The 139,561-nt window shown below is 46.0% G+C and overlaps 1 protein-coding gene across 3 annotated transcripts; it reads left to right on the forward strand.

The window, feature by feature from the left end:
- The first annotated feature begins 2,859 nt into the window (after positions 1-2,859).
- On the forward strand, positions 2,860-116,624 carry DRAXIN (dorsal inhibitory axon guidance protein). Of its 3 annotated transcripts, none has more exons than XM_040326081.1 (7): positions 2,860-3,028; positions 87,826-88,230; positions 102,611-102,801; positions 104,059-104,164; positions 106,475-106,552; positions 108,472-108,561; positions 116,004-116,624. In XM_040326081.1, exons 2-7 carry the CDS (start codon positions 87,843-87,845, stop codon positions 116,114-116,116), a joined length of 966 nt encoding a protein of 321 aa, XP_040182015.1. In that variant the 5' UTR covers positions 2,860-3,028; positions 87,826-87,842; the 3' UTR covers positions 116,117-116,624. The 3 variants fall into 3 exon arrangements, with proteins under 3 accessions (XP_040182015.1, XP_040182014.1, XP_040182016.1); XM_040326080.1 differs by lacking the exon at positions 2,860-3,028 and adding an exon at positions 6,213-6,313; XM_040326082.1 differs by lacking the exon at positions 2,860-3,028 and adding an exon at positions 6,213-6,313 and having other exon boundaries at positions 87,826-88,035.
- Positions 116,625-139,561: the final 22,937 nt, after the last annotated feature.

Consider the following 139,561-nt stretch of genomic DNA (forward strand, 5'->3'; position numbering starts at 1 on the left):
TGCGTCGACTTGATTCTGAGCATGCGTGGATTTTTAACCGATGATTGTGCCTACTAACGATCGTTTTTTTCCCATCGGTTAGGAATCCATCGGTTAAATTTAAAACAAGTTGGCTTTTTTTTTAACCGATGGTTAAATAACCGATGGCGCCCACACACGACCGGTTTAAACCGATGAAAACGGTCCATCAGGCCATTCTCATCGGTTTAACCGATCGTGTGTACACTGCATAAGTGAAATTTCTCTACATGTCATTTATAACACGGTAACATTGAAGAAAGTGATTTATGATTTCTGTTTCCTGAATGTGTAGAGTTCTAATGGGCTTCTGTTATGTGTGTAAGTTAGATTGTGCTTAGCCGAGTACTTTTTTTAATGAATTTCATCCTATATGTCATCTTCCCAACCAGCTTTCTAAGCAAAAATGACTTGTGTTATTGAAGCGAGACAGGAAATTCAGAGTGGCGCTGGACCTTTGCTGTGTTCTGATTGGCTGGCTGTGGCCCTCTTCGGGTGCCTCGGGCATATAAAAATACAATATTACACCAGCAGTCGGGGGACAGCGGAATGGAACGCTATCCATATCACAGGCTGCTGAATAATGAATGAAGGTGGCGGCTTTATTTCATATCCCAACATACAGGAGATATCACTTCCTCTGCATTCTGTCACTTCCAGTTATGTTATTCATCAGTGTTACACGATAAGGGGTCAGACCACAGGACAGCGGTGGCATTAATGTGAATCAAGAGCAAAAATCTTTATAGTTTTGGATACTGTAAGAAAAGATTGGACTAGTGGCGGTAACTTTTCTTGCTATACAGGGCTTCAAATGTGGTCTCTGACCAAAGGGCCATGCGGAATATTCAGTGAATGTAATGCCACAGAAAACTGTAACGACTGCAAAAATACCATAAGAGATTGTCAGAGACTAAGGACATGCTACAAGAGATATCGGAGACTGCAGACATACAATAGGAGACATGCTAGAGGAGATAGTTAAGGACTACATGCATGGTACAGGAGGTGGTCACAGACGATAAGCATGCTACAAGAGATGGTCAGAGACTACAGACATAGCACAGGAGATGGGCATAGTCTACAAGCATGCTACAGGAGATGACCAGAGACTACAGACATGCTAAAAGAAACGGCCACAGACTACAGGCATGCTACAGGAGATGACCAGAGACTACAGACATGCTAAAAGAAACGGCCACAGACTACAAGCATGCTACAGGAGATGGTCAGAGGCTACAAGCATGCTACAGGAGATGTCAGAGACTACAAGCATGCTACAGGAGATGGTCAGAGACTACAGGAATGCTACAGCAGATGGTCAAAGACTACAAGCATGCTACAGGAGATGGTCAGAGACTACAGACATAGCACAGGAGATGGGCATAGTCTACAAGCATGTAACAGGAGATGACCAGAGACTACAGACATGCTAAAAGAAACGGCCACAGACTACAGGCATGCTACAGGAGATGGTCAGAGACTACAAGCATGCTACAGGAGATGACCAGAGACTACAGACATGCTAAAAGAAACGGCCACAGACTACAAGCATGCTACAGGAGATGGTCAGAGACTACAAGCATGCTACAGGAGATGGTCAGAGACTACAAGCATGCTACAGGAGATGGTCAGAGACTACAGGAATGCTACAGCAGATGGTCAAAGACTACAAACATGCCACAGCAGATGGTCAGAGACTACAGGCATGCCACAAGTGATGGTCAGAGGATACAAGCATGCTACAGGGGATGGTCAGAGACTACAAGCATGCCACAGGAGATGGTCAGAGGCCACAAGCATGCCACAGGAGATAGTCAGAGACTACATGCATGCCACAAGGGATGGTCAGAGGCTACAGGCACCCTACATTTGATGGTCAGAGTCTCTACAAGCACGCTACAGAAGATGGTCAGAGACTATTGCAGGTCAGGTTATCTGTCATGCTGCCCCAGTCTTTAAGCTGAAGTTTATTCTGCTTATATTTAACCCCTCTGGTTCCTCCTGCCCTTCTCTTAGCAATATGCTTATGATATTTTTAAATAAAATATATTTTATTTTACACACAATGATGTCATCCCTTGGTCTCTGTGCTTCTCTATGAAATTCAGGCAGATCATGGCTGGTGGGAGGGGACAGCAGGGTGTTGTACATGGTTTCCTGAAAACATCCTAACACTCTCCCTCAATACTCCTCTTAAAGAACTGAAATCCAATGAATGAAAGGGGTGGGCCAGAAACATTAAGGTCAGGAGGAAAGAGCTAGATGGTGCTGGACGTCTATATAAGGTAGTGGGAGGGAGAGGACCCGCTATGCACTTTGCAATAAATATGAAGACCCTTTTCCATACCACCAGTGAATCCTTATACAAAGACATGGTGATATGAAGGGAATGATCCCAATCTGATGAAGATCCGGGTTTAAAGAAGAGAATCTGCACATCACTGGTCATCACTTATTTCCAGGAGAAGCAGTGATCATGTGACTTGCCGTGGGCTCCGAGCCGATAGTTGGGGCCCCAAGGTTATCTGGACATAGCAGATTCCAGAGTGGTGAGAGGTCATCCCTGTGATCTGCATGCAGCAGATAATTGTCAGTGTCACAGAGCCCCAGGGGCTGTGTGGCCCTATGTGAGCCCCTGGACTGGGGTCTCAGACCTCTGAAGGGCTCTCCAGGTCACAGTACAGATGTTATAACAGATGTAATGACAGTAGGGGGGGTGGGGGGGCTCACCCCCAGGCTGGGCCACACAGGTCTCAGCTTTTGTTTAGTTGCATCATGGATGAGATGAGTGTTCTCTGCTATCCTTTGTCTTCAGTCTTCTCCTCCTCTTCATCCTCAGGGGATACACAGCCAGAGAAAAGGCTACCTGATCTTCTCTGATCCGACTCCTCGCCGCTCTGCTTCCCATCAACTCTCATTATCTACTGCGCCCTCTGCCACTTCCAGCAGATCACTGCCACCGGGCATCAGGGAGAGGATACTTATGTCTCTGTGTACAGAGGGCTAGGTATACTTGCCATTTCCCTTCTTTCCTTTCTTCCCTCCTTACTCTCCCTTCCTTCCTTCGTTTTACCTTTCCTAATTCACTCCTTCTTTCCTCCCTTCCTTCCCCTCTTCCTTCTTTCCTCCCTTCCTTCCCCTCTTCCTTTTTTCCTCCCTTCCTTCCCCCATCATTTGTTTTACCTTTCCTTTCCTAATTCACTCCTTCTTTCCTCCCTTCCTTCCCCTCTTCCTTCTTTCCTCCCTTCCTTCCCCTCTTCCTTCTTTCCTCCCTTCCTTCCCCTATTCCTTCTTTCCTCCCTTCCTTCCCCTATTCCTTCTTTCCTCCCTTCCTTCCCCTATTCCTTCTTTCCTCCCTTCCTTCCCCTCTTCCTTTTTTCCTCCCTTGCTTTCCCCATCATTTGTTTTACCTTTCCTTTCCTAATTCACTCCTTCTTTCCTCCCTTCCTTCCCCTCTTCCTTCTTTCCTCCCTTCCTTCCCCTCTTCCTTCTTTCTCACCCCTTTAATTCTTTCTTTCTTTCCTACCTTCATTATTTCCTTTCATGTTCCTACCTTCATTATTTCCTTCCCTTCTTTCTCACCCCTTTAATTCTTTCTTTCTTTCTTTCTTTCTTTCTTTCTTTCCTACCTTCATTATTTCCTTTCATGTTCTTTACATTAACTTCCTTCCTTCTTTCTTTTCCTTCCACTTTATATTTTCTTTTCCTTTCCTTCGTCAACCCTTTCTTCCCTTCTTTCTCACCCCCCCCCCCCTACTTTCTTCCAACTTCCATGCTTCCTTTCTGCACTCCTTTAGTTTTCTTAAACTTATTTCCCTTTTTGCCTTCTCTTCCATTTTTATTTTACCTTTCCTTTCCTTCTTCTTTCTCCTTCTTCCTTCTCCTTCTATCCAATATTTCCTCCCTTTCTTTCCCCTCCTTCTTTTTTTCCTTCCCTTCCGCCTTCCATTTTCTTTTCTTTACCTATTCATTTGCACCCCTTTCTTCCTTTCTCCCCTGTTATCCCTACTCTATCCCTCCTTTCATTTTTGTTTTTTTCCGTCTACTCTTCTTTCCTCCTTCCAGTTTCTTCTTTAAAGCCTCAGGCCGAGGAAAACGGTCGTGTGTACATTTTTCGACGAGGATCCCGTCGAGCCAAAAAGAGAGCATGTCTTCTTTTTCCTCGACGGGAATGGAGAAACTTGCCTTGTCGAGTTCCTCGACAGCCTAACAAGGAACTCGACGAGGAAAACGATGTGTTCCTCGGTCGTGTGTACGAGGCTTCATAGACACGACCGGGTTGCCTGGCAGGAAAACTGCCAGGAGAGCATTTGCCCGGGAACCCTGGCTGTGTGTATGCTCCCTAGCAGTTTTCCTGTCAGGAAAACCCTGCTCTCTATTTTCTCGTCGGGATTCCCAGCAGAGTGTTTCCTGCCGAGAAAACTGGTCGTCTGTATGTTTACCTGCCTTGTAACGAAACCGTGCATGCTCGATAAGACTTATGCGCATGCGCGGTAGTATACAAGGTTAGTGTGGGGTGTAGCAAGATGGCAAGATGGCGACGACGGCATCGAATTTGACGAGCGCCGGCTCGTCGTAGTCGATGACGTCACCGTGTTCTTGCCATTCAAAAGAACGGCGGTTCTTTTGAATGGCTGTCTGTATGCACAGCTTTGGAAGACAAGCTTGCCAGGAATCCCATCAGGAAAACAAAAGTTTTTTTCCTGACGGGATTCCTGGCCGTGTGTACAGGGCCTAACTTTACTTTTCTTTTTTTGCCCAATTTTTCACTCTTTCATTTCCTTAACCTTATCTTTATTCCTTCCTTCTTTCATTCCCTTTCACCTTCTATTTTGTTTTCTTTACCCTTACTTTCCTTTGTCATTGCTTTTCTCTTTTTCTTTCTTTCTTTCCTTCCTTCTTCTCCCTTATGTTTTCCCCACTCCTATCGTTCCTTCCTCCTTCTATCCAGTCCCTCTTCCCTTCCTTCATTCTTTCTTTATTTCCCTTCCACCTTCTATTTTGTTTTCTTTACCCTTCCTTTCCTTTGTCATTGCTTTTCTCTTTCTTTCTTTCTTTCTTTCTTTCTTTCTTTCTTTCTTTCTTTTTTTCTTTCTATCTTTCTTTCCTTCCTTCTTCTCCCTTATGTTTTCCCCACTCCTATCGTTCCTTCCTCCTTCTATCCAGTCCCTCTTCCCTTCCTTCCTTCTTTCCTTCCCTTCCACCTTCTATTTTCTTTTCCTTTGTCATTGCTTTTTTCTTTCTTTCTTTTTTTCTTTCTTTCTTTCTTTCTTTCTTTTTCTTCTTCTTCTCCCATACGTTTTCCCCACTTCTATCGTTCCTTCCTCCTTTTATCCAGTCCCTCTTCCCTTCCTTCCTTCCTGTTTTCCTTACTTCCTCAAGTCATTTCTTCCTCCTTCCCCTTTCTTTTCTTTTCTTTTCTTTTCTTTACCTTTCCTTCTTCTCCCCTTCTTTCCTCCCCCCCGACTTTTATCCTGCCTCCCCTTTCCCTCTTTCCTACCTTGTTTTCATTCTTCTTTTCTTCTTCCTTGGCTCTTGTCATCCTTTTTCTTCTTATCTCTCCCTTTCTCTTACTCACTCCATATCTATCTTTTCTGATTTTATTTTCTGTGCAATATACCCTTCCTTCATTCTTCTTCCTCTCCTTTCTTTTTCTTTGCTTCCTTCCTTCCTTTGTCCAGTCAGATCATGTTGTGTTCAGATTTTGTGATCATATTGCAGGAATTGAATTTTCACAGTATATGGCTGTTTTTTGTTTAATGGCCGTGTTGTTTGGACTTTTCTTCTTTCTTTTTCCAATTTCTTCCTTTCTGGCCAGCAAATTCCTTGTTAGCTTCCTTCATTCCATCCTCCCCCTTTCCTATTTCCTTCCTTTCTTCCTCCCTCACTCCTTTTTCCCCCTTTTCAATTTATCTCTCTCCTTTTCTCTCACTCCCATCTCTGTGCCTATGTATCTTTTGTGCTTTTTATCTTCTTTGCCATCTAGCTTTCTTTTCTGTGCCTCTAGATTGTCAGCTTTTGGGGACAGACGTTTCTCCTGCTTATCGCACGTGCATACATCGCATGCTTATTACTCCCCCTCCACCTCCTCCTCTTGAACCCTCCACCCTCCTCCTTGTACCTGATGATGATGACAATTTGGGTTGCTGCCCCTCTGTCCCCCTCCATGCGGTGCCCCTCCCCTCCTCCTCCGTACTGTCCCTCTCCTTGGGTGCTGATGCTGGGAGAGAAGAGCGGAGTCAGGTGGAGGAGGGCAGAGAAGTGTGTGGCTGCAGCGAGTGACAAGAGTCTGGTGAGTCCTCATCACAACTAATGATCTTACTTCTTGTAGAGGATGATTTATTCTGATATCTCATCATCCTCTCCATCTGCTGGATCATTGTCTCACCAATACCTGACTCCCATCTCTACCCTACTCCCAAATTCCCCATCTATGGCCATGCCAGCCTATACCACCATCTGTGGGTAGATTGCATCTGAGATGTCCCTTGTCCCCATCATCGAACAAATATTCTCCTTCCCACCCCCTCCTCTCCTCTGTCTATCATGTCTTCTTCTTTCAGTCCTTCTGCCTCTTCTTTATCTGCCGGGGGTTGGGAGATTTCCATAAACCCTTTTATTGCTCTTCTTAAAGACTGGCTGAACAATACTCAGCTTTTTCCAGCTCTGCGAACACTTTGAGGATCTTTAGTGGGCAATTACTTGGGTAGACCTAAGAAGAAACTTCATCCCAATCCAGGGTCAATCTTTATGCTGGAAATTCTCTATAACCGAGAACACAAATATTCCCCCTTCCTTCCTACTAATAACTGATATTTCTAATCAATAACTAATATTGTGGTCTGCACAAATTTATTTCAAGTAATGGAGGAAAGTCGTGGAAGGAAGAGCTAGCCATCAGCATTATCCCTTTGTCTGTGGGTGGATCTGTACACTTTACCTAGGCTGGTTGGTCCCATACTATACGGTATTTTGCATTTCAGAATTACAATATAGTTTGTGGCAATTTATTGTGTAAAACATATGGCACAATAACAAGTGGCAGGATTTTACAGCATGCTGGAAATTTTCTTTAAAAAAAGTGTTGATATTTTCCTTGGGGAATGAGAAAAATGCTTTTAAATTACCCCCAATCAGCACTCATAAAGCTCTTCCAGAGGGTGGTAGGTCTTGTAGTCCCACAGCCACATGGTAATGATGACCATACACGCCTTGATTTTGATTGATCAAAACAATTGAATTGGTAAACAACTGAATAACCATACCTCTCCTTGCTTCCTCCCTTCTTTCATTCCTTCCTTATTTTCTTTCTCCCTCCCGTCCTTTTTTTACCCTTCTTTTCTTCATTCTCACCTTCCTTATTTAATTTTCTTTCACCTTTCATTTTCTTTACCTTTCCTTTTTTACCCTTCTTTTTTTCCCTTTTTCCTATGCTTCGTTCCTTCTTTCCCCTTTATTTCTTCCCACTTCCTTCCTTTCTTCCTCTTGGTCCAGGGTTATTCTTCATACTGGAAATTCTCTATAACCATAGCAATCTTCCTGACTTCCCCTTACTTTTTCCCCATGTCTATCCTTCTTTCATTCCTTCCTTCCTTCCCAGCTCACAGTCCAGGGTTATTCTTCATACTGGAAATTCTCTATAACCATAGCAATCTTCCTGACTTCCCTTTACTTTTTCCCCATGTCTATCCTTCTTTCCTTCCTTCCTTTATATCTTCCTCCCTTTCCAGCTCTCAGTCCAGGGTTATTCTTCATACTGGAAATTCTCTATAACCATAGCAATCTTCCTGACTTCCCCTTACTTTTTCCCCATGTTTATCCTTCTTTCCTTCCTTCCTTTCTTTTTTACTTCCTTCCTTCCTTCCTTCCTTCCTTCCTTCCTTCCTTCCTTCCTTCCCAGCTCACAGTCCAGGGTTATTCTTCATACTGGAAATTCTCTATAACCATAGAAATCTTCCTGACTTCCCCTTACTTTTTCCCCACGTCTATCCTTCTTTCCTTCCTATCTTTCTCCCTTTCAGCTCTCAGTCCAGGGTTATTCTTCATACTGGAAATTTTCTATAACCATAGCAATCTTCCTGACTTCCCCTTACTTTTTCCCCACGTCTATCCTTTTTTCCTTCCTTCCTTCCTTCCTTCCTTCCTTCTTTCCTTCCCAGCGCTCAGTCCAGGGTTATTCTTCATACTGGAAATTTTCTATAACCATAGCAATCTTCCTGACTTCCCCTTACTTTTTCCCCACGTCTATCCTTCTTCCCTTCCTTCCTTTCTTCCTTCTCTCCTTCCTTCCTTCCTTCCTTCCATCCCAGCTCTCAGTCCAGGGTTATTCTTCATACTGGAAATTCTCTATAACCATAGCAATCTTCCTGACATACCCTTACTTTTTCCCCACGTCTATCCTTCTTTCCTTCCTTCCTTCCCAGATCTCAGTCCAGGGTCATTCTTCATATTGTAAGTTTTCTGTAACCGGTAACACAATTATTCCTCCTTCCATCTCATCAATAACTGATCCCCTTCTGCCCAAATTTAATGTTTCACAAGTCACGGAGGAAAGTCAAGGCAGACATTTCAAGGAAGAGCTAGGCATCGACATTATCCCTTTGTCTATGGGCAAATCTGTACATATGAGTTATTCTCAACTGGATGTATTTATCGGAAAATAAATCGATCATTTACTGAATTGTGTATGGTCACCACTAGGCTTGATGCTTCTGGTGGAACTGCTATTGTATTTCTCTTGTTATGTTGTTTTAGTTAAGTATTAGAATACATTGTTGTTTCCTATCACAATTCATCTGCAAAAAAACTAATTTCTGTCACATCCATAAAAGTATTTTTCATTTTGGCAGGAAGAGTTATTTTCGGATTTGATGTTTCTTATGTGTTTTCTATTGGGGTAACAGAATGTTGTTGAGTTTCTTTTAATATGGGAGAGCAATGTGTAAGAGGTAAAAAGATTTCACTATACTGAACTCAGATTGGTGAAAGATGTTTGTGATTGGTCTTCATAGTTTGTTGTACCGTGGTCATTGCATTTTGCTTTATTATATTATTATAGTTATGTATTATAATAATTTATACAGCACTGTATATTCTGCACATTTACACCAGTCCCTGCCCTCAAGGAGCTAACAATGTGAGGTCCCTATCTCATACACATGCTGGAACCAAAAAAGGTGTCCATACACAGTTTAAGCCAAGGTACACCATATGGGTTCCAATGAGCGTAGCATGTAGGTCATCTTATTCAACGGGCTCCCTTCTCCTTCTATCCAATCTTTCTTCCCTTTCCTTCCCTCCCACCTTACATTTTCTTTTCTTTACCTTTCCTTTTTCACCCTTACTTCCTTCCTTTCTCCCCATTTCTTCCTACTCTATCCCTCTTTACTAATTAATTTTCTTCCTTCTAACCTTCCTTATTTCCACCTTCCAATTTCTTCTTTAACTTTTAGGGGCAGATCCACAGAGAGAGTACGCCCGCGTATCTACTGATATGCCGGCGTACTTTAAAATTTCCCGCGTCCTATCGTTGTTTTGAATCCTCAAAACAAGATACGACGGCATCTGGGTTAGATCCGACAGGCGTACGGCTTCGTACGCCTTCGGATCTAAGATGCAGTTTCCCGCGTCCGCTGGGTGCCGTTCACGTCGTTTTCCGCGTCGAGTATGCAAATTAGCTTTTTCCGACGATCCACGAACGTACGAGCGGCCGTCGCATTCTTTTACGTCGTCTCTAGGCGGCTTTTTCCGGCGTATAGTTAAAGCTGCTGTTTTGTGGCGTATAGTTAGACTTGCCATGTTAAATATGGCCGCCGTTCCCGCGTTTATTTTGAATTTTTTTTTTTGCGGAAGTCGTCCGTGAATCGGGATGCACGTAATTCACGTCTATGTTAAAAAAATGACATCCTTGCGACGTCATTTAGCGCAATGCACGGCGGAAAATTTAGGGACGGCGCATGCGCAGTTCATTCGGCGCGGGGACGCGCTTCATTTAAATGAAACACGCCCCCTAATCGCCGATTTGAATTACGCGCCGCTACGCCGCCAGTGATAGACTACGCCGTCTTAACTTACGGCGCAAAATCTTTATGGATTCGAACTAGAGCTGGGTAAGTTACGGCGGCGTAGCGTATCTCTCATACGCTGCATGGGTGCAGATCTCTGTGGATCTGCCCCTTACTTTTCTTTTTTGCCCCATTTTCACGCTTTCATTTTCTTAACCTTATCTTTTTTCCTTCCTTCGTTTCCTTCCCTTCCTCCTTCTATTTTCTTTTCCTTACCTTTCATTTTCTCCCTCCTTCCTTCCTGCCTTTCCCCTTAATTTTTCCACCCTTCTATCCTTCCTTCCTTCCTTATTCTATCCAGTTCCTCTTCCCTTCCCTTCTTTCCTTCATTCTTTCCTCCTTCTCTTCCACCTCCTATTTCTTTTCTTTACCTTTCCTTCTTCATCCTTTCTCTCCTTCCTCCCCCACACTTCTATCCTTTTCTCCTTCTTTCCTTTCTTCCTCCTCTCTTTTTTTCTTCCTTCCATCTTTTGTCCAGTCAGATCATGGTGGGAACCTAGCCTCAATGTCGGCTGAATGGGGCAAAATTCAAGTTGGCAGCCCTCCGTTTGATATAAGTAGATGTTTCGACTGACTTTTGTTGAAGGAGTGGGTCAGATTTTTTTGGGCTGAACTGCTTCTGAATAGAATCATTGGCCGTGGGGATTCCTCTATACATGCTGTTTAGTATGGATGGAGGATTTAATGGTTTCTCTCATTCAGCCCCTCAAGGCTGAAATCAATGGCCAGCTTTAGATAGGAGCCAATTAACACACCAGCATGTTTTTGGAATATGAGAGTATACCCGCATAAGCACAGGGAGAACATGCAAACTCCATGCATTGAGGACCCCAGAAGTGCTAACCTCTAATCCACTATGCTGCCCTGTATATAAGTCATTTTGCATATAATGATAATAGTATATTTTTATAATACTTGTGTCTACTGAACAATGCACAGCAGAAAAGGAAGCTGCTGTCTGAGGACAGTTCTAGAAACATTTTTTCCCCCCAGAAATGTCTCTTATCAACAAAATGTAAATTTGTATTTTAGGTTCTGCTGTCATAGTATTTTCTGTTTGTTTTTTATGCATTACATTTTTCAAATGTTTCAATATCTACTAGCTGGGAATCGTTATCTTTGGTCCTTCCACAGCATTTTGCTTCCAGCTTATCATCAAACTATCCATGCAAATCCTTCTCAAATGTTGCAATTATAGGATTTGCGTACTTATTGATCTTTACTTTTTCCAAGCCTGATACTCCGGCAATAGAGGTCCTCTGACATCTGGCAGGTGTTCCTCTTTGAAGTGCACGTTTGTCAGGCAGTTCAAAGAGTAGCACCTGCCAGATGTCAGAGGACCTCTATTGCCGGAGTGTCAGGGGAGTAGGGGATTTCCGACACATCACTGGTGGCGGAAACTTTGCATCAAATTCCCGAAAGCTGTTCACCACTGTCATTAGAAATACTTACTGATTGTTTGGAGGGTGGCCCTAAATTAATGATCTGATAAATTGATTCAAGTCAAGTTTCTGCATCAAGTGTAACACACCCCTGTAAGACTCCATAAGATGTATCCGACATGCTACTTGCAGTGTCGGCAGGGCCGGTGCTATCACTAGGCGAACTTGGCAGCCACCTAGGGTGCCCTGCTGCCTAGGGTGCCCAGCCACTGATGTCCCTACTTTCTTCTCTCTACAGCAAGCAACTAAGGCCCGGATTCTCAGAGGACTTACGACGGCGTAGCGCCATGTACGCCGTCGTAAGTCCGAATCCGACCCGTCGTATCTATGCGCCTGATTCTTAGAATCAGTTACGCATAGATATCCATTAGATCCGACAGGCGTAAGTCTCTTACGCCGTCGGATCTAAACTGCATTTTTTTTTTGACCGCTAGGTGGCGCTTCCGTCGAATTCTGCGTCGAGTATGCTAGATACGCAAATTCCCGAACGTACGCGCGGCCGACGCAGTAAAGTTACGACTTTTAGGTTAGGCTTTTCCTGGCGTATAGTTGCCCCTGCTATATGAGGCGCAGCCAATGTTAAGTATGGCCGTCGTTCCCGCGTCAAAATTTGAAAAAGTTACGTAGTTCGCGTAAGTCGTCCGTGAATGGGGCTGGACATCATTTACGTTCACGTCGATACCAATGACGTCCTTGCGGCGTACTTTGGAGCAATTCACACTGGGAAATTCCACGGACGGCGCATGCGCCGTTACGCAAAAACGTCAATCACGTCGGGTCACAGTAGTTTAACATAAAACACGCCCCCCCTTCCACATTTGAATTAGGCGGGCTTACGCCAGACGATTTACGCTACGCCGCCGCAACTTACGGAGCAAGTGCTTTGAGAATACAGCACTTGCCCGTGTAAGTTGCGGCGGCATAACGTAAATCGGATACGTTACGCCGCCGCAGAGATACGCCGATGTACAAGAATCTGGGCTTAAGTCTCAGCATCAGCAGGCAGCCACTGTTCCATTCGCACATAGGGGGTTATTTACAAAAGGCAAATCCACTTTGCACTACATGTGCACTTGGAATTGCAGTCCCTGTAGGTCTGAGGGAGGCATGCAAGGAAAAAAAAAACAGCATTTTAGCTTGTACATGATTGGATGATATAATCAGCAGAGCTTCCCCAAATTTCAGAGCTTCTCCTCAGATCTACAGCAGTCTACAGTGACTGCACTTGCAGTGCACTTGTAGTGCATAGTGGATTTCCCTTTAGTAAATCAACCCCATAGTGTCAGAGGCGCAGCAGGGGCAGAGGACTGTGTCTGTGTCCCGACTCCCGAATACATGTAAGCAAGCATTGATGTGCACTGGTAGGCACTGAACTGGTAGGCTGCATTTGATGGGCGCTGGTGAGGCTACATTTGATGGGCGCTGGTGAGGCTACATTTGATGGGCGCTGATGAGGCTGCATTTGATGGACGCTGGTGAGGCTACATTTGATGGGCGCTGGTGAGGCTACATTTGATGGGCGCTGATGAGGCTGCATTTGATGGGCGCTGATGAGGCTGCATTTGATGGGCGCTGGTGAGGCTACATTTGATGGGCGCTGGTGAGGCTACATTTGATGGACGCTGGTGAGGCTGTATTTGATGGGCGCTGGTGAGGCTGCATTTGATGGGCGCTGGGTGTCGGGCTCATCTAGGGTCCTTCTTGCACATGTTCTGGGCTTACCCGAATATTGTGAATTTCTATTTGGAAGTATTTGAAGTAATTAATCTTAGGTTGTAGTTGACGCTTTTAGCTTCCCCGGAGCTGGCACTTTTAGGGATTCATGAGGATGAACAACGTCCCTATCATACCAAGTTATTAATCTCATACCTCCTATACCACGTAAAAAATTATATCCTCCTTATGTGGACTTCCTCCACTCCCCCCTGTGGTGTCCTCCTGGGAAGTGATGGTGGATGCTGCTTTCTATGTATAGACTCACGTATATTAATCAGGGTTGTTCCTGGAAGTACGGTATGGCAAAGTTTGGTCTTCGTGGACCTCAAGTTGAACAATGTTGACTTTCTCTGTTTTTTTCATTGTTGCTAGACAAATTGAGTGATAGTTTGCCAGCTGTTATGCTGTCTCTTATGTACATGCGCCGGATTTCACATTTTATTTGTTGCATTGTTGTTTCTGTTAATGTTCGAGGTATATGCATCATGGCAATGTAGCCTTGTAATTGCCTGCAACTCAGATATGGAATTTATGAGCCTAATCAGGCTGTATTGTTTTGTTTGTTCAATAAAGCACTCCTGATTTGTAAAAAAAAAAAAAAAAAATCCAGACACCTGCGCCAAATTCGCCAAATAGTAGCTACAATTTTATTGTCCTTTGGTATAGCTGCAACAGATTCCGTAGATATTACCGCAATATCAGATCTTACAAAAAGAGGGTAGCAAGACTTCTTCCATGTTGGTGATGTTTGTGTGGACTTGTTCGTCTGTGAATTGTGTGTGAATAATAATGGGTAATAATAAAAAATAAAAATAATAATAATAAAAAAAAAAATTATAATAGTAATAATACATTCTGAATAATTGTCTGGACTTGTTCTTCTGACGTCCAACAGTAATGAATTAATATTGTAATTTTTTGCCATAGGAGTCTGTATATTGTGGTTTTATATGTACAGTATTTATTCTGCTTCTTCTTTTTTTCTATTGATTGAACTAGATGGACTAAGTTAACACATACGCGGTTCGGGGAATGCGGGTTAATCGCATGCATTTCCTGCCCCACAGGCAAAACGTGCTGCTCTTGTAAAGACACACGGGGTAGCCATGAATTCCTAGTGGCACCTCACATATCGGAAAACGTGGAAAATATATATATTAGGGTTGTCACGATACCGATACTAGTACTAGTACTTCACCCGATACCTGGACAGTCAGCGGTGATCGGTGCATGGGGGAAATACAAGCTTCTCCCCCCACGGCTTTCAGCTGCTTTAGGGAAATCTATACAGCAGTGATCGGTGCTTGTAACTCCCCCACACACGATCACCACCGCTGACTCCTCCAGTTCCCCTCTGTGTCCCCCTCCATGCCCCCTCCGTTCTGCTGTCCCCCTCCTTTCTTCCTCCATGTCCCCCTCCAGTTTTCCTCCGTGTCCCCCTCCATTCTGCTGTCCCTCTCCATGTCCTCCTCCTTCCTTTTCTGTATGAACAGAGTCAATGATCACTGACTCTGTCCATTCACATAACTGAAACATTGTAACCTCCTGTGAGTACAATGTCTCCGTTTATGAATGGAGAGGAGCCGCTGTCGTCTCTCCATTCATTTTCAGTGCAGCTGAGGCTGCAGAGAAAGAGATTGGGGAATCTCTATCCTCTGGGCCAGATTCACAAAGAGATACGACGGCGGATCTCCTGATCCGCCGTCGTATCTCTGAGATCCGACGGTCGGATCTATGCGACTGATTCAGAAGAATCAGTTCCGCATAGATCTCCCTTAGATCCGACTGGTGTAAGTGACTTACACCGTCGGATCTTAGGCTGCAATCTCCCGCCGGCCGCTAGGTGTCGCCTCGGTCTTTTACGTGTTGGATATGTAAATGAGGAGAACCGCCGATTTAGAAACGAACGCCCGCCCGTCGCTTTTTTTTACGTCGTTTGCGTTCGGCTTTTTCCGGCGGATAGTTACCCCAGCTATATGAGGGGTAGCTAATGTTAAGTATGGCCGTCGTTCCCGCGCTGAGTTTCAAATTTTTACGTTGTTTGCGTAAGTCGGTCTGGAATACGGATGGCCGCAATTGACGTTGCCGCCGAAAACAATGACGTCCTAGCGACGTCATTTGGAGCATGCGCACTGGCAAATTTCGCCGGCGACGCATGCGCAGTTAAATCGGCGCGGGAACACGCCTGATTTAAATTGTACACTCCCCCTAGCCGCGGAATTTGAATTCCGCCGGGGGAATTACGATCCGACGGTGCAAGTTTCGAGGTAAGTGCTTTGTGAATACTGCACTAGCCTCGCTAAATTGCACCGGCGGATCGTAAATCACATAGATTACGCGGATCTAAAGATCCGCTAATCTATGTGAATCTAGCCCTCTGTCTCTTTCTCTGTCTAAAAACACAGACACCCCCCCCCCCCCAAAAAAAAACAAATATAAAAAAAATATATATTAAAAAAATTGAAAAAGAAAAAAAACTGTCTCATGACATAAAAAAAAGTATTTTTTGACTCTCTTTGGGCTCATTTACCTTGCCGTTGGGGGGGAGGGGGGGTGGCTGGTAAAAAAATAAATAACTTTGAGTCGCCGCTTTACTAGCCCCTTCATCCACCCACCCTAACCACTTTCCGACCAGCAGTTTAACTATTACTGCTGGCCAGCAGCTTTGTTGTTTCCTCAAAATGTACCCATAGATCCCTGCCTGTCATGCTGTGGTTGGACACAGCACGAGTTTGTCAGCAGGCTCACAGCCAATCATTTTGGCTTTGAACCTGCTGATGGCTGTTGCCAATCATAGCACAGATCTGTGTGTGTTAGTATAATGGCTGTCTGGATCCATATCCTGATCACGGTTAGAACTATACTAGTGTCCCCAATAGTATAGTGTCCCCAAAAATAGAGTGTTCGGAGGATCAGCCTCGATCACTGCCAGCACTTGTGACATTAAGCAGAATACATTTTTGCCTAAATTAATGAAAAAAATAGATTTTATTGGATATGTTTTGTAACAGAAAATAGAAAATATTATAATTATTTTTATTTTTTTCCCGTTTTATATAATAAAAAAAAAACAGAGGTGATCAAATACCACCAAAAAAAAAGCTCTATTTGTGTGAAAAAAAAATACAGCACAGTGCTGAGTAGCAAAACATGTTGTGGTCATGAAGGGGGTAAAACCTTGCGGAGGTCAAGTGGTTACAAACATGAATTTTTACACATGTCATGCCTGCGTTGTTTTGCATCAGTGGCAAAAATGATGCCCCCTGGCGTGTTCAGCAGTCAACAAATGCTGCAAATATTCAACCACTTTTAAAAATGAACCAAACTGCACACACCATTACCCTGACACATGTTTTTCTTGGGGACAAATGACCTTTAAATGAAATCCCTGTGAGATTGTTTTAAATGGGAGCGCGCAATCTATATATATGTCCCTGCGTTTCTTTATATGCACATGGCTAATGAGCTTCCAATTCCCGGGACACCTCTCTGTTCATGGAATGTATTCTTCAGAGAAATTACAGATTGCCTAATGCCGCGTACACACCATCACTTTATGTGATGAAAAAAAATGACGTTTTTAAAAACGTCACTTTAATTGACTGTGTGTGGGGGAAAACGTCGTTTTATGTCTTGTAAAAAACGACCAAAAAAAATTGAAGCATGCTTCAATTTTATGTGTCGTTTTTCAAAAGTGCACTTTTTACTTCACAGAAATTGACCGTGTGTAGCAAAAAACGTCGTTTTGTAAGACGTTTTTTCATCCACGCATGCCCAGAAGCTACTTATGAAGCAAGCTTCAATGGTAAAACGTGGTGGAACGTAACCTCACTTTGCAAGATCATTGTGAGAAAACGATGGTGTGTAGGCAACTTCGTCTTTGAAAATTGAAGTTTCAAAAACGTCATTTTTTACTTCACAGAAAGTGTCGTTTTTTTTCATCACATAAAGTGATGGTGTGTACGCGGCATAACTCAGCTCTTGTCTGCGACATTCTGTGTTACATTTACAGCCCCCACTCCCTCCAGATGGCGAGGAACTACAAATCCCAGCCAACGGTGGAACGGTGGTTTTCAGAGCCCAGTGCTGTTCTCAATGCAGAGCTTTCAGAGCATCAATAGAATAACCCATAATAAATCACCTGACATTTATAATATACTGTATATAGAAAAAGAGTGAGGGCAGAACACATTTTCTCAGCATATATTCACTGCAGATCAAATGTTATTCATTTTTTTTTCTATTAATAGCATCATGGCCACTAGATGGCACTGAGTATCATAGAAAATAAGGCCTGGATTCACGTAGAATGGCGTATCTTTGTGCGGGCGCCTCTTTTTACGTTACGCCTCCGCAACTTTTACAGGCAAGTGCCGTATTCTCAAACGAAAGTTGCGGCGGCGTATCGTAAATAGGCCGGCGTAAGCCCGCCTAATTCAAATGTGGTAGTTGTGGGCGTGTGTTATGTAAATTTTATGTTACCCCACGTAAATGACACTTTTTACGAACGGCGCATGCGCCGTCCGTGAAAGTATCCCAGTGCACATGCTCCAAATTAACCCGCAAGAAACCAATGCTTTCGTCGTGAACGTAAATGACGCCCTGCCCTATTCGCGAACGACTTACGCAAACAGCGTACATTTTAGCCTCATATAGCAGGGGTAACTTTACGCCAGGAAAAGCCTAATGTAAATGGTATATCTGTACTGCGTCGGCCGGGCGTACGTTTGTGAATTGGCGTATCTAGCTGATTTACATATTTCTAGGCGTCGGATCTAATACAAATCTATACGTAACTGATTCTAAGAATCAGGCGCATAGATACGACGGCTCGGACTCAGAGTTACGACGGCGTATCTGGAAATACGCCGGCGTAACTCGTCCGAGAATCCGGGCCTAAGTATTCTAAGCCCCGTCTAGTGGCCATAATGCATTTTTTTTTTTTTTTGCATTCACTTTTTAGCAACGCAGCGCATGCAAGGTATGTGTGTTGTGGTGCATTATGGGTTGCCACATTAACCACTTGGCCTCCGAAAAATGTACCCCCCTTCATGACCAGGCCATTTTTTGCTTTTTTGGCACTTGCCAAAATTGACAATTGCGCATAATGCTGTAAATAAATCACATTTATATAGTCCCCCCCCCCACAAATAGAGCTTTTATAAAAATAAAAAATCTTTACTTTCTGCCATAAAATTTTAAAAATCTAATTTTATCATCAATGTAGACCAATATGTATTCTGCTAAATATTTTTGGTAAAGAAAATCCCAATAAGCATATATTAATTGATTTGTGCAAAAGTTATAGGCCCAGATTCACAGAGAGCAAGGCGCAAATTTCGCCGCCGTAGAGCACACACCGTACGCCACGCCAACGTAGCGCGGAGAGGCAAGCATTGCATTCAGCCAGCCAGTGCTCCCAACGCTGCGCCAGAGTGGCGTAGGTTTCGAAGGCGCACGCCGGCGTAGGTGGAAGTGGGCGTGACCCCATGCAAATGATGGGCCGAGCACCAGACAGGTACGTATCACGAACTGTGCATGCGCCGTGACGTAAACATATACACAGCACCCTCCTGCGCCTGCTCACAACCACGCCGGCACAACTGCCTAAGCCACGTCGGATCACCGCGTACGCCCAGCCAGACACACGTCCAACGCACAATACGCCGGCTTGTGTTCCCTGGTGCAAACCTGTGCATGTCTGTTGCCGGGTTGCACCTCATTTATAGTGAATAACTTTACGCCGGACGTACAACTTACGCGCATCTCGCGTAGCATGCGCCGGGCACACGCACGTTGTGTTCGTCTGTGTATTTCCCTCATTTGCATGTTTGAATGGCTAATCAATGGGAGCAGCCCCATGCGTCCAGCCCATATGTGTGCCCACCCATATGTGCGCCCAAACCACAAGTGCCGGCGTGTGCAAGCTACGTCGGCGGGGTGAAGCCTGTTTTTAGGCGCATGTTGGTTCGTGGGTCTGCCGCACACATATGCCGGCGTAATATTGGCACTTACGTCGGCGTAACGTGTTATACGTCGGCGTAAGTGCTTTGTGAATCTGGGCCATAGTTTCTACAAACTATGGGATATATACTGGAATTTTTTTTTGTTGCAAATATGAAATTGTTTATAGTTTTTTTTTTTAGAAACAAGACAGAGACGGTAAAGTTTAGTGACAATCACAGCCGAAAACATACATGAGAAATCACTTTGATAACAGCAGGTCTTATGTCTAACTTGACAGATATCTATCAGTAATATTATTATCTATAACGTTGTGTGACTCATAACGTTGGTATTTTAAATCCTAAAGTGGGTAAGGTCACTATCTTCCCACAATTCTAGGTTCCAGTGAATTGTCCGAGACTCGGCCAGGAATAGGTCGGGGAAGAGAAAAGGGAGAAAACGAAAGAAAAAAAGAAAAGAGAAAAAGGGAAGGGGAGAGGATGGGTAAAGAAAGGGTGGGAGTGTGGACCGGGAGGTGGAGGACTCGTCGCCCCTCTTAGTACCCTGTTTCCCTGAAAATAACACCTACCCCTAAAATAAGACCTAGCGTACTTTTCCAGGAGGACTGCCATATAAGCCCTACCCTGAAAATAAGCCCTAGTTTAAAATCCTATAACCCACTCTATTACAGTAGTACACAATGTACAATGTGTGTGTTTCTGTAACATAAATGCAGGGAAGAGAGCTCCGGCAGGTCACAAAAGCGCAGAGCGGCGCTATAATGAAGGTATTTGGCACAATTATATTACAGAAATACACACATTGTACATTATATAACACTATAATAGAGTAGATTACAAGATTTTACAAGCATTTTAACTAAGTTCACACGGGGGATTCCTAACAGCCGGGGAGGGAGAGGGGAAGAGAAGACAGCACATTACATGATAAGACCTACCCCGAAAATAAGCCCTTTTGTTGCCAAAATTAATATAAGACCTGGGCTTATTTTCGGGGAAACACGGTAGTTGTCGTTCCTCACAACCCCCAACAGGGCCACACCTTCATCGGATAGAATAAACATATTCCATAGCCTCCATGCCTCAGCTATGAGTTAGCATCAAACTATGATGTGAAACGCGTCAGCCATTTGTCCCTGTATGTCCACCATTTGTCATTGACTGTTTTTGGATGATTTTGGATCATATTTTTGTATTTTATCCTTTGGAATTTTCTAATAAAATTTGCTTCAACAGAGTGCGGCAGTCCAGAATGTTCCTTCTTCCCTCTTAGTAGTTGTCGTTCCTCATGATCAACAGGGACACACGTTCATCGGATAGAATAAACATAATCCATAGCCTCCATGCCTTATGCCGCGTACACACGATCGTAAATTCTGACAACAAAACCGTGGATTTTTTTCCAACGGAATGTTGGCTCAAACTTGTGTTGCATACACACGGTCACACAAATGTTGTCGGAATGTCAAGAACGCGGTCACGTACAACACTAAGGCCCCATACACACGAGAGGATTTATCCGCGAATACGGTCCAGCGGACCGTTTCCGCGGATAAATCCTCTCGAGGATTTCAGCGGATTTCCATGCGATGGAGTGTACTCACCATCGCATTGAAATCCGCGCCGAAATCCTCTGGCGATGACGTGTCGCGCCGTCGCCGCGATTATGACGCGGCGACGTGCGCGACGCTGTCATATAAGGAATTCCACGCATGCGTCGAATCATTACGACGCATGCAGGGGATCCCTTCGGACGGATGGATCCGGTGAGTCTATACAGACCAGCGGATCCATCCGTTGGGATGGATTCCAGCAGATGGATTTGTTTAGCATGTCAGCAAATATTTATCTGCTGGAATCCATCCCAGGGGATAAATATCCGCGGAAACAGATCCGCTGGAGTGTACACACCATAGGATCTATCCGCTGAAACCCATTCGCTGGGATTTTTCAGCAGATGGATTCTATCGTGTGTATGGGGCCTTAGATGAGCCGAGAAAAATGAAGTTCAATGATTCCGAGTATGCGTCAAATTGATTCCGAGCATGCGTAGGATTTTTGTGAGTCGGAATTGCATACAGACGATCGGAATTTCCGATAAGAACTTTCAACAAGCTCACATTGAACATTTGTTGTCGGAAATTCCGACAGTGTGTACGCGGCAATAGATGTTTATTTTGGGCTGTAATGACTGATGCCCCGTACACATGGTCACTATTTCCGACAAGAAATTCCGACCATGTGCATGCTCCATCGGACTTTTCCTGTCGGAATTTCCGCCAACAATAATTTGAGAGCTGGTTCTCAAATTTTCAGACAGAAAAAATTCCAATCGGAAATTTACATTGTCTGTAGCAATTCCGACACGCAAAATTCCGGCGCATGCTTGGAAACAATTCGATGCATGCTCGGAAGCATTGAATTTCATTTTCTCGGCTTGTCGTTGTGTTGTACGTCACCGCGTTCTTGACAGTCGAAAGTTCAGTGAACTTTTGTGTGAAGCCAAGCTTGAGCGGAATTCCGTCTGAAAAACCATCCAAGGTTTTTCAGACGGAAAATCCGATCGTGTGTACGCGGCATGAGTCTTCCAATTGTTTTATTTCCTCCAATCTGCGCAGCCACATCCCGGCAGACAGTGGTGTGCTTTTTTTCCACATAAGGGGATGCAGGACCCGTCGGCGTTCATTAAGTGCTGCACGATCGACTTTTGGTAGCTTTTTGCCGGGATCTTGGTAGCGTGGAGCAGAAGGAAAGATGGGATTGTGTGTTCTGTAAATTTCTGGGTAACTGTTTTCACCATTGTCCAGAAATGTTGCAACTTAGGGCAAGACCAGAAGATGTAGAGGAGTGTCCCTCTGTCCGTCTGTCATTGGTGTAATAACTGAGGGGTGTAGTACCATCTAGTTAAAATCTTATAGCTAAATTCTTGTATTTTCGTACAGATAGATGTTTTTAGGGCGAACCTGATTATAGTTTGTTTTTGGATGTCTGTGAAGGAGCGTTGTAAGTCAAGTTCCCACTTCCATAAGATAGACAAGTCAAGTTGTTCTGATGGGTTATACTTCCTCTTTATTTCCCTGTAAAGGTAAAGCATAATGGGCTATTATGCATCGCATAGTAGCCTCATTATGTGTCACTTACCTGAAACTGAAGCATGCAAAGTCAACGCTGTCCCCTGTGCAGGAAGCGTCCATTCTTCACCCCTACCCTCCGGGGCCATGGACTCTGGTTCTGTGACTGGCCAGAGTCGCGTGACATCACTCCCGCACATGTGGGCGGAAACCGCCAGTCACGGCATGACCCCTTTAGAAACAACACTTTGTGCCCTTTCTAAAGTGCGCATGCGCCGAATACATTGGCGCATGAGCAGAAGACATCGGCGTACAGGGACATTGTAAATATCTCCTAAACTGTGTAGGTTTTGGAAATATTTCCAGCACCTACAGGTAAGCCTTAACCTCTTCCATACAGGGCAGTTATACACACTTCCATACCAGGCCTATTCTGGCACTTCTCTCTCCTACATGTACAAATCATAATTTTTTTGCTAGAAAATTACGCAGAACCCCCAAACATTATATATGTTTTTTTAGCAGACACCCTAGGGAATAAAACGACGGTCATTGAAACCTTTTATCTTGCACGGTATTTGCGCAATAATTTTTCAAACGCCTTTTTTTTGGAAAAAAAATTGTTTCATGAATTAAAAAAATTAAAAAACAGTAAAGTTAGCCCAATTTTTTTGTAAAATAGGAAAGATGATGTTACACCGAGTAAATAGATACCTAACATGTCACGCTTTAAAATTGCGCACACTCATGGAATGGCGCCAAACTTCGGTACTTAAAAATCTCCATAGGCAACGATTTGAAAATTTTTACAGGTTACCAGTTTAGATTTACAGAGGAGATCTAGTGCTAGAATTGTTGCTGGCACTCTAACGCACGCGGCGATACCTCACATATGTGGTTTAAATGGCGTTTACATATGTCGGCGGGACTTGCGTGTGCGTTCGCTTCTGCGCGCAAGCTACCGGGGACAGGGGCGTTAAAAAAATAAATTTTATTTCTTTTTTTTTTTTTATATATATTTATTTCTTTTTTTACACTTTTTTTTTTAATTTTTTTTTTTTTTTGATCACTTTTATTCCTATTACAAGGAATGTAAACATCCCTTGTAATAGGAATGTGTGTGACAGGTACTCTTTATGGAGAGATGCAGGGTCAATAAGACCCCACATCTCTCCTCCAGGCTGGAAAGCATGAAATCGGTGAAAAAAAATTCACCGATCTCATGCTTGTGGTTGCTTAGCAGCCGCAATCGCGGCTTTGTTTACTTACGGGGACCCGGGCGTGACGTCATCACATCGCGCCCGGGTCCTCCGACGGTCATAGAGATGACTGGTGACCATCTGGTCACCAGTCATCTCTATGCTTCCTGCGCGCGCTGGACGATTCGTTCTCCGGGCCCCCGATGGCACGGGAGAGCCCGGGGAAGCACCGGATGGCGGCGGGAGGGGGGGGATGTCCCCTCCCGCCGCCTGTAAGAACGATCTAGCAGCGGAACCGCCGCTATGATCGTTCTTACGTTGTGCAGAATCGCCGGCAGTTTAGAAGGATATCTGAATGATGCCTCTAGCTGCAGGCATCATTCAGATATCCCCCCACAAAGCCCAGGACGTCATATGACGTCCACTCTGAACGGCAGAGGTTCGTTGTGGACGTCATTTTACTATGGGCCGGTAGGGAAGTGGTTAATATAGGCTTACCTGTAGGTGAAAGTGGTTGTACTGAATTTACAACCACTTTAAGTAAGGTATAGGTTTTAGATAGTTCCTGGGGTAGAGTCCCCTCGTCCTTACAGTAGTCCTCAAATGTCATCAGTGTCTGATTGAATCGATCCGGGTGGGCAAACGAGTGCAGGAAGTGGTGTAGTCGTATTGAAAAACAATGTAGTCATATTGCCTTCCAGAATGGGAGGCAAAAGTGACCGGGTATCACTCATCAGTGATTGAATGGAAGACCATTGATTACCCTCTACGAAGTGCCAGGCACGATCCTGACCCGCCGATAGGAGCGCTCTATAGTCTGATTGTGCAAGTCCAGGGGGGAATGCTGGGTTGCCTAATATTGGGACGAGAGGGGAGTCTTTAGTAGAGAGAGAGGTTGTCAGTATAATTGTCGAGCTTGCCCTGAGTGTATTGCCTATCGTCAGATGGGATTTTAGAGCTGAAGGCAACTGGTCGAAACACTTTCAGTCTGGTTCTGCTCTAGTTGTGTCCACAATTTTTTCTTACTGTGTCGGTATACATCTTGAAATTTCCACATCACCAGAGTGTGTATTGTGCCCCTGGATAGGCCTCTCTCGCTAGTCCTGGCAGCCAGGGCGTCACACGGAACTTTGGTAAAGTCTCTTTTCCCAAAGGTGGAGATAGGTTCGGTCCAGAATCCTCTCACTTTAGGATTAAGCACCCGGATCTCTTCTTGAAGCAGCTACTTGTGAATTCAGGAACTGACAGGCGGCCGCTGCTCAGCCTTTCAGTATCTGTGCGTCCTTCAATGAAGTTCAGGCCTCCCCTGAGTGTACCAGCCTCGTGCTCGGTGCTCTCCAGAACAGGTACTTCATTCGGTGGCTTCCTCCCTCAGGATGGACAGCGCAGGACCACTTTGTAGATGTAGACCCAGTCTGACTACTGGGCCTAACCGGCAAATCACGACTCCAGACCAACGTGGTCCCAGAGCCAGGAACTCTCTACACGCACCCCTGGCCAAGAGGGCTACACACAGGGGTGGTGGGACGACTGCCCAGTGGGGACGACAATGACCCAGAACCAGTGACGTCTGTCCCTTAAATACTCTCCCCCAGCATGCACTGCGAGGCGATCAACCCTCACTTATTGGCCGCTGAGAAAGAATACCCAACGCACCTTGATCTGACTGCTGCCACCCTTGGCCTGGGGTGGAACCGACACTCTTCTGCATTGTTCGGTCTCATGTGTCTCATCTTTCTCTTGGCAATGCCCAATCGATTCTCTATGGGGTTCAGGTCAGGTGAGTTTGCTGGCCAATCCACACTTCCACACTTTTCCCTTCCACATAACTTTCTATTAATGTGCTTTGTTACAGCACTTTGGGAACATCCAACTTCTTTTGCAATTACCTTTTGAGGCTTTCCGTCCTTATGTAGGGTGTCAATGATGGTTTTCTGCACAACTGTCAGGTCAGCAGTCTTTCCAATGATTGTGATTCCTACTGAACCAGACTGAGAGACCATTTAAAGGCTCAGGAACCCTTTGCAGGTATTATGGCTTAATTAGCTGATTAGAGTGGGACACTTTGGGCCAGATTCACAGAAGAAGTACGCCGGAGTATCTACTGATACTCCGGCGTACTTTCAAATTTGCCGCGTCGTATCTTTAGTTTAAATCCTCAAACCAAGATACGACGGCTTTTGGCTTCAAACCGACAGGCGTACGGCTTCGTACGCCTTCAGATCTTAGGTGTAATACTTCGGCGCCTGCTGGGTGGAGTTCGCGTCATTTTCCGCGTCGGGTATGCTAATTAGCTTTTTCCTGCAATTCACGAAGGTACGCGCGGCCATCGCATTCTCTTACGTCGTCGCTAGTCGGCTTTTCCCGGCGTATAGTTAAAGCTGCTGTTTGGTGGTGTATAGATAGACTTGCCATGTTAAAGTATGGCTGTCGCTCCCGCGTCGAATTTTGAATATTTTTTTTTTTTTTTGCGTAAGTCGTCCGTGAATAGGAAAGGATGTAACTCACGTCGACGTTCAAAAAATTACATCGGTGCGACGTCATTTCGCGCAAAGCACGGCGGGAAATTTCAAAACGGAGCATGCGCAGTACGTTCGGCGCGGGAACGCGCCTAATTTAAATGATCCACACCCCCTACCCGGATCATTTGAATTAGGCGGGCTTGCACCGGAGGGATTTACGCTACGTCGCCGCAACTTTACAGGCAAGTGCTTTGTGAATCAAGCACTTGCCCGTAAAACTTGCGGCTGTGTAACATAAATGCGATACGTTACGCCACCGTAAATGTACCAGAATCTGGCCCTTTGAGACTAGAATATTGCACCTTTTCACAATATTCTAATTTTCTGAGATTGTGGATTTGGGGTTTTCATGTAAGCTGTAAGCCATAATCATCACAATTATGACAAATCACGGCTTGAATTATCTTGCTTTGCATGTAATGAGTCTATCTCATATATTAGTTTCACATTTTAAGTTGCATTAGTGAAATAAATTAACTTAAGCACGATATTCAAATTTTTCGCGTTTCACCTGTAAATTCCAAAAGCCAATATAAAGGAATACAAGTGGTAAAAAAGCACTTGTGGGTTTTACAATTCTCCTTTACAGGGGGTGTGTCCTATGCCTACATACTTTTGCTAATAGGTATCCCTCATTCCCATCTCAGAAAGGTGGGAGTTTTGAGTTCCCACACTAGGCCTTCTTACATAATTCTTCAGTTAAAGACCTAGAAAAAAAATGAAAACCTAACTCTATCCAAATGGAATGGCGGAGGGTAAGAACCTCTGCCAGGTGTTTCTGGGTATATTCACCTTCTTTGGGTAGGGACAGCTATAAAGATCCCATGGATCCATTCATTCACTCCATCCAAAACTGAACGCAAAGTTTACGTTGGAGTTGGGTCATTGGTAAGAAAATACCCAGCACACTGCAAACTCTTTCTGTATGTTATTGTACTTCCAATATTTACCTTGATAAACATTGTCAGCTGTAATCATTGTATCTGTGGATAAATGGAGGTTTGTTCTAATGCCGCGTACACACGATCATTTTTCGGCATGAAAAAAAACGACATTTTTAAAAACATCATTGGCTTCTGAAAAAAAAAATGTAGTTTTTCGGGTTGTAAAAAATGATCGTGTGTGGGCTAAAACAACGTTTTAAACCCGCGCATGCTCAGAAGCAAGTTATGAGACGGGAGCGCTCGTAGAACTACCATTTATAATGGAGTAAGCACATTCATCACGCTGTAACAGACAGAAAAGCGCGAATCGTCTTTTACTAACATGAAATCAGCTAAAGCAGCCCAAAGGCGAAAAATAACTTCCCCTTTAGAGTGCCGTCGTACGTGTTGTACGTCACCGCGCTTTGTTCATCATTTTTTTAAAACGATGGTGTGTGGGCAACGTCGTTTTTAATGATGAAGTTGGAAAAACATCGTTTTTTGGACACACTGAAAAACGACCTTTTTTTTACATGACGAAAAATGATCGTGCGTACGCGGCATAAGCTTCGGATTGTCACAAAGAATGCTGGAATCAGCTGCATGGCCTATTAATATGGAGCATAGTATGGAGGTCAGTGTGGGTAAAGTCCTGGGTGTCTTCTTATCGGGCTGCATTATAGATGAGCATGTTTCGCTATAATTAACGCTCATGGCCCCGCCCCCTGTGGAGAGATGTAATGGATAGTTCTGTGTATTATGCAGAGCCCCCCCGCCGCTCCTCCACAACCACAACCTTGAGAAAGGCTCATCCACCCTCATCATTGATTAAAGAGACAGCGCCCCGGGCTGAATGCCTTATAAATAACTCATAGAGGGAAGGACAGGTCACCTTTAATGAGAACTTTACACGTATTCCTGTTCTTTCTACATGTATTTATATGGCTGTTAACTACTGCTATAAGGTTTATTTAGGCAGATTTGTCACTGATATCTATTATTTCTCTTTCTTGAATATCTATCTATATATCTATCATTTATATTTTTATCTAGCTACCATCTATGTATTTTCAGAAAATGGACAGTAACAGCCCTGCCTATTAGAAACAAAGCAATCGTTATTCCTTCCCTTCCTCCTTCCCTTTCTTATTTCCTTTAGCCCAGGTTCGCACTCACAGCAGGAATGAAATAGTGCGAGTTCAGCTGAACTCGCAAGATTTCATTCCCGCATGTCAGTCCCGACTTTGGGGGCGACTTCAGAGACATCTGTGCAGGTTGCTGCACAGATGTCAATGGAAATCGCACCCCAAAGTCGCCAAAAGTACTACAGAAACTACTTTCGGGAATTGGTGCGGCGCCACAAATGCGGCGTCGCTACGATTTGGGCAGTGCCATTGCCGGCTATTGCTCCAATGTGAACCAGCGCTCACCCCCTTTTTGTTCCATCTTTCCTTTTTAATTTTCCTCCTATCTATCTATATATCTGTCTATCTATCCCTCCATCTATCTAGCTTCTGTTCCAGTGGCGGCTGGTGCAAACAAACGAAAAAAACGAAAAAAAACAAACAATTGCAGCCTCATTGTGCCCATCAAACGCAGCAACTGTGCCCATCAATTGCAACCACTGTGCCCATCAAATGCAACCACTGTGCCCATCATTTATCGCCACTGTGCCCATCAATTATTACCACTGTGGCATCAATTGTCACCACTGTGCCATGCCATCAAACGCAGCCACTGTGCCATCATTTGTCACCACTGTGCCATCAATCGTCACCACTGTGCCATCAATCGTCACCACTGTGCCCATCAATTGTTACCACTGTGCCATCAATTGTTACCACTTTGCCATCAATTGTCACCACTGTGCCCAGCAATTGTCACCACTGTGCCATGCCATCAAACGCAGCCACTGTGCCATCAATTGTCACCATTGTACCATCAATTGTCACCACTGTGCCATCAATTGTCACCACTGTGCCATGCCAAACGCAGCCACTGTGCCATCAATTGTTACCACTGTGCCCATCAATTGTTACCACTGTGCCATCAATTGTTACCACGGTGCTCATCAATTATTAACACTTTGCCCAGCAATTGTTACCACTGTGCCCAGCAATTGTCACCACTGTGCCCAGCAATTGTCACCACTGTGCCCAGCAATTGTAGCCACTGTGCCCCGCAATTGTCGCCACTGTGCCCAGTAAAATGCTGGCTGCCACTGAGACCTGTAAAATGCCCCCCCCCCCCTGCCTGGCACTTACCTTTCTGGGGTCAGCCGTGCTTCTACCGTCCCTTGGTGACGCTTCAGCCAATCAGGTTACCGGTACCAGAACTGGTGAACCTGATTGGCTGAGACGCCTGTCACTCTTATCCAAGGAACGCACCCCCTGTGCGTCCCGAGGATAAGCATCTGGAAGCCGACTACAGCCTGAGCAGCCTGAGGGCTGTAATAGGAAAGCCTATCGGAGCCACTGATAGGAGGTTCCCACACTAGGCCTTCTTACATAATTCTTCAGTTAAAGGGGAGGTTCACCCTATAAAAAATGTATAACACTACATCCAGCCCAGTTTTTTTGCTGTAGATAGCGTTTAGCCTTAGAATTCACCGCGGCTTCCGGGTAGGGAATCCCGCGGGAGTGGGCGTTCCTATTGACATGCCAATTGATTGACATGCTAAACGACGGTGCACACAGCGCGTCACGACTTCCCGAAAGAAGCTCGGGTCGGCTCGGCTCTATTCGGCGCCGGTGGAGGAGCTGCAGAGATCCACAGCTCAGGTGGGAGAATATGTCCACAGTACAACTATTAGTTGTGCTCTCCACAAATCTGACCTTTATGGAAGAGTGGCAAGAAGAAAGCCATTAAAAGAAAGCCATAAGAAGTCCCATTTGCAGTTTGCGAGAAGCCATGTGGGGGACACAGCAAACAAGTGGAAGAAGGTGCTCTGGTCAGATAAGACCAAAATTTAAATTTTTCGCCTAAAAGCAAAACGTTATGTGTGGAGGAAAACTAACACTGCAAAAGACTTGAGACTGGGGTGGAGGTTCAACTTCCACCAGGACAACGACCCTAAACAGCCCGAGCTACAATGGAATGGTTTAGATCAAAGCATATTCATGTGTTAGAATGGCCCAGTCAAAGTCCAGACCTAAATCCAATTAAAAATCTGTGGCAAGACATGAAAATTCTGTTCACAGACGCTCTCCGTCCAATCTGACAGAACTTGAGATATTTTATAGAGAAGAATAGGCAAAAATGTCCCTCTCTAGATGTGCAAAGCTGGTAGAGACATCCCCAGAAAGACTTGCAGCGGTATTTTCAGCAACAGGCGGTTCTACAAATTATTGACTCAGGGGGCTGAATACAAATGCACACTTTTCACATATTTATTTGTAAAAAAAATTGAAAACTATTTATAATTTTCCTTCCACTTCACAATTATGTGCCACTTTGTGTTGGTCTATCACATAAAATGCCAAAAAAATACATTTAAGTTTTTGGTTGTAACATGACAAAATGTGGAGAATTGCAAGGGGTGTGAATACTTTTTCAAGGCACTAAAAATCTTCATTGCTTCCTTCTTTTCTTTCACCTTCCTTCCCTATTTTTATTTCTTTTTTTCTTTCACCCTTCCTTTCTCTATTTTCTTTGTTTCTCTTTTCCCTTGCTCTTTTGTTCTTTCTTTCCTTGCTAGCTCTTTCTTTTTTCCCTTGCTCGCTCTTTCTTTCTTCCCTTGCTCGCTCTTTCTTTCCTCTCTTGCTCGCTATTTCTTTCTTCCCTTGCTCGCTCTTTCTTTCCTCTCTTGCTTGCTATTTCTTTCTTCCCTTGCTCGCTCTTTCTTTCCTCCCTTGCTCGCTCTTTCTTTCGTTCTTCCCTTGCTCGCTCTTTCTTTCTTTTCTCCTTTGCTTGCTCTTTCTTTCTTCCCTTGCTTCCTCTTTCTTTCTTCCCTTGCTCGCTCGCTCTTTCTTTCTTCCCTTGCTCGCTCTTTCTTTCTTTCTTTCTTCCCTTGCTCGCTCTTTCTTTCTTCCCTTGCTCGCTCTTTCTTTCTTTCATCCCTTGCTCGCTCTTTCTTTCTTCCCTTGCTCGCTCTTTCTTTCTTTCTTCCCTTGCTCGCTCTTTCTTTCTTCCCTTGCTCGCACTTTCTTTCTTCCCTTGCTTGCTCGCTCTTTCTTCCCTTGCTCGCTCTTTCTTTCTTTCCTCCCTTGCTCGCTCTTTCTTTCTTTCCTCCCTTGCTCGCTCTTTCTTTCTTTCCTTGCTCGCTCTTTCTGTCTTCCCTTGCTCGCTCGCTCTTTCTTCCCTTGCTTGCTCTTTCTTTCTTTCTTCCCTTGCTCGCTCTTTCTTTTTTCCCTTGCTTGCTCTTTCTTTCTTCCCTTGCTCTTTCTTTCTTTCTTCCCTTGCTCGCTCTTTCTTTATTCCCTTGCTTGCTCTTTCTTTCTTTCCTCCCTTGCTCACACTTTCTTTCTTCCCTTGCTCGCTCTTTCTTTATTCCCTTGCTTGCTCTTTCTTTCTTTCTTCCCTTGCTCACACTTTATTTCTTCCCTTGCTCGCACTTTTTTTCTTCCCTTGCTCGCTCTTTCTTTCTTTTCTCCCTTGCTCGATCTTTCTTTTTTCCCTTGCTTGCTCTTTCTTTCTTTCCTTGCTCGCTCTTTCTTTTTTCTCTTGCTTGCTCTTTCTTTCTTTCTTTCTTCCCTTGCTCGCACTTTCTTTCTTCCCTTGCTCGCTCTTTCTTTATTCCCTTGCTTGCTCTTTCTTCCCTTGCTCGCACTTTCTTTCTTCCCTTGCTCGCTCTTTCTTTCTTTTCTCCCTTGCTCGCTCTTTCTTCCCTTGCTTGCTCGCTCTTTCTTTCTTCCCTTGCTCACTCTTTCTTTATTTCTTCCCTTGCTTGCTCGCTCTTTCTTTCTTCCCTTGCTTGCTCTTTCTTTATTTCTTCCCTTGCTCGCTCTTTCTTTCTTTCTTCCCTTGCTCGCTCTTTTTTTTTCTTCCCTTGCTCGTCATTTCTTTCTTCCCTTGTTCGCTCTTTCTTTCTTTCCTTGTTTGCTCTTTCTTTCTTTCCTTGCTCGCTCTTTCTTTCTTCCCTTGCTCGCTCTTTCTTTCTTTCTTCCCTTGCTCGCTCTTTGTTTCTTTCCTCCCTTGCTTGCACTTTCTTTATTCCCTTGCTTGCTCGCTCTTTCTTTCTTCCCTTGCTCGCTCGCTCTTTTATTCTTCACTTGCTCGGTCTTTTTTTTTTTCTTCCCTTGCTCGCTCTTTATTTTTTTCTTCCCTTGCTCGCTCTTTTTTTTTTCTTCCCTTGCTCGCCATTTCTTTCTTTCCTTGCTCGCTCTTTCTTTCTTTCTTCCCTTGCTTGCTCTTTCTTTCTTCCCTTGGTCGCTCTTCCTTTCTTTCTTCCCTTTCTCACTCGCTCTTTCTTTCTTCCCTTGCTCGCTCTTTCTTTCTTCCCTTGCTCGCTCTTTCTTTCTTCCCTTGCTCGCTATTTCTTTCTTTCTTCCCTTGCTCGCACTTTCTTTCTTCCCTTGCTCGCTCTTTTTATTTTCTTCCCTTGCTTGCTCTTTTTTTTCTTCCCTTGCTCGCTCTTTCTTTCTTCCCTTGCTCGCTATTTCTTTCTTTCTTCCCTTGCTCGCACTTTCTTTCTTCCCTTGCTCGCTCTTTCTTTCTTCCCTTGCTCGCTCTTTCTTTCTTCCCTTGCTCGCTCTTTCTTTCTTCCCTTGCTCGCTCTTTCTTTCTTCCCTTGCTAGCTCTTTCTTTCTTCCCTTGCTAGCTCTTTCTTTCTTCCCTTGCTCGCTCTTTCTTTCTTCCCTTGCTCTCTCTTTCTTTCTTCCTTTTTCTTTCTTTCTTTGTCCATCCATTTATCTATATATCTTTCTTTTTACCTATCAAGTTTCATAAAATGGATAATAGCAGTTCTGTCTGGCAGTGAAGCCATTATTACTGGGGCCACATATCTTACAGGACTCCATAGCAGTTGCACCTCCTTCCCCCATGTATGAGTGTGGCCCATACAGGGGTACTGTAGAAAGTCAGTTCTGGATCCAGAAATGTGAACGTCATCCCCGGACAGATGGACAGACATGTAATCTCTACACATTTGTCTCACTCTCCCACCATTGAATGGCTACCGGCTGCTGCCATTCTCTGGTCAGCTAACATGTGTCATGGGGGGGGTCCATGTCAGCTGTATACTTCATTAGCAGAGTAATTAATCATCTACTGGTGATGGGACATCCATCACTTTTATTATTAAAATGCCTGTTTCTGCCTCTCTAATAAATGGAACTCTTTAAAAGCCACGCCAAGCAGAACTCTTGGACAGGCGGGTATCAGCGATGGCAGGGACTTGTGGGAGGTCGGGTGTACTGCTGGGTGGCAATCCATTTACTGCGGTAATTAAAATAAATCCACATGTATCACAGATGGCCAAAGAGAGGGAAAAAATATTAATGTGAATAGCAACAGTTCCCCTAAAGAGACCGTACTGGCCACAACTGACAGCTTCTGTGTGCCGACAACCCATGGGAGACAGTAAAAAAATGTCATTGCTCTGACTGTGTTTTGGGAGGAAAACACAATTTATTAACTATTGTTACGTACTCTGTGTCCCCACTGAAGATTTAACCTCACTTCCTGTCTAAGGAGAATATTGTATCATCCTTCTTTCATTCCTTCTTGTTTCATTCCTTCCTATCTATCTATCTATTGTACAGGACACAGGGGGTGGGTACTGGACGGGTGCTATACGGCACCACTGTTTGGACTATGGTCCATTTAAATAGAGGTAGAAGGTTCAGGGGGTCACCCAAAAGTGGGTGAAAAGTTCCAGGCAGGCGCTAATTCAGAGAGGACTGGCTTGCAGTCTTCTCTATCTTAATAAAGTAGTTTGGGGCCTGGAATTTTGGAGGCTCCAAAGTGTTATTTGGGTGGGATGGAGCCTCCACTCCTAAACCCTGGAAGCCAGCGCACAAGGGGTTAAAATCTCACAGACAACCACCCATTAAAGCAGGAAGTGATGCTGGAGGGAGTGAGTGAGTTGGGAGAGTGCACCTGTGAGGACAAGATGGAAATCTGCTAGCTGTTCAGAGAGGACTTCTGAGTAGTTTGGAAGTGAAGCTGTGTCTGCAGGGAAGGTCTGGAGGACTTCTTACTAAAAACGTATGTGCCTTTCTTTTGGTTGTTTTCTGAAGAAAGACTTTTTCCTAACTTATGCTGGAAAGAAGCAAGACTTTTGTTGTGACGTTTTGGATGCTGAAGAAAAGCTTTATTTTGTTTTGTTTGGTCACCAATAAAGACCCTTTGCTTTACTAACACGGTTTTACGCACTTGTCTCGCGGAGCTTAAGGACCCCCAAAGTTCACAACTGGTGGAGAATGCGGGCAAAGTGCATTTGCAGGCGCAAAAACCGTTTAAAACTGACATTTAAAGAGACCGTATACTTATGGCATGTCTTGGGTGAAGTCTGCCCAGGCGTTACAAACAGCAGACAAAGGCATGGAGGAGGTCGTTAAGGCTTTGGCACAAGCCACTGTGACCCAGCAGCAAGCCACTGTGGCCCAACAGCAAGCGTCAGCAGAGTCAAACCGTCGCCATGAGGAAGCGATGGCTCAGCAGCAGCAGGCCCTGGCACAGGCTATAGCTGCGCAGCAGGAAAATACACGGCTGCTATCCGCCCAGTTTACGGCCCAGCAGGAGTCCACTCAAGCACAGGTGGCTGCCTTGCAGGAGGCCGTACAGCAGCTGGCTCAGGGACAAGCGCAAGCGGTCGTTACCGTTAGCAACCCAGTGTCTGTTAGAGCCAGCCATTTCTTGCAGAAACTAACACCCAGCGATGACGTAGAAGCCTTTCTTACCACCTTTGAAAGGATAGCAGAGAGAGAAGCGTGGCCCCGGGACCAATGGGCCGGCATTATATCGCCTTTTCTCACTGGTGACCCGCAAAAGGCCTATTTTGATCTCCCAGCTGAGCACATCAAAGACTATGAACGTCTAAAAGCTGAAATCCTGGCCCGCCTGGGAGTGACCACAGCTGTCCGGGCTCAGAGGGTGCATCGCTGGCGGTACAAATCGGACCAACCACCCAGGTCCCAAATGCATGAACTAATTCAGTTAGTTAAAAAATGGCTGCAGCCAGAAAAGTTGTCAGGTCCACAAATGGTGGAACGAGTGGTAATGGACCGGTACCTACGGTCCCTACAAGATGACCTACAGCGCTGGGTAAGCCATGGAAACCCTACTAATGCTGACCAGCTGGTCGAGCTGGTTGAACGGTACACCGTGGTGGAGGACCTGCTTGGGCCTACCAAGCGTCGAGAACCCACGCCAAGGACACCCAGACCAGTCACCAACCTGAGGAGAGAAGCCTTGCCAGATGTTGGCGTCCGCAGGTTTACACCATCTGCCCTAGAACCACGGAGGTCGGTTCCTGTACCAAAGATGGGAGACATACAATGTTGGCGATGTCGGTCCTGGGGGCATACCCGGGCACAATGCCCACTGCAGGAGGAGCCTATGGAGTGCGGAACTGGTCGGAGAAGCTCCTTCTATGTGCGAAGTGTGTGTACCACTCATCTTGACCTGGCTGCAGGACGGTTTGAGTGCGAAGTGTGGGTGAACCACCTTCCTGCCAGGGCTCTACTGGACTCCGGCAGCATGGTCACACTCGTACATGCCAGGGTGCTTGGGAGGATAGGCCCAGTAACTAAGACTCTACGGGTAGTATGTATCCATGGGGACACCAAGGAGTACCCCTTGGTCCCGGTAACTGTGTCCTATGGCCATACCTCGGTTACCCAGGAGGTTGGGGTGGTAAAAAGCTTGATACATGACATCATAGTGGGGCGGGACTGTCCACTATTTTTGGAACTATGGGACCAGGTACAGACGGGTCTGCCAGGAGAACTGGGGACACTGAGCTTGGAAGGGACAGAGTCTGGGGGATCCGGGCCTGAAACCTCCACAACACACCCCTCTAATGTGGAAATACCTGTTGGTGATAATGACGTTGCAGAGAATCTTAGTTCTAATAATAGTGGTCCTGTGTCAGGTCTCAAAACCAAGTTGAACTCTGAGGGGGGGGAAGTCTCCCCATTACAAGTCATGCTGGGGGAGGATGACGAGGAGCTCTCCCCGATTGAGGAGGGTGAGGGGGAAACATCCCCAAGGCCAGTGCATCCAGACCTGGATGTACCCAGGGGTGCGTTTGGCACCGCCCAGTTACAGGATCCTACCTTAGTGAACGCTCGAGAGCAGGTTTCTGTCATTGATGGGGTTTCACAAATACCAGGTGCAGATCAGAGGTTTCCTCATTTTGCGTTGAAGGGGGACCTAGTCTATCGTGTGGCTGAGAGCCGAGGGGAACCCATAGAGCAGTTGCTGGTCCCTCAACCCTATAGGCGGATGCTCCTTGATCTAGCCCACAACGACGCACTGGGAGGACACCTGGGGGCGGAGAAAACGGAGGCCAGGATAACCGATCGGTTTTACTGGCCAGGGGTGAAGGCTGAGGTTAAAAGATATTGTGAGTCTTGTCCTGTTTGCCAGATAACTGCCCCAGTGCCCCGCTATAGAAACCCCCTAGTACCCTTGCCAATTATTGAGGTCCCATTTGAGCGGATCGCTATGGATCTTGTGGGACCCCTGGTAAAGTCGGCAAGGGGGTACCAATACATATTGGTCATCCTAGACTACGCCACTAGATACCCAGAAGCAGTCCCATTGAGAAAAACGTCCTCTAAGGCCATTGCCCGGGAGTTATTTCAAATGTTCTCACGTACTGGGTTCCCCAAGGAAATACTAACGGATCAGGGCACCCCTTTTATGTCAAAGGTGATGGCGGACTTGTGCAGGCTGTTTCAGATTAAGCAGTTGCGGACGTCCGTCTATCACCCGCAGACCGATGGCCTAGTTGAGAGGTTTAACAAAACTCTAAAGTCCATGTTAAAAAGAGTGGTCCAGAAAGACGGGAAAGATTGGGACATGTTACTTCCTGCCCTGTTGTTCGCTATCCGGGAGGTACCTCAGGCATCCACGGGTTTCTCGCCATTTGAGCTGGTGTACGGACGAAGGCCCCGGGGGTTGCTTGATCTGGTAAAGGAAACGTGGGAAAGTGAGTCCTCCCCGCACAAAACCGTAGTAGAGCATATTTCTCAAATGCGAGAAAGGGTGGCTAAAGTGATGCCGATGGTGAGAGAGCACATGCAGAAGGCTCAGGATGCCCAAAGAAGGGTATATAATCGGTCGGCTAAAGTGAGACAGTTACAAGTAGGAGACAGGGTAGCTGTCCTAATACCCACAGTGGAGAGCAAGTTCTTGGCCAAGTGGCAAGGTCCATTTGAAGTAGTAGAGAAAGTGGGTGAGGTAAACTATAAGGTACACCAACCAGGAAAAAGAAAACCCTACCAGATTTATCACATAAATTTGTTGAAGCTCTGGAGAGACAGAGAACCGGTGTCCGCGGTGGTGGCGGTACAGTTAGGGGACCATGTAGGGATCGACCTGGTGCAGGTTGCGGCTACCCTAACTAGGCCCCAAACCCAGCAAGTAAAAGAATTTCTGCAAAGGAATAGGGACATGTTTTCAGGGTTGCCAGGGCTCACCAACGTCATTGAGCATGACATTGTGACCGAGCCCAAGGTGAAAATCCGGCTTAAACCCTACCGTATCCCAGAAGCTCATAGAGTGTCAGTGTCTGGAGAGGTTAAAAGGATGCTCGAACTTGGGGTCATCGAAGAGTCGCAGAGCGAGTGGTCCAGTCCAATCGTGTTGGTGCCCAAACCCAATGGTACTCTCCGCTTCTGCAACGATTTTAGAAAACTCAACGAGGTCTCCAAGTTCGATGCATACCCCATGCCACGGGTAGATGAGCTGATTGAGAGATTGGGTCCTGCCAGGTACATCACCACGCTGGACCTCACAAAAGGTTACTGGCAGATTCCCCTGACCAAGGAGGCCAGAGAGAAAACAGCTTTCTCTACCCCGGAAGGTCACTTCCAGTATACAAGAATGCCGTTTGGTCTTCACTCCGCCCCCGCCACATTCCAAAGGGCCATGGACAAAACTTTACGTCCACACCTACGGTATGCCTCCGTTTACCTGGATGACATAGTCATTTTCAGCACGGACTGGGATTCCCATCTTCCCCGGGTACAGGCAGTGGTAGACTCCTTGAGAAGAGCGGGGTTCACCATCAATCCGGAGAAGTGTGCGGTTGGGGTGGAGGAAGCCAAGTACCTAGGATACATTGTAGGTAGAGGGTTAGTGAAGCCCCAAATGAGCAAGGTAGAGGCCATACAGGGCTGGCCCCGCCCCCTAACAAAGAAACAGGTCAGAGCGTTTTTAGGCCTAGTTGGGTACTATAGGAGGTTTGTCCCCAACTTCGCCACCATTGCGGCACCGCTAACTGACCTCACCAAAGGTCGAAAGTCGGTCATGATTAAATGGAATGCCGAGGCTGAAAAATCTTTTCAAATGCTTAAGACCGCACTCTGCCAGGATCCGGTGCTTGTGGCGCCAGATTTTTCTAAGGATTTTGTAGTGCAGACAGATGCCTCAAGTGAAGGGCTAGGAGCAGTTCTGTCTCAAGAAATCAACGGAGAGGAGCATCCAATCGTTTTTCTTAGTAGGAAACTGACGCCAGCTGAGAAAAACTATGCGGTGGTGGAGCGCGAATGTCTTGCCATCAAGTGGGCTTTGGACTCCCTGCGTTATTTTCTCCTAGGTAGGAAGTTTCGCCTTATATCAGACCATGCTCCTCTTACGTGGATGAGACAGAACAAACACACCAATGCCAGGGTAACAAGGTGGTTTCTGTCTCTGCAGGAGTTCAATTTCATGGTAGAGCACAGACCCGGGAGACAGCATCAGAATGCCGATGCCCTCTCCCGAGTCCATTGTATGGTGTCTACTGTTGCCTCCAACACCTCCGCGTTGAGGCAGAGGGGGGGGATATGTACAGGACACAGGGGGTGGGTACTGGACGGGTGCTATACGGCACCACTGTTTGGACTATGGTCCATTTAAATAGAGGTAGAAGGTTCAGGGGGTCACCCAAAAGTGGGTGAAAAGTTCCAGGCAGGCGCTAATTCAGAGAGGACTGGCTTGCAGTCTTCTCTATCTTAATAAAGTAGTTTGGGGCCTGGAATTTTGGAGGCTCCAAAGTGTTATTTGGGTGGGATGGAGCCTCCACTCCTAAACCCTGGAAGCCAGCGCACAAGGGGTTAAAATCTCACAGACAACCACCCATTAAAGCAGGAAGTGATGCTGGAGGGAGTGAGTGAGTTGGGAGAGTGCACCTGTGAGGACAAGATGGAAATCTGCTAGCTGTTCAGAGAGGACTTCTGAGTAGTTTGGAAGTGAAGCTGTGTCTGCAGGGAAGGTCTGGAGGACTTCTTACTAAAAACGTATGTGCCTTTCTTTTGGTTGTTTTCTGAAGAAAGACTTTTTCCTAACTTATGCTGGAAAGAAGCAAGACTTTTGTTGTGACGTTTTGGATGCTGAAGAAAAGCTTTATTTTGTTTTGTTTGGTCACCAATAAAGACCCTTTGCTTTACTAACACGGTTTTACGCACTTGTCTCGCGGAGCTTAAGGACCCCCAAAGTTCACACTATCTACTGTATCTATCTATCTATCTATGGGCCCGGATACACAAAGCACTTACGCCGACGTATCTTCGAGATATGCCGCGTAAGTGTAAGTATGCGCCGTCATATCTATGCGCCGTGCCCATAAACTGAGATACGCCTGAAAATAGGCTTCATCCGACCGACGTAACTTTCCTACGCCGGCGTATCGTGGTCGCAAAGTTACGCTGGCCGCAAGTGGAGCTCCCATTGATTTCCTATTCAAATATGTAAATGAGGGAGATACGTCGATTCACGAACGTACTTGCGCCCGGCGCATAATATACGCGGTTTGCGTAAGTCCGGCGTAAAGTTATTCCCCATATATGATGCGCAACTCATGCTAAGGTATGGACCAGGGAACACAGCCGTCTTATTTTACGTCGTTTACGTAGTACGTGAATAGGGCTGGGCGTAAGTTACGTTCACGTCGTAGGCAGCGATCCGTCGTATCTTAGGGAGTAGTTCCGACGTGATTGTGAGCATGCACACTGGGATACGTCCACGGGACGGAGCATGCGCTGTTCGTTTTAAGTACTTGGATGGCACTCGGCCCATCATTTGCACGGGGTCACGCCTCATTAGCATGGCTCACGCCCACTTCCACCTACGACGGCTTACGCCTAGGGAACCCAGCGCAGTTTGGGAGGCAAGTGCTTTATGAATTCGGTGCTTGCTTCTCTGCGCAATGTCGGCGTAGCGTATATAAATATGCGCCAATGTATGTGAATCCGGGACCTCTGTGTCCCCCACTGAAGATTTAACCTCACTTCCTGTCCAAGGAGAATATTGTATCATCTTTCCTTCCTTCTTGTTTCATTCCTTCCTATCTATGTATCTGTGTATCTATATATGTATCTATCTATGTATCGATCAATGTATCGATCTAGCTATCAAATGTCTATCTTATTACCTTTTTTTCTTTCATTCCTTCCTTCCATTCTTTTTTCCAATGCCTACTCTTTCTTCATCTTTCATTTTATCTATCTATACAGTGCCTTGAAAAAGTATTCATACCCCTTGAAATTTTCCAACTTTTGTCCTGTTACAACCAAAAACTTAATTGTATTTTATTGGCATTTTATGTGATAGATAGTCTTGCCACAGATTCTCAATTGGATTTAGGTCTGGACTTTGACTGGGCCACTGAGAATCTTGTCGTAAAAGAAACGAGTGCGTACACACTGTCAAGACGAAATCTTGTCGTTCTCAAACGCGGTGACGTACAACACGTACGACGGCACTATAAAGGGGAAGTTCGATTCCACTGGAGCCACCCTTGGGGCTGCTTTTGCTAATCTCATGTTACCGCGTGTTTGTAAAAGTTTGGTGAGAGACGATTTGCGCTTTTCAGTCTGTTACAGCGTGACGAATGTGCTATCTCCATTATGAACGCTACTTTTACCGAAGGTGCGCTCCCGTCTCATACTTTATTCTGAGCATGCGCGGGTTTCTAAGCATACACACGAACGTGTTTCTCGTCTTAAACCAGCCCGACGAGAAACACGACAAGGAAATTGAGACTCCCGACGAGAAAAAAGAGAACATGTTCTCTTTTTTTCTCGTCGAGATCCATGACAGTTTTCTCGACGAAAAACATACACACGACCGTTTCCTCGGCAAAAAAGCTCTGCCACCAAGTTTCTTGATGGATTTTGCTGAGGAAAACGGTCGTGTCTACGAGGCCTAACACATGAATATGCTTTGATATAAACCATTCCATTGTAGCTCTGGCTGTATGTTTAGGGTTGTTGTCCTGCTGGAAGGTGAACCTCCACCCCAGTCTCAAGTCTTTTGTAGACTCTAAAGCCCTGTACACACGATCGGTTTGTTTGATGAAAACGGACCGATTGACTGTTTTCATCAGACAAACCAATCGTGTGTGGGCCCCATCGGTTTGTTTTCCATCGGTGAAAAAAAATAGAAAATGTTTTAAATTTTTCCTATGGATAAAAAAACGATAGAAAAAAACGATGGTCTGTGTGAAAATCCATCGGTCAAAAATCCACGCATGCTCAGAATCAAGTCGACACATGCTTGGAGGCATTGAACTTAATTTTTCTCATCGACATAGTGTTTTAGCATGGTCACATTTTTGACTGATGGGGTGTAGGCAAGACTGATGAAAGTCAGCTTCATCGGATATCCGACAAAAAAATCCATTGTGTGTACGAGGCTTAACAGGTTTTCTTCTAAAATTGCCCTGTATTTGGCTGCCGCCGCCGCGTGCGTGCCTCCAGCGGCTCTTAAAGGGAACAGCGTACCCATACGTTGTTTTGCTCAGCCGCGCCAACGTATATCAGCGTGAGCCGGTCGGCAAGCGGTTAAAAATGTACATCCCAAAAAAAAGGTAAAATATCAAAAACAACCAAATTCACTTTCAATCCAGATATTTCCCCTGCAAAACTTTGTTCTGCCACTAGATGTCCTCAGTGTGATGGTCAGCATCATTCAACTCACTTTCTTCGAGCCCAGGTAACTCTGGACACGCCCCAAGCCTGTGACTGCAGGGCCGATCCTAGGGTCACAGGCGCCTGGGTGCAGAAATATTTCTGGCGCCCCCACATGGGCGTCGTCATTTTGCTAACTCCTCCCCTTTACAAATGTTTCTATGGCAATGACTCAACCACAGAGATGCTCCCCCACAAAGTCTTCATTAACCTGGGATCCTTACACGATCTCTTAACAATAAACAAAATACAGGAAGAGAAGCAGAGTACTTTATTGGGACCTGGAGAAGGGCCTCTGTGATGGACACAGAGAGGGCTTTTGTTAGAGGGTCTGTTAGATGTTCGGCGCCCCCACCTCTGCAGGTGCCTGGGTGCAATGCACCCTGCCTAGGATCGGCCCTGTGTGACTGCACAGTGAATGGAGAAGCAGCACAGGGACGAACTCATCTCTCCGTCACTCTGCTCTCTACTCCTATAAGCATGCTCCTTGTCAGCACATGAACCCACTGGCTACTTGTGCTGCTTCTTCCTCTCCCACTCTGAGCTCTGCTGTACAGGGACTGTAAGAGGTTGATACCAGGTCACATTCAAGTACTTACACTGCTGATATATAAAAAATAAATGATGTATTAATGATTACAGAAGAGCATTCATTTGTGTCTTTTATATCTGCAGAGCTTAGCTTTAAGCAGAAAACAGAGATGAAATATTCCAGGCCGCGAAGCTGTTTTGTCTGCTGACGCCTCAAAGAGCCCATTTATCCTTGTCCGCGTTCTTTGTATCCTTCCATAGATAAAATCTCTATAACTCTAGCGGTGGCCGATTATCTCGGCTTTTGTGTCGTTAGATGGAGAAAATATAATAATAATCGCATCCGGACTTTGTTGCCTTTTCGTTAACACAGGTCGCCTTCCCCGAGTGCGAGCGGCTCATAAAATCCGCCTGGGGCATGGGAGAGGCGGGAAAACAAAGGTCCCGCGCTTTTTTTTTTTTTTTTTTTTCTTGAGCACCCAGCTGCCTCGTCGTTACAGCCAATGTTTTCTTCTCCGTCCTTCCAAAAAAAAAAGCCTTTAATATTAGATCCAGAAAGCGACAATGTGGCCACCGCAGAGCGAACGCAGCATGGAGGCGGGATGGGGAAGGGATCTTTGAAGTTTAATGAGACTCTAATTCCAGCTCGCCATGAGTTCTCCTTCTTGCCAAGCCTCTCGTGTCTACATTTATGGAGAGTACAAGTGGTTTCATCCTGGTAGCAACATGATAAACATCCATGCCCCCCCCCCCCCCCCAGGTCTGATTTATACACACTTTGCTCTTAGATTCTCTGGCACGACACGTTGAAAGGCCGTGTGAAGCTGTACAGCAAACAAGCAACCGCGGGAGATGAGCATCCTAGATAATGCGCGGCGTAAAATGTTTAAAAAAACCTCTAGGAGCTTGATTGTATAAAAGAACAGAGAAGTCCAACCAAGATAAAAACTGACAGCAAAATGACATCAGGTTACGTGCACACGGTATTTGCTCCGCAAGCGCTCCTGTAGGGGGCGCTGCGAATGACTGGAGTGTTCAGTTTAACCACTTAAGACCCGGACCAAAATGCAGATAAAGGACCCGGACAGTTTTTGCGATTTGGCACTGCGTCGCTTTAACTGACAATTGCGCGGTCGTGCGACGTGGCTCCCAAACAAAATTGGCGTCCTTTTTCCCCAACAAATAGAGCTTTCTTTTGGTGGTATTTGATCACCTCTGCGGTTTTTATTTTTTGCGCTATAAACAAAAATAGAGCGACAATTCTGAAAAAAATGCAATATTTACTTTTTGCTATAATAAATTTCCCCCAAAAATATATAAACAAAAGTTTTTTCCTCATTTTAGGCCGATACGTATTCTTCTACCTTTTTTTGGTAAAAAAAATCGCAATAAGCGTTTATCGATTGGTCTACGCAAAATTTATAGGCCCGGATTCACATACATCGGCGCATATTTATGCCGCCGTAGCGTATCTTCTTTACGCTACCTCGACGCAGCGCAGAGAGGCAAGCACCGAATTCACAAAGCACTTGCCACCAAATCTGCACTGTGTTTCTAAGGCCCCGTACACACGACCAAACATGTCTGCTGAAACTGGTCCGCGGGCCAGTTTCAGCATACATGTTCGGTCGTGTGTAGGCGCGAGCGGGCCGAATTCCAGCAAACATTTGCCCGCCGGGCCTTTTCCCAGCAGACAAATATTCCTGGACGTGTTTTAAAACCGTCCGCTGGAATCCTGCCCGCTCGGACATGTACGGTCGTCAGTACAGACCTACCGTACATGTCCGAGCACCCGCCGTCCCTCGCATGCGTTGAATGACTTCGACGCATGCGTGGAAGCCTTTAAATGGCAGGCCCGCCCACGTCTCCGCGTCATCGTCGTGGCGACGACGCGGACACGCCCCGTGTATTGTTTACGCGCGGACTTCTGTACGATGGTTAGTACAGCCATCGTACAGAAGCCCTCTGGCAGACATGTACGGTGAAAACGGTCCGACAGGGTAAGTCGTCATAAGTGGAAGTGGGCGTGAGCCATGCAAATGAGGCGTGACCCCATGCAAATGATGGGCCGAGCGCCATAAAGCTACGAATAACGAACGGCACATGCGCCGTCCCGTGGACGCATCCAGTGCGCATGATCAGAATCACGTAGGAACTACTCCCTAAGATACGCCTGATCACTGCCTACGACGTGAACGTAACCTACGCCTAGTCATATTCACGTAGAACGTAAACAACAAAAGATACAACGGCTTGTGTTCCCTGGTCCATACCTTTGCATGGGTTGCGCCTCATATATGGGGAATAACTTTACACCGGACGTACGACTTACGCAAACCGCGTATATTATGCGCCGGGCGCAAGTACGTTCGTGAATCAACGTATCTCCCTCATTTCCATATTTGAATAGGAAATCAATGGGAGCGGCAAATGCGTCCAGCGTAAATATGCGCCCACGATACGCCGGCGTAGGCAAGTTACGTCGGTTGGATGAAGCCTATTTTTAGGCGTATCTCAGTTTGTGGGCACGGCGTACAGATACGACGGCGCATATTTGCACTTACGCGGCGTATCTCGAGATACCTTGACGCAAGTGCTTTGTGAATCCGGGTCATAGTGTTTACAAAATAGGGTTTTATTAATATTTATTTTTTTACTACTAATGGCGGCGATCAGCGTTTTTTTTTTCATGACGCGACATTATGGCGGACACATTGGACAATTTTGACACATTTTTGGGACAATTGTCATTTTCACAGCAAAAAATGCTATTAAAATGCATTGTTTACTGTGAAAAGGACAATTGCAGTTTGGGAGTTAACTACTAGGGGGCGCTGAAGGGGTTAAGTGTGACCTCATATGTGTTTCTAACTGTAGGGGGGCGGGGCTGGACGTGTGACATCATTGATCGTGTTTCCCTATATCAGGGAACACACGATCAATGACAGCGCCACTGTGAAGAAAGAGGACGTACATTCTACCGACGTATATGTGCAGGAGGCGGTCCTTAAATGGTTAAGCATTGTAGAGTCGCTCATAAAAAGAGGAAAGTAGTGAAAGTGCATGTACAGTAAAACCTTGGTTTGCGAGCAGAATTAGCTCCAGAAACATGCTTGTAATCCAAAGCACTTGTATATCAAAGCATTTTTTTTTTACAGAGTATAAAAAAGAAGAGAGGCGCCTCTAATGCCGCGTACACACGACTGTTTTTCGGGTTCTAAAAAATGACGTTTTTTATGTCATTAAAAACGATCGTGTGTGGACTCCAGAGCATTTTTCACGATCTAAAAAATGACCATTAAAAATTTCAAACATGCTCTATTTTTTCACGATGTTTTTAACGTTGTCGTTTTTAAGGTTGTAAAAAACGGTCGCGTGTGGGCTTTAACGACGTGGAAAAAACACGCATGCTCAGAAGCAAGTTATGAGACGGGAGCCCTTGTTCTGGTAAAACTACCATTCGTAATGGAGTAAGCACATTCATCACGCTGTAACAGACTGAAAAGCGCGAAAAAACAGGCACTAACGGCACTAAGCATGCCGTTAGTGAAGGCGCGCGTGCGCATGGGAGTGACGTCATGGAGTAATGGAGTGACGTCATCGCTGCTCCGGCCAGTCACAGCGGCGACCGAGGAGGTGATGGAGTACCGCTGCGGGGGCTTCGATCGCAGGTAAGTAATCCATAATGAGCTAGTATGCTATGCATTATGCAGGTTTTTTTTTTTATTGTGGGTTTAATCAAGTGGGCAATTTAGTAAATAATTGTTTTGTTGCCATAAAGAAATTAGACATATGTACAGTATATGTTAGGCTGTAGATACACTTAAGACCCCTTTCACACTGAGGGCGTATAGCAGGCGTTAAAATAGCACCCGCAATCCGCCCTCAAACAGCTGCTCCATTGGGGAGCGGTGCACTAGCAGGACGGTAAAAAAAGTTATGCTAGCCGCATCTTTGAAACGGTGAAGGAGTGGTGTGTTTACCGCTCCTCCACCGCTGCTGCCCATTGAAATCAATGGGACAGCGTGGCTTTACTGTCCGCAATCCGCTAGCGGCCGAAATGCGCCGCAAATCCGCTCATAGCGTCAGTGGTAAATATAGCTGCGTTTTACCTCCGACGTTATGGGCAGCTCAGTGTCTTAAAGTTGCAATTTAATCTGCTTATACAGTAGGTATATTTGCTTTTCCTGGTTTCTCCCCCCACCATCAACAATCTAATGAATTCTTTAACCACTTCCCGACGGCCGTACGACTTTATACGGCCGCAGGGTGGTTCTAATTCTCTGAGCCGCCGTGTTTTTACGGCCTCCGCTCCTCCTGGCCACTGCAGGGCGCGTGAGCGCACCGGCGGTGCGCGCGCGCCCGTAGCATCACCGGGATGCCGATGCGCGTGCCTGGCGGCCGCGATGTCCGCCAGGCTCCCGCGATCGGCGGTTACAGAGACAAGGACGTGGATCTGTGTGTGTAAACACACAGATCCACGTCCTGTCAGGGAGAGAGGAGACCGATCTGTGTCTCTTGCACATAGGGACACAGCATCGGTCACCTCCCCCAGTCACCCCCCTCCACACACAGTTAGTAAAACACCCAGGATACACATTTAACCCCTCCCTCACCCCCTAGTGTTAACCCCTTTAATGCCAGTCACATTTATACTGTAATTAGTGCATATTTATAGCACTGATCGCAGTATAAATGTGAATGGCGCCAAAAATGTGTCAAAAGTGTCCGCCATAACGTCGTAGTCCCAATAAAAATCGCAGATCGCCGCCATTTCTATTAAAAAAAAAAATAATAAAAAATAATAATTCTGTCCCCTATTTTGTAGGCGCTATAACTTTTGCGCAAACCAGTCGCCTATTGCGATTTTTTACCAAAAATATGTAGAAGAATACGTATCGGCCTAAACTGAGAAAAAAAAATGTGTTTTTTTTTTTAAATTGTGATATTTATTATAGCAACAAGTAAAAAATATTGTATTTTTTTCAAAATTGTCGCTCTTTTTTGTTTATAGCGCAAAAAATAAAAACCGCACAGGCGATCAAATACCACCAAAAGAAAGCTCTACTTGTGGGGAAAAAAGGACATCAATTTTGTTTGGGAGCCACGTCGCACGACCGCGCAATTGTTAGTTAAAGCGACACAGTGCCGAAAGCTGAAATTTCACCTGGGCAGGAGGGGGGGGGGGGTATATGTGCCCAGTAAGCAAGTGGTTAAATAGGCTATCCCCACTTCAGTCCATCATGAACGCTGCTGCCAGGCTCATCCACCTTACAAACCGCTCAGCGTTTGCTATACCCCTCTGCCAACCCCTCCATTGGCTGCCACTCAACCAACAAATTAAATTCAAGCTACTAACAATAACTTACAAAGCCATCCACAACCTGGCCCCCAGCTACATCACTGACCTAGTCTCAAAATACCAACCTAATCGTTCTCTTTGCTCCTCCCAAAACCTTCTGCTCTCTTACTCCCTTGTCACCTCTTCCCATGCTCGCCTACAGGACTTCTCCAGAGCCTCTCCCATCCTCTGGAATGCTCTACCCCAATCTGTTCGACTTTTTCCTACTTTGTCCACTTTCAGACGATCCCTGAAAACTCATCTCTTCAGAGAAACCTAACAACTGTTCACTTATTTTCTCCATCAGCACAACCCCCACAGTTATTACCTCTTTTATCTCTTGGCCTTCTCTCTTACATTGTAAGCTCTAAGGAGCAGGACCCTCTGATTCCTACTGTATAAAAGTGTATTGTATTTGTACTGTCTACACTCAAGTTGTAAAGCGATGCATAAACTGTTGGCGCTATATAAATTCTGTATAATAATAATAATTAATCAGTATTAGTGGGAGGAATAGTGCCCCTTCAATAGTGTCAGTGCGGGGAATAGTGCCCCATTATTGATGTCACTAAGAGAAATGGTGCCCCATCACTGGTGTCAGTGGGAAGAAGGGTACCTTGTATCATTGGGAGAAATAGTGCCCTGTGGGCCAGATAGGGGCAAGCAAAAGGCCTCATCCGACCCTCGGGCTGCAGTTTGGAGACCACTGGGCTAGATTATGCTGGACATACTTCAGGCAGCAAATGAGGTAGGCTCTATCAGCTTCTAAAGCACATTGTAAGAAACTGGCAGTGTGCAGTGAAATCACAGTAAACTATTTCAATACAGGAGAGGAGCCTGTGGTGGTGCGTCCATTAAGGGCGCAGGAGCGCCGCCCCCTCTCTCCTGCACTGCTCTATTACCATAGAAAGATTCATGCATTGCATGAATCTATCTATGGTCGCCGCTGACACCCCCTATTCAGGTGTCCGGCCCCTTTTCGGGTGCCGGGCACCTGAATTACACCAGCGGGGGTGTTTTTTGGAAGCACCAGATTAGAGCCATAAGCTCTAATAGGCACCCAAAAAAGTAAACAGCAGTCGCCATGCTGTGCGTTCGCTGTTCACTCAGCTGTGTGTTAGCAAAGCGAAGGAATGTGCTTTGCTAACACTGAATCTGCCTCTCAGCCAGTCAGGTTGCCGGGTTTGTTACCGGTCACCTGATTGGCTGAAACGTCAGGCGCTGTGATTGGACGCCTGAGAGAGGACAGAAGAAGACATGGAGGATGTGCAGGAGACCGCCGCTGACCCGCTCCGAGACAGGTCAGTGCCGGGCAGCATCTGATGGGGCAGAGTAGCGGCAATTGATGGGCACACTGGCAGCATTTGATGGGGCAGAGTAGTGGCAATTGATGGGCACACTGGCAGCATTTAATAGGGCACACTGGCGGCAATTGATGGGTACAGTGTCAGCAATTGATAGGTACGGTAGCTGCGTTTGATGGCACAGTGGCAGCAATTTATGGGTACAGTGGCTGCGTTTGATGGCACAGTAGCTGCGTTTGGCACAGCAGCTGCATTTGATGGGCACAGTGGCTGAAATTGATGGGGTTTTTTTTCAGTTTGTTTGCGCCCCCCCCCCCAAAATGTTAAGCACCAGCCGCCACTGCTGTACAACTGTGCAAGACTGAAGGGAGGGCAGATTTAACTCTTCCCCTACTGTATGCAAATGATTTAGTACATTTTGTACAGGACCGCACATTGGCAATGCTACCTAAAAAGGCCAGCAAGCAAAGATTTATTGGTCAGTTGCACAGGAATTCCCCTCCTGGGTTGGCAGAGCCATGCAGCTCCAGCATTGCCCATGACCCTGGCGATGACCACCTTTGTATATCTGTTAGAAGGTTTGCATGACCGATCTTAGCAATCTACAGCTGGTCGAGGACTCAATCAAAAACTGTGCGCAGATCGGCAGCCTCAACAAGCTTTTATTGCCTGTCCCTAATTAGCTTAAAAAAGCGCAATTTAACGAATTACATATTGAGGGCGATGATTAATATTGGATTAAACATGTACATAAGGTGGTATAAGCCGGCTGTAATTAAAGAATTAGCGGTATGGAATATCCATCCGGGTGGTGCTGATTATACTGGGGAGGCGAGCAGAGCCAACCTGCAGCGTTAGCGCCAGCTGGGCAGAAATCTTGTGAACGCAGCAGCTGTGCATCCTTGGCATAAGCCTTGGCACGTTGGAGGGGCACCCGCGGGGAGGAGGGGCTCGTCCAGAAAAACTCGAGCAGCAGGGAAGGAAGAAATTGGAAGGAAGGAAGATGAAAAGGAAACATCAGAATGATTAATTACTCTCATTTGCATGTGAATCTGAGGCGGGCGTTTATCTCGGCAGATTGTGCCCATGTCTGTTCATGCCAGGCTGCATAGCACTTCATATCAACTCACTCCTCCAGGACACCACCAGCTCCTTGAGCTGCCGCTAGAGATTCACGCCGAAATTAAACTCACGCATCCGATTTATCTCCATCACCTCATCGCCTTTATGTTATCGCTTAAAGGGGAGCTCCAGGTAAAAAAAAAGGACCATCGTTTTAAAGTGATAATAAAGCCACTTTCAGTAGCTGATTTAATCCTTTGCTGAGTGTGCAGCTTCTTTACCTTTAATAATTGCCTGTATTCCCCTTTAAACAGGTGCTATGATTGCTGCCCCAGGTTTCCAGTTTCAATGGGGTGGATTCAGGTAGCAATTGCGTCTGCGTAACCATAGTTACGCAGCGCAATTGCTTAGTTGCGCCGGCGTAACGACTTTTCTGTATTCAGAAAGCTCGTTATGCTGACTGCAGCCTAAGATATGACTGGCATAAGGCTCTTATGCCGTCGTATCGTAGGCTGCATTCTTACGATGGCCGCTAGGGGGCGTTCCCGTAGTGGTCAGCGTATAGTATGCAAATTGCATACTAACGCCGATTCACAACCCTACGCGAGCCCTGCGTACGCAGTTTACGTTGTTTCCGTTCGTCGGGTTCCGCGTAAGGCTGCTCCTGCTATTAGCAGGGGCAGCCAATGCTACGTATACCCGTCGTTCCCGCGTCGCGAATTTAAAATGTAAGTGAATGGCGCTGGACGCCATTTACGTTCACTTTGAAGCAAATGACGTCCTTGCGACGTCATTTGCCGCAATGCACGTCGGGAAAGTTTCCCGACGGAGCATGCGCACTACGTTCTGCGCGGGAACGCACCTAATTTAAATGATCCACGCCCCCTACGGGATCATTTAAATTACGCGCCCTTACGCCGGGCAGTTTTAAGGAGCGCCCGCGCAAATTACGTAGCTACTGCTTCATGAATGAAGCGTAGCGCAGATAATTTGCGTAGGCGCAGGGTAAAAACGGTACGCTGCGCCTCCCTAAGAAGTGCGCAGCGGTACCTGAATCTACCCCAATGTGACCTCTTTCACTTGCACCGTCCTATGGAGCCACCCTTGCATGCAGGGACTAGAGTTGTGTCTTTCTACACTGTGTACATCAGGGGTGGCCCATGCATTGTGTGCGCACGGACGCGACCCCCCCCCCACCCCCTACACCTCTGCCAACCTCCCTATCCATGTGCCCGGCCCCTTTCAGGACACCAGGCACATTAATTCCTATGGCGGGCGAGGTTGTGTGTTTTTTAAAGTACCTGATTAGAGCTCTAATAGTCTTCAAAATAGGGTGGGCTCGGGGCGCAGAGAGTGCGCCCTGATCCTACCCAATTGTGTGACCATAGCGAATACATTTTTGCTATTTTCTCACTACCGTTACTCCCCATCAATCAGGAGGCAGGTCAGTGAGACCTGTTTCCTGATTGGCCAAAGCGCCAGGCGATCCTAGCGCGGTGGACGAGGAGACACGCTGGAGCCGGACCTGCTGCAGCTGCCACTGTCCGGAAGACACGGGAGGAGAGGAGGACGCCGCAGGAGAGGAGAGGGAGGACACAGCCGCATAGTAGGTGCCGGACCTTCCCCTTCTGGGGGGGGTGCTGGCTGACAGTGTGGCATGGCCGCCCCTGGTGCATGGGTGTGCATCAGTGTTGGTTGTTTGCCGCCCCTCCGCCCAGAAGAAAAACCCACCAGCCAGCCCTGGGAGGTGTCCGTATTGTCTCCTGGCAGTTCAGTGTAATGATTCCCAGAAGACGCTCTGTAACACATAGTTTCCTAATCTCGCGATAATCTCGCGTTGTCACGGTAACCTAGAAGTGTTGACGGCGCTGCTCGCTGTCAACACAGCGCATGCGTGAGATACTGCTGTGCATGCTGGGAGACTAGCATCACGATTCCCAGAAGTCTGTGCTTGTGGGCTCCACAATGCCCACAAGCAAGATGGAACAGACCAGGACCGTTTTATATAAGTTATTCTTTTTAACGAAAAAAGATGTGAGATCGCTCTAATCGGCTAACAAGTGAGTAATACGTTTGTATTTGTAACCCCGTTAAATGCACCCAAATAGAAAAAAAAGAGGAACCGCGGAACTTCCGCTTTAAGTCATATGAAAGGACTGTCTGATTATAAATTAAGGGGGTTGTCGATTCCTTATTCACAAATCTAAATACCACAGCCCAAACTGAAATAAGTTAGTCTCATGCAGAGCTTCATCATGCAACATGCAAGCTTCTGGTCTGATTACCTGGCCACGCCTTTATGGGGGGATTCCGTGGCGAAACAGCATCTTTAGTTAAGTATTCTTGTCATATTTTCTTTGGGCCAGATTCAGGTACTGCTGCACACTTCTTACGGAGGCGCAGCGTCCCGTTTTTGCCCTGCGCCCCCGCAAATTATCTGCGCTACGCTTCATTCACGAAGCAGTAGCCACGTAATTTGCGTGTGCGCTCCTCAAAAATGCCCGGCGTAAGGGCGCGTAATTTAAATGATCCCGTAGCGCCGACTGTAGTGTGCATGCTCCGTCGGGAAACTTTCCCGACGTGCATTGCGGCAAATGACGTCGCAAGGACGTCATTTGCTTCAAAGTGAACGTAAATGGCGTTGAGCGCCATTCACGATTCACTTACGCAAACGACATAAAATTTAAACTTCGCGACGCGGGAACGACGGGTATACGTAGCATTGGCTGCCCCTGCTATTAGCAGGAGCAGCCTTACGCGAAACCCGACGAACGGAAACAACGTAAACTGCGTACGCAGGGCTCGCGTAGGGTAGTGAATCGGCGTTAGTATGCAATTTGCATACTATACACTGACCGCTACGGGAACGCCCCCTAGCGGCCATCGTAAGAATGCAGCCTACGATATGACTGGCGTAAGAGCCTTATGCCAGTCATATCTTAGGCTGCAGTCGGCGTATAGAGGTTCCTGAATCAGGAGCATTCGAAACGCCGGCGCAAGTAAGCAATTGCGCTGCGTAACTATGGTTACGCAGACGCAATTGCTTACTGAATCTGGGCCTTTATCTATATCTGTCATTATCTTTAATAAATGTTATACGTAAGTATTTTAATGATCTCTCTTTGCACATATCGAACACAACCCCTAAAAGGTAAACAGTGTGGCGTCCATCATGGGAGCCGGTCCAGGGTAAGCGGGAAATGCCCGCTCTGTGTAATCCGTCGGCACTTGCCCCCCCCCCTCCCTTCAGAGGCAGCCCGTGCACCCCCCAGGATCGGCCCTTCAGAGATTTCCAAGTTATAGCACATGTGCTGCAAGATTGTGTCTGGACCTATTAAAAATACAAAATAAATTAATAAAAAGTGAATACTTAGATCACTTTTTCTGCAGTGGGAGAAAATATAATAAGTGGCCCAGCGCCCGACACCATAGAAAAAGGTTGGATCTATACCCGCTCCTAACTAAGGCTTATTGGAAAAGTTCCGAGGCATCATGGGAAAAATCATTTTTAGACAGCTTTGAGCAGGCGCGGTCAGACACAAGTTAAAATTTGAAGTCATTGGGGGCCCAGATGGGTGGGGCACATATTTCTGCACTACCATGACATTAATGTTATGTGATCTGTTTACATGGAAATGGTACTCTGCGCTCTTTGATCAGGTTTCTCTTGTTCTTGTTTGCTCCATGCTGGCATGCATTGAGTTGTGTTTCAGATTAATTCCCAGCATGCATGAAGCTGAACGGAGAAACTTAATTTGGTGGAAATATGCAAATCAGGCAGCACATTTCCAATTTGCATAATTTTAGATAACATATTTGATGTCAATGTGTCTCTCAATTTTCTATTCATTATTGTTATTAGTGCCATTTGTTAGGAAGTTGGCAACTTTCTCCGGAGGGATGCGGCTCTGCGCTCCTGTGCGTGCCCAGGAATACCAAATGCTGGCAGTGATAACTGCATACTGTCATAGTGAAAAGATGGGAGCGTATTGTGTTTTTAAAGCTCAACTACAATGAGGAGGGCATACAACCCCTGCCAGGTGTAGAAGTAGAAGGAAGGTGTGGTATAGCGATAGGTGTTCTCCGTCGGGTCTTGTACAGTGGGGATCGAAAGTTTGGGCACCCCAGGTAAAAATTTGTATTAATGTGCATAACGAAGCGAAGGAAAGATGGAAAAATCTCCAAAAGGCATCAAATTACAGATTAGACATTCTTATAATATGTCAAAAAAAGTTAGATTTTATTTCCATCATTTACACTTTCACAATTGCAGAAAACAAAAAAATGGCGTCTGCAAAAGTTTGGGCACCCTGCAGAGTTAATATCTTGTACTGCCCCCTTTGGCAAGTATCACGGCTTGTAAACGCTTTTTGTAGCCAGCCAAGAGTCTTTCAATTCTTGTTTGAGGTATCTTTGCCCATTCTTCCTTACAAAAGTCTTCCAGTTCTTTGAGATTTCTGGGCTGTCTGTCATGCACTGCTCTTTTAAGGTCTATCCATAGATTTTCAATTATGTTGAGGTCAGGAGATGGTGAAGGCCATGGCAAAACCTTCAGTTTACGCCTCTTGATGTAATCCCCCGTGGATTTTGAGGTGTGTTTAGGATCATTATACATTTGTAGAAGCCATCCTCTCTTTAACTTCAGCTTTTTCACAGATGGCATCAAGTTACCATCCAAAATTTGCTGAAATTTTATTGAATCCATTTTTCCTTCTACTCGTAAAATGTTCCCTGTGCCACTGGCTGCAATACAACCCCAAAGCATGATTGATCCACCCCCATGCTTAACAGTTGTACAGAGGTTCTTTTCATTAAATTCTGTACCCTTTCTTCTCCAAACGTACCTTTGCTCATTCCGGCCAAAAAGTTCTATTTTAACCTCATCGGTCCACAGAACTTGTTTCCAAAATGCATCAAGCTTGTCTATATGTTTATTTGCAAAGTTCAAACGCTGATTTTTGTGGTGAGGCCGTAGAAGAGGTTTTCTTCTGATGACTCTTCCATGAAGACCATATTTGTACAAGTATCTCTTTATAGTGGAATAGTGTACCACAACTCCAGTGTCTGCCAGATCTTTCTGGAGGGATCGTGCAGTCAAACATGGGTTTTGAATTGCTTTTCTCACAATCCTGCAAGCTGTTCTGTCTGATATTTTTCTTGGTCTTCCAGATCTTGCTTTAACTTCCACTGTTCCTGATGACTGCCATTTCTTAATTACATTCCGAAGAGAGGATATTGACATCTGAAAACGCTTTGCTATCTTCTTATAGCCTTCTCCAGCTTTGTGAGCGTCAACTATTTTCAGTTTCAGTTTTCTAGACAACTGCTTAGAAGAACCCATGGTGCTGATTGTTGGGGCAAGGTCAGATGAGTCTGGGCATTTAAAACCTTTGAGATTGACATCACCTGGTCTTCCCAGACGATGATTGGGAACAATCCATGACACTGGCAGGTCTCAGCTTTGCAAAGGGGGCAGTGCATGCTATAAATTCTGCAGGGTGCCCAAACTTTTGCAGACGCCATTTTTTTGTTTTCTGTAATTTTGAAAGTGTAAATGATGGAAATAAAATCTAACTTTTTTTTACATATTATAAGAATGTCTAATCTGTAATGTGATGCCTTTTTCTTTCCTTGGCTTCGTTATGCACATTAATAATTTTTTTTTACCTGGGGTGCCCAAACTTTTGATCCCCACTGTATATGGTGCTGCTTAGGCAGCTCTCCCAGTAGTAGTGGCTCTTTGCTTGAGTAGGGATTGGATGTGCAAGGTTGAATGCACCAAAAGCAGAACATACTGTATAAAGTCCACATTCAGTTTTATCTAGATCCTTACTGTATATCATAAAAATGTTACAAGTTTCAGGGGGTTCAAAGGGTCCCTCTTCATCGGGGCTCCATTTAACAAATAAAAGTTCATAATCAGTATACTATATTGACTAGTATGTAAGTGGTATAGAAAATATAATACAAAATTAGGAAAATGCGAAGAAGATATAAAAATATGTCTATAACATTTTTGTTAATTTGAATTTTTAAGCTATATTGTTTATATATTCTTCCTATATTTCCTATCTGTATCTCACTTCCCAAAGTTACATTGTACATCTCTACGTATCTATGCTTGATACCCAATACCATTTATATGCCAGTCAACAGTGTCTACTGATCATCAAGATGTAAGCAGGTGGATGCCACATGTTTATGTTTTATTAAGAGTTTATATTGTTTTCATTTGATGTCTATGGTTAGAATTTTTCATTTTGTTTAGTTTGCTTGCCCTGCTGAGGTGGTACTCCCTGGAAGGTAAGGGTTAACGCTGCTGGCCAGGTTCTCCCTGGCTTTTTGGGGAAGTACCACCCTCTGCAGGGGCAAACTGTCCATATGTATTATTGCAACTATTTCAATGAGGAATATTTATTGTTATTCAACTTGGCCTGGTCTGAAGCCACTTTAGGACAACCTTAAAGGGGTGCATGCACACATTTCTTATCTTAACAATAGGGCACTACTGGCTTCCCTCCACTCCTCTCTCACTGGCTGTTGTGGGCACATAGGGAGGGGCAGATCTTCAGGATGGATAGCGGGGACAAGGCCCCTTCCTTTTGTGAGCGAACACAGTGAGTGATCAGCATTGATCACCCTCTGTGTTCATTCATAACTGAAGCATAGTAAACTGTGTTTACTGTGCTTCAGATTGTGAATGACCAGGAGCCCCTGTCCAGTACAGCTTAGGCTGCAAAAGGGGACTGAGGAATCAATATTCTTACCCCTTTTTCTGTTTTAAAAGTGAGACACCAGGAGTCTGACTTCTGATATTTTACCTACAACAGAATTGTAAATAAAAGAAAATTGTAAAGAAAAAAATATACTAAAAAATTTAAAACATAAAAAAAAATAGGGGGTCATTCACAGGGGTTCACTTGCCCATACGGTGTAAATGAACAGTTTGTGCAGCTGGAGCCACCTGTTACTCTGCAGATGCAACGGCTGTACAAACACAGTGTCAGAACCTGTACTCACCGAGACCGAGATGCTGAGGGCGGCTCACCTTTGCGACCCTGTGCAGACCACTCCCTGGAGTTGGGACAGAGGAGGGACGGCACAAGGAGGCACCGGCGCCGGGAGCTGGCAGGAAGACTTGGTGCAGCCGACAGAAGCAGGGCAGGTGCAGAAGACTGGAGACAAGCGTTGGTCAGGCAGGAACTGGTAGGTGAGTCTGGTAGGGTCCACAGGAGATGAGGGCAAATCCGAGTCACAAGCCGAGGGTCAAGGGCAGGAGAGTTCAGAGGGAGTCCATGAGAGCAAGCCAAGGTCAAGGGGCAGGAGACAACAGCAATCCAGGTAACGTTAGCCAAAGGGTCAGAGGTTCCAGGTGAGAGGAGAGTCGTCAGGAATTCCGGGTCAAAACAGGCAGGTACGGCAACAGGTAAACACATAGGAGCTGAAGACAAACCAGCAACCTGTTCAGGGAAGGCTGCTGGTTTAAATAGGAATGTCCGGCCTCTGATTGGCCCCAGGGTTGCCGCATACGTGCACGTGCGCGCTTCCACGCACACGGCGCGCTGCCGTACCGCGCATGCGTGCGCGCAAACCACGCACAGGCATGCGCCGAAATGTCATTCTACTGGGCATGTGCGGGAATCTGTCAGAGATGGAGCTAGTACCCTGACAGTGCCCCCCCCCAAGGGGCGGACTCCGGACGCCCAAACTGGTCATTAACTCCGGGTGTTCCAGGTGAAAGGCCCGAATCAGGCGAGGGGCATGGAGATTCCGGGAAGGCTCCCAAGAGTTATCTTCAGGGGGATATCCCTTCCACTTTATAAGGTATTGCAACTGCCTTCCTCTTTTCCTGCAGCTCAAGATAGCCTCCACCTCAAATTCTTTTTCACCCTCAATCTCCACTGGTGGAGGTGGCAGTTCTTCTCTACCGTTGAAGGGGTCAGACACAACGGGCTTAAGCAGAGAGGCGTGAAACACAGGGTGGATCTTGTAGGACCTGGGTAAAGCCAACTCAAAAGCTACTGGGTTGATTTCTCGCCTGATCTCAAATGGCCCGATGAACCTTGGACCCAGCTTCCGAGAGGGAATAGGTAACTTGAGGTTGATGGCGGATAGCCAGACCTTCTCACCCACTTTGAAGACAGGGCAATCCTTCCTCCCCTTGTCATGGAACCTCTTATAGTCCTGCTGAGCTTGCTGCATGCTTTCCTGTAACTTCTGAAAGTTTTGCTGGATGCAGGTCACACGTTCCTGGACCGCTGGCACAGATGTTTCCGGGATGGAGTCCGGCAAAAAGGAAGGGTGGAAACCGAAGTTAGCCCAGAACGGGGTTTGGTTTGTGGAAGAATGTATGGAATTATTGTAAGCGAACTCGGCTGTAGATAACAAGGAGGACCAATCGTCTTGGGAGACTGAGCAAAAGCATCGTAGATACTGTTCTAGCGTTTGATTAGTGCGCTCTGTCTGGCCATTACTTTGAGGGTGATAGGCCGAGGACAGACAGATCTTCACTTCCAAAGCTCTGCAAAGTTCCTTCCAAAATTTGGATGTGAATTGAGTACCTCTGTCAGATACTATGCTTTTGGGCACTCCATGGAGCTTGATAATCTCTTTAAAAAAGATTTTGGCTGTGTCTGCCGCGGAGGGCGTACCCACCATGGGCAAAAAATGCGCCATCTTGGACAGACGGTCCACCACGACTAGGATCGTGGTAAACCCGGCTGAAGGAGGCAAATCGACAATAAAGTCCATGGAGATGTCAATCCAGGGCCGTTCTGGGATAGGAAGGGGTTTCAGCAGCCCCCAGGTCTTCGTGTTTGGCCCCTTACTCCGCTGGCAGCGAATGCAGGAAGAGACATAATCCTTGCAGTCGGACCTCCATTTAGGCCACCAGAAGGAGCGAGAGATCAGTTCGGAAGTTTTACGGGTACCAAAATGGCCAGCCAATTTACGATCATGGAAGGTGCTGAGGATTAACTGTCTTGCCTCTGTTGGAACAAAAATCTTCCCACGAGACCACAGCAGGTCGTTCTTTTTCTCCAAGGAGGAAACCTCATGATCAGGGCACCGTTGGCATGCGGTCTTTAGAGCAGTCAACAAATCTGTTTGAGGGAGAAGCAAAAAATTTTGAGGTGAGAGGATCGTGCTGGGCTCGGAAGTATCGGGCGTCTCTGGAAACATCCTGGAGAGGGCATCAGCTTTTCCATTTTTTGCGCCAGGACGATAGGTAATATGGAAATTGAAGCAAGCAAAAAAAAGAGCCCAACGGGCTTGTCTGGGCCTAAGGCGTTTTGCAGACCGTAAGTATTCCAGGTTCCTGTGGTCAGTGAAAATGATAATGGGATGCGCTGCCCCCTCCAGCAGGTACCTCCACTCCTCCAGTGCAAATTTTATGGCCAGTAGTTCTCTATCGCCTACGTCGTAATTGCGCTCAGGAGGACTTAGTTTCCGAGAGGCGTAGGCTACTGGGTGAAGAAGCGACTTCGGTCCCTGTCTCTGGGAAAGAATAGCGCCTGTAGCAGATTCCGAGGCGTCCACTTCTAGAACAAAAGGTAACGTAGAATCCGGATGACAAAGTACAGGTGCCGAGGTAAAGGCCGTTTTGAGTTTGATAAAGGCCTCCTGAGCCTCTTGTGGCCACTGGAAGCGGTGCCCCTGGCGGGTCAACTTGGTGATGGGAGAAACAATTGATGAAAAACCGATGATGAATCGTCTATAAAAATTGGCGAAGCCAATGAAGCGCTGAACACCCTTTTTGTCTGTTGGAGGTGCCCACTCCTGAATAGCACTGATTTTCTGGGGATCCATGGCTACCCCATGCACAGAAATGATAAATCCTAAAAATTGCACTGATGTCTTTTCGAACTCGCATTTTTCTGATTTGAGATAAAGCCGGTGTTGTCTCAAGATGGTGAGAACCTGCCTGACATGTTGCCGATGTAATTCTTTTGTGGCTGAAAAGATGAGAATATCGTCCAAGTAGACTACGAGGAAGTCATCTAAAAATTGTCGAAAAATGTCATTGACTAGATGCTGGAAGGTGGCGGGCGCATTACAGAGCCCAAAGGGCATGACCAGATACTCGAAGTGCCCGAATCTGGACCTGAACGCAGTCTTCCACTCATCTCCTGCCCTTATTCGGACCAAATTGTAGGCGCCCCGGAGGTCCAATTTAGAAAAAACCTGAGCTGATCGGAACCTTTGAAAGAGCTCGGGGATTAGAGGCAGCGGGTACCGGTTCTTGATGGTAATTTTGTTTAACTCCCTATAATCAATGCAGGGTCTAAGCGATCCATCTTTTTTCTCGACAAAGAAGATCCCCGCCCCCGCTGGCGAGGAGGAGGGACGGATGAACTTCTTACTTAAATTTTCTTCAATATAGACCTTGAGGGTCTTCAACTCAGTCTCTGACAAGGGGAATATGCGCCCAAAGGGAATTTCAGATCCGGGCAAGAGGTCAATGGGGCAGTCATATGACCGATGTGGTGGGAGACAATCGGCTTGTTTTTTGTCAAAGACATCCTTGAAGTCTAGGTAGGCTGGAGGAACATGCTGTAGGTCTTCAGGTGGAGTAGCTAGCGTGGAGCAGGCGACTGGAGCGGGTGCGAGACAGTGCTGGGAACAGTAGGTGGAAGGGAAGCTGACTTCTTTCTTGAGCCAATCAATGCAGGGCAGATGAACTTGTAGCCAAGGGAGACCCAGAATGATAGGGAACATGGGGGACGGGATCAAGTCCAAACAGAGGAACTCCCGGTGCCCAGAATCTGAGATGGCACAAAGAGGAAGGGTTTCCTGGGTAATCAATCCGGAACGGGGAAGAGAGCCATCAGCCAGATGAACTTGCAGCTGAAAATCCTTGGTACGGCAGGGGATACGCAGCTTTTGGGCCAAGGATGAGTCCAAGAAGCAGCTGCAGGCCCCGGAATCAATTATCGCCGGCAGACGTGTTGCCCCTTCCGGGAGCTGTAGGGAAAGAAAGAGGATAACATAAGTCTGAGGCAAACTGGTAACAGGGAAATTGATAGCAGATGGAGGTTTCGACTTACAAGGCCTTACTGGGCAAGTGCGCAAAAAGTGTCCGGCGGCTCCGCAGTACAGACAGAGGTTAGATTGGCGCCTCCGGAGTCTTTCTTCTGGAGTCAGAGGGGCCCGTACTATACCAAGCTGCATCGGCTCTGGGTCGGGTAATGAGTAGTGTTGCTCACGAATATTCGCATTGCGAATATTCGACTCGAATATAGCATATTCGAGAAATCGCGCTATATTTCGAAATTCGCGGTGAATATTCGCAATTCCGAATATTCGATTTTTTACAATTTTTTTTTTGAATCAGATCACATCCTAGATATCTCCATCGACGTCTAAAAGCATTGCTGGTATCATTAGAGACCCTGGGCCGAGTAGCTGAAGCGTTCATTGAATTTTCCAGAAAGATCGCAATGCGATTATTCGGCAAACGCAATATCGCGCGATTATTTTCCTCGCCCCGATCTTCCGCATCAGAGCGATTTTTACAGTTTCATTTTTAAAACAGATCACATCCTAGTGATCTCCATAGACGTCTGAAAGCATTGCTGGTATGATTAGAGCCATTGGGCCGAGTAGCTGAAGCGATCATTTTATATTGCCGAATAATCGCAATGCGAATATTCGGCAATAGGAATATTGCGCGATTATTTGCTCCGCCCTTTTGCATCAGAGCCAATCAGAGTTCTCCTTCCACACTCGTCACAGGTTAGCAACCAATAGGAACCTGCCTGCATGGACATTATATAAGCTCACTCCCAGCACCATTTCATTGCAGATTCAGAAGCTTGCTATAGAGTGTGGAGGCTGTTTCTGTGTTCCTGGTTTCCTGGTTTCCTGTGTCTTTGTTCTTGATTGATTTAGATCATCACCAGCATTGCTATTTAGTGATTCCAGTGGATCTTTTCCAGTATATCAACTGCTTTTTTCAAAGCAATAGACCCAAGAGCTTTTTTCAAAGCTACGTTTTGTGCTGTTTTGTGCTGTTTTTTTCATTTGTGTTACTGTTTGATCCTGCAATCCTCCCTGTTCAGTTATATTTGCAAGAGATTTCAGAACACATATTGATCTGAGCTTTATAAAAGAGCTTTTCTAAAAGCTAAGTTTTGTTCATCTTGTGTTACTGTCAGATCTTGCAGGTTCACTGTTCAGTGATATTTGATAGGCATCTCAGTTCAAATTTTGTTTAGTTTTCCCTAAAGAGCTTTTATAAAAGCTAAGTTTTGTGTTCAGTTTAGTTAAATTTTGTGTAGTAAGTGTACACACTGTTAGTGTACATTTATTTCATCTAGCTTAGCTTAGTGTGTGTTTAGTGTCTGTGTTTTGTGTTTAAAAAAAAAAAAAAAAAAAAAAGTTAGTGTTTGTTTAGTGCTTTTTTTTTTTTTCTTTAATTTTGTAGTCCTTGTCTGGTGTACTACTTTTCTTATAGTTTAGTAGCTGTCTGTGTACGTCTTTGTCTGCGTGCCTGTCTTGTAAAAAAAACACAAAAACACATTTTGTTCACATTTTCCCCCCCAATAAAGTTTAACCCCCCCACACACATATCAGCAATTATGAGCGGCATCCGTGGCCGTGGCAGTAGGGGTAGGGGAGTTACTCCCAGTGCTGGATCGCTGCCAGCACGGGGTACCTCTCGTGCCCCTACTAGTGGTAGAGGATCGGGTGCAAGGGGAGTACGCCTGATCCGGGAGTTCTTCCCATCGGGCAGCCGCCCGATATTGCCATCTCAGGCTCAAGTAGTGGTGGACTACATGGGGCACAGCAGTGCCACTGAGTCGTCGGTCCCGACTCACAGTAGTACCACCATTACACCGTTGCCTGTACTACCCCCCCCCAGCCCCCAAGAGTCCAGCATCTTACTGTTCGACAGCGACAGTGATAGGGATCTCTTGGGGGAGGCCATGCATCAGGCAGACCTCCAGCTCTGTCCTGATGGTCAGGACCTTTTTGAAGGGATGGATGAGGAGGATGGGATACCTGCTGGCAGTATCCCAGAGACATCCCTTCAAACTGGTGCTGCTGTTTTGGTGCAGGAAACAGCAGCACCTAGTCAGACCCAGGCGTGGGTGAGGGGACAGCGGAGCCAGGCTAGAGGCTCCATGTCACGTGGTTCCCTCAGACCAACACATCTCAGCCCTTGGTCTGACATCTCTGGGGGCGAAGAGGGTGACCCATCATGGTTGCCATCTGACGCGTCGGCTCACTACGTCAGTGACGACGGGGAAGGTAGGCACCCTGGTGAAACGGTGCGCCAGGTCACCACCAGGGAGACCATCGTCAGGGTCTCCACTGGTGATGGCAGCAGGAGGTGTCAGGAGGAGGAGCAGCAGCAGCAGCAGCAGCAGCAGGCAGCTCCACCTGTGCGCACCGAATCCCAGCAGGTGCAAGTAAGCGTCACCCCATCTGACAGGAGGGCGGTGCTGAAGTCACCTGTCTGGAATTTCTTTACCCTGGTGGCAGACAACCCTACCGTGGCCATCTGCCGGATTTGTAAAGTGAGGGTGAAGAGAGGGAAGTGTTTGGCTCGGGTGGGTACCACAGCCCTGAACCAGCACCTCAGGATAAACCACTGGGCGTTGTATGAGGAGATGAAGCGTGGTGGTGGTAGCAGCGCCACCACCACAAGTGAGCAGGGTACAGCAGCCCCTGCCACATCTTCATCTGTTTCCAGCAGGTCATGCCCCCCCGCTCCCTCTAGTAGAGGTACTGGTACCGGCAGCCAGACCTCTACTTCCACAGCACCCTCCACGTCTGTGTCCCGCACTGCCGTCCGGCGCCAGGCGTCGATTTCAGACGCCTTTGACCGCACCACTCCCTTCCCCCCTGGAGACCGACGTGTGCGTTCCCTCAATGGGCTCCTGGCAAGGGTTATTGCCCAACATCTGCTGCCCTTCAACATAGTTGACAGCAACCCCTTCAGGCAGATGTTGGAGCAGGCCCAACCCCAATGGCGTGTCCCCAGCCGCCATTTCTTTGCCAGGACTGGTGTCCCTGCCCTACACCAGCACATTGTTCAGAATGTAACCCTGTCGCTGGATCACGCTGTCAGCGACAGGGTTCATCTGACAATGGATGGCTGGACCAGCAGGCATGGGCAGGGACGCTACATCAGCTTCACGGCCCATTGGGTTTCCCTCCGAGGCGTCGGTGAGGGATCGTCGGCAACCGATCTTGTGGTGCCGCCCCGGGGTGTCCAGGGGAGAACTGCTGGTCTCCCTCAAGCCACTGTCTCCGCAGCTGCTGAGCCTCCCAGCAAGCGCCCCCGTAGCTACTCAAGTGTGGGGCACGTGCGCTGTCAGGCCGTGCTCCAGCTTGTTAGTTTAGGGGACCGGAGACACACTGCAGAAGAAGTGCTGAAAGCACTTCAAGCTCAGGTCCAGAAGTGGCTGACACCCCGAAGGCTCCAGCCAGGTATGGTTGTCTGCGATAACGGCAGCAACCTACTCGCCGCCCTCCATGCTGGCAGTCTGACGCACGTGCCCTGTCTGGCACATGTCCTCAACCTGGTGGTGCAGAAGTTCCTGCGCACTTATCCAGGGTTGAGTGACATTGTGGCAAAGGCGCGTAGGATTGCCAGCCACTTCAGGCGCTCCCCAACCGCTACCGCGTCCCTGTCCAAATTGCAGCGGAAGTACAATCTGCCCCTTCACAGGCTGATTGTGGACAGTGTGACGCGGTGGAACTCCACCCTCCACATGCTGAAGAGGTTGTGGGAGCAGCAAAGGGCGGTGAGGGAGTACCTGATGGAACTAGGCACTCAGAGGGCTTCACCACAACTCCCTTTCATCGCCTGTGCGCAGTGGGGGCAGATAAACCAGGTCTGCCAAGTGTTGTCCTCCTTCGAGCAGGCGACCAAGATGGTCAGCAGTGAGCAAATTGGCCTCAATAGCGTGCTGCCAATACTGTTCATGCTGGAGAGGACACTAGATCGCCTGCTCGAGGCTGGGGAGAGTGCCTTGGTGGAGCAGGAGGAGTCAGCAATGCTCCACCGAGACCAGGGCCAGGACCAGGAGGAGGAGGAGGAGGAGGAGGAGGATGATGATGAAGAGGAGGAGGAGGTGGTTGCTGGTGTCGTCCCGGAGTCAGGGCCTGGTCAGGAGGGAGAGCCGGTGTTGGGGGCACCGATAGTCCGGGGGTTGGGCATGTCTGAGTTTGACCAGCAGCGCCTCAGGGAAGAAGAGTCGCACCTCATTAACCTGGCCAGCATTGAGGAGTCACAGCGGGCTGTGCTCTTCCCCATGGCTGCCCACATGCTCAGATGCCTCAGGAGGGACCCCCGGGTTAAGACCATCAAGACGAGGGATGATTTCTGGATGGCCACCCTTTTGGATCCCAGGTGCAAGGGGAAACTGGAGCAGTTCATCCCAGCCAGCCGGAGGCAGCACCGGATGGAGGAACTGCAGGCAGCCATTGTCAGACGGTTGGAGCAGGCAACTCCCCGGCCTCCAGTTGTCCCCCCTCATCTCACCCAGCAGGTGGCTGCACCCAGCTGCAGCCGAGCAGGGGACCTAATGGAAGAGATGAGGATGTTCTTCCAAACCGAGCGACCCAGTACCACCACCAGCAGCAGCAGCAGCAGTCACCACCAGCGGCTGGCCCACATGGTGGCAGACTACATGGCGTCCGTCGGTGCTTCTGACAGTATGAGCACCGACGACCCCATGGAGTACTGGGTTGCCAGATTGGACACCTGCCGCGAGCTCGCTCAGTATGCGCTGGAGTTATTGTCTTGCCCCCCCTCCAGCGTACTATCTGAGCGGACATTCAGCGCGGCAGGTGGGGTGGTCACGGACAAGAGGACCCGTCTGTCCACAGAGTCCGTGGACAGACTCACATTCATAAAGATGAATGAGTCCTGGATCGGCGGTGACTTTCTGGCACCCGTCGTCGGTTCAGGGCGCTGAAGGGTCCCTTGCCATGCATTCCCTGATGAAGCCCCGGACCTGATGTATTTACAGTGCTGAATATAACTATTTCAACATCAGAGAAAATCAATGTTAATATTTGGTACAGTAGGCTTTCTTTGCAATTACAGCGGTCAAAAATTTCTTGTAGTTTTACACCAGCTTTGCACACACTGGAGGAGGGATTTTGGCCCACTCCTCCACACAGATCTTCTCTACATCAGTCATGTTTCTGGGCTATCGCTGAGAAACACGGAGTTTGAGCTCCCTCCAAAGATTCTCTATTGGGTTTAGGTCTGGAGACTGGCTAGGCCACGCCAGAACCTTGATATGCTCCTTACAGAGCCAATCCTTGGTTATCCTGGCTGTGTGCTTTGGGTCATTCTCATGTTGGAAGACCCAGCCTCGACCCATCTTCAAAGCTCTAACTCAGGGAAGGAGGTTGTTGCCCAAAATCTTGCAATACATGGCCCCGGTCATCCTCTCCTTAATACAGTGCAGTCACCCTGTCCCATGTGCAGAAAAACACCACCAAAGCATGATGCTACCACCCCCATGCTTCACATTAGGGATGGCGTTCTTGGCATGGTACTCATCATTATTCTTCCTCCGAACACGGTTAGTGAAATTATGATCAAAAAATTATATTATAGTCTCATCTGACCACATGATTTTCTCCCATGACTCCTTTGGATCAGTCAAGACAATTATGTCAGCAGTTATTTCACACCCTATATACTCTTATTAAGACTGCTGTACATCATGGCAACTCCTGCCCATGTGATATGACTCTGTATCAACTACTACTGTTAATACTACTACTGCTGCTTCTGCTGCTGCTGCTGCCCAGTCAAGACACCTATGTCAGCAGTTATTTGACACTCTATATACTCCTATTCCTACTGCTGTTCATCATGGCACCTCCTGCCCATGTGATATGACTCTGTATCAACTACTACTGTTAATACTACTGCTGCTTCTGCTGCTGCTGCCCAGTCAAGACACCTATGTCAGCAGTTATTTGACACTCTATATACTCCTATTCCTACTGCTGTTCATGATGGCACCTCCTGCCCATGTGATATGACTCTGTATCAACTACTACTGTTAATACTACTGCTGCTGCTTCTGCTGCTGCTGCTGCCCAGTCAAGACACCTATGTCAGCAGTTATTTGACACTCTATATACTCCTATTCCTACTGCTGTTCATGATGGCACCTCCTGCCCATGTGATATGACTCTGTATCAACTACTACTGTTAATACTACTGCTGCTTCTGCTGCTGCTGCCCAGTCAAGACACCTATGTCAGCAGTTATTTGACACTCTATATACTCCTATTCCTACTGCTGTTCATGATGGCACCTCCTGCCCATGTGATATGACTCTGTATCAACTACTACTGTTAATACTACTGCTGCTGCTTCTGCTGCTGCTGCTGCCCAGTCAAGACACCTATGTCAGCAGTTATTTGACACTCTATATACTCCTATTCCTACTGCTGTTCATGATGGCACCTCCTGCCCATGTGATATGACTCTGTATCAACTACTACTGTTAATACTACTGCTGCTGCTTCTGCTGCTGCTGCTGCCCAGTCAAGACACCTATGTCAGCAGTTATTTGACACTCTATATACTCCTATTCCTACTGCTGTTCATGATGGCACCTCCTGCCCATGTGATATGACTCTGTATCAACTACTACTGTTAATACTACTGCTGCTTCTGCTGCTGCTGCCCAGTCAAGACACCTATGTCAGCAGTTATTTGACACTCTATATACTCCTATTCCTACTGCTGTTCATGATGGCACCTCCTGCCCATGTGATATGACTCTGTATCAACTACTACTGTTAATACTACTGCTGCTGCTTCTGCTGCTGCTGCTGCCCAGTCAAGACACCTATGTCAGCAGTTATTTGACACTCTATATACTCCTATTCCTACTGCTGTTCATGATGGCACCTCCTGCCCATGTGATATGACTCTGTATCAACTACTACTGTTAATACTACTGCTGCTGCTTCTGCTGCTGCTGCTGCCCAGTCAAGACACCTATGTCAGCAGTTATTTGACACTCTATATACTCCTATTCCTACTGCTGTTCATGATGGCACCTCCTGCCCATGTGATATGACTCTGTATCAACTACTACTGTTAATACTACTGCTGCTTCTGCTGCTGCTGCCCAGTCAAGACACCTATGTCAGCAGTTATTTGACACTCTATATACTCCTATTCCTACTGCTGTTCATGATGGCACCTCCTGCCCATGTGATATGACTCTGTATCAACTACTACTGTTAATACTACTGCTGCTGCTTCTGCTGCTGCTGCTGCCCAGTCAAGACACCTATGTCAGCAGTTATTTGACACTCTATATACTCCTATTCCTACTGCTGTTCATGATGGCACCTCCTGCCCATGTGATATGACTCTGTATCAACTACTACTGTTAATACTACTGCTGCTTCTGCTGCTGCTGCCCAGTCAATACACCTATGTCAGCAGTTATTTGACACTCTATATACTCCTATTCCTACTGCTGTTCATGATGGCACCTCCTGCCCATGTGATATGACTCTGTATCAACTACTACTGTTAATACTACTGCTGCTTCTGCTGCTGCTGCCCAGTCAAGACACCTATGTCAGCAGTTATTTGACACTCTATATACTCCTATTCCTACTGCTGTTCATGATGGCACCTCCTGCCCATGTGATATGACTCTGTATCAACTACTACTGTTAATACTACTGCTGCTGCTTCTGCTGCTGCTGCTGCCCAGTCAAGACACCTATGTCAGCAGTTATTTGACACTCTATATACTCCTATTCCTACTGCTGTTCATGATGGCACCTCCTGCCCATGTGATATGACTCTGTATCAACTACTACTGTTAATACTACTGCTGCTTCTGCTGCTGCTGCCCAGTCAAGACACCTATGTCAGCAGTTATTTGACACTCTATATACTCCTATTCCTACTGCTGTTCATCATGGCACCTCCTGCCCATGTGATATGACTCTGTATCAACTACTACTGTTAATACTACTGCTGCTGCTTCTGCTGCTGCTGCTGCCCAGTCAAGACACCTATGTCAGCAGTTATTTGACACTCTATATACTCCTATTCCTACTGCTGTTCATGATGGCACCTCCTGCCCATGTGATATGACTCTGTATCAACTACTACTGTTAATACTACTGCTGCTTCTGCTGCTGCTGCCCAGTCAATACACCTATGTCAGCAGTTATTTGACACTCTATATACTCCTATTCCTACTGCTGTTCATGATGGCACCTCCTGCCCATGTGATATGACTCTGTATCAACTACTACTGTTAATACTACTGCTGCTTCTGCTGCTGCTGCCCAGTCAAGACACCTATGTCAGCAGTTATTTGACACTCTATATACTCCTATTCCTACTGCTGTTCATGATGGCACCTCCTGCCCATGTGATATGACTCTGTATCAACTACTACTGTTAATACTACTGCTGCTGCTTCTGCTGCTGCTGCTGCCCAGTCAAGACACCTATGTCAGCAGTTATTTGACACTCTATATACTCCTATTCCTACTGCTGTTCATGATGGCACCTCCTGCCCATGTGATATGACTCTGTATCAACTACTACTGTTAATACTACTGCTGCTTCTGCTGCTGCTGCCCAGTCAAGACACCTATGTCAGCAGTTATTTGACACTCTATATACTCCTATTCCTACTGCTGTTCATGATGGCACCTCCTGCCCATGTGATATGACTCTGTATCAACTACTACTGTTAATACTACTGCTGCTGCTTCTGCTGCTGCTGCTGCCCAGTCAAGACACCTATGTCAGCAGTTATTTGACACTCTATATACTCCTATTCCTACTGCTGTTCATGATGGCACCTCCTGCCCATGTGATATGACTCTGTATCAACTACTACTGTTAATACTACTGCTGCTGCTTCTGCTGCTGCTGCTGCCCAGTCAAGACACCTATGTCAGCAGTTATTTGACACTCTATATACTCCTATTCCTACTGCTGTTCATGATGGCACCTCCTGCCCATGTGATATGACTCTGTATCAACTACTACTGTTAATACTACTGCTGCTTCTGCTGCTGCTGCCCAGTCAAGACACCTATGTCAGCAGTTATTTGACACTCTATATACTCCTATTCCTACTGCTGTTCATGATGGCACCTCCTGCCCATGTGATATGACTCTGTATCAACTACTACTGTTAATACTACTGCTGCTGCTTCTGCTGCTGCTGCTGCCCAGTCAAGACACCTATGTCAGCAGTTATTTGACACTCTATATACTCCTATTCCTACTGCTGTTCATGATGGCACCTCCTGCCCATGTGATATGACTCTGTATCAACTACTACTGTTAATACTACTGCTGCTTCTGCTGCTGCTGCCCAGTCAAGACACCTATGTCAGCAGTTATTTGACACTCTATATACTCCTATTCCTACTGCTGTTCATGATGGCACCTCCTGCCCATGTGATATGACTCTGTATCAACTACTACTGTTAATACTACTGCTGCTGCTTCTGCTGCTGCTGCTGCCCAGTCAAGACACCTATGTCAGCAGTTATTTGACACTCTATATACTCCTATTCCTACTGCTGTTCATGATGGCACCTCCTGCCCATGTGATATGACTCTGTATCAACTACTACTGTTAATACTACTGCTGCTGCTTCTGCTGCTGCTGCTGCCCAGTCAAGACACCTATGTCAGCAGTTATTTGACACTCTATATACTCCTATTCCTACTGCTGTTCATGATGGCACCTCCTGCCCATGTGATATGACTCTGTATCAACTACTACTGTTAATACTACTGCTGCTTCTGCTGCTGCTGCCCAGTCAAGACACCTATGTCAGCAGTTATTTGACACTCTATATACTCCTATTCCTACTGCTGTTCATGATGGCACCTCCTGCCCATGTGATATGACTCTGTATCAACTACTACTGTTAATACTACTGCTGCTGCTTCTGCTGCTGCTGCTGCCCAGTCAAGACACCTATGTCAGCAGTTATTTGACACTCTATATACTCCTATTCCTACTGCTGTTCATGATGGCACCTCCTGCCCATGTGATATGACTCTGTATCAACTACTACTGTTAATACTACTGCTGCTGCTTCTGCTGCTGCTGCTGCCCAGTCAAGACACCTATGTCAGCAGTTATTTGACACTCTATATACTCCTATTCCTACTGCTGTTCATGATGGCACCTCCTGCCCATGTGATATGACTCTGTATCAACTACTACTGTTAATACTACTGCTGCTTCTGCTGCTGCTGCCCAGTCAAGACACCTATGTCAGCAGTTATTTGACACTCTATATACTCCTATTCCTACTGCTGTTCATGATGGCACCTCCTGCCCATGTGATATGACTCTGTATCAACTACTACTGTTAATACTACTGCTGCTGCTTCTGCTGCTGCTGCTGCCCAGTCAAGACACCTATGTCAGCAGTTATTTGACACTCTATATACTCCTATTCCTACTGCTGTTCATGATGGCACCTCCTGCCCATGTGATATGACTCTGTATCAACTACTACTGTTAATACTACTGCTGCTGCTTCTGCTGCTGCTGCTGCCCAGTCAAGACACCTATGTCAGCAGTTATTTGACACTCTATATACTCCTATTCCTACTGCTGTTCATGATGGCACCTCCTGCCCATGTGATATGACTCTGTATCAACTACTACTGTTAATACTACTGCTGCTTCTGCTGCTGCTGCCCAGTCAAGACACCTATGTCAGCAGTTATTTGACACTCTATATACTCCTATTCCTACTGCTGTTCATGATGGCACCTCCTGCCCATGTGATATGACTCTGTATCAACTACTACTGTTAATACTACTGCTGCTGCTTCTGCTGCTGCTGCTGCCCAGTCAAGACACCTATGTCAGCAGTTATTTGACACTCTATATACTCCTATTCCTACTGCTGTTCATGATGGCACCTCCTGCCCATGTGATATGACTCTGTATCAACTACTACTGTTAATACTACTGCTGCTGCTTCTGCTGCTGCTGCTGCCCAGTCAAGACACCTATGTCAGCAGTTATTTGACACTCTATATACTCCTATTCCTACTGCTGTTCATGATGGCACCTCCTGCCCATGTGATATGACTCTGTATCAACTACTACTGTTAATACTACTGCTGCTGCTTCTGCTGCTGCTGCTGCCCAGTCAAGACACCTATGTCAGCAGTTATTTGACACTCTATATACTCCTATTCCTACTGCTGTTCATGATGGCACCTCCTGCCCATGTGATATGACTCTGTATCAACTACTACTGTTAATACTACTGCTGCTTCTGCTGCTGCTGCCCAGTCAAGACACCTATGTCAGCAGTTATTTGACACTCTATATACTCCTATTCCTACTGCTGTTCATGATGGCACCTCCTGCCCATGTGATATGACTCTGTATCAACTACTACTGTTAATACTACTGCTGCTGCTTCTGCTGCTGCTGCTGCCCAGTCAAGACACCTATGTCAGCAGTTATTTGACACTCTATATACTCCTATTCCTACTGCTGTTCATGATGGCACCTCCTGCCCATGTGATATGACTCTGTATCAACTACTACTGTTAATACTACTACTGCTGCTTCTGCTGCCCAGTCAAGACACCTATGTCAGCAGTTATTTCACACCCTATATACTCTTATTAAGACTGCTGTTCATCATGGCACCTCTTGCCCGAGTGATTTGACACTGTATTGTCAATGTCTACTACTACTATTACAGCTCAGTCAAGACACCTGTGTCCCAATTTTTTGGTACACTATTGACTACTATGACCACTACTGATGCTGTAAAGTATTCCCCAAGTGTTTTTATGCTATGTATTACTATTACCACTACTGCTTGTAAATCATGCCTGTGTGATACTTAGTGGGAATGCTTTAATAAGCATTCCTAGTATGGATACCCGTAAATGTATTAATCTTAATTAGTGTGAATGCTTTAATAAACATTTCCAGTATTGATATCCGTAAATTTAGTAATCTTATTATTCCTTAAGTTTTTTGGTTCTGCGTAACTTCGGCATACTTTCAACTATTGAGACCATTCAACTGTAAAAATGTTCGTCTCGTTCAGCTAATGATGGGACTTCTTCAAGTTTTTTTCTACTTTTTACACTTTTATAAATTTTAAGCTTTTAGACCCTTTTATTAAACATTGAAGTCAATGAGAACATCCTTTTCCCCTTTGAATTCACATGCCATGCCAAAAGTTTCAGCTACTTCATACTTTCACTTACAGACACTGAAAAAACTTTAAAGCGGTCACAAAATATTTAGCTATCCGGCTATGACTTTTCAAATCGTTATCGTTTACAATTTTTTGGTGAAAACGCAATTTACGTTTTGCGAATTTTTCACAAAAATGCAATAGGTTATAATGTAATCCTATGGAGGGGATTTAGAGTCTGTCAGGTGACCTTAACATTGGAGATCTTTGTAATTAAAAATATCTTTACAAAAAGGGGAAACAAATTGGTCTCACGCCCACAAGATCTACTTTTCATACACAATTTTTAGATCAAAACGTAGCTATGCTTGTCTGGTTTATGGCAATGTGACCAATTCTGCGATACGTATTTTAGTTTTAATTATTGGAGCAACAGCCAGAAATTATGTCTCATAGACTCTCATGTGAAATTATCTAAAAAATGTTGCTGCAGAACTCACAAAGACGCTCTTTTCTAAATCGCAGAAATGGCCACATTTTTAAGTTTATCTACATAAATTTCATATCGATGCGTTTACAAGGGCCGTGTATTTCAAACGGTGTAGTCGTTGTATCAATTGCATGTACGTTTGAGGATTTATTAAGCTTTGTTTGGAGGCTTAAATCATGTATTAGATCTGTGAATTAAAAGCGTTTGTAATGTTATTTCTTTCCATAAATAACTTTCCTGACCTCAGTGCAATATTCCTCCTCACTGACCTGGGGGGGAGGGGAAACCTATTGAGGGGGGAGGGGCGACCAGGAAGTCAGCATACTCTATACTTTGCAGATAGAGAAAGAAGCTGTGTGTCCTAAAGATAGTGTAGTGGTTATGGTGAATGTCTTTGGCAAGGGGCTCACCAATTAAGCATTCCCACTCGCATTTTCCTCAGGAAATGCATTGTCTAGTTATATTATATTTTAATACTCCTGCTGCTGCCTCCATGCTGAGTAAAGCTTCATGACCTTTCTGGCACAGCGGATCCACCAACAGCCTCCGCTACAAGCTACCAGACCGGACTACCAGACCGGATCTAAACAGCAAGTGTAACTATAACAATGAACCTTATGTTAAACCCTGTTTTGCGGCATTTATACTGCAACCATTGGGCTGACTGCAAGAGCTCATCTGCATTCTCTCTCTTTCTTGCTCTCCCTCTCTCTCTCTTTGTATATATATATATATATATTGTTGCTTTTGTTATGTTCATTTTTCAACAGTTTATTTTGTGTTCGTCGTGTCTGTGTCGTGTGCTTTAGTTTGTCCTAGGTTAATGTTAAATAAAATAATAGTATAAAATGTTTTTGCTTATTATGAAGTTAAATGTGTTGATGTTGATTTGTTTGATGTGAAGTTAGATGTGTTGAAAAACCTACAACTCTATCTCAAAAAGAAATGAAACATTTCCAAAAAATAAGTTTTTTTAATACAAAAATAAATTTAAATATAGCTCTCAATCCGTTTTTGAATGCGGTGCATTTCCGCAATCTGACCCGATAGCTGCTGCTCTAGCAGAGCATTTTGTTGGTTGAGGTAGCTCATCTTACGCTGGTTCTGAAGGATCTTCTGGTGCGTCTTTTCAATGAGTATATTTTGCCTCTTCAGATCTCTTGATGCTTTTAGGATATAATAAAAAAACATTTGGATTTCAAATAACGTTACCAAATAAATAAATATTTTTTTTTGCTTATTAATCAATCATTATCATGTGTATACACTTGTTATGTGTCTAACACATCCCGGGAGTGCAGAATTATTAGGCAAATGAGTATTTGGACCACATCATCCTCTTTATGCATGTTGTCTTACTCCAAGCTGTATAGGCTCGAAAGCCTACTACAGATTAGGCATATTAGGTAATGTACATCTCTGTAATGAGAAGGTGTGTGGTCTAATGACATCAACACTCTATATCAGGTGTGCATAATTATTAGTCAATTTCCTTTTCTTTGGCAAAATTGACCAAAAGAAGGATTTGACAGACTCTGAAAAGTCCAAAATAGAGAGATATCTAGCAGAGGGATGCAGCACTCTTAAAGTTGCAAAGCTTCTGAAGCGTGATCATCAAACAAAAGAAGCGTGTGGAAAAACAAAGGTGCAAAATAACTGCCCATGAACTGAGAAAAGTTAAGCGTGCAGCTGCCAAGATGCCACTTGCCACAAGATTGGCCATATTTCAGAGCTGCAACATCACTGGGGTGCCCAAAAGCACAAGGTGTGCAATACCCAGAGACATGGCCAAGGTAAGAAAGGCTGAAAGACGATGACCACTGAACAAGACACACAAGCTGCAACGTCAAGACTGTGCCAATAAATATCTCAAGAAAGATTTTTCTAAGGTTTTATGGACTGCTGAAATGAGAGTGAGTCTTGATGGGCCAGATGGAAGAGCCCGTGGCTGGATTGGTAAAGGGCAGGGAGCTCCAGTCCGACTCAGACGCCAGCAAGGTGGTGGTGGAGTACTGGTTTGGGCTGGTATCATCAAAGATGAGCTTGTGGGGCCTTTTCGGATTGAGGATGGAGTCAAGCTCAACTCCCAGTCCTACTGCCAGATTATGGAAGAGACCTTCTTCAAGCAGTGGTACAGGAAAAAGTCACCATCCTTCAAGAAAAACATGATTTTCATGCAGGACAATGCTCCATCACACGTGTCAAAGTACTCCACAGCGTGGCTGGCAAGAAAGGGTATTAAATAAAAAAAAGTAATGACATGGCCTCCTTGTTCACCTGATCTGAACCCCATTGAGAACCTGTGGTCCATCATCAAATGTGGGATTTACAAGGAGGGAAAACAGTACACCTCTCTGAACAGTGTCTGGCAGGCTGTTGTTGCTGCTGCACGCAATGTTGATGGTGAACAGATCAAAACACTGACAGAATCCATGGATGTCAGGCTTTTGAGTGTCCTTGCAAAGAAAGGTGGCTATATTGGTCACTGATTTGTTTTTGTTTTGTTTTTAAATGTCAGAAATGTGTATTTGTGAATGTTGAGATGTTATATTGGTTTCACTGTTAAAAATAAATCATTGAAATGGCTATCTATTTATTTTTTGGTTAAGTTGCCTAATAATTCTGCACAGTAATAGTAGTCACCTGCACACACAGATATCCCCCGAAAATAACTAACACTAAAAACAAACTAAAAACTACTTCCAAAAAAATTCAGCTTTGATATTAATGAGTTTTTGGGGTTCATTGAGAACATGGTTGTTGTTCAATAATAAAATGAATCCTCAAAAAATACAACTTGCCTAATAATTATGCACTACCTGTATACTTCTAGCATCAATACCATATTATGGTTATACAATCTGACAGGTGCGCTTTATATGTTGTCCATTTTTATATCTACATTTTGTTGTTGAAATGTTATTAATCATTGTGCACATATTTACCTTCCTGAATGAGGCTCACAGGACCGCTCTCTTCCTCCTGCTCTTCTGCTTGAGAAGTTGGGGTGGTGGGGGGGGGAAGCTCCTCAGCTTGCTCCTCAACAGGAGCTGGGGTTGGGGAGTGGGAGGGCCCTGGCTGCTCCTCCTCATCCATGTCCTCCTCTGCCGCATCCTCCTCTGCCGCATCCTCCTCCTCCTCCTCATCGGCCTGGCGCCTTCTGCGCTTGGCGCGGACAACTGGCATTGGAGCTCCTATAATAACACAATGTTCATATATTATAAAAATGTTTTCTAATGACGTATGCAAATTCTGTGTACTGTGCTGTATTGTATATGAATACAAATTGATTTATATAGACAGTTAACCAATGGGACAATGTTATATTAAAGGGTCTTGTGGGCACTACAGGGGACTGAGCGTGAGCTGGGATGCAACCATGTTAAAATGAGCTGTTTTTGTCTCCTTTGTTTTGTTCAGACCATCTCATGTTAAAAAAAGGGCCTGATGGAGCACACGGGATTACTATAACAACCCCACTCCTAACACAGGAATTTAGTGGTAATCTATATATATAAAACTCAACGTGTGTGTGTGCATAAATGTATGTATGTATGTATGTATGTATGTATGTTTGTTCCAGCATCACGTACAAACGGCTAAAGATATTTATATGAAACTTGGCACACAGGTTACTTATATGTCAGCCACAAACATAGGATAGGTGGTTTAAACCTTACCCACCCCCACTTGCCATGGTCGGGGTTTTTCTTTAAAGTCCCATGCAAAGCAATGGGAAAATTATGTTCCCACATAACTTCTGTGTTCCTGTCTGCTGCCCCATGTCTTTTTTCAACAGTACTATGAATACCTTGGCCGGTGGTGATATATGTTAGCACAACATGGCATCTTGGTTAACAACATCTGACCTTACATGAATTACATATGACCTTACATAACTGTCACCAAAGGAGCTGCGGTGGCTCCACGCGATTGCCACTGCACTGACAACTGATTCACCTCTGCAGCTAGGGGTTCGGATCCCGCTCTCGGCTACCTGTGAATTGAGTTTGGTGGTCTCAGCCCCGCCACTGGTGGGTGTGCTATGCGAGGTTGGGTTGGGAGGACCCCCTCACACCCGCCATTGCCAACCGGGGCATGGAGAAAGGTGGCAGATTGCCTCTGGGGGAGGCCTCCCAACTCCTGCAGGCCGGCTCCTCTCTCTTTCGAGTTCACGCACAAAATACACTTTTTTAAAAAAAAACATAACTGTCAACAATAACTTACCTGGATGATATTTAGCCCGAAGACGTCTGACATTACCCATTTGGCGCCTCTTGAGGTCAGACCACTTCTTAACAATGGCCTTGTGGTCATGTTGGCCGCCAAAGTCAGCGATTAGGGCGCTGACCACAGCCCTTTTCTGTGGCTGCCGCCGCAGGTCATCATATCCTGTTTCCAGGAACTTCTGCAAGATGAAGAACAAAGTATATTGTAATACTTCTGTTGACAGCCTTATGGATATATGACGTAAATGTATGCTATTCAACAATTGGAAGCATTCTCGCCTTATTAATCAATGACAGGGGTAACATGAAAGATTTTATATCCTGCCATTTCGGTCGCCACCTTTTTTGCATAAATATAGCAGCCATTATCATTTGCATAATTATGAATATATTATTAACAACACAGGATACACGTATAGGGGAGATATGCGTTGCTAACTCTTTTCCCTGTCAGGAGCCTAACGCCCCGGGGGGTCAGAGACGGGACCTTTTTCGGAGGACCACTGACGTATGTACCAGTCGCAGTTTTTTGTGATGTCACTCTTTAGGTGTGTGCACATTTTTCACTGCATCCGGGTGGAGTTTTTGGGTTGTGTTTTGCACGCCACAGGCTTTTCAACAGGAAAAAAACAGCTGGAGGCAGAATGGTTGCAAAACACTACGTGTTTGTTACTTAACTCTGGGTTTCAAGACCAGTCCACCTCCAGCTGTTGCAAAACTACTACTCCCATCAGCCACGGTCTGTCAGTGCATGCTAAGAATTTTACTTTTGCTGCATTTAGGGTGCCACAGTTTAGAGACCCGTGCATAAAGGCCTGAAAAATGGGGGCCTGCAGAACTTACAATACTAGAAGTGCCAGCATTCCCAGGCATGCTGGAAGTTGTAGTTCTGCAACATCTAAAGGGCAATATGTATTCGAACGTCCTTGGGCCTTGAGGACACTGAAGTCAGGACGTTCGCATACGTCCTATGTCCAAAAAAATTTTAAATTCATTATGCTAAATAACAAGGAAAAGTGCCAATATACACATTTGCCAACCAGGGTGTCTGCAGCTGTCCAGGCATGCTGGGACTTGTAGTTTTGTAAAAGCAGGAGACACATTTTTTGTGAAATACTAATATATGATCATATATACTAACTTTTAAACTAGACTTAAATGCTGGGCTGGGCTGGGACTTGTAGTTTTGTAAAAGCAGGAGACACATTTTTGGTTAAATACTAATATCTGATCATATATACTAACTTTTAAACTAGACTTAAATGCAGTTGAAGATGATGAAATAACAGTGGTCAAAATACTTACACAAATCAGCAACTTTTCCTCAGACTTAGTGAAATTGCTTCCAACCATGTTGCTGTGTGATTGCGCTGCGATCATAAGTTGGAAACTGGCAAGGCTCCAGGAAATGGTCGCGTGTTGTTCGCGTGTTGATTGCGCTGCTTGGACCGAGATGGGTCCATATGGCTTCGGCTGTATGGACCACAGTAACTCTTTTCCCTGTCAGGAGCCTAGGAGCCTAACGCCCCGGGGGGTCAGAGACGGGACCTTTTCGGAGGACCACTGACGTATGCAACCGTCGCAGTTTTTTGTGATGTCACTCTTTAGGTGTGTGCAAATTTTTCCTTGCACCGGGTGGAGTTTTTGGGTTGTGTTTTGCACGCCACAGGCTTTTCAACAGAAAATAACCAGCTGGAGGCAGAATGGTTGCAAAACACTACGGGTTTGTTACCTAACTCTGGGTTTCAAGACCAGTCCACCTCCAGCTGTTGCAAAACTACTACTCCCATCAGCCACGGTCTTTCAGTGCATGCTAAGAATTTTACTTTTGCTGCATCTAGGGTGCCACAGTTTAGAGACCCGTGCATAAAGGCCTGAAAAATGTGGGCCTGCAGAACTTACAATACTAGAAGTGCCAGCATTCCCAGGCATGCTGGAAGTTGTAGTTCTGCAACATCTAAAGGGCAATATGTATTCGAACGTCCTTGGGCCTTGAGGACACTGAAGTCAGGACGTTCGCATACGTCCTATGTCCAAAAAAATTTTAAATTCATTATGCTAAATAACAAGGAAAAGTGCCTAAATACACATTTGCCAACCAGGGTGTCTGCAGCTGTCCAGGCATGCTGGGACTTGTAGTTTTGTAAAAGCAGGAGACACATTTTTGGTTAAATACTAATATCTGATCATATATACTAACTTTTAAACTAGACTTAAATGCAGTTGAAGATGATGAAATAACAGTGGTCAAAATACTTACACAAATCAGCAACTTTTCCTCAGACTTTGAGAAATTGCTTCCCACCATGTTGCTGTAATATTGGGAAACTGGCAAGGCTCCAGGAAATGGTCGCGTGTTGTTCGCGCAATTGCGCATGCGCGATCGAAAAATCGCAATCGCAATATGTATTTTGGTTAAAATATCATACATATTCGATTTCAGAGTGCTGCTACAGCAGTTTTCGAAATATCTGCAATAAATTTCGCATTCGCATGTTGCGATATTTCGATAAAATATCAGGAATATTCTGAGCCAATCAGAGCGCTCCTCCAGCATATCTCGAAATTGCGCAATAAATATCGCATTCGCATGTTGCGATATTTCGATAAAATATCACGAATATTCTGAGCCAATCAGAGCGCTCCTCCAGCATATCTCGAAATTGCGCAATAAATATCGCATTCGCATGTTGCGATATTTCGATAAAATATCACGAATATTCTGAGCCAATCAGAGCGCTCCTCCAGCATATCTCGAAATTGCGCAATAAATATCGCATTCGCATGTTGCGATATTTCGATAAAATATCACGAATATTCTAAGCCAATCAGAGCGCTCCTACCGCAGTTATTAAAAAATCGCAATTATTTTCGCATTCGCAATAGCGAAAAATCGCATTCAATTAATTTCGATAAAATATCACGAATATTCGAATTTAGCGAATATATCTCGAATATTCGAATATATATTCGAGATATATCGCGAAATCGAATATGGCATATTCTGCTCAACACTAGTAATGAGGTATTTGGTGGAGCTGGGTGAGGCGGAGGTACTGGAGCATATCTTGGTGGAACCCAGTTAGGCCGGTTGGACTGGAACCTCTCCGAACGACGTTCTCGAAGGCGCCTATCCAGCTGAGTGGCGGTTTGGATTAAATCCTCCAGAGAGGCAGGGGGTGCTGACCTTGCAAGCTCATCCTTTAGGTTCTCAGAGAGGCCCTGGCGGTATTGGTACCTGAGGGCCAACTCATTCCAGCCTGTGTCAGCAGACCACTTTCTAAATTCGGCGGTGTAGTCTTCCACCGGCCGTCTCCCTTGATTTAAGCTGTGCAGAGTACCCTCTGCGGTGGCTGCGCGTAGGGGGTCGTCGTATAATTTCCCCATGTGGGTGAAGAAGGTGTCCATAGAGTCAAGTATTGGACTGCGTTGTTCCATTAAGGAGTGTGCCCATGCTTGAGGCTCCTCAGAAAGGAGAGAGATTACGAATCCAACCTTAACAGCTTCGGTCGCAAAAGTTCTAGGTTGCAAGGCCAGGTAAAGAGAACAGGCATTCTTGAAAGCCCGATATTTCCGGCGGTCGCCTGAGAATCGCTCGGGCATGGAGACCCGGGGTTCGGGATTACTCCCCATCATGGCAGGGCTTGCAGGAGCTTGGGCAGCAGAAGGTCCGGGTGAAGAGGCTAGGGCCGCAGTGGATGGACCTGGGGAACCGGCCAGTTGTTGGAGGCGGCCATCAATCTGGAGGTAGCCTTCCTGAAGCTTCTGGACTGCCTCTGTTAAGGCGGAGACCTGTTGGCACAGCGTCTCAAAGGGTGAGCGCGCCCTGTCGGTCTCAGACATCTGGCTGGTTTGTACTGTCAGAACCTGTACTCACCGAGACCGAGATGCTGAGGGCGGCTCACCTTTGCGACCCTGTGCAGACCACTCCCTGGAGTTGGGACAGAGGAGGGACGGCACAAGGAGGCACCGGCGCCGGGAGCTGGCAGGAAGACTTGGTGCAGCCGACAGAAGCAGGGCAGGTGCAGAAGACTGGAGACAAGCGTTGGTCAGGCAGGAACTGGTAGGTGAGTCTGGTAGGGTCCACAGGAGATGAGGGCAAATCCGAGTCACAAGCCGAGGGTCAAGGGCAGGAGAGTTCAGAGGGAGTCCATGAGAGCAAGCCAAGGTCAAGGGGCAGGAGACAACAGCAATCCAGGTAACGTTAGCCAAAGGGTCAGAGGTTCCAGGTGAGAGGAGAGTCGTCAGGAATTCCGGGTCAAAACAGGCAGGTACGGCAACAGGTAAACACATAGGAGCTGAAGACAAACCAGCAACCTGTTCAGGGAAGGCTGCTGGTTTAAATAGGAATGTCCGGCCTCTGATTGGCCCCAGGGTTGCCGCATACGTGCACGTGCGCGCTTCCACGCACACGGCGCGCTGCCGTACCGCGCATGCGTGCGCGCAAACCACGCACAGGCATGCGCCGAAATGTCATTCTACTGGGCATGTGCGGGAATCTGTCAGAGATGGAGCTAGTACCCTGACACACAGACGTAGGTCCTAAACGGACAGGTGTGCAGGTGTGGGTGAGTTGCCCCAAATGTACCCTGTCTGTGTTCAGTGCCATACACCTGCATCAACATTAGATTCAGATTATGACCTGTGGCTGTGTTTGTACCGCTGCTGCATCCCCATAGCATAACATAGGCTGCCTACACACAGCTTCAGCCACATAAATAAAACACTGATTCACATTGTACAGACCACAGCACCCACCTGAATGAGCCCCAAGACCTCATTAACACAGAGCTTTACTCATTTACTTACAGTTTTATCTTTTAGTTAGTAAAAAAAACACGAACACACATGTGAGTTTAATCTTTGGGGTGCACAGCACACCCTAATGCAGTAGGATGCGCACGCCTATGAACATACCAGTATGTTTTTTAATTGAGAGAAGAAATTGAAACATGGTGAATGTACAGACTTCACACAGGTAGTATGTTTAAGGACTTTCTGTGCTAGAAGGCGAGAGCGCTGCACACATAGGGCTAGATTCAGGTAGGGGCGTGCATTGTTACGGCGGCGCAGCGTATCGTATTTACGCTACGCCGCCTTAAGTCAGAGAGGCAAGTGCAGTATTCACAAAGCACTTGCCTCCTAAGTTACGGCCGCGTAGCGTAAATGGGACCGGCGTAAGTGCGCGTAATTCAAATGAGGATGAGGGGGCGTGTTTCATGTTAATTCTTGGTGACCCGACGTGATTGACGTTTTTCCTGAACGGCGCATGCGCCGTCCGTGGAATTTCCCAGTGTGCATTGCTCCAAAGTACGCCGCAAGGACGTCATTGGTTTCGACGTGAACGTAAATCACGTCCAGCCCTATTCGTGAACGACTTACGCAAACGACGTAAAAAAAAAATCAAAATTTGACGCGGTAACGACGTCCATACTTAACATTGCGTACGCCTTATAATAGCAGGAGCAACCTTACGCCGAAAAAGCCTAACGTAAGCGACGTAAAAAAATCGTGCCGGGCGTACGTAAATTTGTGAATCGGCGTATCTAGGTCATTTGCATATTCTACGCCGAAAATGACGGAAGCGCCACCTAGCGGCCAGCGTAAATATGCAGAGACTTAAGAGACTTACGCCAGTCGGATCTTAGGCTAATGTCGGCGTATCTTGCTTTTTGAATACAGTCGGCGCAGCTTTGAATTTACGCAGCGTATCTATAGATATGCCGGCGTAAATCAATGCTGAATCTAGCTCAAAGTCGGCTGAAAGTCCACGGGGGAATGCGAAGCCGTACTCAGCGCAGGTAATGGCGTTTCGTGTAAAACACAATGAAATAAGATACGGCCCGCTTAGCTTCTGTGTAGTGAGTAGTGACATGATCCTGCTGTCTTGTAATGAGGCCTGTAATACAAGTGGGGTCATTTTTCTTCCTGACGTTTTACATCATCTCTACACCAGCCGAGGATGGTCTGTAATGTCACACTGTCTGAGCCCAATCATGGGATTTTCTCTGTCCCTGGGGCTGGATGTGTCACCCCTCTCCTACCAACTGCGTTACAGTACATGTGCAGAATGTTACCATGCTGGTTGAAGCAGAATATAATAAAGTGCCACTCCGGCCTTCCTTTCAGTATTACAGTTACAGTTGTGCAGGCTTTTCCCTGTATTGAAATAGCTTACTCTGATTCACTGCACACTGTGAACCTCTCCCAATGTGCATTAAAAGCTACAGCAAGACAGGTAGGCCCGGATTCACAAAGCACTTACGCCGACGTATCTCGAGATACGCCACCTAAGTGCAAATATGCGCCGTCATATCTGTGCGCCGTGCCCACAAAACTAGATACGCCTGAAAATAGGCTTCATCCGACCGACGTAACTTTCCTACGCCGGCGTATCGTGGGCGCATATTTACGCTGGGCGCATTTGCCGCTCCCATTGATTTTCGATGCACATATGCAAATGAGGGAGATACGGCAATTCACGAACATACGTCCGTCCGACGCAGTGAGCGTAAAGTCATACGTCCGGCGCAAAGTTATGCCCCATAAAGGAGGTGTAACTCAGCAGCATCCATGCAAAGGGAACACAAGCCGGCGTATTTTATGTAGTTTACGTTGTACGTGAATAGGGCTGGGCGTAGGTTACGTTCACGTCGTAGGCAGTGATCCGTCGAATCTTAGGGAGTAGTTCTGACGTGATTCTGAGCATGTGCACTGGGATGCGTCCACGGGACAGCGCATGCCCCGTTCGTTATTCGTATCTTTATGGCGCTCGGCCCATCATTTGCATGGGGTCACGCCTCATTAGCATGGCTCACGCCCTCTTCCACCTACGCTGGCTTATGCCGAGGGAACCCAGCGCAGTTTGGGAGGCAAGTGCTTTGTGAATTCGGTGCTTGCCTCTCTGCGCTACGTCGGCGTAGCGTATATTGGATAAGCTACGCCGGCATAAATATGCACCAATGTATGTGAATCCCGGCCGTAGAGTCTACCTCATTTTTTGGCTGGAGGACGTCTAGCATCATCCAACCCAGTGATTTTTAAACAGGGTGCCATCTGCATTCCCTGGGGTGCTGCGAGCATGGGACCCAATTTGCCCGGGATTCGTGTCATGAGTTGACATGGTGGGGGCAGGACAGCTGCCAGCACCATAAGAACCAGTGACACTCTGTGACTGGGAGGCACAGTGTAATATGTAGCTATGGTGATGACGGCCAGTTCGCCCGCAGCATGGCAAGGCATGGTTCTGATCTGGGGCAGGTGGCATGCAGGGCCCCCCCCAGCATTCAAGAGAAGTCAAATATCCGCCTCATCCATAACTCCTTCACCCATTGCCCTCTGCTGCACTGCTGGAGCCAAAAGATAGGGCTCTGATGTGAAGAGGAGACTGTGTGATCGGGCTACTGTGTAATTAGGGGGCTCTGTGATGGGGGAGCCTGTATGACTGAAGGACTCTGTGGCTGGGAGCACTGTGTGATTGGGGGCTCTGTCATTATTAGGCTGTGATGGAGAACCGTGTGGTGATGGGGGGGACTCATTTATAGTATGGGGAGAATTCTAGTCATGGGGGGCCTCTGACATGAAGGGAAGACTCCAATGTGATAGGGACCCTGATGTGTTGGGGGGCCTCTGATGTAAAGGGGGCTCTTTGGTGTTGGAGAGACTCTGATGTGATTGGGAGACTTTGATGTATTGGGGACACACTGGTGTGATGGGGGGACTCATACATAGAGACCTAATGTAAACTGACCCTTTGTTTGGAAAGTTTGGAGACCCCTGTTTTCAACTATGGTGCCTCAAGACTTTGCATAGTTTTAAAGAGTGCCGCAACTGAAATTTTTTGGAGAAACACTGATATACCCATTTTTTCCCCCAGCCCGACTGTCCCTGGCCTGTCCCTTTCATTCATTGGATTTCAGTTCTTTCAATCATGGAGGATCAACATCACTTGTTGGCATTACCTAGGGCAGTCCATATGCAAATACAACCTGCCTAGGAACTTTCACTCCTCCAGGCTGACACGCATTTTGATATCAGGAAGAGCTGCGATCTTCCAATGTAATCTACAGGACTGAGCTGTCAAATTGACAGCTCAGTTCCGCACAGTGAAGGAGACGGCCTGGTGATGCAGATGCAGGGAATTTGTTTTGGCCCAGCCTGATACGAACAGTACCCTTTGCTGAAAACACCTGAACTCAATTGTTTGGAGGGGGTGTTCTGTCCACTAGACATGTGCGTTCCCGTTAGTAGCGAATGGATTTTCGTACGAATTTGTTAGTATTCAAATATTCGTATCAATTCGAACATTCGAAAAGCTGAAAGAACCAAAATACGAAAATTACGGAATTACGAATAAGCAAAATATGAACAAGCGAAAATAAGAACGTATGATTGGACAATCTTACTAAAATACGAAACACCGAAAAAGCAAAAGAACGAAAATGATATCTATAACGAATGATTTGCATTCCGTATTTTAAATCCTTTGTCTGTTCGTATTTTCATTCGTATGTTCGTATTTTCATTTGTGTGTTTCGTAAATCCGTTTCTTTGTCTGTTCGTAAATTTGTGTACTTGTATCGTTCTTTTGAATGGGCACTGGGCAGTGTAGTTAGTGAGTGATTACTTAATATCTTAGCCAATCAGCTTATCTCTCTTTTGTGCTCAGTCACATTGTACAGTGTAAAGCCTCGTACACACGATCGGACTTCAAACAAACCTTTCCTGTGGATTTTTGTCTAAAGGGAGTTGGCCAGACTTTTGAAACCGAAAAAGTTTGTCCGATAGTGTACACACGGTCTGATTTTTTGGAAAACGCTTATTTTGACGTTTGTTGTCAAAAAGTCCGACCGTGTGTACTGGGCTTAAGAGAAAGTATATCTTAATATGGATTAGCCACGTGTTGCTATGTATTTATGAAAGTACAAAATTACGAATCCATTAAACGAAAATTATTATCTAACAAAATTACGAATTTCGAATCAACGAAAATAAATTAGACAGAATTACGAATCATTCAGTATAAACGAAAATAAAACTGTTACGAAAATACGAACGGGTCCGAATAGGAAAACTTGCATCATACGAAATACGAACGGGTCCGAATAGGAAAACTTGCGTCTTACGAAATACGAATGGGTCCGAATAGGAAAACTTGCGTCTTACGAAATACGAACGGGTCCGAATAGGAAAACTTGCGTCTTACGAAATACGAATGGGTCCGAATAGGAAAACTTGCGTCTTACGAAATACGAACGGGTCCGAATAGGAAAACTTGAGTCTTACGAAATTACGAATCTATGGAACGAGACGAAACGGAACAAAAAAATACGAAAGTTTTTGTTGTGCACATGTCTACTGTCCACATACATATTAGTATATACTGTATTTCTGTGCTGTATTTTTGGGGTTGTCTGGAGTATGTTGTAAGTTCAGTGCGTTGACTCTTTCTTCTTACCAGTGGAATAACTTCCCCGCTCTTCGCATAATATGTCTTGATTAAAGCCACGCTTCCTTTAATTTCTCTCAGTATCAGAAAGTGCCTTCCCTCTAGTCTTGTCTGTTTGTAATCCGCTCGCTTCTTTTCATCTCCGTCACGGCTCCCTTTCGGTGAAAAGATGATAATTGATTTGCAATTTGTTAAAAAGCAGATGTTATCTTTTTGTCGCGGCGTCCTTGTTAATTACACTCATGTTGTGATGTTTTTACAGGTGCAGAGTTCTGAAGAATGGTGTCTTTCTACAGCTGCCTTCTCCTGTTGGTTTTAATTACGAATGCCTTGATGGGTGCAAGCGCTCTCGAGCCCAGAGCCAAGCGTCGGAGAGTCTCCGACAAGTACGACGAGGATGTCTGGCTCCATCAGCACCATGACAGGCCTCAGCGGAGGTCGGGGCTGGCCAAGAAGGAGAGGACTCACGGTGGTGAGGAGGGTAGGGGTTCCTTTCTCCAAGTGGGGGACAATGGGCAGTTCGGGACTCTGAAGCAAGACAGGTTGCAAAGTTTTGAGCTTCCTTACAGTCAAAGGGAAAATCAGCCGCCAGGAACGCATACGAAAGGGCGCAAACACAAGACGCAGAGGCGGTCAAATCAAAAAGAGCGGTTGAAACACCACAAAGGTGGGTGGTTACTCAGCATACTTACCCCTATCATTTTCATTTGTTATTGTTAACTCTGGAGAAGAGGGAGTGAGCTTATTTTTTTCCCTCCACTGCCTTTGCAGAAGTTGGTAAATGTACAGAAACTGTTGATCGTTAAGTCAATAATTTTTTGGTCAATGGGTCCTTTGAGGGTCACAGGTGAACAGGCCAAGCTGGCAAGTCCATGTCCATGACTGCAGAGTTCTGCATTTTAAACACCAAGGCCTAGTACAGTAGAGTTACGGTAGCGACCCACAGTCCCCCACACGGTAGTAAGTAGCACATTCCTGTGTATAGAAAAACTTTCCAGACCACTGCCATGTCTACCAGTGCAATCCAACTTGGCCCTATTATTGCTGGCCCTGTGGTTTTGACTGTTGTTGCTGAAATTGTTGGCTGTATACTTACAGTTCACCCACACTGGATCCATACTAGAAATAACCAAAATGGCTTCACTAATATTTGGGTAGAATTCAGGAAGTTTTGGCCAAAATTTGTAATTTTGGCAAGAAGCTTTGAGGTCAATTGACAGGGCAAAATTAAAGGGGTTCTTGTTAGATGCCTCCTGGGGGTTTCAGAACCTCCTTTCAACTTTCTTGGGCCTGTTTTTGTGAGGAAGAATGTCGCCATTTAGCTGGGAATGTGACACTAGATATTGTAATGAACTTAGTCAGGGGTCAAGTCCTGGGGAAAAAAGTGTGGGAACTCCCACCCAAGAACCACTCCCCCACCAAAAAAAATAAAAAATGATACGCTCACATGCATAATTACTAAACCGCATGTTTTTTCTAAATCCCGCAATAACTCGCGGCAGACCTCTGCAATGTCTCCTGGGAACAATGACAAAAGCTTCCAGGAGACATTGCGGCATCGAGGAAGTGACGGAATACCCGCACACTACCCGATGATGCCATATACAGGAAGCGGCCAGTAACATAAAGGATTACTAAGGTTCACCTGCTCCTGACAGTGACTCGAGCTGGGCATCGCCGCTTAGTGAAGGATTGTCTCGGGCGGCTCGGCTACTCTCGGCTGCTCTAGTCCTTCAAAGGGAACTGAGTTCCTGCTGTGAAAAAAGTGCAGGGACGCCGTTCCCACGCGTTCCCGCAGGACTTGAGCCCTGAACTTAGGGCATTGGAACGATAGACCATTTGTTTCCCGGGAAATTGAAACACTTTTCCATTTGTTACCACATGTATGGTTATGCTTGCTCTATACTTACCTGCATTTTGTGATAATTACTTATTTGCAAAGCCCAGAATCTGTAATCTCTTGACAAAATACATTTTGCAGAACTTATCCCTTATCGTTACACCTAGAAGTGGACCTCTAGCAGACTAGGTTGTGCCAATTTGCCCCAAAATAGGCAAACTACAGTATCAGCTTCTTTTTCCTCATTCCCTAGCCCTTAGAGTGCCCTGTGTGTCTCCGGCATCTGACTTTGTTTGTTTGATGCCAAGGCTTGCCAGTCAACTGGGGTAGGAGGAAAGCAGCATAAGACAGTTGGCCTAGGGGGGCAGGAAGTGTAAACCAGGTTCTGCAACCTTGTGTTGAGTGTAGCGCTACCTCCAGAGGAGCTGCTGACGTTTTTGTGGTTTCTCTGCACACCCGAAGATGACACATCACGCTCACCCAGCACTTACTGACACACCTAGAGGTACTTTAAATAATTTATTAGGCCAAGCTTAGCCTGAAAGAAGAGAGGTTTAGCAAGTTTACTTATACAAATAAGACAATAACTTTACTCTGAGAGATATGGTTAAATACCTGAGATATTGTCATTAACCATAATTAACAGAACGGAACTGTGTTTACCTAGCAACAGTATATAAATCAATGGTGTGCCTAAACCAGGGTTCCTCCATCAGGGTTATGTGGAACCCTAGGTTTCCTCCAGCGGCTGCTAGGGGTTCTTTGAGCAGTTAGCAATTTCTGAATCTTAGATAAATGTGTTATTCCCAATAGTCTAGTCTCTTCATTTCATAGCTTTTTTCCAATCATAGCATGTAGCACTCTGTCACCCACGACCTTGCCAAGAACTCACTAAATCTAATGTAATGCAAGCTGACTGACACAGAGCTGTTCACTCTGTAGCCTCCCCTGTGTCCCTATTGGTAGGAGGAAGAAAGCCAATTAAAGGAGCAGTTACAGGAGCCAATCAGAAGGAATTTACCAAGCTGCAGGAAGCAGCTGCAAAGGACTCTGGAATATGAAGTTCCAGCATAGAGCAGCCTCATAGGCTTGTATAGTGACAGAAACTACCAAGACCAGCATTCTCTGTGGGCAGGAACATGAAAGACTCCATTTTAATTCCTGAAGAGATTCTCAGTGACCATGAGTCAGTGAAAGAGATCAGACCTGAAGGAGAGATGCTGTCTCTCAGATGATCTCCCTGTATGATTCAGGCCTCCACCACCAGTTGGGACATCCAGCCTGAGAGAGGGGGATTCCAAGTGCATATCGAGGTGCACCTGCACCGACAGTAAAGCGTTCCAGTGTGAGGTGACTAGTCGGTTTACCAGGAAAGTCTGCTGTTCCAGGACGTTTGTTTGGGCCTTGTATGCAGGATTTGGTAGAGGGCATTTTGCTGATCTGCAGGGAACAGAGGCACTGCACCACAGAACTAGTTAATTGAACAATGTATACAGACATCATTGCTGTTAGTCATCTTGCTGACACTTGTAGTGCCACAGGGATAAAGGATAAGGCTATCCACTTCCAGGACACTGTATACAGACACCATTGTCTTCTCACCGTGCTGAGGAAGATCCTGCCTGTTTCACTTGATAAGCCGGGCCAGTTGTGTTGTTTGGGCCTTACTATCCAGGAGTTTAAGTGTACCAATAATAGTGGCTAACTGAAGACACCAAATCTTATATTTTCTTCAAAAGGACTGAAGCTACTAGTGCCATACGGATCCGCACACACATATTCAGGGCTCTGTATATGTATTGGGTGTGTGAGACAGTTTATCTAGGAAGTTAGGCTATTACCTGTTGACTTAAATAAAGTGTTTAAAGTTGGGCCTGTGGTGTCAGGGGACAAAGAGAGAGACCTGACACAAAGAGAGTCATTCCTCTGCTCTTCTCCTGCCTGGACTCATAGAGCCAATCTGAGTAAAGGTAACCAATCCAATTTAAAGTGTCATATTGTGCTTTGTTTGCCATTTAAAGCGGAGTTCCACTCAAAAGTGGAACTTCCAACTTTGTGGGAACAGCTTGGGGATTGCCCCTTCCTGTTCCAACATGACTGCGCACCAGTTGCTGCACGATTCTGTCGTGTGACAATAGCGGCAAAATGCACCAGCAGCTGGCTGCATTTGCAGATACTGCTCCTCTAGTTCCGGCTTCGTAGTGACCTCAACTGTGATGCTTCTCTGATTAGCTAGGTAGTTGAAACCTGGTGCTTGTCTGGTGGCAACAGCTCCTGAAGCCTGTGCCCACAGCCCCGCAGCTACACTACACTCTCCTCCTGAGTAACCTGTCCTGTTCTTCTGCAGCCACAGGTACTGTCAAGGAGAGGGATGTGGGTGTGGTAGTTGAGCAATGTACTGGGGGAGGGGGCGATTTGAGGGAAAATGGGACACCCCTTTACTTTGCACCCTGTACGCAGCACACCCCTGAACCCTGCACTCTGTGTGCAGTGCACCCCTGAACCCTGCACTCTGTATGCAGCGCACCCCTGAACCCTGCCTTTTGTGTGCAGCGCACCCCTGAAACCTGCAGTCTGTATGTAAAACACATTTGAACTTTGCACTCTGTATGTAGTGCACACCTGCACTCAATGCACATTCCTGGTATTGAATGCCCATGTAAGAGCCTCCCACAGAAAGTGTTTTTTATCTAGCTGAATGGAAATTTTGCATTAAAATACTGTGTCATAACCTCAAGCCAAACTAACACATATCCCATGTATTACCCCCCCCCCCCCCAAAGAAGCATACCCACATATCAAACACCAGAGGGAACCACAAAGACACAACACCCACACAGCCCCGCTCTAACATGTACCAAGGACATGGTCAGCTATAAGAGAGATAGTAATAATATATATTTAAATGTTTAAATGCATGCCGGGTCACCCTCACTTTACCGCGTATCTCCAAACGCTGCTGGAATAACAACCACCCAGCGCTGGCCGCCACAACTATAAGTGCGATCCCGCCGGAAAGGACGCCTTATGCTGGAAACAAGTATCATCATTGGCAACATACCATATGTCGTTCACATATCTACAAAATAACTTTTTACGATGATTTTTATGGTTATTTGTATAATAAAAATGATCTTTTAAATCAATTTTGTGTTTGTGCTCACCTCATATCCTTTAAAGCCCCTTTATTTGCATAGGTGAGATTCTCTCTTCCCATTTTCCTTTGATATACTATGTTGACTAGGATGTGCATAATGATTGGTTGTCCCTAGAAATGTTTAAAGTTTTTTTTTCTGTGATTAGATTTCCCCTTTAGCCCCCCTTCCCCCAACGCTCACAAGCTATCATTATTCGTAACGTCCTCCTTCTTCTCTCCAAAAACCTGGAAAGGTCATCAGATCCCCGTGTCCCTAGTGCATTTTTTTCTCTCTGCATTATCCGGCCGTTACACCGCGTTTACATAAATATTTAGTTTACAACGCGGATGCCTGGTGACATTTTAATATGTGAAATTACACGGCATCAAATCCAGAAAAGCGTAAAAATTTGCCGGAGTGCCAGACGGTGATTCTACTTGGCGGGGACATCAGTTGTAATTCACCGCTGTGTATCTGCTGAAGCAGAGGCGGCAGACAGGCTGCAATCATCTCCAACGATCACCTCTCGTCAAGATCTGCGCTTGTTAACATGTGATAAACCGCAGGGCTGCCTACAATCGTTATTAAATCTTTTTCCAAATTTTATCTTACAGCTGTGACTTCTTTCTGCGTCAAACTACCGCGCACCTCCCTGATTTATTTGACTACTTTTTAAAGTGATAAAGTATTCTGATAAAACAAAACCCAAATCTTTTGATTATCCCTCGCTATATGAAGGTGAATTAAAGACAACATAAATGTTGTAAAATGATCAGATAAAACAAAAAGTTTTATTTTCCAATCAAATTTTCATCCAGTCCGGTGCATCCAAGTTAAACCATCACACACACGCACTGCAGTCCATTTAAAGTGGAGGTTCACCCAAAAACCTTTTTTTTTTTACATTAGATTGATGCTCATTTTGTCAAGGGGAATCGGGTGTTTTTTTTTACAATCGAAGCAGTACTTACCGTTTTAGAGATGCATCTTCTCCGCCGCTTCCGGGTATGGACTGTGGGACTGGGCGTTCCTACTTGATTGACAGGCTTCCGACAGGCTTCCGACGGTCGCATACATCGCGTCAGGATTTTCCGAAAGTAGCCGAACGTCGGTGCGCAGGCGCCGTATAGAGCCGCACCGACGTTCAGCTTCTTTCGGCTACTTGTAACGCGGATGTATGCGACCGTCGGAAGCCTGTCAATCAAATAGGAACGCCCAGTCCCGAAGACCATACCCGGAAGCGGCGGAGAAGATCGCTCTCTAAAACGGTAAGTACTGCTCGGATTTTAAAAAAAATACCCGATTTCCCTTGACAAAATGAGCATCAATCAAATCTTAAAAAAAAAATTTCGGGTGAACTCCCGCTTTAACATGGTTTCCTATGGATGTAGTTCACATCTGTACATTTTGCAGTGCTGTGTTTTTTTAAAAGGGTCGGGAACTTTTTTTTCTGCAGCCGATTGCATTTTGCCTGTGTAGCACCCTGGTCCTAAACATATTTATCTATCCCTGTGTGAAATGTCACTTGTCTTTGTACATAAGTTATGTTCATTTATTTGCATGTGGTACAATTGTTCCTCCTTCCCTGTTACCTATCCACTTTTTTCCAGGACATCCACTCTCAGTATTGAGAGTACTTGTTTTTTTTTTTTGCTAACTCCGGGACGTAGTTTCCTTGGTAGGGGGAGATTGTAGTACCCTGGTCCTGGGCTGCTAATAAATCTTGTTGTGCTAGGTGGTAACTAGCCTGACTAATTGGTAAGTTATCCACTAATTCCCATCCTAAGTCTGAGTTTGAGGTAGTCTCTCATTTCTGCCAACAGGTGGCACTGTTGCTTTTGGCATTAGAATGATGGATTACTATAAATTTCAGTAATGGTTAACTAGGTTGTCAATCAGTAGGAGTTTATTTGGCCGCTGTGTATGCTGGGATAGGCTATTTATTTGGGAGGAGTCAGGTGATCGGGGTTCTTCCTGCCCCAGGCTGCGGTCTGGGTGGGTGTGTGTATACCTCCCAACTTTCTGAGATGGTAATGAGGGTCAACTATTAGCAAAAGTATGTAGGCATAGGACACACACCCTGCCACGCCCCCTAAAGGAGAATTGTACAAAAGAAATTGATTGTTTAAATCCACAAGTGCTTTTACCACTACTAATTCCCATTATATTGGCTTTTGGAATTTACAAATGCAGCAATTTAGAAGTTGGATAAAAGATTTAGCACTGTAAAACACTTTTTAATAGATAAATAGTGCATTTTGTATACAACTATATAGATCAAGACCAAAATGAGGGACACATGAGCTATGAGGGAAATAGGGACTTTCTCTCAAAATCAGGGATAGTTGGGAGTTATGTGTGTGTTCAGAAGCTCCTGGTTGCTAGGCCTGAAGCCTGAGGCCTATCCAAGAGGGATGCTGGTTGCTAGGTCCACTTAAGGTAGGGTAACCAGACATCCCTGGATTCAGGGGACAGTCCCCAGATTGAGGACACTGTCCCCGGGCCAAGTCTGTCCCCAGATTGGATTTGAACAGGGGCTGGGGCAATTTCAAAGACAGTCAGTGCAGAATAAAAAAAAAAATATCTGAATTACACACCCCCACTCCGCCACTCCTAGTAGCTTGGGGGGAGGGGTGTATTTTTTTTCCATTATCTGTGCCCCTTTCTGATGATCATGTGCTGGTCAGAGCGGAGGGAATATGTCTTCAGTTTTGGGTGCATGCCCATTCAGCTCCACTCGTGTGTTCTTCTGCATTGGCTTAAGTTCCAGCCAGCCGCCTGCCTGCTTATCTCCTTGCCTTCCCTGGCAAAGTGATCTTCTTCCGCTCCTCACCCAGTAGTAGCCCGGGGGCCCGGAGAGTGAGACTTGACAGGCTGTGAGGCGGGCAGCGGTGGCGACGGGCAGAGAGTCGCTGATTGCCACCATTACCAGTAAAAAAAAAATATGTCCCCAGATTTTTAAATTTCATTTTAAAAATCTGGTCACCTTAAAGCGGATTTCCGGCCACAGTTTCACTTTTTAAATATAAATAGCCCTGTAATACACAAGCTTAATGTATTCTAGTAAAGTAAGTCTGTAAACTAAGGTCCGTTTTGTTAGGTTGTTACAGCATTTAGACACTTTATAAAATAAAAATTGACTGGGGCCATCTTGAGTGTGGGCATCATGAAGCCAGACTGTATGACTTCCTGGATTTCAGCCTTGCAGATCTCGCACATGCTCAGTGCTGCACAAGCAGTGTAATCGGTTTCAGATCAGGTTTCAGCACCTGTACTGTCCAAGTCACATGATTCTTCGAGACTGGGGAGTGCACAGACTCCTGGAAAGTTACACCCACTACATTCCCAGGAGTCTGTGCGGTGTAGGTTAGGAAGCTTAAGCACCTAGGTGCAGGAAGAGGGAAGATTAACTATTCTGCCTAGCAACAACACTTTGAAGGCATCTAAAAAAAAAATGTTTTCTAAAAGGACTAATGACATTTTTTTTAAACTACTGATGTAATGTTATATTTATGGGTGGAACTCCACTTTAACTTAACACTGTCTCTTCACCGCAGCACCCATGCCACCATCTTCTTCTGACTTCATAGGGGGGCTGGCTTTCCCTTCTGGGTAGAGCAGTGGCCCTGTGGTGACACATATGAACAACCATGAATAGAAATCCAACCTACATGATGACGCAGGGCAGCGCAGTGCATGCGCAGTAGGGTACCCAGTTGTCTCCTGGGATCCATGATGTGGGTATCTCAAGAAGTAGCAGGCACAGTACATATCATTCTGGCCTAGGTCAGAAATCGGAGTGTGTGGGGAGGGGTCCCCAAAAAAAGGATATCTTTCCCTCCCCAAACAAATATCTAATTCAATCCAAATCTCTTCAGCTTCATTGGGAGTGACATGGCTGCCTGGATTCTTCCCACACAGGTCATGTACGGTATTTCCTTTAAAAAAAATAAAAACCAAGCAGTCTGAATGCAACACATGTTAAGGACGGAGCAACAAAACGTGCAAATGAGCCCTTAGGGTGAGATAACGGACCAAAACAATGATGGGCCATATAGGGAAAGTGATAATAACAGCTTGGAAAAGGTGTTTTCATTTCAGACTGCAGCCACATACGCCTCTCTGAAATCCCCCTTAAGACATCCGTAAATTAGATCTGGTGAGTTAGTGATGTATTTGCACCCAACAAAACGAAGTATCACCAGGAATAAGTCCCGTCCATCCACTGGATCAATTACTGACCCTTCTAGAAGTGATTTGTGAGGACGATTCTATCTCCGCTGCAAAGCACTTAATCCCAAAGATAAGGATTTTCAATAGATTTTTTCTTAATGTCAGCAGCAGCCATCAAAGAGGGGTTTACAGACCCCCAGAGAGAGATTATCTGCCTTCGTGAACTGCCCAACCATCCAGCCTTCGCCAACGCTTCTGCAGTCTCTTTTATATGACGTTCGAGAATGGAAATTTCCAGATCCCCTTCAAAAAATAAAATATATTATTTTACTTTGGCTTCTGGACCAAAAAAATTGGAGTCAGGTGGCTGTCATGTTTGATGTTTTTTTGTATTGGTTATTTTGAATCAATATTGTTTACTTTACCTAAAATTATTTTTCATATTTTACTTTATTATTATTATTATTATTATTATTATATATTAAAATGTAGTACTACAAAAGCTGAATCATGCACCGGGCAACTTAGGCTTGAGTTAAGGGCCTGGTGGATGTTTGGGGGCCCAGGTACAACCTATACTCCTGCAGTAAGGATGTTTGTACAATTGCTTGATGCTCTGCACCTGCCTGCCCCCCCCCCCCCTCCTGGTGGCAGGTTGTTTAGCCAGTTCCCGCTTGGGGCGTACAGTAAATATAATCTAGGCATATCGGAGACCCTAGCTACACCCCTCTGACTTCCATTTCTTCAGCCAGTAGATCTTATCAGGGAACTCTCACTTCTGCACCACAACTGAGTTGTAGGGGGTCCTGATCCTGTGGTTGCAGGTCAGGTCTGCCCAGGGGTGTATTTAGATTTTGTGCTGCCCTAGGCCTGGTGAAACTTGCGCACCCCCTACTTTATATATGATGCACCCCTTCCTTTTTAAGACCCGTCCTGTCATTTTCATGGGATGAGGACAGAGGGAGGGTGGGATGAGGACAGGGTGGGATGAGCACAGGGGGACAGGGTGGGATGAGCACAGGGGGAAAGGGTGGGATGAGGACAGGGGGACAGGGTGGGATGAGGACAGGGGGACAGGGTGGGATGAGGACAGGGGGACAGGGTGGGATGAGCACAGGGGGACAGGGTAGGATGAGGACAGGGGGACAGGGTGGGATGAGCACAGGAGGACAGGGTGGGCTTTTTCGCTGCCCCCCGCAAAAAGTGCCGCCCTAGGCCTGGGCCTTGTCGTCCTAGGCCATAATACATCTCTGGGTCTGCCAGGGTCACATCAAATACCAAGTCCAAATAACAAGGTACAAGGTGTGTGGTCCAGACAGGGGACTTCTCACCACCATCAAGCGTGCCGATCAGGCCCCGATTTACTCCCTTTGCCGCTCCAAGGCCGGGTCCTTCAATGCCACCCCCGCCAAAAAAAACGTAAAGTCCCACAACCCATGCTGATTATTGTCGCCTCACCATGCCCATCATTGCAGCCTTGCCATCATTGCTGCCTTACTATGCCCTCATTGGAGCCCCCCTCACCATCATTACAACCCCCCTCACCATCATTACAGCCCCCCTCACCATCATTACAGCCCTCCTCACCATTATTACAGCCCCCCTCACCATCATTACAGCCCTCCTCACCATCATTACAGCCATCCTCACCATCATTACAGCCATCCTTACCATCATTACAGCCATCCTCACCATCATTGCAGCCCCCCTCACCATCATTACAGCCCCCCTCACCATCATTACAGCCATCCTCACCATCATTGCAGCCCCCCTCAGCCTTACTGTGCCAAACAATGTAGCTTCACCAGTCAGTGTGTGCATTACGCACATCGGGCATATCCTGCTCCTGCTGTGTCACGGAGCTCACTGTGAAAAGTTTGTGCGTGATGTGATAAAAGTCCCGCCCTCCTCCTAGACCAGTTATGTGATAGACAGTACACTGCCTCTATCACACAAGCTGGTCTAGGAGGAGGGCGGGACTTTTCACAGCTCCGTGACACAGCAGTCTCCCGCTGTGTGTTACAACCGGCGCCACCCCTGCACCCAGTGCCGCCCCGAGGCCTGGCTTTGTTGGCCTTACCGGGAACCGGCCCTGGTGCCGATTCTTTTTCTCCCAACCCTCATCAGTTTTCTGGCTGTGTCAGTTTCCATATTCACTTTCCCATGTATAAACTAACATGCATTCACCAAAATAAAGAGGCTCAGTTCACTTCTTCCTAGAACATTGTATTTACTATGCAAACAGTCTATTTCAGCATGATTATTAGAAGTCAATTTTTAGTATGGTTCCATATATCATGGCCATGTTTTAGTCGACTAAAATCTCCACTACATTTTAGGCGATTAAAACTAATTTTAGTCGTCTAAAATCGAATGGGTGTAATTCAATTGTAATGCATTTCAAATTTCCCGCGTTGTATCTTTGGTTTGAATCCTCAAACCAAGATACGACGGCATCTGGGTTAGATCCGACAGGCGTACGGCTTTATACGCCTTCGGATCTTAGATGCAATACTTCAGCGTCCGCTGGGTGGAGTTCTCGTAGTTTTCCGCGTCGAGTATGCAAATTAGCTATTTCCGACGATCCACGAACGTACGTGCGGCCGTCGCATTCTCTTACGTCGTCTCTAGTCGGCTTTTTCCGGCGTATAGTTAAAGCTGCTGTTTTGTGGCATATAGTTACACCTGCCATGTTAAGTATGGCCGTCGTTCCCGCGTTTATTTCAATTTTTTTTTTTCGTTTGCGTAAGTCGTCCGTGAATCGCGGGATGGAAGTAATTTACGTCCAAGTCAAAACAATGACGTACTTGCGACGTCATTTCGCGCCATGCATGGCGGGAAATTTAGGGACGGCGCAGGGACGTGCTTCATTTAAATGAAACACGCCCCCTACCCGCCCAATTTAAAATCCACGCCCTTACGCCACGAGAGATAGACTACGCCGCCGCAACTTACGGCGCAAATTCTTTGTGGATTCAAAGCTGCCAAAAGTAAGTTACAGCGGCGTAGCGTATCTCACATACGCTGCGCCCATCTAATTGTATGTTGATCTGCCCCTTAGTCTTTTGACTAAAATGCTATTTTAGTCATATTTAAGTCATCTCAATTGCTTTATTTGTATTTTAGTAGATTAAAATAGTATTCATTTAGTCGACTAAAATGTTTTAGTCGTTTTAAATTAACACTGTCTGGAAGAGCAGTGAAAACCTCTAGAGCAGTGGTTCTCAACCTGGGGGTCAGGACCCCCTCGGGGGTCAAATTACGATTTGCCAGGGGTCACCGAAACCTGGGCTGTTCCTGAAGCCCGTGCTGCTCTCCCAGCCTCTTTGCGGCTGCCCAGCAGGGCTGTCCCTGGAGCCTGTGGCCACCCAGCTGGACTGTTCCTGGAGCCCGCAGCCACCCACTCAGCCTCTTCACAGCCGCCCATTCAGTTTACGGCATGGGTGGGGGCAGAGACTAGAGGTCTGCTGACTGGTGAGGAATGTGAAGTGGGAGGGGCTGGAGGAGACCCTATCTCCTGATTTTGGCATTGGTGTCACTGCCTTGGATGCTGACAACTCATGCTATGAAAATAATTTTAATGTTAGGGGTCCCCACAACTTGGGACATTTTATTAAGGGGTCATGGCACTAGAAAGGTTGAGAAGCACTGCTCTAGAGGGAGAAAAATAGAATACACACTTGCTCTACACACTTGTCCCCAGGGCTGGACTGGGACAAAAATTTGGCCCTGGACTTCATCCAGACTGGCCCACTTTGACAGGTCTCTCCCACAGCGGCCGGACAACTCCTGCACCCCCCCGGCCACCCAAGCCCCCTCTCCCCCTTCACTAGCCACTAGCCGTTTTACTTTATTAGAGTAGAACGGCTGGTACTGGTACTCTTATAGGCAGTACCAGAGGGGAAGCTAGACATTATTTCTCCCGGGGCAAAGAATCAGTTTGGTGCCCCCCCCCCTCATGGCACAAGATTAGGCAGAAGTGAGAAACTCCCAGGCCGCTGTCACTGAAGCCGGCCCACTGAGCCATCGGCCCACCGGGAAACTCCCTGTAGTCCCAATGGCCAGTCCATCCCTGCTTGTCCCTTCAAAAAGGAAGATGGACTTGTACACAGGTGGTATCTGATGAGACCAACAAAGACAATCAAATAGGGTGGCTTCTCTGTGCCTATAGCAATCCTTATCAATGTCCATTGAAGGGATGGGGGTCAAAGCTGCTTGTCTAGGGCCCATCCCATTGGGTCTTAACCCATCTCTGGGTACTTCCCACCCCATGTTTGCACCACTTAGTGCTTGGTGCCTGAGTGATCTATTGCCAACCCAAGCACTCTCAGGTGGGGTTTGCGGTTAGCCCCGGTGGATGTCACTGATTGCATTGCTGTACTGAGGGGTACAACAGTGGATTGGGGGTTTCCGGGAGCATGGTGAAGATCTATGGCTTTAGTACATCCAATGAGTTTCTGTGTTTCCTTGGGCAGACCACAGGGGCACTTTACACAATGAAGATCCAGGAAAATTAAGAAAAAAATATAAAAGAAAAAGATCTCAAGCAAATATGCAAACAAATTCTACAAAGAGGCAATGAAACATTGTTTCTGGTGTATACATTGCCTGTACTGCGTGCAATTAGGCACAGACGTTTTTGTTTTCTTTTTTAGTGTTATTTTAAGAATTTATTAACCCAGGCTGCTTTATTACCATCTAACCAGGGAAGCTGGAATCCATTAAGGGAATTGAGTGCAGCCCAACTCTAATCTCCACCGCCGTAGACAGCTCTCTTGCCTGGATGGGTTTGCTTACACAAGTCGTGTTCCCAATTCCTAGGATGATACTAGTTGGTGAATTCATAAACCCGGCCAGTCAGCGGGGAGCTCTAATTTAGACAAATGAATGCAATTACACAGCAACTAACAGCTAGCTTGTAATTGCTGATAACCCCGTGTATGATGTCTCCAGACACCGGAGCGACATACGCTTATAATTAAAGGAATACACCAACTGTAAAATTAGACGTCTCTTGTTACTTTTACATGTTACATGTTCTTTTATGTGTAGATACTGTATGTGTGTGGGTGTGTATAACATACAATATATATATATATATATATATACAGTATATAGTATAACAGTGCCAGGCCCTGCCACTGTGTGAGGGTAGACACACACGATTATATAATATAAAAAATTATATATATAGTATGTTTTTTTTTTTTTTTCGCTGTACATACCGTATTATTGTTCTTTTCCACCCGGCTTCCGGGGTTCTCACTCCCGCGGGAGTAGGCGTTCCTATGCAGCGGCGCAATGTCACCTGGGCCTGCGCACAGACTAGGAGCCGTGTAGAGCTGACTGCGCAGGCGCGTATAGAGCCGACTCCCAGTTCGGCTATTTTCGGAACTCGTGACGCGCCTTATCCGCCGGGGGGAAGTTTTTATCAAGCACGTCAATCATGTGGGCTAAGTCCCAGATGACATTGCGCCGCTGCATAGGAACGCCTACTCCCGCAGGAGTGAGAACCCGGAAGCCGGGTGGAAAAGAACAATAATACGGTATGTACAGCGGAAAAACAAAAACAAACAGCATACTGTACATGTCGGAAGTATGCTGAATGTAATGGTATATACATGTTTTTAGGGTGAACCTCCGCTTTAAAAGTGGGGTTATGCCTGTATATATAAATGTTTTGGGATTCTAAGTAATTTTCTAGCAAAAAATACTGATTGTTACATGTTAACAAAAAGTGGCAGAAAGGGTTTGGTCTGGAAGTGGTTCCTTTCATGTTGCCCTTTTTGTACACAATATTAGAATACCCACATAAAAGTCTGAGACTTTGCAGGTGGTCGGGGGGATATCTGCAAGGGGTGAAACTCTCTCTTTAATCCGCACGTCTGTATTTCCAGCGAGAGCCTTTGAAGCTGAGCCCAGCGGCCTTTTGAAGGAAGATTTAAGCCTCCGTGAGCCCACTCATTCCACCCATGTGGAGATGTCCTCCAGTGCCTCTTCAGCCACCCGGCATCCGTCGAGCACAGCCGAGCCCATGTTTATTAACGAGCAGCCCACAGCCATGGTGGAAGCCCCTCGCCGTGCCAAGGTGAGAATCATTTCTTTAAGTCTTGATTAATAATTGCACTTTATTTTCCAGGTTTTCTAATATCACTGTGATCTAGCATGGCCGGCGCATCGTTGCTCGGTGCGGCGCAGGGTCCCTTCGACTCCATCGTGGGCTCGTTAAGGATATTCTGGCAGACACGATAAGCTAGTGGAAAGAAGGCGGATTAATATTGAAAAAGTTTCTCCAGGCAAAATCAGTGTGGAGCTGATGTCTTGGATATAAAATAAAGGTCTTTTGTTCTTATCGGTGGATGGTGAGGCTCGGGACGCAGCATGCAATCTCCCACAATGCCATCTGCCTAAAAAGAGAACTAAAATATTTAGCAGAACGATGGTGACTTATTCAACAGGAAGGAAAAATGTTTTTGAATGTGCAGCCAAGAGGCAGAATAACGGAGACCTACAGCTGATTATAGTAATTCAGGGTATCTATTATTTCTTGTTTGTTTTATTTCTAGGACCCCCTCTCTCCTATAATAAAAAATGAAATGTGGCCAAGCATTACCCCTTTACATTATACAGCACTGTACCTTGTCACTTCCTCCAGGTTGAAGGACGATCAGTATCATTCAATTTGCTTCTTATTTGCCGAGCCCTGCTCTGTGGAGGGAGAGGGGAGTCACTGATGCCCTGTGGGGGAAGAATGGGGCTCTAGGTTTTGTGAAGCCTTAGGCAAAACTTGACATGGGGCCCCACTCACGCCCATAAATGGGAAAAATAATTCAAGACCAAAAGCATCTTCCCCACAACCCTGGCCGGTGGTTGTGGGGGTCTACGGGTGGGTGGCTTTAACAAGGCGGCCCCCAGACCCTGCTTTTTAATAACTAAGAGGCGGGGTGATGTCACCTGGTGAACCCGCCCCCTTGTGACTGAGGGCATGCTGGGTCATTGACGTCACAAAGGGTGATGTCACCGATATTCACTGGTTGTTAGGGACGCTGGCGGCCCCTCTCCTGAGTCAGGGCTCTTAACGCTGCCTGAGCACAGCGGCGGAAGCGTTAAGGTCCCCTGTGCCTCAAAACTGGGGTAATGCATTGGGTAAGTTAGGCGGCCGTGATGCCCCTGTGAGTGCGAGGCCTTAGGCGACCGCCTAATTTGCCTAATTAAAGAGCCGCCTCTGGCACTAGTGCTTGGGGAGGTTCTTCTAGAAGCTCATGAATATTACAGCTCAGACACAAACAGTCCGTAGAAATATTGTTTCAGTCCCTGACATTGAGTTTCATTTGATGCTTTGCAGTCCGGGAAGAAAGGAGGGGAGGTGATGCCAACCCTGGATATGACCCTGTTTGATTGGACGGATTATGAAGATCTGAAGCCAGACACCTGGCCGTCACCAAAAAAAGGTAATTAAAGGGGCAGCGAGAGGAGGAGGGGAAACATTGGGCTGTAATTACCTCTATACTAGCAGTGATGGAAAGTGGCTCCTCCTGTCTATTGCTTGCCATATCAATATGAATCTTTCTATTCAATGTCTCAGATTTTTTATTATTTAATCAAACTAGCAAATCCTGAAAGTTAAACTCCATGATAAGCAAACATTGTCTAAAAACAACAGTTATGTGTATTCTTATTGATTCTTGGTGTAATTTGTGTAATTTGTGTATTATCCAATCATGTGTCTAAAGTTTAAAAAAATAGTTCCACATCCCTGTATATTGTTATTTAAAGAGGGGGAAAAAATAGGACTTTTGAGGCACAACACGACTAAACACGTAATTTATTTAGTCGCATCAAAAGGATTTTTTGTGTATATCCATACACTCTATCATAGAATGTTTAAATATAATACAAATATAAAAACACCAGTGCGATACAGCAATACATTATGTCAGGACAAAATTCCTTGTGGTCCGCCGCGTTTCACGGACTTGATCCACTACTTCAGGAGCAGTTAGGTTCCTTATTCGCACAATAATCTTAAAATGTATTGCCGGGATGGTAAATTGTGTATCATTTTGTCAGTTTCTGCTTAGATTATTGCGTGAATAGGCACTCTAAGGCCTCGTACACACGATAGGTTAACCAGAGGACAGCGGTCCGTTTTCATCGGTCAAAACCGATCGTGTGTGGGCCCCATAGGTTATTTAACCATCAGTTTAAAAAAAGCCAACCTGCTTTAAATTTAACCGATGGATTCCTAACCGATGGAAAAAAAAACGATCGTTAGTAGGCACGACCATCGGTTAAAAATCCACGCATGCTCAGAATCAAGTTGACACATGCTTGGAAGCATTGAACTTCATTTTTTTCAGCATGTCGTTGTGTTTTACGTCACCGCGTTCTGACACGATCGTTTTTTTAACCGATGGTGTGTAGGCGCGACGGACCATCAGTCAGCTTTATCGATTAACCGACGACAACGGTCCATCGGTCCGTTCTCATCGGATGGACTGATCGCGTGTACGATGCTTAACAGCTCTTGAAGAAGTGAATCAAGTCCATGAAACACATCGGGCCACAAGGAATTCATTTTGTTCTGACACAATATATTGCTGCGTCACACTGGTGTTTTTATATTTCTATTACATTTGAAAATTCTATGGTAGATTGTATGGATATATACAAAAATCATTTTCATGACTATTTCATTTTTTTTTGGATTATTTGACTATTTGATGTTTTTAGATAAATGTTATGCCGCAAAAGTCTAATAGGTAGATTCAGGTAGAATGGATTATCTTTAGGTCGGCGTAGCCTAGCCTGTTTAGGCTACACCGCCGTAAATTAGTTAGGCTAGTAGTGATTTTCAATCTACTTACCTGCTAATATACGGCGGCGTAGCCTAAAACGAGCGGGCGTAAAGGGCGCCTAATTCAAATTGGTTGGAGGGGGGCGTGTTGTATGGAAATGAGGCTTGACCTCACGTTTTTTGACGTTCTTTGCTGCTGCTCATGCGCCGTGCGCCCACAATTCCCAGTGCGCATTGCGGCTAAGTACGCCGTACAGGCCTATTGATTTCGACGTGGACGTAAACGACGTAACTCCCGATTCGCGGACGACTTACGCAAACGACGTAAAAAATTCGAACCTCGCGGCGGGAACGGCGGCCATACTTTAACATTGTTATTCCACCTCATAGGTGGAATAACTTTAGGCCGCCTAAGGCCTTACGGAAATGACGTAATTCGACAGCGGCGGGCTGGCGTACGTTCGGGAATCGGCGTAAAAGCTCATTTACATAATCTACGCCGGCCGCAATGGAAGCGCCACCTAGCGGCCATCCCAAAAATTGCAAGCTAAGCTAGAACGGCGCAAGCCGGCCTATCTTAGCTTTGTTTAAGCGTATCTCTGTTTGAGCATACGCTTAAACATACGGCGGCGTAGATTCGGAGTTAGGTCGGCTTATCTACTGATAAGCCGGCCTAAATCTTTCTGAATCTACCTATAATTTTTCTTTTTTCCCTCTTTATATCCAATCATGTGAATAGCAAATCCGTGTTTATTTATCTCATACGCACATGATTGGATAGTTAAAGTAAATATTTACTGTGTAAAAAAATGTAACTACTTTAGTAAGTCAGCTCCAGATCTGGCAGCCAATCACGGTTTGGGTTAAAGTAGTCAGATCAATGAAAGATGATTTTTGATTGGCTGATGCCCAGCATGCAACTGCTTGCATATACAGTATATTTAATGTATATTATATTTAACAGGTAAACAAAGAGAAAAGCTGAATGCCACTGCAGTGGTTGAGGAAGAGCCATGTGATCACCATCTAGACTGTCTCCCAGGTAAAGCGCACTCCTACATTGTTATAAGATAATGGGGTTGATTTACTAAAGGCAAATAGACTGTGCACGTTGCCTCAATTTGATAAAGCTTCAATTTGCAAAGAATAGCCAATCACATGCAAGGAAAAAAAATAAAACATTTTTGCTTGCACATGATTGGATGATGGAAGTCAGCAGAGCTCTCCCTCATTTACTAAGCTCTGGAGCAATTTCACTTGCAGAGTGCACTGTGTATTTGCCTTTAGTAAATCTACCCCAATGTCTGTCCCTCCAATGCCGTGTAGGGCCCAGATTCACAGAGAGCAGGGCGCACATTACGCCGCCATAGAGCAAACACTGTACACTACGCCAACGCAGCGCAGAGAGGCAAGCATTGCATTCAGCAAGCCAGTGCTCCCAACGCTGCGCCAGCGTGGCGTGGGTTTCGAAGGCGCACGTCGGCGTAGGTGGAAGTGGGCGTGAACCCATGCAAATGAGGCGTGACCCCATGCAAATGATGGGCCGAGCGCCAGACAGGTACGTATCACGAACTGTGCATGCGCCGTGACGTGGACGCAAGCACAGCACCCCATGCGCCTGCTCACAACCACGCCGGCAAAACTGCCTAAGCTACGCTGGATCACTGCGTACGCCGCGAACATAACGTACGCCCAGCCAGGCACACGTCCAACGCACAATGCGCCGGCTTGTGTTCCCTGGAGCAGACCTGTGCATGTCTGTTGCCGGGTTGCACCTCATTTATGGGGAATAACTTTACGTCGGACGTACAACTTACGCGCATCTCGCGTTGCATGCGCCGGGCACACGCACGTTCATGAATCGCCGTATTTCCCTCATTTGCATGTTTGAATGGCTAATCAATGGGAGCGGCACCATGCTCCCTGCCGCCTGAAATTGAGAAGCGGGGGGGCTGCCGCGAATTGAGAAGCGGGAGGGGGGCTCTTTACAAAAAAAAGAAGAAATACAGAAAAATATATATAAAAAAAGGGGGGTAGCCCTGGGGACCTCTCGGTCCTTTAATAAAAAAAAAAATATATATATATATATATATATATATATATATATATATTTTTAAAAGGGGGCTTGCCATCTGGGGCCCTGGGGACCTCTGGGCCCTTTAATAATTTTTTTTATAAAAAGAAATTACAAAAAAAGGGGGGTTGCCATCCGAGAACTCTGGGCCCTTTAATTTAATAATAAAAAGAAACCCCTGGGCTCTTTAATAAAAAAAAAAAAAAAAAAATTATAAAAAATAATTAAATAAACATTTATAAAAAAAAAAAAAAGGGTGTTGCCATCCAGGGCCCTGGGGACCTCTGGGCCCTTTAATTAAAAAAAATATATATATATAAACAAAAAAAAAAAAAAAAAACATTTAAAAAAAAAAGGGGGGGGGGTTTGCCACATGAGGCCCTGAGAACCTCTGAGCCCTTTAAGAAAAGTTATAAAAAAAAATAAAGAAAAAAAAAGAAATAAAATAATATAAAAAAAATTGGCCCTTTAATAAAAAATAAAATAAAAATATATTAAACATTTTTTTTTATTAAAAACAAATAAAAAAAGGGGGGGGGTTGCCATCCGTGGCCCTGGGGGCCTCCGGGGGCCTCTGGACCTCTAAAAAAAATAAAAAAATTGTCCCTTTAATAAAAAATAAAATAAAAATATATTAAAAAAGGGGGGGGGGGTTGCCATCTGGGGCCCTGGGGACCTCCGGGTCCCTTACAGGTGTACAGCCTGTACCCCCCTGATGGCGGCCCTGGACCCCAGTAACCATTAGGGAAATGAACAAATGTTTAAAAAAATGAAAAATTCTGCTGGTGTATGGCCAGATTTAGTCATTGCAGAGTGAACTGTCAGTGTTCCCAGTCTGTGCTGTATATACATATTGTACTGACAGCGTTTGTCACTATTATTTCCAGGATCGTGCTGTGATTTGCGGGAACACCTCTGCAAACCGCACAACCGCGGCCTCAACAACAAGTGCTACGATGACTGCATGTGCACGGAAGGTAAGCCAGGCGCTCCAGGTTCCATTTATTACCTTGGTGGTGTCCTTGCCCCGCCCACTTCTGCTGGATGCCACTGTACAGAACCAACAACATAACTGGACTAGATATAGAGAAATAATGCACTTTGTGTATAAAGAGAATTAATTAAAAATAGATGATCAAATTAACAGCAGCACTCACAATATTGTACACAGCATGACAGCAACATCCAAATAATTATAAAAAAATGTGTTGTGTTGTCCTGTGAAATACAATTGAATATATAAATCAAAAATAAAATAAAAATGACAAATAAATTTATGAGACACCAAAGTACACCAATATGCAAATTCCTTGAATTCAGTGCAACACCCAGTGCTTAGACAGATGAGGCAAAATTGTGTTGAAAGCCGAAGCAAGTGTATATGAGCCCTAAGGACTAGTTTACACTTGCTTCAAAACAAGGCTTCAAAACAAGGGGCGGGGCGTGTCCGCGGTGTCGCCGCGTCGATGATGCGGTGTCGCCACGACAATGACGCGGCGACGTGGGCGGCCTGCCTTTAAAATGCTTCCACGCATGCGTCAAAGTCATTCGACGCATGCGAGGGATGGCGGGCGGCCGGACATGTACGGTAGGTCTGTACAGACGACGCGGACCAGTTTCAGCAGACATGTTTGGTCGTGAGTACGGGGCCTTAAAGATACGACGGGGTAGATTCAGAGTTACGACGTCGTATCTACTGATACGCCGGTGACTTGTCCTCAATGTTCCCCTATGGGGGAAATTCCTCCACTGACTGCGCAGGCGCAAACTTCCCGACGGAAATCCCCGAACCTCGCCCAGCATCCAGGCTCATTCTTTAACATCCCCGTGGATTGGAGGATGTTAAAAAAAGAGCCAGGAGGCCGAGCGAGCGAAGCGAGCCGTCCGAGCGCAGCGAGGACGTGAGGCCGACTGGCCACTTTCCTCTAAGTCCACGTCGCCCTGGATGCCGGCCGCCGTTCGGGGATTTCCGTCAGCAAGTTTGCACCTGCGCAGTGCTTGAAGGAACTTTCCCGATGGCTGGAACCATCTCAGCGCATCAGTTCGCGCATGCGCTGGAACTTCCGTGATACCTGGAACCAGCACGGCAGATCACCGGCTTAACTCTTTCTGAATCTAGCTACAAGTCTGAAAAACAGGCTCGGTCCTTAAGTGGTTAAACTGGCTACCAAATGAAAATGAAAGCCCTATTTGTCCTAAAATAAAATAAAAATAAAAATCTATAATATGTTAGGGTAGGTTACGTTAAAAGGGTGCAGAACTGAAACATTCCCAATGCGAAAAAAAAAATGCTCTGAAATCCAGAGGATACAAATAAGAATACTTCTGCTGTGCTTTGTGAATGGATCTCTAATACTGAAGCAGTCTGAATAGTCGTGTTGTAGAAGTGACTTGCATCAGTTCTGTGTAGGTTTCCAATCACACGCGGCAATGCGGTCTGTTCTACACGTGTGTATTGTGTCAGGACGTGTTTCCCAATAACAGACACTGTTTCCACATAGATCATTATGGGAAAGTGTCACGAGCCAGCAGTGAATGACAGTGACCCTTATTTGTTAAAGGGGCTCACCTCTTCATCAGGAACAAAGAGAACCTCTCCTTGTTGGTGCACCATCACATGTATTGAAAAGCGCAAAATGCACCTGGAATATGCAAACTGCAGCTGGCATAGGTGTGACCCAGACCTTAGTGATATTTGTCTCCTGTCTATGGGCTGTCATGTGCCCTGATCTGCATACGGTGTACCCATCACATACAGAGGAGTGTTTTCTAAGTGCTGTGGTCGGGCATGTGACAATTACTCAAGTGTTTCTCCTCCTGGTAAATATACAGACGTGCCAGAATTGTGTCTGCCAGATCCAATCACATGAGCAGCGATGATGATGGATGAAGAATTGTAAGGGGATTTTCTTTTCTATCAATTCTTTCAATTCTTGTTCTAGTATAAAATCAACATATTGCTTTAAGGGCTTAATCACATGGGGAGGGGGGTGGTAAAAGCAGTCAGTTAGGCTAGGTTCACACTGCTGTAAATTCAAAATCGCGATTTTACCGCGATTTCGTGGCCGCGATTTTGCCACAAATTTTCTGTGATTTTGTCGCGATTTGCTGCCGCGATTTCAGGGAATGCCAGTCTATAGAGCTGAATTTGAATCGCACACGGATCAAACTCGCACAGGACCAGTGGCGGTTCGTCCATAGAGGGTGCTGGAGCGCCGCCCCCTCTGGCTCTCACCGCCACTGAGTCTAATAACATAGATTCATGCATTGCACGAATCTATGTTATTATCGCCGCTGTTCTATTCAGATGGTCGGCGCTCATGTCCGGCCATCTGAATAACGGCAGCTGGTTGGCTGTACGGAAGTGCTTTTCCGAGTACAGCCCTCGGGTTCCGGAAGCTTATACAAGGATGCGCTCCTTGGATAAGACTGACAGGCGTCTCAGCCAATCAGGTTGGCTGATTCTGGCTACCGGTAACCTGATTGGCTGAGACGCCTGTCAGTCATCGAGGGCGGTAGAAGACATCGAGGGACGTGGATGGCTGACTCCAGTAAATGTAAGTGCTGGGCGGGGGGGGGGGGGAGGGGCTTTACAGGGCACAGCGGCGACATCAATGGGCACAGTGGCGACAATAGGCACAGTGGAGACAATTAAAGGGCACAGCGGCGACAATTAAAGGGCACAGCGGTGACAATTAAAGGGCACAGTGGTGACAATTAAAGGGAACAGTGGTGCGAATTGATGGCACAGTGGCTGCGTTTGATGGCATGGCACAGTGGCTGCGTTTAATGGCATGGCACAGTGGTGCGAATTGATGGCACAGTGGCTGCGTTTGATGGCATGGCACAGTGGTGACAATTGATGGCACAGTGGCTGCGTTTGATGGCATGTCACAGTGGTGACAATTGATGGCACAGTGGCTGCGTTTGATGGCATGGCACAGTGGTGACAATTGATGGCACAGTGGCTGCATTTGATGGGCACAGTGAGGCTGCAATTATTTTTTCGTTTGCACCCCCCCAAAAATGTTGAGCACCAGCCGCCACTGCACAGGTCACTTTTTTCCTACAGCTCAGGCCCCGTACACACGAGAGGATTTATCCGCAGATACGGTCCAGCGGACCGTTTCCACGGATAAATCCTCTCAAAGATTTCCGCTGATTTCGATGGGATGGAGTGTACACACCATCGCATTGAAATCCGCGCGGAAATCCTCTGCCAATGACGCGTCGCGCCGTCGCCGCGATTATGACGCGGCAACGGGCGCGACGCTGTCATATAAGGAATTCCACGCATGCGTCAAATCATTACGACGCGTGCGGGGAATTCCTTTTGGACGAATGGATCCGGTAAGTCTGTACAGACGAGCGGATCCATCCGTTGGAATGGATTCCAGCAGATGGATTTGTTGTGCAGCACAGCAAATATCCGATCTGCTGGAATCCATCCCAGAGGAGATTTCTCCGCGGAAACAGATCCGCTGGCGTGTACACACCATAGGATCTATCCGCAGAAACCCATTTGCTGGGATTTATCTGCGGATGGATTCTATCGTGTGTACGGGGCCTCAGATTCGCACTGCACTGATGTGAATGGCACTAATGGAAAACAATGTTATTTTAATGACTTGCGAATTTGAGCGATCGCAACAGCTCAAATATTCGCAAAAGAATATCGCAGCAGTGTGAACCCAGCCTAAAGCACCAGTTTTACTGCTGTTCCCCGAGCCATCCACCTGAACACAGATATGCAGCTGCTCAGGGCTGCGCACATACTGCAGTCATGATGCTTTTCGGCTATGGCAATGGAGACACGCCCCAACCACCATGCGGCCGTGTGCAAGGCATGTGGTTGTGGCACAGTGGGTTCATATTTTGAGGGTTACAACAGATGGTGAGGATATGACATTTCACCTCCCTGACTCTCAAATGTGGCAGTAAAAAAACTGCAAGTGTGAACTATCCTTTTTAACGCAGAAGTCCCTAACCCTCAGGCTGGAGGCCGGTACCGGTCCATGGCCTGTTAGGAATCGGGCCGCACAGTACGAATTCACATGGGAGTGGAGAGCTGCCAGAGTGCCTTACCTCCCCGGCAGATGTCCATTCCTGGATGCGCAATTCAGCGCATCACGCGGGTTCCTTTTTTTGTTTTGTACAAACTTTATTTAAAGTGTACAAAATGTACACTTCATTTATTACATTGCCCTGCAATTCGACAATGCAGGAAAAAGAAAACAGTAAAACATATGTCACTGCACATTGTGTGAATTAACACTAGCAGTCTGTGATAAAATTCCACCAAACCAATCCTTGGTGCCAAAAAAGATGTTCTAATTAATTATATGTATAAATACATTGTTTTTAACAATAATTGAATTAATTATATTTTAAGTAATATGATGTGTACAAGTGTGCCTACAAAGTAAATTTTCAATAACTGTACAAAAATTTCCCAATAGGTAGGACGTTGGCACACGTCTACCTATGTATCCACAGTACCACCCTGTGATGATACAATTTATCTGCAACATGTTCCCAGTCTCCAACTATCTTCCACAGCATACCCATAGTCTCTCACTGTCTCTCTCAGCATGCCCAAAGTCTCTGACCATTTCCTGTTTTATGTCTACAGTCTCTGACCATCTCCTGCAGCACGTTTCCAATCTCTGACCAATTCCTTGAGCATGCCCATAGTCTCTAACCATCTCCTGCAACAGGTTCCCAGTCTCTAACCATCTTCCACAGCATACCCATAGTCTCTGACTGTCTCTCTCAGCATGCCCAAAGTCTCTGACCATTTCCTGTTTTATGTCTACAGTCTCTGACCATCTCCTGCAGCACGTTCCCAATTTCTGACCAATTCCTCGAGCATGCCCATAGTCTCTAACCATCTCCTGCAACAGGTTCCCAGTCTCTAACCATCTTCCACAGCATACCCATAGTCTCTGACTGTCTCTCTCAGCATGCCCAAAGTCTCTGACCATTTCCTGTTTTATGTCTACAGTCTCTGACCATCTCCTGCAGCATGTTTATAATCTCTTACCGGATGGAAACAAAAAACTGCGCTGATCAAAAACTAAACAAACAAAGGCTGCAACAGACGTGTGATACACAATATAGCAAGGAAAAAACAAATAAAGCTGCGCCACAATAATCACAGTTATAAGGAATAACCCCTATAATAAAATAGTGTAATCGAATAAATCAGTCCATAGTGAGTATTTAACAGCATGGAAGTAGTTAAAGTGGATCCTCTAATAGGCACACTCATGCAGATGTTCCTTAACAGACCACACCGCTAAAGTGACAAATAGACTTGACTGAAGTGATCCCTTCACCAGTAAGAGGGGCTGCTTACCAGAGGGTAAGCCAACTGTGCGTTTGGCTGTAACCCAGCCACGGCCTTTCATCCACAGGATCCCAGAGGAAAGCAGCTCTCAGGAACTCGCTAGATAGCACTCTCCCATATGTATAGTTAGGAAACAAGAGAAGGATGCACCATAGCGTAATTCAGTTATAAAAAAGGTTTTAATATAGTACGGTAAAAGGTACTCACAAACCTTGTAAAAACAGCATTGGTTAAAATCGAAATGAGCCGGCCAGCAAATTACAAGGAGCCCTTCCTCCTCAACGTTGTGACGCTACTGCCTGTCCTTCCCAGGCGCGTTTCGTCATCATCTGACGTTCTCAATGGGGGTAGGGCTAAGCAGTATTTCACCTATATAAATAGTGCTAAGCCTCGCTGTGATCTGCAGAGCAATAGCCGCGTGGGCGCCATCTTAACTGTGGTAAAGCAGCCCATAGTTAGCGATGTGGCGTCGCACCGCAAACTGACAACAGTATCATATTAAAAATACCTTGCATAGAAGGATGACTTACCATCTCAAGCAACCCATCCTTCAAAAATGTGTAAAAAAAATTTAATTTAAAAGAGAAATAGAAATAAAAATACAAAAAGCAGACAGCTCCTCCAGTGTCAGATGTGATATCCACGGAGGGAAAACAGTGTAAGCTTGCAATATAAGACTGGCCTGGCACAAGCCACATGAACCCCTCTCTGACCGTCCATCGCCATCTAGCGATAAACAAACAGAAAGGCACCTAAAAGACTAGAAAAACGGGGACTTGTCTTTTCTCTGTAAAAAGCAAGACACCGGGGATTTTAGTATACCTAATTAGTGACTTTGAGCACCAAAAATTACAGCATGAAATAATATTGGACCTATGGACTACTGCCACCCCGGAACGGGGAGAGAAGAGGGATTTTAGGGAAATTGCATTACTTTGTAAATAAAAAAATCTGAAAAATGCCAAATCTCTTACCATTTCGAGCATGCCCATAGTCTCTAACCATCTCCTGCAACATGTTCCCAGGCTCTAACCATCTTCCACAGCATACCCATAGTCTCTGACTGTCTCTCTCAGCATGCCCAAGTCTCTGACCATTTCCTGTTTTATGTCTACAGTCTCTGACCATCTCTTGCAGCATGTTTATAATCTCTGACCATTTCGAGCATGCCCGTAGTCTCTAACCATCTCCTGCAACATGTTCCCAGGCTCTAACCATCTTCCACAGCATACCCATAGTCTCTGACTGTCTCTCTCAGCATGCCCAAGTCTCTGACCATTTCCTGTTTTATGTCTGCATTCTCTGACCATCTCCTGTAGCATGTTTCCAGTCTCTGACCATCTCCTTGAGCATGCCTGTAGTCTCTAACCATCTCCTGCAACATGTTCCCAGTCTTTAGCCATCTCCTGCAACATGTTCCCAGTCTCTAACCATCTCCTGCAACATGTTCCCAGTCTCTAACCATCTCCTGCAACATGTTCCCAGTCTCTAACCATCTCCTTCAACATGTTCCCAGTCTCTAACCATCTCCTGCAATATGTTCCCAGTCTCTAACCATCTCCTGCAACATGTTCCCAGTCTCTAACCATCTCCTGCAATATGTTCCCAGTCTCTAACCATCTCCTGCAACATGTTCTCAGTCTCTAACCATCTCCTGCAACATGTTCCCAGTCTTTAGCCATCTCCTGCAACATGTTCCCAGTCTTTAACCATCTCCTGGAACATGTTCCCAATCTCTAACCATCTATTGCAGCATGCCCATAGTCTCTTACCATCTACTGTAGCATGTTGCCAGTCTCTTACCATCTCTTAAAGCATGCCATTAGGCTCCGATCTTCTCCTTTTGCATGTCTACAGTCTCTGACAGCTTCCATTAGATTCACTGAATACTTGAATTATGTGTGGCCCTTTGGTGATGTCAGGGGCACACTTGTGGCCCCCCATATCTAGTAAGTTGTCCCCACTTTCATAGCCAGTGAAACCTCTTTGAGAGGTTGTACATGATAGACATTTGTCTTTCCTCAGCCCAGTTAACAATGCATTACATTTCAATGTATTTCTCATGTACAGGTCTCCGGTGCTTCTCCAAGTTCCACCGCAATCAGAGAGTGACGCGGAAAAAAGGACGCTGCGTGGACCCAGAATCCATCAACAAGGACCAAGGATCGTTTATTTCTGTCTGACCGGACTGCAATGCTGCAATCTACCTACTGCCATGTAGCAGACGTCCTCCGCTGTCACTGTCCCCGACTGACAAGGACGTCTTTTTTATTTACATGATAATTGTAGATATTAGAGCTGGAGGAACAGCGGTTTGTTTACCGCTAGCTCAGAAAATGTTAATTTATTGGATGGTTTATTTTACTGAAGGACTCCAGTCTAAAGAACGTTTTTCTATAGCCACTTGTGGCAAAACATTTTAGATCTTAAAATATCATTAGAAAATTTGTCTCTGAAAATAATGGGGGAGGGGGGATATTCAAATGAGCTGAGCTTTTATCGCAGGTACCCAGAATAGTTAATTGTTTGTTCCCACTTCCTGCTTTAAAGCAAATTTTTCACAAATTTAGACATTGCAAATTTAAAATATAGAAAAATTGCATGAGCAGTGATTATGTTCAGTGAAAATGGCATGTTAATACAATGAAATCCAGATATATAGGGGTCTGTTTGCAAAAAATGTGTAATGCAATTGTCTCTGGGGTGGATTCAAGAAGCAATTGCGCCTGTGTAACCATAGGTTACACAGCGCAATTGCTTACTTGCCCCGGCGTAACGAGTGCTCCTGATTCAGGAACCTCGTTACGCCGACTGCAGCCTAAGATCTGCGCGGCATAAGGCTCTTATGCCCGCATATCTTAGGCTGCATTCTTGCGTTGGCCGCTAGGTGGCGTTCCCGTTGTGCTCAGCGTATAGTATGCAAATTGCATACTAACACCGATTCACAACGTTGCGCGAGGCCTGCGTACGCAATTTACGGCGGTTTTCGCGCAAGACTGCCCCTGCTATTAGCAGGGGCAGCCCATGTTACGTATACCCGTCGTTCCCGCGTCGTGAAATTTGAATTTTACGTAGTTTGCGTAAGTGAATCGGGAATGGCGCTGGACGCCATTCACGTTCACTTTGAAGCAAATGACGTCCTTGCGACGTCATTTGCCGCAATGCACGTCAGGAAAGTTTCCCGACGGAGCATGCGCTCTACGATCGGCGCGGGAACGCGTCTAATTTAAATGATTCCCGCCCCCTACGGGATCATTTAAATTACGCGCTCTTGTGCCGGGCATTTTGCCGGCGTGCCCGCGCAATTTACGGAGCTTCTGCTCCGTGAATCGAGGGCAGCGCAAAAAAATTGCGGGGGCGCAGGGCAAAAACGTTGCCCTGCTCCTCCGCAAAAAAAGCGCAATTATACCTGAATCCGGCCCTCTGTATTCCCACAGCTTTTGCGAATAATCTTCTGTTGTGTCTAGCAGGCTTTTTCCTGTGATCATCAGCTCCATCTAGTGGCCATAATGCAGTATTTTCCTGAAATAGCCCAACCAGGAAAATACCACCTTATGACCACTAGATGGAGCTAACGATCATGCACAAATTAGATACATTATGAGAATTATTTGCGACGCTTATGTCGCTTAAGGAGCCTTCGTATTGGTCAATGAGCTTGTTCGCTTAACTTTAGTTTGACTTTAAAACAAAAAGGGAAGATTTCTGGATCACTCTACCTATAAGTCTGGATCTAAATCATTCTGTTTTTATGAAAGGTAACAGCTTATGGATTTATTTCATCAACTGCTCAGTTGGATTTGATGTGTGACAGGTTCACTTTAAGATTTTTGGGAACCCCTGAGGTACATTTACAGGGATTGCCATAAGGTGGTTTCTGTGCTTTTTTTTTTTTTGTAATCCCACGGAGGGCTTTGTATTAAAAAAAAAATGTCCTGCAAGCGTTTGGCTCGCAGTTGCAGCGGGCTCCTATTGACCTCAATGGGTGCGTTTGACAGGCGGTGTGAACAGACTAAAAATGTTTTACTTATTTGATTTGACTTTCATCTCCACTGACTTTAAAAATAAGTAATGAGGTTACAATATGAAAGTCAATGTCATGACTTCTGTGCCCGCGGTGGGGCGGGGACGGGGCTGTATTTTGTATTTTGTGATCGGAATCCTAAAGACCAAGCTGTTCTGTCTCTTCTGTATTTTCTACTTGCGTATGAAGTGTAGAAATCGTATTGTTGTACAAATCCTCCGTTTGAACTAGTAGACTAGTTGGACAAAAAAAACTCACCAACGAGGTTATCTGATGCTGTTTGCTTTTATTATTCTGTAAATAAATAATGGATTGTTACTTTGTATTCTCTGGTTTGTAAGTCAATCAATAAAAAAAAAATCCAAGTTTGAAAGTTGGTTGGAGAGATTTGAGTTTGGTACTGTCTTTGCCCACCACATGTCCACATTAGAGTGAGGCCTCGTACACACGACCGAGGAACTCGGCGGGCGAAACACATCGCTTTCCTCGTCGAGTTCTTGTTAGGCTTGTCGAGGAACTCGACGAGCCAATTTTCTCCATTCCCGTCAAGGAAATAGAGAACATGCTCTCTTTTTTGCTCGTCGAGTTCCTCGACAGTTTCCTCGATGAAAAATGTACACACGACCGGTTTCCTCGGCAAAAAATCTCTCCCACCAAGTTTCTTGATGGATTCTGCCGAGGAAAACGGTCGTGTGTACGAGGCCTGACAGATGAATGAGCAAAGTGTCATGGGTGTATATAGCGCTCCTGAGATATGGAAACCCAAAATATATTTCTCAGTATATTTGGCAGCAAGGCAAATAGAGGTATAAGCAGTACCCCTGTACTGAGCTCAGTCTCCATTGGGTCAGCAGGGGCCCGGGTTCAACTCTGGCGCCTCATTTCCTTGGATCTTATTGGATGTCCTCTCGCTACATACAAACCATCCTTGGTGCCCTCTTAAACTGAATGCAGGTTATTTATTCCCCTTCTTTGTATGTGGCCCTCCTGCTTAGTTCCTTCCAGACTGTCCCTCTTATTTTCAGCAGCTCTGCTCATCCTGGTGCCTCATGTCCTTGGATCTTCTATGATGCCTTCTTAATCTGAGTGCAGGTCATTCTCCTTCTTTGTATGTGGCCCTCCTGGTTGGCTCCATCCAGGGTGCCCCTCTTTTTTGGCAGCTCTTATCCTTGAGCCACTTTTCTTTGGCTCTTTTTGTTGGATGTCCTCTTGCTACATACCCTCTGGCCCTCCTGCTTCAATGGACCTCTTTTATTCATGTATATGGACAGGCTAGGGTAGTATATGGACAAGCTAGGGTAGTATATGGACAGGCTAGGGTAGTATATAGACATGCTAGGGTAGTATATGGACAGGCTAAGGTTTATACGGACAAGCTAGGGTAGTATATGGACAGGCTAGAGTAGTATACAGACAGGCTAGGGAAGTATATGGACAGGCTATGATAGTATATGGACAGGCTAGAATAGTATACAGACAGGCTAGGGTAGTATACAGACAGGCTAGGGTAGTATACGGACAGGCTATAGTAGTACATGGACAGGCTAGGGTAGTATATGGAAGTCAACTGTAAAAATAACTGTGTACAAAAAAAATGTATTATATATCACAGATATTTGAAGGTAAGTATTTTTATATATATTAAATCTAGGGTTTTAGGCTGGGGTTTTATACGGACAAGCTAGGGTAGTATACAGACAGGATAGATTAGTATACAGACAGGCTATGGTAGTATACAGACAGGCTAGATTAGTACACAGACAGGCTAGGGTAGTATACGGACAGGCTAGGGTAGTATACGGACAGGCTAGAGTAGTATACAGACAGGCTTGGAATAGTATATGGACAGGCTAGGGTAGAAATGGACAGGCTATATAGACAGGATAGGGTAGTATACAGACAGGCTAGGGTAGTATACGGACAGGTTAGAGTAGTATACAGACAGGTTAGGATAGTATATGGACAGGCTAGGGTAGTAAATGGACAGGCTATATAGACAGGATAGGGTAGTATACAGACAGGCTAGGATCAGGGGCGGACTGACCATTGAGTCACTCGGGCACTGCCCGAGGGCCCTATGCCACTAGGGGGCCCCATCAGGGTTGCCAGGCTCAGTAAAACCAGGGACAGTATGCAAAAATCTATGTTTTTTTACATCTGTCCCTGATATGTCCGAAACCGACATGCTTTTGATGTGAAAATCCTGAGATTTTAGCCTCCCCGCCTCTGAACTGCCTCCTGACGTGGTGGCCATCTGTAAGCCCGGGGGCCCCATAATCTTCTATTGCCCGGGGGCCCCATGAGTTGTCAGTCCGCCCCTGGCTAGGATAGTTTATGGATAGGCTAGTATAGTATAGAGACAGGCTAGGATAGTATATGGACAGGCTAGGGTAGTATATGGACAGGCTAGGATAGTATATGGACAAGCTAGGGTAGTATACGGACAGGCTAGAGTAGTATACAGACAGGCTAGGATAGTATACAGACAGGTTAGGGTAGTATATGGACAGGCTAGGGTAGTATATGGACAAGCTAGAGTAGTATATGGACAGGCTAGAGTAGTATACAGACAGGCTAGGGTAGTATACATACAGGCTAGGGTAGTATATGGACAGGCTAGGATAGTATATGGACAAGCTAGGGTAGTATACATACAGGCTAGGGTAGTATAAGGACAGGCTAGGGTAGGGTAGGGTGATTTGCGCAAAAGTTATAGAAAAATTAGCAAAAATTTCACTCACTTTGGTAGAGACATCCCCAAAAAAACTTGCAGCTGTAATTGCAGAGAAATGTGGTTCTACAAAGTATTGACTCCGGGGGGATGAATACAAATACACGTCACACTAGACATGTGGGGGTAGATTCAGATAGATTAGCGGATCTTTAGATCCGCGTAATCTATCTGATTTACGATCCGCCGGCGCAAGTTTTCGAGGCTAGTGCTATATTCAGAAAGCGCTTACCTCAAAACTTGCGGCGGCGTATCGTAAATCCCCCGGCGGAATTCAAATTCCGCGGCTAGGGGGCGTCTACAATTTAAATCAGGCTCGTCCCCGCGCCGATCCAATTTTTCCCAGCGTGTATTGCTCCAAATGACTTACGCAAACGACGTAAACATTTAAAAAACTCGGCACGGGAACGACGGCCATACTTAACATAGGGTACCCCTCACATAGCAGGGGTAACTATACGCCGGAAAAAGCCGAACGCAAGGGGCATAAAAAAAAAATCGACGGGCGGGCGTTCGTTTCTGAATCGGCGGAACTCCTCATTTGCATATTCGTTGCGTACAAAAAACGAAACGCCACCTAGCGGCCAGCGGGAGATTGCAGCCTAAGATCCGACGGTGTAAGTCACTTACACCTGTCGGATCTAAGGGAGATCTATGCGGAACTGATTCTATGAATCAGGCGCATAGATACGACCGACGGAACTCAGAGATACGACGGCGTATCAGGAGATACGCCGTCGTATCTCTATCTGAATCCGGTTCGTGCGGTTCATTTCATATCCAAATTTCCAAAAGTGAATAGTACCGAATTTAAACAAATCCAAAATAACGAAATTCAAACAAAATTTTATTCTGAATCGTTTTCAAATAGTTTTCAAATTCGAAAAGTTTTCCAATTTTCAAAGAGAATAAAATAGAATAGAAAATAAAGGAATAGAATAGAAAACATGTTTTTTTTTCTATTCTATTCCTTTATTTTCTATTTTATTATTTTTGGAAAGTGGAAAACTATTTGGATCTGAAAACAATTAAAATTCGAAAACTTTTCACAATCGAAAACAACTTGAAATTGATTAGAAAACTTTTCGAATCAATTCGAACACAAACAAAACAGATCCTGAAAAAGAATTAAACAAATGAAACAAATTTAACTAAACAAATTAATGTAAATAACGAATCAAATACATTTTTTTTGTTCTGCACATGTCTACGCCACACTTTTCACATATTTATTTTAGGGCTGTTACTGATCAAAATTTTTGTGTTCGATTAATCGTTTTTTTTTTTTTATCGATTAATCGACTAACTTTGATTAATTATAACGCACATACAGATCCAACTACTTTTAGCTGATCTACTTGCAGGCTTATTCCCAGTGCAGCTACCAACAACTGGAAAAATGGAAAGCAGGATACAAAAAACACACAAAGGCAGCGCTCGATGGGAATAGCGTTACACCATTTATATAGCTGGATTCAGGTAGATGGGCACATCTTTAAGGCAGCGTAGTGTATCGTATTTACGCTACGCCGCCTTAAGTCAGAGAGGCAAGTACTGTATTCACAAAGTACTTGCCTCCTAACTTACGGCGGCGTACCGTAAATGGGGCCAACATAAGCGCGCCTAATTCAAATTAGGCTGAGGGGGCGTGTTTTATGCGCCGTCCGTGTACATATTCCAGTGTGCATTGCGCCAAAGTACGCCGCAAGGACGTATTAGGTTTCAACGTGAACGTAAATTACGTCCAGCCCTATTCACGGACGACTTACGCAAACAACGTAACATTTTCAAATTTCGACGCGGGAACGACGTCCATACTTAACATTGACTAGTCCAGCTATTTGATGGCATAACTTTACGCCTGAAAACGCCTTACGTAAATGACGTATCTTTACTGCGATGGGCGCACGTACGTTCGTGAATAGGCGTATCTATCCATTTACATATTCTACGCCGAACTCAACGGAAGCGCCACCTAGCGGCCAGCCTAAATATTGCACCCTAAGATACGACGGCGCAGGCTGTCGTATCTTAGCTAGGTTTAAGTGTATCTCAGTTTGAGAATACACTTAAACTTAGGACGGCGCAGATTCCGAGTTAGGTCGGCGTATCTACTGATACGCCGGCCTAACTCTCTGTGAATCTAGCTAATAGTCTTCAAGTAGGTAACAAAATAAATATTGCACTGGAGATAAAATCGATGTAGCTACATAAACTGTAAAAATGGTGCGAGTAATACCAAACGGTACCAAAAGCAGTCATGAAAACATGTAGCTAAGTATGATACTGGTAAAAAAATGTGTACAACGATACCGTGTCCATGATGTCACTGGATCTCCGGTGGAACTCCCTGGAGGCCCGGAAGCCGGCGGAGAGGTGAGTACCAATCAAAAGAATTTTGATCGATCAAAAAAAATTAAAACCATTTATCATTTTCCTACACTTCCCAATTATGCGCCACTTTGTGTTGGTCCATCACATAAAATCCCAATAAAATACATTTTACATTTTTGGTTGTAACATGACAAAATGTGGAAAATTTCAAGGGGTATGAATACTTTTTCAAGGCACTGTAAGTCGGCCCCGATGCCAGCAGGCAGAGGCAGCGTCCTGATTATATGATCGCTTTGATTGGCTCCCACAGCATTCACATGATCAGTAGCCCGTGGCCTGTCGGTCACAGATCAGTCGGTGTGCTGGAAGCCCCGCTGTGTACAAGCTTGGACCCTCATAGGTGGATATGTGCAGCAGTTGGGCATATAAGACCCCCTTGCCCTGCTGCTGCATATTCTGTAGGCGTGATTGCAGCCAGATCACGGCATCCCATCAGAGTTTACGCTTTACTTGATTTTCTTGTTTTACTTTTTTCCTGCATTTTGCAACTGTTGTCTTTCAAGGAGAACAGATTTGTAATAAATTGACGCAACATAAGAAATTCCATGTTCTTGAAGATGACCTTTTCACTGCAATCTGCAGCCAGTATGGCTTCCTGGAATGGCACACTTCCCTTTTCACAGAGATCACAGTTCTCTCCCCACGACAATGCCTTAATGTGCATTTCTCGCCACAAGGACCGAGCCATCTTTGTTCAGGCATCATCCAGGGTAACCATCAACTTTCTGGACTGAGGTGCCAGCTTTTCAGGACCCTCCCCCCCTCCGGTGTCACATTTGGCACCTTTCAGGGGGAGGGGGTGCAGAAACCTGTATAATACAGGTATTTGCACCACTTCCGGGAATAAACTCCCGTGAGTCACTCCCCTCCCCCCGCTGTCTTCTGGGAAACACACAGGTCCCAGAACACAGCGGGGACCAGTGAGGACGCGCCGCGCGACTCTCGCATGCGCAGTAGGGAACGGGGCAGTGAAGCCGCAACGCTTCACTTCCTAAATTCCCTCACCGAGGATGGCGGCGGGGGCAGCCAAGAGACGAGCGATTGCTCGACTTCGGCTGCCGACATCGCGGGCACCCTGGACAGGTAAGTGTCCTTATTAAAAGTCAGCAGCTGCAGTATTTGTAGCTGCTGGGTTTTATTTTATTTTTTTTAGTTGGACCTCCACTTTAAGATAAAAGTGCAGCTTTTCTGGAAAAACAATCCTGTTGCTATATACTGTGCCATGTCAGGAGTTTAACCACTTCAGTCCCGCAACAATTTACACCCTTCATGACCAGAGCATTTTTTGCGATTCGGCACTGCGCTGCTTTAGCTGACAATTGCGCGGTCGTGTGCCCAAAAAAAAATTGGAGTCCGTTTTTTCCCACAAATAGAGCTTTCTTTTGGTGGTATTTGATCACCTCTACGGTTTTTATTGTTTGCAATATATAAACAAAAAAGAGCGACAATTTGGGAAAAAAAAGCAATATTTTATACTCTTTGCTATAATAAATATCCCCACGTTACGACGCCGTAAATTAGGGAGCAAGTTCCGTATTCAGAAAGGACTTGCGCCCTTAGTTACGGCGGCATAACGTATGTGTGTCGGCGTAAGCCCGCCTAATTCAAATGTGGATGATGTGGGCGTGTTTTATTTAAATGAATGGTGACCCCGCGTACCTGACGTTTTTTACGAACGGCGCATGCGCCGTTCCTGAAAAAATCCCAGTGCGCATGCTCGAAATTACGCCGCAAATCGTTAATGCTTTAGACGTGAATGTAACTTACGTACAAGCCCTATTCGAGAACGACTTACGCAAACGACGTAAAATTTTCAAAACTCGGCGCGGGAACGACGTCCATACTTAACATTGGCTACGCCTCATATAGCAGGGGTAACTTTACGCCGGAAAAAGCCTAACGTAAACGGCGTAAAAAAATGCGCCGGCCGGACGTACGTTTCTGAATCGGCGTATCTACCTAATTAGCATATTCCTCGCGTAAATATACGGAAGCGCCACCTAGCAGCCAGCGTAAATATGCAGCCTAAGACACTTACGCCGGTCGGATCTTAGGGAAATCTATGCGTAACTCATTCTCTGAATCAGGCGCATAGATATGACCCCGCAACTCAGAGATAAATCTCCGGATACGCCGTCGTATCTCCTTTCTGAATCCGGGCCACTGTATTTATTGGCGTATAACACTCACTTTTTTACTCTGAAAATAGAGGGTAAACTGTTCCTGCGTGTTATACACAGGGGGCTGTGAAATGTTTTTTTCCTGAAACTTTCCTCTTAAAGTTAGGATACGTGTTATACGCCTGTACGCCGATAAATACAGTATATAAAAAAACTTTTTTCCTCAGTTTAGCCTGATACGTATTCTACATATTTTTGGTAAAAAAATTGCAATAAGCGTATATTGATTGGTTTGCGCAAAAGTTATAGGCCCAGATTCTCGTAGGAGTTACGTCGGCGTATCTCCAGATACGCCGTCGTAACTCTGAGTGCAGGAGGTCGTATCTATGCGCCTGATTCTTAGAATCATTTACGCATAGATTTGTCTTAGATCCGACCGGCGTAAGTCTCTTACGCCGTCGCATCTAAGTTGCATATTTACGCTGGCCACTAGGTGGCGCTTCCGTTGATTTACCTGTTGAATATGGTAATGAGCTAGTTACGCCGATTCTCAAACGTGCGTGCGGCCGGCGAATTTTTTTACGTCGTTTCCGTAAGGCTTTTTTGGGCGTAAAGTTACCCCTGCTCTATGAGGCGTACCAATGTTAGGTATGGATGTCGAAACAGCGTAAAATTTTTCACGTTTTACGTCGTTTGCGTAAGTCGTCCGTGAATGGGGCTGGACGTAAGTTACCTTTAGGTCGACTAGGCATTGAGCGGGCGCAATTTAATTCGAAAATTCTATGTGATACTGAGCATGCGCGCTCATGCGCCGTTCGATAAAAGCGTCATTTACATGGGGTCACATAACATTTACATACAACACGCCCCCTACCAGCCTAGTTTGAATTAGGCGGGCTTACGCCGTATCAGATACACTACGCCACCGTAACTTAGAGCGGAAGATGTTTCTGAATACGGGACCTGCCGCTCTAAGTTACGGCGGCGTAGTGTATCTGAGATATGCTACGCCCACCTAAAGATAGGTGTTTTTCTGAGAATCTGGGCCTCAGCGTCTACAAAATAGGGGATAGATTTATAGCGTTTTTATTATAATTTTTTTTTTTTTACTAATAATGGCGTCGATCTGCGATTTTTATCGGGATTGCGACATTATGGCAGACACATCGGACACTTTTGACACTATTTTGGGACCATTGTCATACAGCGATCAGTGCTATAAATAGCCACTGATTACTGTGTAAATGACACTGGCAGGGAAGGGGTTAAACACTAGGGGCGATTAAGGGGTTAAGTGTGTCCTAAGGAGTGATTCTAACTGTGGGGGGGTGAGCTACCACTGACATGACAGAGATCACTGCTCCCGATGACAGGGAGCATCACTAGGCAGAACAGGGAAATGCCTTGTTTACATAGGCATCTACCCGTTTTGCCTCTCTGTTTCACGATCGTGGGCTGCCGGCAAACATTGAGTTTGTGGGACCCGTGGGCACGATCACCGCGGCAGGTGCGCACAAGGCGGCAAATTCAAAGGGACGTACAGGTAAAACATTGATAGTTGTAAAACGTACGGCCAGCTTAAATGGCTCTGCATTGATATCTACAGGACAGAAGCATGCAAGAATCTTCAGCAGTTCTTATACTGGCAGTGGCCCGGATTCAAGAAGCAATTGCGCCTGTGTAACCATAGTTACACAGCGCAATTGCGCCTGTGTAACCATAGTTACACAGCGCAATTGCTTACTTGCCCCGGCGTAACGAATGCTCCTGATTCAGGAACCTCGTTACGCCGACTGCAGCCTAAGATATGCGCAGCATAAGGCATTCTTGCGATGGCCGCTAGGTGGCGTTCCCGTTGTGCTCAGCGTATAGTATGCAAATTGCATACTAACGCCGATTCACAACGTTACGCGAGCCCTGCGTACGCAGTTTACGCCGTTTCCGTACGGCGTTTTTCGCAATGTTACGTATACCCGTCGTTCCCGCGTCGCAAAATTTCAATTTCTACGTAGTTTGCGTAAGTGATTTGTGAATGACGCTGGACGCCATTCACGTTCACTTTGAAGCAAATGACGTCCTTGCGACGTCATTTGCCGCAATGCATGTCGGGAAAGTTTCCCGACGGAGCATGCGCTCTACGATCGGCGCGGGAACGCGTCTAATTTAAATGATTCCCGCCCCCTACGGGATCATTTAAATTGCGCGCGCTTACGCCGGGCATTTTGCCAGCGCGCCCACGCAATTTACGGAGCTACTGCTCCGTGAATCAAGGGCAGCGCAGTAAATTTGCGGGGGCGCAGGGCAAAAACGTTGCCCTGCGCCTCCGTAAAAAAAGCGCAAATGTACCTGAATCCAGCCCAGTGTGTATAATGGATCTGGAGAGATTTTCTTTTTCCAAAGCCATGAAAGTGTAAAGCAGGATTAATCGTTGGAGAGGACGGCAGATAACGCTGATTAGTGGCACCATTCCCTGCCAATGTCCTGGCAGAGCTGTAGGTGTAGAATATAGGAGGGCAGGAAAAGGCGCCGTCCTCGGGACCTCCGGCACACACACTAATGACATGTCGGCCTTTACTGATTTTCAGTAGAATTTGCTCATTTTAAGCCTCACTGAGCTGATGGTCTTCAGAGGCGTTCCGTCTCCATAGGCCGCGACACTTTCATTTCCTCTGACATTTCTGGATCAGAAGAGTAAAATGGAATTCTGATGATTAAAGTGCACCTGTCACCCCGATATGGCGAGCAGGAGGACACCTTTTACATTGAACTTTAAAGTTTAATGTCTAAACAGCTGGCAACAAAAGTGAGTACACCCCTAAGTGGGAACAAGAAAAAAGGGTACTCAAAGGCCCGGATTCACGTACGAGTTACGCCGGCGTATCTCCAGATACGCCGTCGTAACTCTGAGTCCGAGCCGTCGTATCTATGCGCCCGATTCTTAGAATCAGTTACGCATAGATTTGTATTAGATCTGATCGGCGTAAGTCTCTTACGCCGTCGTATCTTAACTGCATATTTACGCTGGCCGCTAGGGGCGTGTACGCTGATTTACGCCTAGAAATATGTAAATCAGCTAGATACGTCAATTCATGAACGTACGCCCGGCCGACGCAGTACAGATACGCCGTTTACGTTAGGCTTTTCCCGGCGTAAAGTTACCCCTGCTATATGAGGCGTACCAATGTTAAGTATGGACGTCGATCCCGCGTCGAATTTTGAAAGTTTTACGTCGTTTGCGTAAGTCGTTCGCGAATAGGGCTGGGCGTCATTTACGTTCACGGCGAAAGCATTGGCTTCTTGCGGGTTAATTTGGAGCATGCGCACTGGGATACTTTCACAGACGGCGTTCGTAAAAAGCGTCATTTACGTGGGGTCACATTAAATTTACATAACGCACGCCCACATCTACCACATTTGAATTAGGCGGGCTTACGCCGGCCTATTTACGCTACGCCGCCGCAACTTTGGTTTGAGAATACGGCACTTGCCTGTCAAAGTTGCGGAGGCGTAACGTAAATAGGATACGTTACGCCCGCACAAAGATACGTGATTCTACGTGAATCCAGGGCAAAGAGTAACCATAGAGGCATAAAAAACAATGGAGAAATTGAAAAAATAACAACATTTATTGAGAAAATACGTGATATAGACAGAGCATTCAAAAATTGTTAAAAATCATACAAATTGTATCGTAAGCCCTTGTGCGTCAACGCGTTTCACTCCACATTAGCATTACATTGGGAACCTCTATTTTTATATTGATTACCAGAGTTTGCTGCTTCTTAGTCACCTATATGCAGTCTATTGGAATTATTCCATTTGTTGGATACTCTTGGTGACTTTCTCTGCTATTGGATATTTGTATACAAGGCCTAGTCTACTACAAGGTACGTTTTGCTCGTTTATATACATTTGTGTCATATATTTTTCCTCTGGACAGATTAGTATATGTTTTTAACGCATATGCTACTTATCGGATTTGTAATTAGAATATGTTTCATTTCAGACAGTGAGATTTGTTTTTTCATTTGCTATCTTTTGAACCTTGAACGTGTCCTGATGAAGCCTAGCGGTGAAACTCGTTGACGCACAAGGGCTCACTGTACAATTTGTATCATTTTATATGATTTTGAAAACAATTTGAATGCTATATCATGTATTTTTCTCAATAAATATTTTTATTTTTTCAATTTCTCCATTGTTTTCCAAGTCCGGCCTATGGTTACTCTTTGAGTACCCTTTTTTCTTGTTCCCTCTCAAATTTACGGATGTGGCGATGTGAGTGCTCCCCCTTCTATTTACACCCCTAAGTGAAAATGTCCAAATTGGGCCCCAAGTGTAAATTTTTTGTGTGGCCACCATTATTTTCCAGCAGCGGGGGTTCACCCAAAAAACATTAGTTAACATTGTTAACATTAGATTCAGGCGAGTTGTTAGAAGCACAGTACATGTTTGTATTGAATGAGCTGTCTTAAAGCAACGCACATTAACTGGTTGCCGACCAGCCGCCGTCGTTTTACGGCGGCAGGTTGGCTCCCTTGCGCGAGAGCCCATAGCTATACATCGGCTCTCGCACTCTCGCGCAGGCCACTAGGGGCACAGCCGGGCACACGCGATCGCTCGTTACAGAGCGAGGACCGGGAGCTGTGTGTGTAAACACACAGCTCCCGGTCCTGTCAGGGAGAAAAATGCTGATCTTCTGTTTATACAATGTATGAACAGAAGATCAGTCATTTCCCCATGTCAGTCCCACCCCCCCTATAGTTAGAACACACCCAGGGAACATACTTAACCCCTTCCCCGCCCCCTGGTGTTAACCCCTTCACTGCCAGTGGCATTTTTATAGTAATCCAATGCATTTTTATAGCACTGATCGCTATAAAAGTGACAATGGTCCCAAAAATGTGTCAAAAGTGTCAGAAGTGTCCGCCATAATGTCGCAGTACCGAAAAAAAATCGCTGATCGCCGCCATTACTAGTAAAAAAAAATATTAATAAAAATGCCATAAAAATACCCCCTATTTTGTAAACGCTATAACTTTTGCTCAAACCAATCAATAAACGCTTATGTAGAAGAATACGTATCGGCCTAAACTGAGGGGAAAAAAAACGTTTTTTTATATATTTTTGGGGGATATTTATTACAGCAAAAAGTAAAAAATATATATATATATTTTTAAATTGTCGCTCTATTTTTGTTTATAGCGCAAAAACTAAAAACCGCAGAGGTGATCAAATACTACCAAAAGAAATCTCTATTTGTGGGGAAAAAGGATGCCAATTTTGTTTGGGAGCCATGTCGCACGACCGTGCAATTGTCAGTTAAAGCGACGCAGTGCCGAATCGCAAAAAGTGCTCTGGTCTTTGACCAGCAATATGGTCCGGGGGTTAAGAAGTTAACGTACGCCACAACACACATTTTTGAACCACAACAGATCACTTAAAAAGTACATTTCAGTCCCCTTTTTAGTGGCTGCACTCCTCCCAGCGCTGCCACTATGCGACATGAGCAGAAGTCAAAAAGGGCACTGCGCAGGAGATTTTTCGCACATGCCAAGACAGTAAAGGTTTGGGACTTCCATAATATCCATTTTTGCACAGCATGGTATAAACGCACGTGTGTACAGATGTTTGGGGAAATGTGCACAGGTTCAGATGTGCCACGGGGCTCCCTTGGGACCCGAAGTCCTGCGGCACATCTGTGCATATGCAAAATCTGGGGGAGGGGGCAAAGGACACAAATGTAATTTCCACTTAGGTGAGAAATAAAAAAAAAAAAAAAGTTTATATAATGATAAAAGATGGAGCTTTCCTGATAACTGATGCTGCTTCTGTATGTTGTGTCATGTCAGGAATTTCTTTATACAGATAAAATCCCTGTGCCAGATTCTCGTAGAAACGGCATTGGCGTAGTGTAAGCCATTTACACCACGCCACCGCAACTTACTGGAGCAAGTGGCGTATTCTCCAAGCACTTGCTCCGTAATTTGCGGCGGCGTTGTGTAAATGGCCCGGCGTATAGCCGCGTAATTCAAAGGGGGCGGCTTGTATTCAAATTAAGCGCGCCCCCGTGCCGATTGAACTGCGCATGCGCAGGGCTGAAAAATAGCCCAGTGCGCATGCTCCAGCTCACGACGGAAAACGTCAATGACGCCGACGTGAGCGTCATTGACGTAAAGTCGTATATATGACTGACTTAGTAAAACGACGTAACCGACGGAAAAAGACGACGCGGACCCGACGCCATACTTAACATGGCATACGGCGGACTGGCGTAAGGTTACCCCTCATATAGCAGGGGTAACCTTACGCTTACGGAAACAACGTAAACTACGACGACGCAGCGCAAATTCGTTCGGGAATCGGCGTATCAGGCTCATTTGCATAGTCAAATGAGACCTGAGCGTAAACGCCACCTAGCGGTCAGCGTTGTATTGCATTTAGGATCCGACGGTGTAAGTGACTTACACCAGTCGGATCCTAGCCTAATTCCGGCGTATCTTGTTTTGTGAATACAAAACAATGATACGCCGGCGGGAATTTCAAATTACGCCGGTGTATCTGTAGATACAACGGCGTAACTCTTTTGAGAATCTGGCCCCCTGACAGGTCCACTCTAAATAAAAGCACTGTTATAATGGAAGAGTTTCCCCATAGGACGAGGCAAATCTGGGCATTCTGAAAATGATCGGAGGGTTTTGTCATTTTCCGATGATGTGGAACATTAGCCGTGAAAATCTGCAGCATGCAACAGCGGCTGATTTCAGGATGACACACTAGTTAGCGGCGTTCAGTGTCTTCTCAGCATGTGAACAGGGCAGACTCTGCGTCCGCTGATTAGTGTGAAATATCGCTTTAAACGCCAGTCACATCTATTTCACGCTCCCTAGGCTGCCGACTGACGAGACAATCGCCCTTATCCAATAGGACAGCAAGAGCATGGGGCGAGCAATGACTCATAACCACCAATCAGGAAGCCCCCTTCAAAATGTACTAATGTAATATATTATATAATAATAATAATAATATTATTTTTATTTCCTTTTAAAGAGACCCTGTTCCCTGTTTAAAAGAAATATGCAGTGTTTTTGCTTTCCATAAATGATTTTATTTCCTATGATCACCAGCTCCATCCAGTGGCCATAATGATGTATTTTCCAAATGACTTTATTTTATTTATTTTTACACTGTTTTAAAAAAAAAAATTATTATGTAAACATCCCTTGTAATAGAAAAAATCATGACAGGTCCTCTTAAATATGAGATCTGGGGTCAAAAAGACCTCAGATCTCATGTTTCGACTAAAATGCAATAAAAAATAAAAATGTTAAATGTTGTCATTTGAAAAAGTGACAAAAAAAATGTCCCTTTAAGAGCTATGGGCAGAAGTGACATTTTGACGTCGCTTCCGCCCTGCTATGATATGGAGATGGATGGGGGCCATCTTTCCCTCACTCGAATCCATACCAAGCAGGAGGGAGGAACCGATCGCCTCCGCTGCTACCGACGGCTTCGGTAAGCTGTGGAGGGCACGGGAGAGCGGCGGGAAGGGGGGCCCTCTTGTGCCGCCGACAACAGTGATCTTGCGGCGAATCCACCGCAGAGACCACCATTATCGTAAACCGGACCGCCGCCTGAAGAGATGGATACCTGGGTAATGGAAGCTAGCTGCTGCCATAACAGAGATATCCCTCTTTAAAGAGAGGACATATATAGTCGTGCGGCAGTCCGAAAGTGGAACAGTTTTTGTAAAGGCAGAAGGTTTTGTTTATTTTAATACATTCTATGCATTAAGATAAAAAGCCTTCCGTGTGCAGCTTTCCCCTCGGCCCCCCTAATACTTACCTGAGCCACCTCTTTATCCAGCGATATTGTAGGATTGTCTCGGTTGCCCAGGACTCCCCTACCATTGGCTCAAACAGCATTACGGTGACACTGGCTCCCATTGCTGTCAATCATAGTTAGTTAGCCAGTGAGGAGAGAAAGGGGGCAGGGCCAGGCCACAGCTCCATGTCTGAATGAATACACAGAGCTTCAGCTCAGCTCGGGTGCCCCCATAGCAAGCTGCTTTCTTTGGGGGCACTCTTCAGGATGGAGGGGCTAAGAGAGCCGAATAGGGACCTGAGAAGTGGAGGATCCAGGCTGCTCTGTGCAAATCCACTGCAACGGAGCAGGTAAGTATAACATGTTTATTATTTTTAACAAGACTTTACAATCACTCTAACAAAGAAAACCCCTTCCCATTTAATGCTGTCAGCAGTGGCACCCAGGGCTGGACTGGGACAGAAATTTGGCCCTGGACTTCATCCAGACTGGCCCACTTTGACAGGTCTCTCCCATGGCAGCCGGACAACTCCCACACCCCCCCCCCACCAGCCACCCAAGCCCCCTCTACCCCTTCATTAGCAACTAGCCGTTCTACTTTTATTAGAGTAGAACGGCTGGTACTGGTCCTCTTATAGGCAGTACCAGTGGGGAAGCTAGACATTATTTAACCCGGGGCAAACAATCAGTTCCGTGCCCCCCTTTGGAACAAGATTAGGCAGAAGTGAGAAACTCCCAGGCCATAGCTGTTGAGTCAGCTGTCTGTCCCCTCCCCCATGCTCCTCTGGTCCTCCCCCTGCTCCTCTGGTCCTCCCCCTGCTTCTCTGTTCCCCCCAGGTGAACGCTGCGGGGAGGGAGAGGAGGTGAGCGCTGTGGGAAGGGAGAGACAGAGGAGCAGAGGGGGGCGGCAGTCGGCTGTCACTGAAGCTGGCCCACTGAGCCGTCGGCCCACCAGGAAACTCCCTGTAGTACCAATGGTCAGTCCATCCCTGGTGGCACCACATGGAAGAAAAATGTCACAAGGCCTGAGGAAAAAAAAAAATCTTACACAATGTAGCGCCTGTGTACTTTCAGTACAGGTGCTATGTTGAAATTTAGAGGGGGGTCAGAGAGTTACTTTGCTCTCATCCACGTTGATTTGGTTAAATTGGGTTTCTGCCAGGCTGGGCTGTCCTGTGGGTTAATTTTGTGTTCCAAAGATACATTTCCATCTTTGGATAGCAGGTGGTGCCAGAGGAGGCCAGGCAGAGGCGCTTTTCTCCAGCAGCCAATCAGAGCAGTGTTTCCCTTGCGGGGCATGCTGGGGGAGGGTATTTCTGATGCGGACACCATTTTGGTGGGTTCTTCTTCGCCCGTTCCTGGTTCCAGGTGCGGCACCCATCTTTAGGGTGCACGCACAATCACGGGCCCCGGCGAGATGGCCTACCAGGCCGGGGCGCACGTGCTACGCGTAGTTTCCAGTTCTGGGCCCTCATGGCTCGGAGCAACTGAAGTTGCTAAGGGGCCCCAGTGACTTACTGGGTCCCTACATTCTATGAAAGAGATCCCAATCGAGTTATGCTGTTCAGTGGGGAGTCAGTCTGAGGTGATCCCGGAGGCAGGTGATCCAATAGGGCTTGGACGATCCATCAGGGTTCTGGGTGGCCGGACACTGAGAAGTTATATGCTGTAACTTGTCAGTCGGTGACACCAAAATCAAGAAGTCTACCTGAGGGAGATTCAGGCAAATTATATTCGCTGAGAGGATTTGCTCTATTATCTAAGTTCCTGAGTAAAGGGCCTGTGGCAGAGGTCCCACTCCTAATTCTAATTCTTTTAGAGCCAAGTCGGTGGCAGAGACTTGTTTTCCTTTATCAGAGGTTCCGAGTGATACTCTGGCTGCCAGGTCGGTGTGAGAGGCCTGTCCAGGTACAACGTACCCACTCCGGCTGGAGTGGCGACGTGACTTAAAGTTCCATTGGAGGCAGGACTGCTTCCATTATCCATAGGCCTGAATCTGCAAATTCTCCTTTCACCAACCTATTTCTATCTACCTCAAGTTAACTGTTTGCCATGTTGGGCGAGAAATAAAAGCACAGAAAACGACACCCTGCTGTTTGGACATTCCATTATTGCATCTCATCATCATCAAAATCCCTAGACATATCACAGAGGTAACGTAACATGCCGTCCCAATATAACCAGCGGCTCCTGCGAGGGTAGCGCTACAACAAGAAAGGTGAAGGCTACAAGAAGATCATAAAAGCTTTAGTGTCAGTTCACACAGGGGCGACCTGTCAGGCGACTTGTCAGCCTAACAAGTCACACTCCGTTCAGTGCAATGGAACTGTTCTAATAGGAGGAGCGACTACTTGGGGGGCGACTTCGGAGAGGCTTGCATTGACTTCTATACAGAAGTTGTTTTGCAAGCCACGCTAAAGTCACGCTGTAGGGGGCAGCTTCAGAGTCGGTCAACTTTGAAGCCGCCCCAGTGTTAACCAGCACTTGCTTATCAATCTGAATACTGTAGCAAAAGTGGTACAAATGTAGTGCTCACCCCCGAAGGAGCCGCTGGTTATTGAATGGGACAGAGGCGTTGCTAGGGGGGTGCGGTCCGCACCGGGTGACACCCGCTAGAGGGGTGACACCATCCGGTTACCTTGATCCCCGATGGATTGTCGAGGCCCTGTTGGATCGCCAGCCTCTCTTGGCTCTCCTCAGGCGGACTCCCCACCAAACAGCCACCTCGCTTGGGATCTTCTCAGAATTTGGGGACCCAGTCGAACACTGGGGCCCCGCCACAGCTTTAAATGTTCCAGGCCAACATGGTCCCGGAACCAGGAACACTGCGTGGCACGCGCACCCCGGCCTGGTAGGCCATTCCGCCGGGGACCGTGAGATGTGGACACCCTGAGGGTGGGTGCCACACCGGAAGAAGACCCCACCTCAATGACGTCTGTTCCAGAAGTACCCTCTCCAAGCATGCCCCGCGAGAGAACCTCTCTCCTCATTGGCTGCTGGCAAACGGCAACCAAACCTCAACTCCACTGCTGCCCCCTGTCGCCCCCTGGGGTGACATAACACCCCAGCCACAACAGAATGGGCACACAGCACAGCCAAGCCGAAACAGAGACCCTTTTAGAATTACAATTGAGATCAGAGTCAAATTATACTCTGACTATCCCTTAAATTTTATCAGCACTGGTACTTAGAAGTACAGACACACACCTCCAGCTCTGCATCTCTCATTGGCCCTCTTATGACTCATCCCCCCTCCCTTCCTGACAAACTCTCATGAGAGTGAAAGAGAGAGCTGTGTGACCAGACAAGAAACAGGAAGTGGGCTGTATAAGGTATTTACTGGCAGAAAAAAAAAAAATTACTATCCAAGGTTAAAACAACAAGGAGAGAAGATTTACTAGATGGAAAGATGAAGAAATGACTGAAGTTCCACTTGAAGATAACAGACGGATGGCAGACTGCATTCTTCTCCTGTGAGTCACAATTGTTCAGCCTTCCACACTGTACATATCTGTGCTGTAGACTTGTCCTGTATCTCAGGAGGACAGTCAGGTAAAGTGAAAGTGAAAGTAAAATTCCTGAATATGTTAGGAATAAGGGGAAAAGGGGGGTTAGGCTGTTTCAAGGCCCACCTTTTCCTCATGGGATTCATGACAGGGGGCAGTTTTAAGTGTCTCTTGGGCTTTTCAGGCGGGAATCCTGGGGGTGGGTTAGTGCAGTCTGTTGCTAGGGGTTAAAACTAAGGCAGTGATAGGTGTAAAATGGTTTTGAGCGGGAAAGGTCAGGATTGGCTTAGGCACTTCAGTTGCTGGGGTAAATTTGAAAATTAAGGGGTTCAGGATAGGTCAGTTAAGGTCATCTGACCTTCCAGAACATTCCAGCTCTTGGAAAACCCCTATTTAACCATTTCCCGACCACCGCATGTAAATGTACGTCCACAGTATGGCACGTACAGGCACATGGGCGTTCATGTACGTCCTTGCCTTCTAGCGGGTGGGGGGTCCGATCGCGACCCCCCCCGCTACATGCGGCGGTCGGGGAGCGATCCGGGACGACGGCGCGGCTATTTGTTTATACCCGCTCCGTCGCGATCGCTCCCCGGAGCTGAAGAACGGGGAGAGCCGTATGTAAACACGGCTTCCCCGTGCTTCACTGTGGCGGCGCATCGATCGTGTCATCCCTTTTATAGGGGAGACACAATCGATGACGTCAGTCCTACAGCCACACCCCCCTACAGTTGTAAACACACACTAGGTGCACCCTAACTCCTACAGCGCCCCCTGTGGTTAACTCCCAAACTGCAACTGTCATTTTCACAATAAACAATGCAATTTAAATGCATTTTTTGCTGTGAAAATGACAATAGTCCCAAAAATGTGTCAAAATTGTCCGAAGTGTCCGCCATAATGTCGCAGTCACGAAAAAAATCGCTGATCGCCACCATTAGTAGTAAAAAAAAAAAAATTAATAAAAATGCAATAAAACTATCCCCTATTTTGTAAACGCTATAAATTTTGCGCAAACCAATCGATAAACGCCTCTGACATCTGTACCATGTCCCCAGCCTCTGACACCTGTACCATGTCCCCAGGCTCTGACATCTGTACCATGTCCCCAGCCTCTGACATCTGTACCATGTCCACAGCCTCTGACACCTGTACCATGTCCCCAGCCTCTGACATCTGTACCATGTCCCCAGCCTCTGACATCTGTACCATGTCCCCAGCCTCTGACATCTGTACCATGTCCCCAGCCTCTGACATCTGTACCATGTTCCCAGCCTCTGACATCTGTACCATGTCCCCAGCCTCTGACACCTGTACCATGTCCCCAGCCTCTGACATCTGTACCATGTTCCCAGCCTCTGACATCTGTACCATGTTCCCAGCCTCTGACATGTGTACCATGTCCCCAGCCTCTGACATCTGTACCATGTCCCCAGCCTCTGACATCTGTACCATGTCCCCAGCCTCTGACATCTGTACCATGTCCCCAGCCTCTGACACTTGTACCATGTCCCCAGCCTCTGACATCTGTACCATGTCCCCAGCCTCTGACATCTGTACCATGTCCCCAGCCTCTGACATCTGTACCATGTCCACAGCCTCTGACACCTGTACCATGTCCCCAGCCTCTGACATCTGTACCATGTCCCCAGCCTCTGACATCTGTACCATGTCCCCAGCCTCTGACATCTGTACCATGTCCCCAGCCTCTGACATCTGTACCATGTTCCCAGCCTCTGACATCTGTACCATGTCCCCAGTCTGACATCTGTACCATGTCCCCAGCCTCTGACATCTGTACCATGTCCCCAGCCTCTGACATCTGTACCATGTTCCCAGCCTCTGACATGTGTACCATGTCCCCAGCCTCTGACATCTGTACCATGTTCCCAGCCTCTGACATCTGTACCATGTCCCCAGCCTCTGACATCTGTACCATGTTCCCAGCCTCTGGCATCTGTACCATGTCCCCAGCCTCTGACATCTGTACCATGTCCCCAGCCTCTGACACTTGTACCATGTCCCCAGCCTCTGACATCTGTACCATGTCCCCAGCCTCTGACATCTGTACCATGTCCCCAGTCTGACATCTGTACCATGTTCCCAGCCTCTGACATGTGTACCATGTCCCCAGCCTCTGACATCTGTACCATGTTCCCAGCCTCTGACATCTGTACCATGTCCCCAGCCTCTGACATCTGTACCATGTTCCCAGCCTCTGACATCTGTACCATGTCCCCAGCCTCTGACATCTGTACCATGTCCCCAGCCTCTGACACTTGTACCATGTCCCCAGCCTCTGACATCTGTACCATGTCCCCAGCCTCTGACATCTGTACCATGTCCCCAGTCTGACATCTGTACCATGTCCACAGCCTCTGACACCTGTACCATGTCCCCAGCCTCTGACATCTGTACCATGTCCCCAGCCTCTGACATCTGTACCATGTCCCCAGCCTCTGACATCTGTACCATGTTCCCAGCCTCTGACATGTGTACCATGTCCCCAGCCTCTGACATCTGTACCATGTTCCCAGCCTCTGACATCTGTACCATGTCCCCAGCCTCTGACATCTGTACCATGTCCCCAGCCTCTGACATCTGTACCATGTCCCCAGCCTCTGACATCTGTACCATGTCCCCAGTCTGACATCTGTACCATGTCCCCAGTCTGACATCTGTACCATGTCCCCAGCCTCTGACATCTGTACCATGTTCCCAGCCTCTGACATGTGTACCATATCCCCAGCCTCTGACATCTGTACCATGTTCCCAGCCTCTGACATCTGTACCATGTCCCCAGCCTCTGACATCTGTACCATGTCCCCAGGCTCTGACATCTGTACCATGTCCCCAGGCTCTGACATCTGTACCATGTCCCCAGCCTCTGACATCTGTACCATGTCCCCAGCCTCTGACATCTGTACCATGTCCCCAGCCTCTGACATCTGTACCATGTCCCCAGCCTCTGACATCTGTACCATGTTCCCAGCCTCTGACATCTGTACCATGTCCCCAGTCTGACATCT

This window comes from Rana temporaria, chromosome 10 (assembly GCF_905171775.1).
Source record: "Rana temporaria chromosome 10, aRanTem1.1, whole genome shotgun sequence".
Taxonomy (NCBI): Eukaryota; Metazoa; Chordata; class Amphibia; order Anura; family Ranidae; genus Rana; species Rana temporaria.

Bases quoted from the DNA above. Each gene is read 5' to 3' on its own strand.
- DRAXIN (XM_040326081.1), top strand. From the start codon at position 87,843: ATGGTGTCTTTCTACAGCTGCCTTCTCCTGTTGGTTTTAATTACGAAT. The intron at 104,165-106,474 runs GTAATTAAAGGG...TATATTTAACAG, and splicing joins CTGGCCGTCACCAAAAAAAG to GTAAACAAAGAGAAAAGCTG. The intron at 108,562-116,003 runs GTAAGCCAGGCG...TCTCATGTACAG, and splicing joins TGACTGCATGTGCACGGAAG to GTCTCCGGTGCTTCTCCAAG.